The sequence below is a fragment of the Diabrotica undecimpunctata genome, chromosome 5 (genome assembly GCF_040954645.1).
Source record: "Diabrotica undecimpunctata isolate CICGRU chromosome 5, icDiaUnde3, whole genome shotgun sequence".
Taxonomy (NCBI): Eukaryota; Metazoa; Arthropoda; class Insecta; order Coleoptera; family Chrysomelidae; genus Diabrotica; species Diabrotica undecimpunctata.
In genome coordinates, this window is record NC_092807.1 from 119,551,485 (window position 1) to 119,695,663 (window position 144,179).

Consider the following 144,179-nt stretch of genomic DNA (forward strand, 5'->3'; position numbering starts at 1 on the left):
GGATACCCTAACATTTCGAACAAAAGAATCTTTGCCTGGGAGCAACTCTATGACCTTTGTCAGAGGCCAGAGGAGTGGGGAAGTCTCTTTATATTTGATTACTACTACATCAACTATCTTTAAAAGATCAGTAGCGATGTTCCACTTAATCCTACTTTGTCATAGTAGCATATCCGATACAAGCAGTAAAAGCGTCAGGCATCTGGGAAATGGAATTTTATATATTGATTGGAATGTATCCAATAATGATTTCCAATCCGAAATCAATAGGTCATCCAGTATATCACTATCCCAGTCTAAGGACAATGACTGTGTAAAAAGTGTAACAATATATTAATGACATAAAAAAGACAAATCGATGACAGAGCGGTATTGATTGAGTTGGTATAGTTTGATCACATTAACAATATCTTAGAAATTAAGATTTTTGTCAAAAAATCATGTAAGATTCGAACTCACGTGTTAGATCTAACGTATAAGAAAAGTTTTAAGAAAGGCAACGGTAAATCTATAAACTATCATAGCAGAATAAAACTTAACTTAAGTTAAAAAACTTAAACAAAATATAAATTTGTAAAATGATTTTTTGTGAAAATAAATAGATATTCTTCTTTTTTTTTCTGTTTTACTGAAAATATATTCAAATAACCTATATTTTTAGGTATTATATTTGTGTTTCCCTAATCTTTTATTGACCGGATTATATGCTATCATGTTATTGATAGTTTATTTTATTAAGATTATTTTTTCATATTGATTTAATTAGGAAACAGGGTATCGTTTACTCTATTTAGCTCGATTTTCAATTTACTATCATAATACTGCAGTGAATTGCACAGTAAAGTAGCTCTTGCTATAAAGGGATTTTACGATATTTTAATGCACTTATCGAGTATCAACTACAAGAAAATATCATTTCTAAATCAATAAAGGCGTTTTAGGTGAATTGTTTAAAGTCTCACTTTTGTAGTAGTCTTTTCGTTTTATGCGGCATTTCTTTTTAATGCGTTATTGTTTATCAATATTTCTTTAATAAATCCAAATCCAATAATAAATATAAGAAGGTAAGTTTTTAGTAGCTATCATTCAAGTTTAGATGATGTTGGTGTTAAGTAATATCTTTCCTTTTTATTTACAAACGATAGTCACTTTAACCATCTTGGTCATTAGTGACACTAGTTATTCATTAGGTTAGGTAAGATTAGGTTGTTAGGTTATGTTTTTTCTTTTTAAAGTTTTATGAGCATATATTTATACAGTGTGTCAATTTTAAAACTTACAATGCAATGGCCTGTTTCCAAATGTGGCTAATTACAATTTTTCCATTTTTGGGCTAATTACACAGTAAACCGCATGATTATTTTAAGTTTTGTTTCAAATGTGGCAAAATGAATTAATTTAAAAATTGGCGCCAGAATATGTAGAACCATTAGTATCTATGTACATAATGAACGTAGTTTGCAATTCCATATGTAGCTAGTAACACATAGCCACCTTTGAGATGAACATCTTTCGATGTAGGGAAAGTTAGTGCCATTTGTTTTATTATAACATTTGGTTCATTGTATCATGTGGCTGTAGTCTGGCGTAGGAAGTGAAACAAGTATGTGTGTGCGAATGAATGGGATCTCCCTAATTAGGAGCTCTCCGTTGAATGAAGTTACCCCCTATATACAAGCTAGGCCTGGTGAATGCGAACTATAGATGTGAAACTACCACACTAGAACAGTTTCTGTCACCATAACTCTCTAGGGTATCTGGGTATCACTCTCAGGTATTCGAGAGACTAGAAATGGATGAACTGCTTCCTCGACCAAGGAGCAGCCTATTCAAACCCCATTGTATAAAGCCTTTCCCTGGTAATGCGGGGCTCTGCCACGGGCGACCAAGCTTTCCCTAGCTGCTCGTAAGAACAAAATTATTGTACAAAAAACTAAAAACCAAAACAAAATTCTGAGGCTAGACCAAAACGTTCATCTCAGCCTGAAGCAGTCGAAGCTAAGAATAAACAGCAATGTTCACCTTAAATTTTGGCCCAATCAGAGGATGGACAAAAACCACCTTAGAAAAATTGGTCAAAACACGGCAGAATTTGTGGCGAGGAAGATTCATGTTGACGCTATGCTTCGAGAAAAATTCCCCGAAGCATAACGTCAACATGAATTTTCCAAAATAAAATCGAAGCAAAGTATTTAAATAGTTCACGCACGAGTTGGTTATAGGAGATTGAGAAAGAGTTTGATAAAAGCATATTCCCATCCATCACCCAACAGGTCAACGTCAGGAATGTTTCCCTTGCCGTAAGCGAATTATTATTCAGTATGCTCTCTAATAGAGTATAAATAAGCATAAATGTAAAAGACGTTTCTGTTAAGAGGCATGGTTACGACGGGGTGTCCACAGGGAGGGGTGCTATCACCACTCCTCTGGAACATAGTTCTAGATACCCTGGTTGACCAACTCAGCAGCAACGGGTTCTACACAATAGTCTATGCAGACGATATTGCTGTCCTGCAAAGCGGTAAGTTTGAGAACACACTATGTGAGAGACTACAAGTTACTCTCCGACTAATAGAAACATGGTGCAAGAAACATTCACTATATATAAATTCTAAGAAAACAGAGATGGTCTTCTTTACCAGGAAAAGAAAAATCACGGGCTTAGTACCCCCAAGGATTCTAAAATACAGACTTAATTTTTCTGAAGAGGTGAAGTACCTTGGTATTACCCTTTGACAGGAAGTTAACATGAAACTCACACTAAGATGAGAGAGCTAAAAGAGCATATATTGCCTATGCGCAGTGTCGACGAACAGTCGGACGCACTTGGGGCCTTTCGCCAGGGTGATCACCTGTGTCTACACTGCTATCATTAGTGATATCAATTAGCTCGAAAAGTGGCAGGCCTAAGACTCTTAGAACCTGGGGATCTTTTTGGTTGGTCAACTACAACCATCGAGGAAATCGTCAAATGCCACTCGCATACGCAAATCGTAAAAAAATGGGAAGAAGGGCAAGAATGTAGTCTTGCCAGGGTAACACTAAGTAACCTTGAAGAGTCAGCATCAGAGAAGTACTTAGGAATGACCAGAAAAAACCTATGCTTGACAGTTGATTTTTTAACTGGTCATTGTCAACTAAGAAAACACCTCCACACACTGGGGCTAGCAGACACACCTCTATGTAGAAAGTGTCAACGAGAAGACGAAACTGTAGAGCATGTTTAATGTGAATGCCCGTAGTTATCGTTAATACGAGAGTACGCGTTCGGCGAGTCCTGGCCCACACCTGCCTACATAAATGAGATGTCTCCTGGTGACTTGTCCACCGTTATAGAAATGGCAGGATGGACAATGAGCTAAGAGCGACAGCTCTCTGGGAGAATACACAATGCTGAACAAAACCAAAAAGTTTAAATGGCTTTATTGAAATAGTGTTTATGTGGTCACAAAAAGTAAGCTTAAGTAATAAACATAATTCAGTGGCTGATTATTAATAGTATAGCTTGTTCCAATTCTATTAGGTTTACGAGAAAAACTTAAAAAACAACATTTTTTTACATTTAAGTGGAGTTTGTTCTGATTGCACCAATTGCGTAGTCGATCTAAATCATTTTATAGCAAGGCTTGATCTTTTAAGTTATCTATAACTTTCCAAAATGTCAAGTCATCTGCCAACATTAGACATTTGCTATTTATTAAACGAAAAGTAATGTCGTTAACGAAGATTATAAAAAGAAGTGAAGAAGTGTGGCCTCCTTAGCGAACTCTAGATGTTACTGAGTTACTGTCAGATAGATGACAACCTATCTTGACTCTTTGACTTCTCCCAGATGTAGAGTTTTTAATCCATTCAACAAACCTGACATGAAAGCCCACATTAATTAATTTGCCAAAAAGTATTTGTTGATTTGTTGAAAAATCTGTGTATATTGCATCTAAAGTGTGTTTAGCCGTAAATGGTTGATTTCAATTAGTACCGACTATAAACATCCTCGGTTAACTCATAATAGTATAAAAGGCCCGGTTTCAGGTAAAATTTTAATATGTTTCCTGGTAAAATTTGTCACTCTTCATTTCTTAATGTTGATTTAATTGCGTACAATCCAAACTCATTATAATTTTATTAATACAGATAAGGCTTATATTGACGAAACTGTACTGATTAGAGGGTTTTTCAAATTCGATGGTAGTGAGCGACGGGTTAGCTAATCACCATTTAAGTGGTTTTTGAGATATTTGTATAATAAGTTTATGGAACTGAACACCAACAAGTATTAAAATACGAGTTCTTGATAAAATTTGTTTGTCTTTATGTATCACGGGAAGTGTTAAGTAGTATTACTCATTTGATTCATTACGTTTTCTATCATTATGTGGCGTCCATGGGATAATAATAATGGAGCTTCTTCTAGTGTTCTGGTAGAGAAGAAACATTTATCTGTAGATGCAAAGCAAATTGTTAAAACTATATACAGTACCTTACTTAAAAGAGGACTTGACACAACTTCTGCTACTAGTAAAATATGGGATTTGACGGAAATACCTCTGACCACAGTAAAAAGAATTACATCTTATCCCATAGAAACAAGAAAAAAACGTAAAGATTTCACTTCCACCAAATGTATGGATGAAGCCGAGAAAGACTTGATACGTTGAAAAGTCTATACCATGTACGAAGAGCAACGCATACCTACATTAAGAGATCAGAAGCAACGGCTCAATGTTGACGAAACACAAATGGAGCCTCATCAGCTTATGGAAAATTTTGAAAAGTATGAGCTTTCGATATCGTATAATTGACAAAAGGCAAGTAGTTATGGAATCTCATAGATTACAAAAATGGCGCTATGAGTATATAACTTCGATAAGAAAATTCCGTTCTGAAAATCGTCCGATAATTTACCTCGACGAGACAGTGTTTGACACACATTCAACGCAACCTAAAGGATTTGCCGATTCCTCCGGTAAATGTATGACAAAAGTTTCGTCAAGTAAAGGGAAAAGAATAACGATTATTCATGCTGGATCAGAAAATTATTGGGTTCCAAATGCCCTGTGGCTTTCTTCAAAGAATATTAAAGACTCCTGCGTCGACTACCATGAAGATACAACGGCAGAACTTTTTGAAGAAAGGTTCAAAAAATCTTATGCCAAACATTCCTCAGACTAGCGTGATAGTAATGAACATCGCAAGCTATCACAGTTGCCAACTAAGTAAGGCTCCAAACTCGAATAATACTAAATCGGAAATTTTATAAATACTTTTAGAAGATTTAAAGGCATTTTCTATAAAAAAAGTGTCTGTTTGTTATACATTCGTAGAAGAAATGGGACATACAGTGCTGCGGCTTTCAATCTATTATTGTATGTTTAATTTAAGTCTAACGTGACGTCACAAAATATTTCTCCAACGTTAAGTAGTACTGTTGTAGAGTTAATAACAAAATGTGTCAATGATATTCTTACAAGTAGTTGGAGAAATCCAGTCCGACACGTAATAAGTAAAGAAAATTCATATGTTCATGTAGATCATAATATAATTGAACCGATCATAAATAATTTAGATGACGATAGCGATATCAAAACAGAACTATATGTGGAGTTATACTGTCATTAAATCTACAAATGTTACGATTAAAAAAAAACGGTTCTTTTCAAAACCACAAATTATTACAGTAGGAACTTTGAGGAAAACAAGCGAGAGATTCCCCCAGAATTTATACACATTAAGAACAGACAACCACAGTCCTCGGTATTTGGATGTCAGGAACATATAACTATGGTATCGTTTGTACCAAAAAAAGGAAAAACCGTGATTTGATTATCATCACTTCATCACGATGATAAAATAAATAAATCTACCGGCGAGAAACTTTTACCAGAAATAATAAGTTTCTATAACTTTACAAAAGGAGTAGTTGATATGGTGGATGAGTTGACAGGAAGTTACAGTGTAGCTCGTAATTGTAGAGGGTGGCCACTAAGAATATTTTTTTCACTAATGGACACAGCTGGAATCAACAGGCATGTAATTTACAGAACAAATACTAGTGACTATTCAAAGAAACGTCGTATATTCCTGGAAGATCTGGGATGAGCATTAGTTACGCCAATTATGGAAGAACGAAAAAGTAATCCGCGACTTACAAAACATTTACGATCCAAAATAGTTCAAGTTTTGGGAGAAAGTCACCAAGCTCCACCGAAAAAGCAACGTACGGGACGTAGACGGTATTAAAAGTGTTCCAGAAAATCTGACCGGAAAACTAAACAAACGTGCGATCAATGCCAAATTTTTTATTCTTTAGATCACCTTTAGAATGTATCCAGTTCCGGAACTCCTAACTTTTTTCAAGCTTGGATATGCAATGTCCTGCTTTTTATATTTTTATTTGAACCTTTTGAAAAAACTTTTTTGGAAAATCTCTTATTTTGAATCATTATCTTTTGTTTGTGAATTGCTTATACACCTGCGTTTCTTCCTCAGTCTGTCTTCGGTTTTTTCTAACGAGTTCTCAACAAATACAAACCATGTCATGTTTAACTGTTAACGAAGACTTACTTTTAGTGGTCCGATGATTTCCATCTCATCACGGTGTACAATTTAACTGTGATTTTGGCAGTGCATAAAAAGAGGATTTTTAATGTCTCAATTAAAATTTTAATTTTATAAAAAGTGGTAACATATAAATTGGTGAAAACTTTTAAATAACAATAATTATGGAAGCATGCGATGTATCCCCCATATATGTCACTACTTGGTTTTGTAAATATTGTTGTTCTCTCGCTATTAGCTATTAATTTAGTTTTTGTCATAGTTATACTGATTATTCGCTTCTTTCTCACCAATGCTTTAACTTGCATTTAAATTTGATTTATTTATTAAATCCATATTAGTTTGGTAAATACTAATAAATTATTAAGTCCGTAATTCCTCTGCAAAATTGCTGCTCATATCTAATTAAATATTGGCTGGAATGGCTATTAATTTGTTTTACCGAATACGCCAATATCTTGGTTTTAGAAATATCCAGAGCAGTGAGCGATCTAATCTAAATAATTAAATAAATACATTATAATATGCACACTTCGACTATGTTTACATTCCCTGGCATAGTTTGATTAACATATACATGTGCACATTAAACCAAATTACATTATAAATTTCAGGCAAAGGTTGTGGTACTCAGATTAGTCTTAAAATAACAATAGACTATTTACAATGGTATTAGGTTATACAATAAATAATTACGCCTTATATAAATAATTAAATATAAGTTTTTAGTATCATTCTTATTATTTAAGTGTCCTAAGGGTTCTAAAGAATATGAGTTTCATTTGTATATGTATACCAGCAGACCCAGCGAACTTTGTACTGCCTTATTAACATAAAATTAACAGAAAAAACCAAAAAAAAACTCAAACATATAAGTATTATGTATGAAAAAAGCTTAATTAATTTATTGCTTTCTGATAAACTGTTGTTTGATAATCTGTGGTGCCTGGTGGTTGACGGCCTTCTTCATCGACTCTCCGAACAAGGTATATAAATGTGCAAGCCTACGCCGATGAAGTAGTTATATTTCCCGGGAAGGGTGCATGAGGTTACTTATGTGAGCCGCGGGCTCGTTGAGAAATAATTCCGGAAGCAGTGATTCGGGGTTAATCCAGAGAAGACTGCTGTGGTTCCGTTCACTTGGAGAAGGAACATCGGACATACCAGGGAGCTTACTTTCTATGATAAAGCTTTATCGGTTTCCAAGTCAGTGAAGTCCCTATGAGTCATCGTGGAATTTAAACTTTCATGAAAGAAACATCTCGACGTAAAGGTGGAGAGGGCGGCGACGTGCAGAAAAGCTTTCAGAGCCAAATGACCAAATTGCTCCATCTTCAGCTGAAATTGAAAACCAGTCTGACCCCAGGCAAGAGTGGTTTCAGCTAAGGCCTAGTTGACTCACCTCCAGTAAGTGGCATGCGTTAGCAACTCGGAAGCCATGAGTACCACTTTCACAACGGCTCTTGAGGCTCTGCTGAATTTACCTTCCCTACATCTTATTGTAGAGCACGAAGCCCTGATGAAAGCCTATCATCTTAACTGCTCTGGATATAGTTAGGAATGAGTAGGTGGATGGGCATTGTGATATTTGGAGACAGGCCCTCGAATGTTGCCCTGTACTCTTTATGGTATAGGACAGCATGGTATCCCCAATTTTAATTCTTATCCTTTTTCTTGGTATAATGTCCAGACACGGATGAGTGGATGGAACAAAAGCTTGCACATATCCACCAAAGGGTGGTCACCTGGTTCATAGGATGACCAAGCGGGCAAATGCTGCAGTATATGGTAACGGAATCAAATTTCCCATGCATCAGTCTTTTATGCTGAGATATTTGCGCTCCCGTTATAAGCTCAGGAGATAATAGATAGGGCTTGCTTAAGCAGGATCATATCTATCTGCTCTGACAGTCAAGCAGTGCCAAGGGCTTTGGCACTGCTTGACTGTCAGTGCCAAAGTGAAAGTGAAAGTCAGCTCTAAGCTAGTTCTTGAATACAAAAGAGCGCTTTCTGATGTTGGACTGGCCAATAAGGTAAACTTAATATGGGTACCGGGATACATAGGTGTGGAAGGAAACGAAACACACAACATGGCAACACAAGGCTCTTGTACTCTGTCTGTACGACCCGAACCTGTGATTGGAGTGCATTTCAATACTGATCAAGCTAGTCGCAAAAATCTTCTTCTGCGGACTCCTGGGGCAGTTGTGGAGGTATGAGACAGACTAGCCTCTACATAATGGGGTAATCCAAAAGACTTACAGCCACACTTCTCTTTCTAGACTGTAGAAGATGGGTTCTTATGGTCAGTATGCTTACCAGCCACTGTAGACTTAGCCGGCACCTTTATCAGCTTGAATTGGTGGATAGCCCACGGTACCGTCTATGTAGTGAGTAGGAAGAAACCTCCTCACAAACCGTCAACAAACTTCGTAAAAATGTTTTTTACAGCTGCCAGTCGACCTGTTTTATTTCTTTCTCTCTTGTCAAGCAGTCATCAAATGTTAGGCATCGAATTATAAATTTTACCCTTTTATAACTCTAGTTCAAAATTTTCGACACCATCTCCAGTCTGTTGCTTTAAAGACCGCTGCTATAAATAACAGCCCTATAAATACTTTCAATTCAGTCCACTTATTGTGCCGTGCGTTACTGTTTTGTTCAAAATTATCTGCCACGATTCTTATATATTAGTTTGTATATGTTACTATCGTTTCCAATATCTGATTGGTAAAAAACAATGCCAACATTTAAGAGGTGTTGTCACTTGTTTTGCATCCTTTGTAACGCTTGGTTATGATGAGCTCTAGCCCGAATTTCATTTAATTTAGGAATAAAATGCAATTTTGTCATTTTATCCTTAAAATAAAAATTATTAATTACTATTTAAATGGGAATAAGCCACAATTGTGGCTTATTCCCATTTAAATAGTAATTAATTTAAAATGCCACAAGAAAATAGCTTCAGAATATTATAAAAATTATTCTTATTAGTTTCCACTTCCAAAGCATCTGGTCCTCTTGTTTAGTTTCAGAATCTTCTTTTCAGTTTTCTACATAGTCTTTTCCATTACTGTCACTATGCTCGTGGAAATTTTCGTTATCGTCATCATAGTTTAAAGATATGAGTAGCTCATCTACATGTTCTTGATTCTATAAGTTGTAAGTTTTTCTTCTACTTGCCATGGTTCTGCCTAAAAATAAAATTAAACCATTTTGTTACTTATTAGCGCAAATTGTATCCAACAAATATACGGCTTACATATAACCAAATATACATTATTTTTAAATTTATATGTAAACACGCATAATAATATATATTGCAATACTTACAATGTATATAAAACAGAATATTTGCAGTTGCTAGAATATTACGTAATCGGGCGCAGTGTAATTTCAAGATAAAAATGTCTACCGTCTGCTTATCTGTCTATTTGATACAAACTGTCTCGGACGTATCAATAACTAGAATAAAAACCGTAGGCTGTCTAGAGGTAGAATATTGTAATTATATACGGGTGCCGCACACAACACAAAAGAAAGACTGCTGTTTCTACAGCATTTTAACTACACTCTAACTAACTACATTCTAAAATAACTTATTATTAAAAAGGATTTATAATAATAAATATATAATTAACCCTTTAACACTCACTGGTATACCTGTAGTACCAAGCGTTGCAGATGGATCAGTGAACCTAAATGCTGCTGATATTTAAATTAGAATGGGGGTGGTGTTTGTTTTTACCTCAGTGAATTTCGTCAGTTGGCTTAGAAGTTTCATGATTAGCGGTAAAACTTGCCACGTACTTCTGACTGGTATTATTGGTGTACCAGTGAACATTTAGACAACGGTTTTTGGACAGGTTCGTATGTAGATATCAGGATCGAATCGTTTGTAATGCCCCTTTGTAAGCTTTTTCTCGATCAACAAGGGTAAATATAATAAAACGTTGAAGTTGTGGAGTAAAAATTATGGTTTTATTGACAGCTACTAATAATTATTACACTAAAGATGATGATTAGGTAACTTTCTACAATAGACTGCGTTCGAATGAGCTCAAATCTCCAATTAATATTCTCACAAATAATGTATACCTTAGCACAGAGGTTATTGCTTTTATCATACTAACAAACTTTGAACTATGAGCTTACAATACAATTTTATCTAGGCCGTAGTTGTAACACTTAGGAAGTTCAATTGGAAAGTATATTATTCGACAATTTATTACGTTGTAGGTAAATGAACTAATTATTAAAATATTACACGATATGTTTTCACAATGTTTTAGTTATACACGGTGAAACTATAAAATATTAATTAATATAAAATTTAATTAATTAATATAAAAGAAGTTAAGAATAATGTGAGATTACAAATTAAGGGATTAATTTGTGATTGAACATTTTTTGCCCTTTTTTGTGTTTGTTGGTTATTTCTGGCAGTTATTTCTAAATTTAGCTGAAGTGTGTTCAAACTGTTCATTTCTTGAAAGCATATTTCAAAAAATTTTAATATTAAAAACGAGGTATTCAAATAAAATTTTCTTTTGGGAAAAAATTATACAAAATATAATTTTTCTTTTTAAAAAATTTTAAAACAGTTTGCGATTTCCAAGTACACAGTGTTAATCTCTATATTCCTTAGCTTTGTTTTTTGCCTTTGAAATTTAAATTTTTTGTTGCGCCAGGAAAATTTTTGCATTTTTCAAAAACCAGTTGAAATTTTTATGTAAGATTTTAAAGAAATATGTACCTACTTGATCGTTTATTTTGTCAAATTGCTAATTAAATTGAAGTATTTATACTTTATGTTATATTTTTTTTATAAAATGATAAAGCTTTAACAGTAATTAGGTTTCAGTGTCGTCCTAAGGCGGTTAAAAGAGGGTTCACAAAAATAAATATAGGTAAAATAATATAAATAATTTCCTTATATTTGAATTTATTTTCCAGGATTGTTAAAAATTATGGAAGAAAAGCGAAGTTTTTCAACATGGTTTTGGGAAGAGCCTTTAACGCCAGCAGAACTGTTATAAGAATTGAAGAGAATTCCTGATGAGCAAGCCGAGAACTCCGATGTTAATGGAGATTCCGATGCTGATGATGATTTCGACGAAGTATCTGATACAACTAATAATAGATCATCTTTATATACACCTACTCCTCAGGTACTTCTATACCACAGCTACCTTGAAAATGAAAGATTTAACTTGAATTTATTAGAGGATAACATAGAAGGTGACTTGGATTCCGATGATTCTGTGAACGATCATAATTTCATGCCTCCTGCATAGCTTCCACTGGTTTCCCATGAAAGTGAAGAAGAGGATAAAGAGGTAGAAAATACTACTTAACCATTTTCTTTTTGGACCAAGACTGCCGTCTCTCTAAGAGGTTGAAGGAATTAAATTATACTACCGATGTAGAAATACAGATAAAGGTTGATTCCGAGGAGCCAACTACATTTTTTGAAAAACTGTACACTTGAGTTTATAATTTTTTTTAGTTTAACAATCAAATGTATATGCCGAACAAAATGGAAAACAATTAGATTTAACAGCTTAAGGCTTTTATTGGTGTTTTGATTATAATGGGAATTAATATATTACCAATCCTGTGCAAATATTAGTCAGGTAATCCTAATTTTCACAATAACAGAATAGCAGAAATATTCCCGCTTAAAAGATTTTTTTAAATACTCAGGCTTTTGCACCTAAATGACAATCACAACATGCCGCCTCTTAGATCCACAGCTTATGGTAAACTGTACAAAGTGCGTCTACTCATTGAACACTGCTCTAGGACATTTTACCGATCGTTTAAACCAAGCCGAAAAAATGTTGCAATAGACCAAAGCATGGTTGCTTGTAAAGGGCGTACCAGTCTAAAACAATATATGCACATGAAGTCGATAAAGAGTGGAATAAAGATTTGTGCTTTGGCTTATTCAGAAACTGGCTATTTATTTGTATTTATAATATACCAAGGTAAAAAGAAACGACGACAAATGATACTTTAGGAGAACGTGTTGTTTTAAATTTAGTTAAAGATTTCTTTGATCAGGAATATTGTATTTATTTCGACAATTTCTATACCACTATACCCCTTATGGAAAAATTAAAAGAGAGATCTCATTATGGTTGTGGAAGAATCAGACAATCTAGAAAATATGTACCAAAAGAAAAATTGAAAAAAGACAAAAATCTGGCGATGGGGCAAATAGACTTTGCAGTATATGATGAGATATCTATCACTAAATAGAAAAATAGAGGGGTAAAAGCAGTTACTGTGTGTAGTAATATGCAGAATGCTGCTGAAACTGGCCACGTTCTTCGCACGAATAAGAAAGAAGAGACAGAAGTTGTTGAGTGTACATCTTCTATAGTTGATTACAACAAATATATGGGCGCTGTTAACCGCTTTTATCGAAGAATCGCAGTATATTCCATTTGTTGGAAAAGTAGAAGATGGTGGGTGAAGCTTTTATATTACTTTATAGAGAGGATCTAAAACAATCGAATCCACGAAAAAAGGCTTGTAGCCACCTGGACTTTAGGAACAAATTAGCGGATCTGCTCATAGGAAATTATAAGGCCAGAAAACGGCCAGGACCTACAAATATAGAAATGATTTTGGGAACATAACGCACGTTCCAGTTAAAACAACCAAAAGGAGGTGTCAAGAATGTTTCAAATGGGGAATCCAGAAGCCATGTCTGTGATGTAGCTTTATGTGTGGAGTGTTTTGGGCCATACCATAACACTTAAGAAATTTAAAATATATATTGTTTTATTTAGATAATATTTTGATCTGATACTGTTTGTATTTTTAGTGTATTATTATAATAAATACTATTGAATGGTTTCGGTATACCATGTATACCAGAAAACTTTCATGATTTTTTTTCCTTTAATGCTCCCTGGTACAATGGTTTACCACATTTTTACAGAAAAATCAACCATTTAAAAATTCAAAAAAAAATTTTCCTTAGTGTACATATTTTTATGTTTTCAACTCAGTTTATCAAAAAAATAAGTTTGCGCTTTAAAGGGTTAATGCAAACACAAATAATTTATTGTTATTTTATTACTAATTCATCCATTAGTAATTCTATATATCGTTTAAAAATTATATATTTTTTATGATTAAATAGAATGTAACTGTTTATCTTATGCCGGTAACGAGCTGCCGCTGTTTTTTACAAACGTATCTGGGACATTGCGTGGTGAAGTTAGTTGCGAAGAAAAAGATGACAAAAAGACGATTAGAATATAAAGTATATGAAAACAGGTACGTGAGGAAAAGTGCGAAAACCTTGTTTTAAATTGAGGAAAAAAGTAATGAAGCGAATCTGCGACGGTCGTTTCTCGGGGATGAGATCCTAATGGTCTGCCTTAACAGCATATACGTGATATTTCATTTAAAATACTTAAATTTTATAACAATTAGGTTGTTTTTTTTTAGTAATAGAGATAATGCAATTTCTTTGTTTAAGTATAAAACGACATTGAAATTTTTATTTTATTTCAAAAATATTTATTTAAACATAAGTAAATATTAAATAAAAAATACTCATCTTAAGTAATATCCTGAAACAAAGAATAAAATAAGATAATTTATAACTTGAATATAGGTTGACCGGCACGATCATTGTTCAGATTATGTAATAATTTCGCTATTAAAATGTAGCAGCTTAATGCTGCTCTTGGTTACTAAAATGTCAAAAATGTAAAAAAAATCACCTTGACATTTTAATAGAATTTTATTCATATATTTGGTGAGTATTCATTTGACTCTCGACCTGTAAACTGATTAAAAACGGGCTCCGGCCGCGTTTTTATCGTCAATATCGTGTATGAAGTGGATATATTATTTATAAACTATTTAAAAATTAAAATATATCATTTTAACCATTAAAATGAGTGCTTTACCAGATTTATCGGTGAGTGTTTCTTTTTATACTGCTACTGTTAATGGTTAACCTATAAATACTCAATATCAGCAACAGTTTGATATACAAGTACCCTGGGATCTGCCACCGATCATACTCCCCTAATTATTGTCACACTGTCTACGCAGATTATAAAACGTCCGAATATCCCTTAGTTGACACATCAAGGACCAACTAAAATGTATTCGAATCTTACATAAATAAAAATTTAAATTTAAATAAAAGATTAAAGCAACCAGATGATATCTATAATGCTGTGCTTCTTCTCTCCCAAACTATACATGCAGCTGTTAGCAAATAGCTACACTCCCTCAGAATGACAAAGAACCAAGTGGTACCAAAGTATATAAAACGTCTTGTTGCACAAAAAAGAAGAGCCAGGCGCATATGGCAAAGAAGTCGCAATCCCATAGATAAAAACAAATACAATAGGCAACTTAAAACTGCTCTACAAAACGCGAGGAATGATACATTTGAACTATTTATCAATAGCCTGTCAAAAGAATATCACAGCATCTGGAAAGCAACGAAATCATTCAGAGGCCTACACAGCACATACCACCTCTAAGGAAAACAGATGGAAGCTGGGGAAAAACTGAACAAGAAAAGGCATCAATCTTTGCTGCACATCTCTCACACATTTTTGGTGCACCTGAACTTAATAACAATAATAACGAAGATCGAGTTAGAAACTTCTTAGACACTCCATGCCCAATGATGCTACCAATCAAATGCTTTATTCCTAATAATGTAAAAGAACAAATTTCTAGATGCAATAACTACAAAGCACCAGGCTTCGACATGATCACCGGGCTAATATTAAAAAAATTACCGAGAAAAGCAATTACTGTCGTACTAACAATGATATATAATAGTATCATAAGATTAGCCTACTACCCGATTAATTGGAAGTTCGAACAAATAATTATGATTAATAAACCAAATAAACTACCAAATATTACTACTTCATATAGACTAATCAGCTTACTTCCAATAATGTTAAAAATCTTAGAAAGACTTCTGCTCTAAAGAATCTCGGAAGACATCAAAATTAATTCAGTTATCCCAACACACCAGTTTGGTTTCCGCGAAGCCCATTCAACTCTACAACAGTGTCATAGGATTGTTAAAAACATTAATGTATGCAAAAAATTAATTAAAATCCTTTGTAAAAGGTATATATTTAAAAACTCAAACGGGCTGTGTTAGACAAAACGTTTTCGGAATACATCATTCCATCATCGGTGTCCTAGAAAATATGTAACCACTTAATTAAAAAGAACATGAAGTTAAAATTTTGACCAAGGGGAAAGAAAAGTGTGGTTAATACTTACTATTAGTACATGAATGTAGCCACTAAATATATGGGTAAAAACCCGTTAACAAATAATTAGTTACATTTGTTCGACATTATATCTTATAAATACTTATGATGTTAAAGTTACCGTTGGATTAGGTAACATGGCGACATATGACTCCACGTTGAAGTTGCAAGTCCTGAGACGGTGTGTCTACGAGGACTTTATGGAAGCAACTGATAGTTAATTTTCTTTTTAATTTTAGTTCCAAATTATAATCCTACATTTAGTTTTATTTGTTAATTACAAGTTAATTTGTTAGTGTTAGTATTGGGAGTATTATCAGTGGATAATTTCTCCCCTCATATGTATTTGCAATACTCACATTTACTAACAGCTTGTAATAGCAGATTGTAAATTTGCAAATTTAATAAAAAAAAGAAATATATATATTTGGTAGGTTTAAGAATCTGTGGTTACAATATTTTTTTCATATCCCTAAGTGATAAGGGTGATCCACCCATTTTTTTTAATTGTCACGCTTATATAGTTCACCAACTATATGTTTTAATAGCCATATTAGTAATCTAATCATTTTAACCCTGGTCGATACCTGATCAATTATCACTAGATAAAATATCTTCGAAAGACGTCCACCAGTGTGACTTCTTAGCAAATAAACAGCACGGAGTAAGAATAAAAACAAAGCCGGTCACCTATCTATCTCACAGAATAAGCCTTCTTTCCCTCAGAAAACTTTACACAGTTTAGGTTATTTTTATTATTTATACATCAAGCGTAATAATTACGTTTACAATTATTTTATTTTCTCAGTGCAATTCTCAAGTAAAATTATTATTAATTTTACAAGCAGGAAAGTTGTTTTCGTGCAAATCTGTTGACACAGTTTTAAATCCACACCTAACAATTTACAACTAAAAGTAGGATTAGTCATTACACTGCTTAACATAAACGAACGTCGACTATGACATGTAAAGCGACTGACTGTAAAGGTAAGCGTTCACAGGTCCGCATCGTACACATCGTACGCATCGTACGCATTAGATTTTAGTTGGCCTTGTATAAAAACTTATGTAACCGCGTCCACTGATCCGCATGCGATCCGATGATCCGGATCACATCATCGGCAATTCATACGAAATTCTGATCAGTGCCGATCAGTGAACGCACTCGGCGCACTCTGTTCGCAATTTCGCATTTGACGATCGTCTTGTCAACACTTGTTTTTGCATCATGGACGCATTGCAATTAATTACAGTTGTGCAAGAATATGAAGAGCTATATAACTTAGCACACCCTAATCATGCGAATTAACAAAGAAGAAGAATCCATTCTACATTTTATTTCATTATTTATTGGGGTGTTCCGAAAAGACCAACGTTTAAAAATATCGATCTCCTTAACTTTTTATTAAAATATTTGATATTTTTAATGATTGAAAAACAGAATATTAGAGGCCACAATAGGTTGATTATTGGGATTAAAATATCATAAATATTGCTCATTTTCTATCTTTATTGGTCTTTGTTAAGATGTCTTGATTATCTAACTATGAATATTATTCTCTTGGTCTTGCTTATATCCCAAACCAATAGATCTGATCCTACCGCATGAAACTGTCTGGTTTCAGTAGGACGGTGCAATATCTCAATATACGTTAATAGTGAGAAATTGCTTGAATGAAATCTTCTTCAATAAGTGGATTGGACGAAGGGGTACTATTGAGTGGCCAGCTAGGTAGCCAGATCTTACGCCTTTGGATTTTTTTCTGTGGGGTTATCTCAAGAACAAAGTATATGCAACACAACCCGCTAGCATTGAAGATTTTAAAGAAAGAATAACTATAGAAACACAAAATATTTCACCTCAAACTTTAAATAAAGTTCAGGACGAGTTTTATATGAGACTCTGTTATTGCCATCAAGAAGATAAAGAACATTTTAAGCATTTATATTAATGTAATCCAATCAGTTACCTCGGGTATTCTATGAATTAATTGTCTTGAAGAAAATATTACTTAATTTCATAATTTCTCCTTGTATTATTCATAAAAGCAGAGCAGGTGCAGCGTAAATTTTTAAATTTTTTGTCTTTCAAAATTAACGGCATATATCCCAAGAGGGGCATCAGCAATAGTAAGTTGTGTAGCGGTTTGGACGTAGTATCATTAAAATCTAGACGAATTAATGCCTCCCTAATATTCCTGTACAAGCTACTACATAATCTCATTGACTGCCCTGATATTCTTCGACAAATAAATTTTAACATTCCATCTTATCCAGTGAGCAATTCGATTACATTCAGAAATACACAAGCTAGCACTAATCTTGTGTTAAATTCTCCTCTATTTCTCATGTCAACTATTATAATTCCTTAAGTGCTAACTGCGATATATTTCACTGCAGTGTAAAGCAGCTTACTAGGATGGCTGAGATCTACCTAGGTGATTGAGTAGTTTCTTTATGTTAAGGTAAAATACTCGAAAAATATGTTATTTAGTTAGTACTTATGAATTATTAATATTTCATTCAACTTTAGTATTGTATTTTGTCCTACAAATGGATTCTGTTGGACAATAAACGCTATTATTATTATTATCCAGATTTAGCCATATGGCTCACACTCAGGCTAAGGGGAAAATTCACTCATCCCAGATACCTACGGTATCAAAAGGATTGAGCTCTGGTGGGACTCTTTCCATGTTATCGAGTCCTAGGTGACTTGGTATGTCGGTGTATCTCCCAAAAATTTTCGTACGCATCTGGATGTCGAAAGTAACACAGCTTTCTGCATAACCTTATATAGATGTTCATTTAGACCCAGCTTTTTTATGTTTTTTAGAATTCTCTTCCGGATGACTCCAGTGGTAGAAAGAATAATAGGTATCGTCGGGGTACTTTCCATTCTCCATTGTCTCCTGATTTGTATTTCTAGATCTCTGTAGTTGGCGATCTTTTCGTTGTATTTAACACGTAAATTATTGGTGTTGGGTATCGCCACATCAATAAGTGTTGTTTGCCTAGTAATTTTATTAACTAGTATGAGATCGGGTCTACTATGGGCCACTGGTTGGTCTGTAAGCACAGTACGGTCCCAGTATAGCTTGTAGTTGTCATTTTCAAGCATTCTATCAGGGACGTATTGATAATAAGGAAGATGGTCGATTTGGAGAAGTCTCAGTTTGTCAGCTAGTTCTTGGTGGATAATCTTTCCTACTGAGTCATGACGTTCTTTATAATCAGTACCGACAAATGCCTGGCAGCCACCGGTAAGATGTTGGATGGTTTCTCGGGCTTGGCATCCATATCGGCATTTGTCATTTTGGACTTGAGGATCTTTAACAATATATTTCAGGTAATTTTTAGTTGGAATAACCTGATCCTTAATGGCAAGTAGGAAACCCTCAGTCTCGGGAAACATCTTTCCTAATGTCAACCAATAGTTCGACGCTGTATTGTCGACATATTCTTGGCTGATCTCATTAAGATTTCGCCCATGCAGAGGTTTATTCATCCAGGCGCGCATTTTGTCTTGCTTAGTCAGGTGGTTTATGCGCATTTCTTGTTCCCTCAGTTTAAGCGGCGTCGTATCATCTACTGCGCAAATTGCTTGTTGTAAAGTAGATGTCTCAGCCTGTACCTGAAAATAAGTTCTTAAATTAGCAATTTGTTTATCCAATTGCTCACCTATATCCATAAGTCCTCTTCCCCCTTGATACCGCGGTAATGTTGTTCTCTCTACTGCACTACGTGGATGATGTTTTTGCGCCTTTGTGAGAAGTGTTCTTACTTTCCGCTGAAGACCCTCTATATCCGTTTTTGACCACTTTATAATACCAAATGAGTAGCTCAGCGCGGAACAGGCGTACGTATTACATGCCTTAAACAAATTTTTACTATTAAGATATGACCGATTTAGTGGTCTTACTCTTCGTACAAACTCCGAAGTTAGTTCAGTTTTCATTTGTTTATGGTCAATTTTACGCGCTTGTTTTACTCCGAGATATTTGTACATATTATTTTCACCCATTGTCTCGATGTTTTGGCCATCTTGCATATCGAAACCTCCGGCTGAACCTTTCCTTTGACTATATTTAGTATACGGCACTTGTCTAGTCCAAAATATATACTGATACCATTTGAGAAATTTTCTACAGTTTTTAGCATCTCATCGGTGGTTTCGAGTAGAAGCCATTAATTTTAAATCATCCATATACAACAGATGATTAAGCTTCGCTACAACAGTGTTATTATTATTATTATCCAGATTTAGCCATACGTCTCACACTCCCTCTAAGGGGAAAATTCACTCATCCCAGATACCTACGGTATCAAAAGGATTGAGCTCTGGTGGGACTCTTTCCATGTTATCGAGTCCTAGGTGACTTGGTACATCAGTGTATCTCCCAAAAATTTTCGAACGCATCTTGACGTCGAAAGTAGCACAGCTTTCTGCATGATCTTATGTAGATGTTCATTTAGACCCAGCTTTCTTATGTTTTCTAGAAGGTTCTTCGGGATGACTCCAGTGGTAGAAAGAATAATAGGTATCGTCTGGGTACTTTCCATTCTCCATTGTCTCCTTATTTGTATTTCCAGATCTCTGTACTTGGTGATCTTCTCGTGTACTTAACACGCAGATTATTGTTGTTAGGTATCGCCACATCGATTAGTGTTATTATTATTATTATTATTATTATTATAAAAGACCCTACATATTATAGTTCGTTGAGATCAGGTTGTTAAGGAGACGTTAAAAACATAAAAATATACAGGATGTTTCATTTAAAATACAGATTGTGGACTATGCTAGACTTGCGTGGATCACCTTGTACATTCAAATTTATGTTTAAAAAGCGCATATTTAAATTTAAAAGTTAAGGTATCTCAACGTTTTTTATTATTTACTAAAATAAGGACACAAACAATTTTATTCCATAAGTGGTTTCCACGCTGTATAAAATACCTTATTTTAAAACCGCAATATATTACACAAATATTTATAAGTTACATAATGTACACGATTAATTTAAATATCATAATAATAGCATATTATAACAATAACAAATAAATAGTTTAATTGCTTTATTTCACTTTATAATATTAATTTATTCCAAATATAATATAATAATATTCTATATACATCAGCAATTTCAACTTTAAAAAATATAAACAAAATCATTTGTTTGGTCACTTTACCAATAATTTTACATAATGTTATTAATTTAACGCTGAAAATTGTTTTCATTAATATCATGTACCTAAAAATTTATATTAAAATAAATAATTGGTTCTGATGGTATTGTCATGTGCAAATTTTTACATGCAGAGTAACAATAAAAATTTTAATTTAGTTAGTATATCGTTACATTATTTGTTTATGACGTATTAATTATTATACAGAGTCATCTAAAGAAATGTTATATCGGGCAGGCCTTGGAATAAGCCTTTCTCCTTTAAGATAATTAGTGACTCCAACACAAAAAAATTTAAATAAATTACACCTAACTTAACTTGTGTACCTATATAGTTATCTGTTTCTTTAAACAATTTAAAGAGATTAAAGTAATCTAAAACAAGAAAGTTCTTTCGGTTTTTCTGTACCGGTTTTTTACTGTAACGTAAAAAGGGGAATCTATTTTTCACGGATGTAATAAGGGGAAGTATGTCAGAGATAACATACTGGATGAGATGACACAGATTCTCCCTAGATTTTTAATACCTGCGGCATCGCTGTAGGTTACTTGGCGAGGGAAACACGTGATATTTCTTCTGTGAGTGTCATCACCTCGCTGCAGAAACGCATTTATTGCTAATGAATTGCTAATGAATTGCAACACTCGCAGAAATTTCTAGTGGCGTACGTAAAAAAGTATCTAATTTCAAAACTGAATAATGTTGAGGTAAGTGAATATATGGGCGGCGTTTGGTTCACTAAGAGACATCTTTAAGAGCAACATCTCGATAGCTATGAAACGGAAGACATTTGACCAATGTGTTCTTCCTACTATGACATACGAAGCAGAAACTCTCACGCCCACAAAAACAACAGCACTAAAAATGCGAGTGGCACAAAGGCGCATGGAAAGATCAATTCTCGGCGTGACAAAAAAAGACAAAATAAGGAATCAAGACTTAAGGAAAAGAACAGATATCAGTGATGTCGTCGAACGTATAGCCAAGCTGAAATAGAATTGGGCAGGTCACATAGCGAAACACAAAATGGACCAGAAAACTTATTGACTGGCGCCAACGAGAAGACAAACGCAACAGAGGACGACCATCAACACGCTGGATGGACGATATTAGACGAATATCCAAGAAATGGCAACAAGAGGCACAGAACCGTGAAGAGTGGCGAAAAATGGGAAAGACCTATGTCCAGCAGTGGACATAAGAGGATGCATGATAATGATGAAGTAAATACGTTTATGTGGATCGGTATATTTAGTAGCACAATAGTTTTAATATTTGGCTGTTCTTGTTTCTAAAATAGTTTACAAAATTTAAATTAGATTCCACCTAATCACCATTATTAACAACAACTTCTCTTGGAAGCTTTACAACTGCTATTGATTGTGTTAAAAAAATAGGGCTAAAAGGAACTACTACTTTAAAGGAGTTTTATTGTCTCATATGGTCAATGAACCCTCAAATATTAAAAATCGCGAAAGTCCTGAAATTAGTATTTCCACCAACAGAGAAAAAACCTACACCTACAGGCAAAATATCAACAAAAATAGCCAAACACATAAAAAAGAATGGAATAACACCAGCTTTCAGAACAAACAACAACTTAGGTAAATATAATAAAAACAACAAGAGCCAAAATAAAAAGCACTTACAGAGTGGTGTATAGAAACTTAAATGTGGCGACTACCCAAAAACTTACATCGGCCAAACTGGTAGAAATTTTAATAAACAAAGAGCAGAAAATAAAAAGGCTTTCAATAAAAAAAACGGATTATTTGTTAGAATCTATGGAAATTAACAAATTAAAAAACACAGACATAATTCTGATGAATGACCAACTTGAGATAAACAGTTCTCCCCTCCTCAACCTATTTCGTTAAAGACTATAAAGTATAAACGCATACCAAAAATAGATCACTTGAGAAAGGCACTCTGCCGACACAGCTGCAGTGATAAGATTTTATAATAAATTTTGTGGAAGTTCTGAAAACAAAAGTTTTCAGTTTTTTATTGTTACATTGTTATACAACTTTTTTCTACAATATTTTTAAGTGTAATATGCAGTAGTACATGTGATTAAAAGAAACATAATTTATCTTGAAAACGGTTATCTAGAACTAATTTTAAGCAAGACACGGTTGTTCAAAGTTTTTTACTTTCAACAATTTTTGTTAAGTTTTACGGCTATTTTTAAATTTCTCATTACAATTGTTTTTTTTTTAAATTTAAGTATATGCCAAATACCAAATAAAAAAGAAAGCTTATTTTCTCTATTCTAAAAGGGTCTATTGTAAAATATTCTAGAACTAACGATTCTTGCAACGATCTGTATGTACTTAAATGTATAAGGAAACAATACTCCAATCGCAGTCGTCAGACGAAAATGCCACTGAACCTCTTAAAATGACACAAATAACCTAAATTTTGCGGAGAATGTCAATTTTAAGACCCCAAAGAAGATGCAAATAAGTTTTCCAATCCTTCCCCCGGATTTTTCGCTAAACCCACCCCTCATAGAAAGGAAGAGAAATGGAAAAAATTGGTTTACCAAAAATCTGTACGCCATAGAAAAAAATATTTCAAACAAAAAATGTAACCAAGATAATTTTAATTACCTTTTTTTGTGTAAATTAAAACACTTCTCTCATAAATAACGCTTGAAACTACCGGCAATTTTAAATGTGTTGCGAAACGTGGGCGAAATCAATTTTTTAAATAAAATTTGTATAAACTCGACAGTAAAAATTGAATAGCTATTAATCACTGTCCTATCGACGAAAATTAAAATGGCTTTTAAAGATAAAGAGTGCAACTTCCAACTTTGGTGCCAATTCTAATTGAGTGCAATTTTTGCATTTTGCCGTAAATAGCCAAAATCGTAAGTAGAAGGTAAGATACTTGAGCGCACATTAACATTTAAGTTACGCGGCTTGATCCGTACTATCGCCTCTGATGGTGTTTAGGTCGTCTCTGATGTTGTTCATAGCATCTCTGTTTATATCTTCTGAACAAAATCAAAGACGATTAGTACACCATCATAAAATATATGTAAAAAAAAGGGTTACTATACTTTTAACTTCAGTGCTTCAACTACCATTCCAAGGTTAGTAGCTAACGTGGGTACGCATGCACTAATAATGTAAATTAAAGTTCACATTTAGGAGAGGAATGAGAAAACCAAAGTTTCGGATTTAAAAGAATACAATTTTAATATACTCCAGCCGTCATAGACGAGAATGCCACTCAACCTCTAAAAATTATACAAACAAGCTGAATTTTGCAAAGAATATTAATTTTGAGACACCAAAAAGGTTTACCACTTTTACCTCCGGGATTCCCCTAAAACCCCCCTCGTTGGGGAGTAAAAACGCAAAAAATTTGATTTACCAAGAATTTGTACACCGCAGAAAAAAATGTTTTAAATAAAAATTGTAGCTGAGATAATTTTAAACAAAAATGTTTATTAGCACTACTTGTATAGAATGAACCGTTCTCTCAGAAACAACGCTTGATGCGACCGTCGATTTTAAATGTCATTTACGTTCTTCTTCTTCTTCTAATGGCGCTACAACCCTTTGTGAGTCTTGGCCTGCTTAACAATGTTCTTCCATTCTGCCCTGTCGGATACTTTCCTTCGCCACTGCCTGATGTTCATGGTTTTAAGATCCCTCTCTACGTCGTCTATCCATCTTTTACGGGGCCTTCCTCTTGTTCTGTTTCCTTGGGGCTTCCATATCTGGACTTCTTTTACAGCTCGATTATCTGGCATTCTTTCTAGGTGACCAAGCCAGTTTAGTCTTTGTGACTTTACAAATCTGACAATATCTGCGCTCTGCATAAGTTCATCCAGCTCGTGGTTCATTTTAATTCTCCACGAACTATCGTTGCATTGGATTGGTCCAAATATCTTCCTTAGTATTTTGCTGAATGTCATTTACGTGTGCGAAATCAATGTTTAATAAAATTTGTATCAGCTCGACAGTAAAAATTCGATATTTTTTGATTTAAGCATCTTATCGACAAAAGTCAAAATAAGTTTTAAGGGTAAAGAGTTCAGCCTTCGTTTCGTTCAACTTAAATTTTCTAAAGGTGTTAAATAAATGAACGTGGCGCGATTAGTGCAATTTTTTATGATTCTCATGAAATCAAAACAAACTATTACTTTTATTGACTGGCCACTATAAAATTTCGAATACTAGAGCCTAAGTTTCAATATCTATAGCATGAAATTATAGTTTTTAGTTTTGGCAACAAATGTGACGCATTTATATATTTAACAGCTTTACAAAAACTGAGTTTATTCGTGGCAAAATACAAAACCTGCATACAAAAGCTGCATTCTTCACCTTTAAAACGCATTTTAATTTTTGTCGATAGGACAATTGAATCAAAAGATATCGAATTTTTACCGCCGAGCTGATATTGTATTGTTTTTGAGAGAATGATTCATTCTACACAAAAAGTGCTAATAAACATTTTTGTTTACAATTATATCTCAATTATCTCAGCTACAATTTTATTTAAAACATTTTTTCTACGTCATACAGACTCTTAGTAAATCGATTTTTTGCATTTTTACCCCCCAACGAGAGGTTGGGGAAGGCTGGGGGTAAGAGTGGTAAACTTTTTAAATTTTTTTTTGGGTCAAAAAATTAATATTCTCGGCCAAATTTAGCTTGTTCTTATGATTTTTAGTGGTCAGTGATCGCCTATTATACGCGATGTGTGGAATCAAGCCTTATTATAATTCGAAGAGGAATGTGACTTACGATAACTATTTCACTGATCTTGTTCTTGCGCATGAAAAACTGGCAAATTCACTAACTCTTGTGGGCAGAAAAAAAAAATAAAAGTATATAGATTTGTTCCTCGGGAATTTCTACCAAACAAGAACCGTTTAGAGAAATTTTCAATTTTCGGATTCACTCCAAAAGCATCTCTTGTTTCTTACGTTCCGAAAAAACAAAGAAGTGTCCTATTCCTATCTACCACCATGGTACAATGAATACACAAGGTATGATACATAATGTTCCAAAATCGGTTCGCTTTCGCGCATGACGTAGTCAAGAACGCTTATTCCCGCAACATTTGAATGTAGTTGTATAGGAAAGACTTAATTTTAAGTTTTTTTATATAATTTGGCTAATTTAATTATAGTAATTATAGAGATGATAAAATTATGTTATTATAATATTTAATCATAAATAAAATTTTGAAGTTATTGATTTTTGGTACAGTTATTTTGTTAACATAGCATTTTGTTAACATAACATTTATAAAACAAGTTTTAATTACCTTTTATCACACGTAGGTACAGGTTAATTAACTTATAGTCCAGAGTTCGATATTTCAGATGTTCAACACAAAATCAAAATAAATAATGATAAAGTCAACTTTATTTATATCGAATGAGCTAGCTGGCCATCGAATATGAGTGTAGTGAGGTCACACAATATTGCATATTTTAAATAATATATTTTGTAATATTCACACATAAAATTATCTTGGTATTGTTTATAATAATGATAACATTATATATTTTAATAATGATAACATGATTTAACAAAGAAAAATATGTTATTTTGGAAGATGCTAAATTGATTTCCTCCGAAACAGTTCTTATTGCAAATTGCATAGCAGGCTGAGGCTAGTTTCTTACTTAACTAATCAATATGAAAGAACGATTTGAGGTTTCATGACTAATAATTAATAAAAATAAAGATTTAGACTTACGTCGTTGACCTAGAAGTAGTAAGAAGCTGCTCAACATATTTTTTGGATTCTCTGTGTTCGGCTCTTTGTACGCGTTTCTTTTGGTTGGTTAAAAGGGTAGCCGATTTTGATTTAGACAAATAAAGACTAGGTACTGCCTCAGGTTTGAGTTTTAGATTTGTTGTAGATTTCTTTGGTAATCTTCAGTTTTAAAATATTTAGAACAAATTCTTGCAGTATTACGATTAAAATTATCCTATCTACAACAAGATATAATCCATAATCTGGTCACACTATCTTTAGGAAATGTATAAAACCTAAAGATTTTATCTTCATTGTCACTATTGCAACAAGCAATTGCACAGCGCACTTTGAAAAAGGTACAAAACCAGATATACAATGGCAAATAAAAACAATCAGTTTTACAAAAAAATACTATACAGTATAAATTTAATAAACAGTAACTAAACACCACAAGTACACACAAGTCTCAGATACAGGCGCGCCTTACTGGTAATTTTTTACGCGCTCGTCTGGGATACGGCCGCCGGTTAAATTTTACCCATCAAATTTTTTAAGCCCCTGCGAAGTGCATATTTGTATAAAGACACATATGTAAGCATATAATCTAAATTATTTTTCTGTTATAAAATAAATGACTCAGTCAGTATTGAGTTACTTTAAAATATATTTATTATCTCATAACTTGCAATTTGCAATAGTCACCATTGATAACCGATATTATTGTTGAACTTTTGTGTTTATACAAGCCTTCTGTCTTGTGGGTGTAAAGTCGTCTGAAGTCCATATTTATTGTGTTTTGCGTTTGAACTAATTTGTGGTTTATTTTCATATTATTATATTGTTTGATAAGTAAATTTTGCATATAATAATCGGTAGGTTATAGTAATGTGTATATTTTTTATTTTACTAAATTTCATTATAAGTCATCTAAAATACCATATTGAATTGTAAAACAAATTTTTCTTTATTGTAATTTATTTTGTTTGTATTTCAGTAAAACTGCTTGGAAGTGAGTGACAGTGAATCAGAATAAGCAAATCTACTACTATTTACCTATCCACAGTATTTCCTCTGCAGAAAATTTTTAAATTTCAACGGATTTGCATAAAAAAGTGCTTATATTATTAGTATATGTATGAAAACAAAAATAAATATTTCGCCTGAATCACTAGGAAAAGTAAAGGTTTTACGCTACTGAAAATATATTTTTTATTCAATTATACCCAAAACAAAATATTTAAAAAAAAATAGATCATTTTTTGACCATAATTTCAAAATTAATGTGTACGTTAAGCTGTAATAATGGGTTCGAGCGGTCTTGACTACGTCACACTCCTGGGCCAGCTGTCAAATGTCATGCGCAATATCATACCTTGTGTATTCATTATACCATGATCTACCACGCATCACAATTCTTATTGTGTAGATGATGTTGACAAAAAACCAAATATGATGCTCTACTATAATATTACAAAATGTAATGTCAGTACGCTAGACCAAATGGTTTATAAATATATGTGAAAAAGACGAACTACCCGTTTGCCTTTCGCAGTTTTGATGAATATTTTTGAAGTGGCTGAGGTAGCCTCATTTATAACTTGGACAAATTTACATCCAAAATGAAACGAAAATGAAAATGACAAGCAAAGATTGTTTTTTATAACGACAGCAGGGCTAAATTTTTATATTAATCACCTTGATTCGTGGCTTCTAGTATTTCTTAGTTGTTTCCTTATCGGTATAGACACGGGAAATAAAATACACACATAAATTTACTAGAAATAATCAATACCATTTATTTTATCAAAATACATGGTAAATGGTAAATAAATAAATAAATTAAAATATTAAATATTGCAATTTTCTTAATCCTAGTATATTTATATCATACTAAAAACAAGAATAGATAATCTTATTTCTTATTATCTCCTTTGTAACGAAAAACCAACTTTAACAATTTATAACAAACAAATCTGATTGAATTTGGATAATTTTATAATAATGAAATTTTATATGCAATATGGTATTTAATAAGAAAAAACCTCTACATTCATGTCACAAAAGAAAACGACTGACTTTTGCTGATAAATCGACAATGTTTGCACACGTAAAATTTTTTCTTTCTGGAGTGTGTTGTAACCAAAAGAACTCGTCCACGTACCCCAACAAAGTGTTTCTTCTACTCTGCAAATTCTACTCTCCTTCTTGTTCACTGCTTCCCACAGTACTCGTTTCTATCTTCTCCTGATGCAATTCTCCACCTTTGTTTTTAATCACATCTACTTTTTATGACCCAAGGATCTCTTTATCGACTCAGTACCATAAAGTTCAAACAAACTTTTCCTCGTTACTTACACAACTGGACACACTATACTCCAAGGAGTTTTTAAAATCCCCTCTCTACTTAGTCTATCATCTGTTCCACTATTCTGCTAATATCACTTGTAACTTTTAACACAACCTGCGGTACTTTTCCAACACACGGTCTTTAAAACTGGACTTCTCCTTTCGATCGAACAAACACAACTGCCAAAATTTACTCATTCATTCTAAACATCGGCTCGTTCTCCCCTTCCATCATAATTCTTCATCTAATCAAAAAAAACTTTCAACCAAACCATATAATTTAACAAATTCAACCTCTCTCGTAATTGTAAGAAATTCTTAAACTTTCGTATTTGTTTGTTCTTTCTAGGGCTCAAAGAATAAATAAAATTCCTTATACCTTTATAACCACAATTAATTCTACACTTTTCAAAAATTGTGTAATCTATTTTTAAGAAACTAATACAAAAGAATATTTTAAAAGCTGTCTACTTTATAAAATAATTAATATATATATATGGGTTACTGGACTTTCCACCCTATAAATGGCTGTCCGAATAATCTCTTATTGTTGTGACTCCTTACCAAACATTCATATTTCGTCAAAAACACTTACTTAAAAGTAGCTATAATTATTTTTTGTAAAAGAAATAAAGTACTACAACCTTACCCCGGACATAGTGAAGAAATCAAACATCAATACCTTCCTACGAATATTTGATCTTGTGTTTCCTTTTTATATGAATAAGTTTTTTTTCTGCTAAATAAATATCAGTAATGATAACATCTTTACACATATACAAATTGTTTGTACAGGTAAACTTCATCTTATTTGAAATTTTTACTCCGGTAAACTAATTATATTAGTGTTTCTTTTATATTTTATACTTTCATGGAATATAATATACAGTATGTAAAAGCCAAATGGAATAAATTCATTATTTAGGTTACTGTACATATTTATAAAAAATCCCAAAACACGTCAAATTTAAATTATAACTTGACATTCTTTAACGTGAAAATGGAACCCCTACCTTCAACCCCCTTAGAATGACAGGTACATCCCCCAATTTTTAAAATAGGAAGTATAGGCTTGTGATATATCGTTTGAAAGGTATTTTTATTCTCCATTTAAAAATGTTGTCACTTTCAAGTTTATTAAGATTAATTAAAATAAAATAAATTAAAATCATGTGGTTACCGAAATTCGCTACAATACAATCAAAAACTAAAATGTAATTCAAAACGTAATAAAATATAGAACACGAAAAAGAACTATGAATGTTAATGAAGTAGATGTTCAAAATGTTCACCGCGAACGTCTTGGCAATATCCTAATCTCAAATAAAACTGTCTTCTAACATTATTTAACATAACAGGCGTGATCGACCTAATCGCAAGCGTAATTCGTTCTTTTAAGTCATTTAAATCAGAAGGTTTAGTTTTGTACACATGGCTCTTCACATATCCCCATAAAAAGAAATCTAATAATGTAAGATCAGGTGATCGCGCTGGCCATTCAATCGATCCTCGCCTCCCTATCCATCGATTGGAAAATATTGTATAGAGGTACTGCCGGACATTAAGTTGGTAATGTGGTGGTGCTCCATCCTGCTGAAACCATATCGTATTCGCTGGAACTTGCAGGTTTCCTGGATCAGGATATAAATTTGCCAACGTTGGAATGACATCATTTTGAAGTAGTGCCAAATAATTGTTTCCATTCAAGTTGCCCTCAATGAAAAAGGGGCCAATGATATTGTTTCCTACAATCCCTGCCCAAACATTAACCTTTTGAGGATATTGAGTGTGTTCTTCTCTCATCCAGTGAGGATTTTCCGTGGCCCAGTAGCGGCAATTTTGCCGATTAGCATGACCATTAAGTGAAAAAGTACACTCATCAGAAAACATAAGTCTTCTAATTGGATAATATTGTTATCCAACATTTCCATCATTTGCTCATAAAAAAAAGTTCTCCTATCAAAATCGTCTTCCATGAGCTCCGGAGTAGGTATCATCTTATAGGCATGCAATTTATTTTCTTTTAATATGTTTACTATCGATGTGTGGCTAGCATTGAATGTAGTGGATGACTGTCTACTCGATGTATGTTGATTTTTCTGAAACTCAAGCAACACATCTAATTTGAGTTCATCACTCAGCGCATTGGCAGCTGCTTTTTTTATCTGCCTTACATGACAAAACTCGCGAAACTGCTTCTCTATTTTACTTATTGTTCCTTGGGATATAGGCGGTAAATTAGGAAATTTCTCATAAAATAGGCGAGTTACTTCCTGTTGTGTTCGGGTGTTATCTCCGTAACAATTTACTAATGCGTGTTAAAATAACGTTGCCACGGAAATTCTTTAAAGTTTTTTAATGGTTACCATCTAAAAACCACATTGCTATGGTTTTTGTTCACTTTCTCATTATCAAGACCTAAACGGGAAATAAGTTTTGAGTATATTTTAGCGAATTTCGGTAACCACATGATTTTAATTTATTTTATCTTAATTAATCTTAATAAACTTGAAAGCGGCAAAATTTTTGAATGGAGAATGAAAAGAACTTTCAAACGATATATCACAAGCCTATACTTCCTATTTTAAAAATTGGGAGTTGTACCTGTCATTCTAACGGGGTTGAAGGTAGGGGTTGCATTCATTTTCACGTTAAATAATGTCAAGTTATAATTTAAATTTGACGTGTTTCGGGATTTTTTATAAATATGTACAGTAACCTAAATAATGAATTTATTTCATTTGGCTTTTACACACTGCATATTTAAAAGGTTTATTTTAGTTGGTACTGTATATCACTTAGTGTACAAAAATAAACACTTAATCATAAATATTTATAAGATTTATTGTTCAATATGGTGTGCTTAATAACATTTCTTTATCATATAAAAAAATCTTATACTAATTTAATGTAAACGACAAGGCAACAAAACGCCAACCGCGTCTGCTTTATGAAAGCAGAATTGCCAGTTTCATTCATTATAGTCCCGAATGCTATAAAAGCAAAGTTACGCAGCCTACGCAACACATTAAGGAATAATCCTTTTACAGTTATCCTCATTGGTCGAAAAAAAGTGGACCTGTCGTAAAAACACCATAAAAAGTTTTCATATGAATTCCTTCGTCTTCGCCGTCTTAGAATAAGGGTAAGGTCGTTTAAGCTTTATCGAAACGCGGTATACATTAAGACCAATTAGGAAAATACTTTTGTTACTTTCTTTTTTACTGGTGTGCATTAAACAAAAATATGAAAAGAGATAATAGACTTTTATTTAATGGATAATACACAAAAATAGGTATTTAACCAACACGTGTATTAATAAGGGCGATTAACAATTGAGATATTTTACCGCGTGAACAAAGCGAGCGCGTTAATGTTCTAGATTGTTAATCGCCATTTTAATTCACGAGTTCGTTACATTAAAACTTTTCCGTCGACCGTACTTTTCAGAAATGAAGATATCTTAGTTTAAATATTTATTTACTTAACGATAAACAACAATCTTTTCAGCTTACATTGACTTTATTCAAAGTTTCCTTAGTGGTAGTTTTATTATAGTAAACATTAATATTCGAAATGGTGCAATTACTGAAATTAAAGGAAGATATTGATAAATGATTATCTGCTGTATAGCATTGTGAGAAATTTATATTTGTCTTCTTGGACCTTTGTAGATTCTCTGATAGAAGAAGTTAAATTCTGGTGGAGTTAAATTAAACTCTTTGTCAATATCCATCCTTTGATTTTTCAAATACACAGAATTTTAAACAATAAAGTAAATAATGACATACAATGACAGATACTACTACAGTACTAACAGCGGCTACTTCATCTTAAATTAATTTTTTAGTGCGAATATAAATAGGTATATGTTTGGTTGCCTACACCACAGGTCACCGCCAATCACAGAGTGTTTGATTAATTTATGCAAGCAATGTATGTTGTGTTGCCTATAATAAAATCGTTCATTAATAGAAAATCATTCATTAATAGGGGTCATTAATCAATGATCTTGAGGGTGTTAAAATTGATCATCAATGGACGGTCGACGGAAAACAATATTTATTCAAACGTTTAAAGTGACTAAGATAAAATTATATTATTAATTAACTTAATTTAATATAATAGGTGCTATTGAGATCGATAGTATTTCTTAGCTGTACTTTACCTAGAGTCTACTTTTAAAAGCACCAATATTTTGGGTTACTTTTGAAACAATTCTACTATCTATATAAAAAAAAACGTATTTGTTGGTACGCTGAGACATAAACCTACGTACATACTTAGGTTAATCATACTTTCAACCTCCGGGTTTGCTTGACGTTAAGCAAAGTAGCGCAGCGACGCAAACGTATTTTTATTTTTTTACATAGAAATAAACATATTAAGCACATTTTGATTTCTTTGTAAGTTTTTTTCCTTTTAAAAAATTCTAGAAAATGGTTTTTTAAGTACTTTATAGCTTAAAAGCTAACCGAGTTTTGAGTAAAAAACCAATCCCATATTTTAGGAGACAGCAGAACGCGTATACTGGAGCATTGTAAGATACACATAATGTGCTATTAAGGCCTAGATATACTTTTATCCATCCATATAATCTAATAAGAGTTGTTTTTTAAGTTAAAATTAAATAAATTCATAACATTTTCATTAAAAAAAATATTGTATTTATAGTTTTAATGAAAAAATTACTACAACTATTCAAAGTTGCAAGAGGTGGTTTTATAACGCTAGAAATTGTGTGGTTAAAAATTTAAACAGTAAAAAATTCTAAATTTAAATTTAACAAAAAATAGAAAAAAATGTCAACAAGCACCTCATCCCACAACAACGAGGTTTCAGACAAGGCAAATCTTGCACCGGTCAAGTCCTCGCACTAACAGAATACATTGAAGATGGCTTTGAAGAAAAACTTATAACAGGGGCTGCTTTCGTAGATTTAACAGCAGCCTATGACACAGTAAGGCACAAAACATTGCTCCGCAAATTATACGATACTCTCAATGACCACCATCTGGGTAAGGTCGTATATTCCTTACTGCAAAGCAGACGTTTTTTCGTTAAGCTGGAGGGTAAAGTAAGTAGGTGAAGAGTTAAAAAAACGGCCTTCCAGAGGGAAGTGTTTCAACACTAATACTCTTCAATATATACACAAACGACCAACCTGTATAAAGCTTAGCCAATGAACCTTGCTAATATACAATTAGAGTACGAACAGGTATTATGTTCGTAGCTAAACTTATTTTAGACTTTACTGCTTTTCCAGGGCTGGTTCACTAATTATGATAAATAACTACAACGTTGGTATACTACAAAATTCTATTACACACAGTACAGTAGCATTAAACAAAATTCCTTATCTACGGAGGCTGGTAATACAATTTTTAGAGCGTCATTGCGTAAACGAAGATAAAACCCCATACGGTACGCACTCAACCGCTGTTAGTTGGTGACTGACTAAAAATGTGTTCTCCTCGAGGCGTAGCGGGGGAAGTATCTGCGTTTTTAACAGGTCAAAAAGAGATATAGACATAGCAGATAACATACGGGCAGTTGAACAACAATGTACATTTCATTAAAATATTTTTAACTGTTGTAAGTTACAACACAACCTACGCCGACCAAAACCAAGCAATTCCTCTATTCTGATAATATTGCAATATGTGCTCAAGGAAATAGTTTTGAAGGAGTGGAGGAGAAACTTGAAACTGCCTTAAAAACAATGACAGCGTACTACCTGCAGAATTCCCTAAGACCCAATCCCTTTAAAACCCTAGTCTGCGCTTTCCGCCTTTCCGCAAAGGAAGCCAAGTGAAACACAAACCAACCTATATATCTTGGAGTAACTCTCAACCGGTCCCTCACCTATACAGACAACATTGCATAAAATTGAGAGGGAAAGTAACAACTAGGAACAGCATACTTAGGAAGCTAACGGGAAGTAAATGGGGTGTACATCCTGGCGTTTTAAAAACAACGGCACAGGCACTGTGTTTTTTAACTGATGAATATGCGTGCCGGTTTGGGGCAGATCTGCGTACACTAAACAAGTTTATACTGCGCTAAATGAGACCTGAAGGATAGTAACGGGGTGCATGAAACCAACGCCACTCTCAAATCTATATAAAGCAGCGGGTTTTGCAGAACCCTCAACACGCAGAGGTGTTGCAGAGCACATAGAGAAAATTAAACAGATGGCGGACAAGCGGCATGCCCTATACAAAGCTCGAACACCACTAAATGTGGCTAAAATCCAGGGAAAGCCTCCTTAGAACAATGCAGGATGAAGCGCCTGAGTATTTTCCTCTTCCTCAGGTTCAATGGACCGGCCAGTCTCTAGACTTTAAAACGTGGGAAACTATAAATAGGTTAAGAACGGGGGTCACTCCAGTAATATCAAACATGGCAAAATGGGAAAAATAGACCAAGATGATGTGAACTCTGACCTTAGAGAAACACAAAATATGGAACATCTTCTTACGTGCAGAAACTGTCCTCATTAATGCACCCTCGAAGATTTGTGGCTCGTCAACAAAAATGGAACTGACGTAGCCCGAAACTGGGCCGAAATTTTATGAACGACATGTCCAGACACGATAAAGTAAAAGTAAAGTACTTAAAAAATTTGGATCGTTTTGATTGTAACATTTTTCCGTTAATACACTTGCAAATTCTTGCCGTCTATCGAAGTCATCGTCTGACAATTCGTAAACTAATTTTATTTTTTATGGATGGAATATATTTTCACGTAAAATTTTTGTTATAAATGTTTGCGAAATCTTAAGTTCTCTGGATATTTGTGAAGTACTCAAGTGTGCCCAAACATTTAATATTTTTCTGCGTCGTGATTTGGATAAATCTTTAACCGAACCAGTTTTGTTAAAAGTTTTTACTAATTTACTCACAGTAGAGTTTGTTCAGGAATTTCGGTAAGGATATACATTCTTAAAGGTATTAAACTTTCTTGGTGACTTCTATGCATATTACCATAATTCCTATTATCAAGAAAAGTTTTTTTAGTTTTTTTAGATAAACGGTCCATTTTAACAAAAAATAAACACCAACTTTACTAATTTATTCAAACGTTAAAGTTGTTATCGTAACAATCATATATAGCTAAATGTAATATTTTAACTTCTGCGAAGAAAATTTAAATGTCGGCATAACTCCAAAGACTATGGCATCACATAAAAAAATATTAAAGGAGTTTATGAAAAATTAATAAAAGGGAAATACAAAATCAAAATATACATAAATTATTTATCGAAATTTATTTAAATCTTTTACCTACTTGAAATTTATTTGTGGTTAAAGGATGCTTAGAGACCTCGGAGGTAATATGAGATGTCGACTTTTATATTGCAAAAAAACTCTGAGAAATGTTCACCCGTTTTACAACCAAAGGGTTAGGAGTTCTGGAAACAGAGCTCGGCTTTGCCAGTAAATCCTACTTTAATGTCCTCGAAGACATATGTCGCGTAACTACCGGGTACATGACATACAATGGATGTGCATTATATAGCAGCGGAGAGTGGGCGAAAGGCGAGTTTCTGTTGCCTTAAAACTAGAAAATGTCGACTAAGGGAAGAAACCCCAACAGAAAATCCTGGTTCTCCAAGCTTGGGGTGTTGAAGCGATAGGCCAAGTCCCTCATCATCTGAAAAAAACTCTTTTGACTAAAAATTCTAACGTCGAGCCTCAGAAAATGGATGAAAACTTACGACGACACCTGGCAAAGAAAAGGACTTTGAAAACTGGTACTTGGAACACTCAAGGCATGACTCACAAGACAATGGAAATTTTAACTGAAATGACAAAGCAAAAAATGGACATCATGGTGCTTTCTGAAACCAAAAACAAAGGCTAAAGAAATAAACAGATTAAAGACTACATTCATATATGGTCAGGAATAGAGAAACACTACAGACTAAATCAGGGGTCTCAATTCTTATAAAAAAATTGTTTAAAAATATATAAAACACTATGCGTACATCTCTGAAAGAATTCTGACAATAACTATCACATTGTACGGTATCGAAACAATAGTTGTTGGAGTCTGTGCGCCAACAGACGATTCAAATCAACAAGTTAAAGAATCCTTTTATGAAGAGTTATTAAACATTTGTTACAAAATAAATAGTCACCAAGAAATAATACTGATAGGAGTAGATTATCAAATAGAAGATGACGTGGTGGGACGGTACGGAAAATCAGTTAAAAATGGTTCAGTGGACAGCTTAATAATACGGCGATAGAGGTCTCCAAAATGTATTGTATTTACAAGTTGGATACATATAAATGTATATATATAAATATATATATATATATATATATATATATATATATATATATATATATATATATATATATATATATATATATATATATATATATATACGAATATATTTATTTGGTAAAAACGCGGTAACAACTCCACGGTCCCTGTTAGAGACCAATAAAAACTAAACTTTTCGGGTCGACCCTAGCAATAATGTAATAAGTAATAAGTATTGTCGATGAATACGGTAGTTTATGTAAGAGCATAATTATAAAATAATAGTAGCTAAACGAGGTAAAAAAATAGTTTTGATTCAAACATCAAAATTTTAAAACAGTATTTAGAATCACATCATTATTTCAATATTTAGATTTTATTTATTTATTTTTATGGTCACCATTCTTGAAACATTATTAAACTTTTAATATCTATAAAATTTATTTAGAGTCTGGCTATTTTTAAAGTCAGCTAACTGGATATCTGCGGAAAAAACGTTTTTGCGAGTATCCATAAATACAATTATTAAACAACAGTCTCTGCTCTCATTTTGCATCGAAATGAGTTATCCATTTCGATATTGAGAGAAGGCGAATTGCGTCTATTCATCAAAGCGTTTAATCTCTTTCGCGAGACAAGCGAATGCGAAGCGGGCTTTACTAAAATTACCAAAGCCATGTATTTTTTTTTTGAAATCATACAGTCGAAGGTTATTTCTTCTTCTGTCGACCCACACATAATAGAACTACTCTTTTATAATTTAATTCAGGTGAGCAATAGCTTAAAAGGATTTTACAAAACTCGCATCGTTCATGGTCAAAGAAATGCATTATTCTGTTAACCAAATATAAGTTAATTAGAAACACAAAGAAGAATTTTGAAAATTTGGTACAGTAGGCGGTATTGGACTAGCGCAAAATTTCGTAATATGTCTTTTGTATTTTTAAAATGTAAATAATATTTTTTTTTCCATAGCTGATGTTAAAGTGTTGCTATAACAACTGTTTTGAGTAGATAAAGTATCACTTTAACCGCAAGAGCAGATAAAATGACACTTTAACAGCAAAAGTAGATAAAATGTTTTAACTTTTTTTTATTCAATAAAATTTACAAATTCAAACACATTAAGGATTAAAAAGAACTGAAATTTTACAATTAACATTATTAGAAATATCTATTTTTGGAGCATCACAACTTGTACTCGTTTGCTTAAACACTTGATTCGAGGTACTGGATTGATTTTCTGGTCCGCCAAGTATACACTTGGATACAGCAATCTTATTGCTTATTGACTCTTCAATGTAAGATTCTGCAACAGATGACGATTTCCATCCATCTAAACGTTTAACTTTTACTAGATCAGCTCCAGAATTTGCGAACAAAGTAGCTAAAGAATCACGGAAACAATGCCCCGTGTACATTTCTGAATTTGCAAGTTTCAAAAAATCTGCAATCTTCTTGGGGATATTATATATAGTGTTAATCCCCACCGGTTGAGTAGTGCACTTTTGCTGTCGGTAATTTACAAAAAACTTACTGTGAGGTACATTTTTGGGGCGCAAGGCAATATACTTTCTCACAATTTTCAAGAAACTCAATCCACTTTTTTTGTCAGTAATACAAAACGACATTTCCTGCTTGGTTTTAGTATCAGATAATGAAACTATTATCACCGATTTTCTGTCGTCCACGTTAAACACTTCAAACTTGTACAATTCATCGGACCTAGTCGCTCCATGCATACCAAAAATAGCAATAACCTTCATCAACAAATAGACGTCATCAGGAGCTTCTGTCAGAAATTTAATAATGTCATCTGACTCTAGGATTTTGGACTTTTTAGCTTTGTATCCTCCACTCAGGTTTTTTAGTAAAGTGGTTAACTTGCTGAATTTAGAAATGTTACAATTTTCATTCACCAACAACGTACGCTTCAGCATCGGATAATACGACCATAATGACGATTGGATCGCTTTCTTCGACTTTTCAGAAAAATACGCCAGAAGTATTTTTTCACTCACGCCATTGATATTCTTAATGCTTTTCCACTTTTTAAAAGACTGGTATTCTTTTTCATATATCATCCTAGATTTTTGTGGCAAGCATAAACTTTGTGCTTCCAACGCTGCATTTTCTACATCTGATGGCAGGTTTTTCTTTTATTGTGTCAATTCTTTTCCGTCCATTTCGTATTTATTTACTTTGTACACAAAACGCAACAATATTCTCCGCAAAAACCAAAACGTAACATTTGTTTGATATTTGTTGATAGAGTAATTCATATCCCTAGCAACGGAGCAACACAATTGCGATTTTTGTACTAAAAATTAAAATTTTCATTGAAATTCTATTTTTCACCTGAACATGAAGTCTTGCTATAGAAAAAAATGTATTGCACACGACGATAAAATCGCATTATCTTCTCGAACATAATTAGCGTTTCGACTGATGTCTCGACGCTAAAAAACGCTCTCGAAGATAAAGTACAATTTTATCGTCTTTTACAATAAATAATTATAAAACTGAACAAAGTAATTTTATTATTTATTTTTAACTTTTTAAATTTCTTCTGGGGCATTTTCACTAGCTTTGGATCTACCCAAATCCACATTACATAAAATACAGTTCTGGTATTAACTCTTCTTTACAAAATGCATTGATGCATATCGGATACATCTACTCACATTTATTGCACCAAAAGCCATGGTTTAATTTGTACCAAAATTGTAGCGAATTTGTTTGTTTTATATTTTATTGGTTTTTTATAGGCCAGTAAAATAGAACGTTTATCCTTTAGAAAAAAAATATTTTTTTCTAAAAAAAGAAGAAAATTTAATTACTATTTAATAAACAAATTTAAATTTGGTCTGTTTTTAAACTGTTTAAATGTTTTGGCAAAGTTTTGGGTTTAAAATTGTAACGGTATCAGCGTGTATGATTCAACTTGACATTAGTTGCAATGTTGTAGATTATATCTTTCTCTAACGGTAAATAATGTCTAAAAATAACAATTTCGTCCCAGATTAGGGCGATGTAAAAACTGTCCTTTATTAGGCTCATATCAATCGATCAATCGATGTTTTCGAAATTGTAAACACATCGGTATCAAGGGACATAAAAACTTGTATGAAAACATCAATATTAGAAGCGTAGAAAAATAAATATAGTGTATCAAATTCAAATATTAAAACAAGTGAAAGCCCATATAGAGACATAGAATGTGTTATCTACCTGGAGTAGCTAAGAGATAATAATAACGCGTCTCAGACTCGGTCATACTAGGTTAAAACATGATTACTTAATTAAAAAGTGCGAATGGCCGCGGTTTGAAACTTGTAATACCCCACTTATAATAAAACACAAACCAGCAAGATATTAGCAGTACTTCTAGAAGCCTTAAGGTACAGACTGTAATTTTAACATCATAATCATTCTGGCTTTATAACTCTGCGTGGGTCCTATTCTCCTCAAGAATTTCTCTCCAGTCATACCTACTTATCGCCTTTCTGTGCCAAGCATGTATTCCCATATTTCTCATGTCTTTATCCATGTTATCAAGGAACCTTGTTCTGGGTCTTCCTCTTCTTCTTTGACCATTGGGTCTATCAAGGAGCGTTTTTCTAGCTAAGAAATTTTGTTTTATCCGCGTTTCATGCCCTATTCACCTCAGACATCCCCTTTTAATATGTTTTACAATATCAGGTTCCTGCTATATTCTATAAAGTACGAAGTTGTATCGTCTTCTCCACACTGCATTGTCATTCACTGTTCCATATATTCACCTTAGTACGTTTCTTAATATTCTAACATGTTTTCATTAGAGTCATTTTGTTAGAGTCCAGGTCTCTAAACCATGTATTAGGACTGGACGTATTATTGTTTTGTAGAGTTTTATTTTTGTATTTCTCAATAAAATTGTGGAATTAAGGAGGAAATTAAACCCATGTAGGCCGTGCAAATTCTGCGGTTTATCTTTAGATGTTTATTATTTTTAGTGCTAAGGAGCGCTTCCAGGTATACACATTTGTTCACTGCTTCGATGACGTCATTTTCTATAACAAGTGGTCGTAGGGTTTGTGGTTGCGTGCTTATTTTTATATACTTCGTTTTGTTTCTGTTTCTTATTAAACCCATTTTGTAGCTTATTCTTTTAATGCTACATACGCCTTTCACACAGCGTTTTCCGTTCTCCCAACAATATTGATATCATCAGCATAGGCCAGAATTGGCACTGATTTCTTATATATAGAACCAGTGGTTGTGATTGATTTTTGACATCCGTATTACTTTTTTCAGAGCCAGGTTAAATAGTATACAGGAGAGAGGGTCTCCCTGGTACAGCCCGTTATTTGTTATAAAAGGTTCAGACAGTTCCCTCCGAAACTTACATTCAACATTCTACATTCAACTATTTTAAGCTATAGTTTTGTTAGTTTTTCCAACTTTTATTGGTATTTCTAGCTTTTTCATTGCTTTGAACATTTCTCTTCTATTCACAGAGTCCTAGGCTGCTTTGTGGTCTATAAATATGTGATAAGTGATAACTATCAATGCTAAATTTCAATGTTTTTTCCAAAATTTCTTTCATGGTTACAATCTGATGAATTGTCGATTTACCACCTCTGGAAACAGCCTGTTATTTTTCTACTATCCGTTCTGCATATAGTGCCATATTGTGATATAGTACTGTGGAAAATATTTTATATGCTGCATTTAGAAGCGTAATTTTTCTGTGATTAGAGCATTCAAAGCTATCTATTTTTATGTGTGTGGTGCAAAGTATTCCAATATTTCTGCGTCCATATTTTTTTCTAAGCTGCTGTAATGTCATTATACTATCATGACCACTTTCTTTATATAGTTTAGCTGGGAGATTATCTGTTTCGGGTGATTTGTTTCTGGATAGCTTTTTAACTGAACCTTTAAGTGCAAGATTCGTTGGTAGTTCCTTTTTCTTCTCGTCTGTTTCCCCTACCTCATCAATTTCGTCTTCCATGTTAATTTTATTTTTCCTATAAGAAAATATCTCTTTTTCCATATTAAGTGCCTGGTTAAAGTATTCCAACCATCCATTTAATACATCTTTCCTTGATGTTAATACGTCACCATTCTGACTTCTGCATTGTCTTGTGGTTGTTTTAAATTCTTTTCTGTTGATGTTAACTTTCTTATAGAATGCTCTAAATTCTTTCTCTCTGTTGAGGTTTTTTATAAATTTAAGTTTCTTTTTTTTCTTTTGTGTATATTCTTTTCTTTTCTTCTCTTTGTCTGGTAATTCTCTACAGTTGTTCTAGTTCGTCGGGTAAGCAATTTTTTGTCTTCATTTTTTTCTTCTGTAGCATTCTTGCATTCATCGTCAAACCGATGATTTTTACTGGCGGAAATTGCTGTTCTTATTTCATCTTCTGCTGCTGCTTCAATTTCTTTCTTTATTTTGGTCCAGCAGAAGTATATATCTGTCTGGCCTTCTTCATGTACATTTTGATTCCTTAGCCTGTTGGTGATGTTTTCCGAGTACCGTTGTGCAACTGTCGCATCTCACAGCTTTTTTGCACATTCCATTTTTTTTTCTATACATTTTATTTTTTTTACTGGTGTTTGAAATGTTAGCTCTTAATGTTAAGATTACTAGGCAATGATCTGAGTCCATGTTTGCGCCTCTATAACTTCTGCAGTTTATTACGTCTGTTCCATCCCTTAAATCGATTAGGACGTGATCAATCTGACTCGCTGGTTTTCCATCAGGAGACGTCCAGGTTACCTTGTGTACTTTCTTGTTTTCAAAATAGGTGCTAACGACTGTCATATTTAGTGCTGCTGCTAAGTTTAGCAGTCATAATCCTTTACTGCTACTGATGTGTACGCTACTATTTCCTACCGTGGGCATAAAAACTCTGTAGTAAAGATGTCAGTGCTTGAGTTCGGTACAGGGTTCGGGTATTCGATGTTCTTAATCTCAATTCCAGATGTCAGTTTCTGATATTGTCAGTCCAGATAATAGTTCCTGAGGTTCCGTAACATATGTTTTTTTTACAGGTTGAGGTTGTCAGCCTTTAGCCCGACCCTCAACCTGGAGGGACAGGAACTCTTCTGTTAGTGTTGCCATATCTTAGTCTGTTTTGGTTCGGGGTTGTTATTTTCGGTAATTGGTCAATAATTTGAACAATATTCCTCCTTCAAAGTTTCTGAAAATAAATTAATAAGTACCACAAAATTTAATAAACTCATTTAATCTATTAATTTGTCTCCAAGGGCAGATTTAAACGATACAATTGTCTAAATAAAAAAAAATCAACAAAACAAATTAAGACAACAATTAGAATTTAGAAAAATAGAAATAAAATTGGATTGTGCATACCGTAAGGACATATTAACATAAAGTAGCCAGTCAGGCACTAGAGTAACAATTTGACGAAAAAAGAAGAAAAAGACAACCTAGTAATAGCTAGAGAAGAACCGTAACAAGAGAACATAAAAAAATAAGATTAAGGTGAAAAGAAGTACAGCGAAGATTAAGAAATAAAGAGAACTTAAGAGAGCTTTCATAGGGGAAATTTAAACGGAACGATACAAAAAGGATACGCAAATCTAGCCAATCTAACCACATTTCCAATTTTACTTAATCAAAAACCTAATTTAAACAAAAATAGTAGAAAATATTTGGAGCAAATTAAAATGAAAATACCGAATGCCTAAAAACTTCATTACTATTTTGCGCATAAAATAAAAAATACCTCTCTGTTTTGTCAACCCCATACAGGGCGTAACAACCCTTTTACGGTTTATTTCCGCTGGCTAAAAACTGGACATGTCGTAAAAACTTTACGCATATAAAATCTTGACCCCTGAAATGGGGTAGTTAATATTAAAATATACCGTCAAGTTAATGGAATATAGCAATTTTAGATAAAATAATTTTTCACTCCATTGTACCAAATATAAAATGTTAATTGGAAGTTTTTTTTTTATCGAACACAAATTTATAGTTATTTATTGTACAAGACGATAAAATTGTACTTTATCTTCGAGAGCGTTTTTTAGCGTCGAGACGTCAGTCCAGACGCTAATTATGCCCGAGAAAATAATGCGATTTTATCGTCGTGTGCAATACAACATTTTTTTATATAGCAAGACCTCAAGTTCAGGTAAAAAATTACCTGAACAATTAAACAAAAGTTTTTTGTAAATTACCGACAGCAAAAGTGCACTACTCAATCGGTGGGGATTAACACTATATATAATATCCCCAAGAAAATTGCAGATTTTTTAAAACTTTCAAATTCAGAAATGTACACGGGGCACTGCTTCCATCGTTCTTTAGCTACTATGTTCGCTAATTCTGGAGCTGATCTAGTAAAAGTTAAACGTTTAGGTGGATCGAAATCGTTATCTTCTGCAGAATCTTACATTGAAAAGTCAATAAGCAATAAGATTGCTGTATCCAAGTGTATACTTGACGGACCAGAAAATCAATCCAGTACCTCGAATCAAGTGTTTAAGCAAACGAGTACAACTTGTGATGCTCCAAAAATAGATATTTCTTATAATGTTAATTGTAAAATTTCAGTTCTTTTCAATCCTTAATGTGTTTGAATTTGTAAATTTTATTGAATAAAAAAAAGTTAAAACATTTTATCTACTCTTGCTGTTAAAGTGTCACTTTATCTACCCTTGTGGTTAAAGTGATACTGAAAATAGTTGTTATAGCAACACTTTAACATTAGCTATGGAAAAAAGAATATATTACAATTATAAAATAAATCTTTGTTTTAGATATTTTCTTTAAGATCTTTTTATTTATTTATACCATATTAATTTATAAAAATTATATTGTTAGATTAGTTATCAAAATTGCTTTAGCTCTTTTTGGGATTTTTAATTTTTAATGTTACGTAAACAACAAAATTTAAATTAGAAATCAATATTTAGTTTATACACTGCTCGGCACAAAATTCCGCCACCAACAATTTTTTATTTAGTTTGATAATTTATAATTTTTTTATTTTTATTTTGATTTTTAAGATTCATACATTAGTTTGTAGGTACATATACTGACATTTTTTGTTATTATTCTGGTAATAAATAATTTTTGCTTGGATGCTATTATACCGGGGTGAATAGAAGCATTGTATTTTCTCCTTAAAAATTTTGTAAAAAAATCGAAGACCTGATTTTGTTTTATAGTCCTTTTGCATTATCTCACAGGCATCCTTAAGATTTTGTTTTTTTAATTATCCAAATATCTCTTTTCTTGTAAGAGTTGCACAAATATATGTAAATAAAAACACTTGTTGACTTTTAAATATGCATACCTTGCCTGGCACGTCGATAAAAATTAAATGGCAGTAACAGCAACTTACATTTTTCATTTCTTAAAATGATAGTGCTATGAAAATGACATTGAAATGACAGTGCTATGAAAATGACATTGACAGCAAATAAAAAAAAATTATTTATCATCATGGTAGCAAACATGGCTTAAATTGATGCTTTAATAAAAAATGATGGTTGCACCAAAATTTACGTACAAACTTTGGGATTTCCGCATTCTAAAATTCAAATTGCTTAATATAGGTATCTGAAGACTGCGAATTTCGTTCCGCAAGACACCAAGGTTCTACCAGAAGAAGATTAACTATTGCAGCTGATGATCGCTTTGTCATTGTTACATCCTTAAGAGATCTAACGAAATACTACTGTGTCTCTAAGAAATCAATTGCAAATTGTACGTCATGTAAATGTAAGTGGAAAGACGATACGAAGTAGATTGGCAGAAATTGTGCTTCTCGCACAATCGCTTTGGGCACCTCACGTTGCCCATATTATAAATAAATGTCTCTTTAAGGTAAGATTGATAAGATTCGAATGGCCCGCATGTAGCCCAGATCTAAATCTAATCGACCATTAGGTGATAAATTGTAAAGAGCTTTCACCGCCGTCCCAGGCCTCCAGAAAATTTGGTACAGTTAAGGTTGCAGCTGCTAGACAAATATCAGGCTATTTCCCAGGAAAGGATAACACAACTTCTTTATTCAACGTTAAACAGATAGCGAACAGTCATTGCTGCAAGAGGTGGACATACCCGCTTTTAAATTGTGTTTTTTATTTGTTAATTTTAATTGTATTGTTAATTTTAGTGCGTTTAATATTTTTAATTAAATAAAACTTTAAAGCAGTATTTTTATATACAGTTCTCACAAGAAACGAAATATTCGAATAATTCAAAAAACAAAATCTTGATGCCTTCGATGCCTGTCGAATGCCTTCGACATAATACAAAATGACTATGAAACAAAAGCAACCCGTTAATTTTTCCACAGAACTTTTTAAAGTTTTGAGAAAATACAACGCTTCCATTCACCCCTTTATAATGCAATCTAAGCAAAAATTGTTTATTACCAGAATAATACCTAGAAAGAATGCCAGATAATCGAGCTGTAAAAGTAGTCCAGAGATGGAAGCCCCAAGGAAACAGAACAAGAGGAAGGCCCCGTAAAATAGCCCCGTGGATAGACGACGTAGAGAGGGATCTTAAAACCATGAACATCAGGCAGTAGAGAAGGAAAGTATCCGACAGGGCAGAATGGAAGAACATTGTTAAGCAGGCCAATACTCACAAAGGGTTGTAGCGCCATTAGAAGAAGAAGAAGAAGAAGACCAGAATAATACCAGACGATGTCAATATATGTATCTGCAAAATAATATAAGAATCGTGAAAATAAGAATACAAATAAAACAGTTATAAATTGTCAAAGTTACATAATCTAAAATTTTTAGTGACCAAATTTTGTTCCGGGTGTCACAATCATAATCATTTATTATTTTTCTCTACGATGATATCCACTTATATATTTTCACAACAATCTCATCTGCTATTGTTAGTTTTCACAGAATTCTAAATAACTTTGATCAATTTACTTTCTTACGTGTTGTTTTACAAGAGTAGTTTTATTACGTAAAATAAGAACGAAGACGCTGTTGTTGCAAAACTAAAAAATACTATCATTCTTCACTGAATTATAGTAAAAAGTACTTCTGCATTTAAAAATTTATTCTTTAACTTTCCGTAATATACTTTCTTTATTGTTTTAAAGAGTCACTGGTCCGGCTTTTTAGAATATTCCGTAAATATAACAAAAAGAACGTATCTTTAAATATGTAGTAGGTTTTTGGAGCACTTTTAGTTATTTGTTCCGTATTATAGCGATTGGTGTTGTATGACTCAGAAACTTTAAAACTTATGGAAAACGTTTTTATATGAAACTGAATTGAGACTAAGGATCTGAATATTAAACTAGAAATCAGAGCTTAATTTGAAATGCCCGCAAATATATTAACATTGGCTACTGCGTGTACCCTTTCTTGTACACAGTAAGATTGATGTTTACCAGAAACTGAATGTACCGTATTTGGTCACATATACTGGTAATGTTTTAAGTTCTGTGTACATTTGGTAAACGCAGTTATTATCCTTTTAAATACGCATCTAGTTCCCTACAGTTTAATGCTAAATTCTGGCGAAGCAAGTTTAACTTTATTCTGATGGCGATACGATAACAATTTTTTTTAATTCTGGCGAAGGGGCCAGAAATTCCTTCACCAAATAACATATTACGACCATTACCTGACTTACAGGTATTGTTCACTGCATACGTTAGTTTGTAAAACATTACATTTTTATGTTTACATTTTTAAAATTAGTCAAATGTCAAATAAAAAATGAAGTGATTCTGAACTATTTAAAATAACGGAGAATTTGAGTGTATTGGATGATGACTTTATTAGTGAAAATGATGAGTTTGTAGATATGTAGATGATCAACATTTTCAAGATCCGTGTTTTTATACCAATAAAGCAGAAATTAAGGGTTGATGACCAAGAGTTAGAATTCAAATTTTATCTAGAATCTCTCAACAACGATTTTGAAGCTGATCATTTTTCAAATAATCCTAATGAAATAATTTTGCACTTAATATATAAATTAGTATTTACTTGTATAGTTTTGAATTTTGTTTACAATTTTGTAGGTAATTTAAGAAAATTACCTTTACGAAAAATTCAGGATTCTCCCAAAGTTTCTTCGTACAGAAAGAAGGATATCAACCAATTTATTTTATTAAAAAAATTATTTATTGAAAACGAAGTATTATCACTTATTGCCAAGGAAACCAATTATATGCTAAACAAAAAATAATATTAGAAATAACAAATAATCCATCAACAAAAACAATATCATTGAAACAATGGAAAAACATATAAATCCGAAATTTTTGTTTTCTTGGGTCTTCTAATTTGGATGGGTTTGAATCATAAACCCACTGTAAAAGATTATTTTAGCAGCAATATGCTGCACAAAAGTAAAATTTGAATATTTGTTAACATATTCTTGACAAGGATTAAGCTTTTTTGTTTAATTTACACTTTTAAAACAACAAAATTGCCTCAGATAATAGCCTTAACAAATTCATTCTTTTATAAAATATGTTAATCAAGAAGTTCCAATCAGCCTTTGTTTCCGACAATATTGTGTGTATAAATAAAACTATGTTACCTTCTCGAGGACGACAAAGCTTTTGTCAATATAGTCCGAATAAGCGTTACAAATATGATGTAAAATTATTTAATCTGTGTGCCGGGAAAGGTTAAACATACAATTTAAAAAGTTGTACAGGAAAAGAGCAAACACCTATTTAAATTCAGTTGGTTTAAAATTGTACTACAGCTTATGGAACCACTTTTAAATTTATTTTGCGTTCTGTGCACAAATACTAATTATTATTTCACTAGCGTGAATTTAGCACACGAACTTACACTTTTATATATATACCCGGTATTTAGGCGGCACACGCCCTTCCGGTAGAGATCTATGGAGGAGCATCACCAAGCCGCAAGCCCTTATCTCTTGCCGTACTGCTCCACCATAGGCCGATCAGATACCAGCATATTCTAGACTAAGCCGCAGATTCATTTAGAATTTTAAACTGCTGCGTTAGCCTTTTTGTTTTCTGTACACCGAGCTGGGGATTGAACTGACATCTCTCGCAGTGAAGCGAAGGAGAAGCCAGCCGTCCAGCCCGCTTGGCTATCCGATCGACTTACACTTTTAATGGACATAATGAGAAATAACAGGAAGCATAATCTAAAAGTAGTAAGTGAGGCTAAATTAAAAAAGGATGAATTTGTCATGAGATAGATCAATAGCATAATCATAATTGGAAAATGGAAAGACAAAAGAGATGTCAGCTTTCTCACTATGGAGTCTATGCCTGAAATAGTAAAAATGTGCCAACAAAAGGGAATGTGGTGAAAAAGCCTACCACAGTCGTGCAGTAAATTAGTTTTCGACTTCTCGAATTACCAAGCATCATATTTATCAGCAGTTTGCAGCGGTATTAAATGTTATGGTAAAGTTTTAATATAACTATGCTTAACATGCTGCCAAATTAAAATGGAGCTTCGCAGGACACAATGCCCGACTGAAGGATAAAAGATGGAACCACGAAATACAACAGTGGAGGCCATAGTTAAGAAAGAGAAGCAGAGTAAGACCACAAATGAGATGGGCTGATGACATTAAGAAGATCGGAGGACACAACTGGAAGCAAGTGGCGCAAAATAGAAGACACCGGATTGATTTGGGGGAGGCCTATGTCCAAAGTTGGATAACTTAAGGCTGAAGAAGAAGAAGAAGATGCTTAACACATTTATTATAAATGCACATACGAAATACAAGGCTATAACAAACACAAAATAATAAAGAATTTAGAGAGGGGGATTTCTTTCGTAAAGAAAGAAATTACAAAATTTTTAAAGTGGAACAGAGTGGTAGTTGTACAGTTGTACAAGTTGTAATAAAATTAGATGTAATAAAAATGGGCTTAATTTTACTATAAAAGAAACAAAACGTGTTAAAACTTTTGTAACTTTGAGTATAAAATTCTGGTGTAGCAAAAGACTTATTAAATTATATAGAAAATGGAGAACTAATGATAAATTTCTGCACAAAGAACGAACTTAGAATTAACAACACATTTTTATGACGATGACCAACACAAGTATACATTTAATAACACCCGTGGACTATGACCTATAATAGACTATGTGCTAACTAACAGAGATATACATCAATTGAAAATATCCAACGCAAAACGCTTCAACTCGGTAGATGTAGAAAGCGACTACAGTCTAGTCTGATGTAAAATAATAATTATCATGAAATACTTTACGCCCGAGAGAGCGGCGCCAATACAAACAAAAATCAGAATCGAAGAACTAAATACAAAATTCAGAAAATACTTATTCAAAAAAATATATAAGAGAGGATTGTTGGAGTAATATACTAAAAAACGATATCATCGAGGAAATCTGGAAAAAGGTAAAAAATAACATACTGAAAATATTGAACACTAACATACCAAAAAACTTCTTAGTTAGGAAAGGACAAGAAGACCAAATATGAACAAAAAATAACGGGTGTGGCAGTCCAGTGGGGCTGCCGGTAGAAGTTATACTTCTATACACGCGTTCGCCGTTAAAAATTTATATAGGAGTCAATCTGCACAATCATTACATATGTAATGCTATAGGTAAGAGAGAGCAGAAAGAGAAAAAGAATTAGTTATATAGGTATACGGTGCATCGATTGCTAAATATAAACATTTGACCTGTAATAGGAGTATAGTAAATGAAGGATTGTATCAATATTTTAATGAAAATATATATTTTTATTTTTATTTATTTATAAAAGGAGTTGAATGCAAAAAAAATTACACATACTCTGCAGTAAAATTCATTGTTTATTTTGTTAATAATATAAAAATTACAATACAATAAAAATACTGCAAGATAATTCAATATAATAATACAATATAAATTAAAATGTAATATTCATAAGTATTTAAAACTGCCAATATACATAACTTACTTTACGAAGATAAAAATAAAAAACCAACAACTCGGATTATGTTGTAAATTTTCATTTTATTTTAAAATTTATGTTTTTTGCGTATATTACATATATTTAATAATATTAACGTGAGGTTTTTAAATATTTCAAAAATAAAAAAGGAAATTCATAATTGAGATTCGAACTCACAACCAGCAGCGTATGAACCAAACACGTAAAGGATTTGCCAATTAGACATGACACTAACGGATTTCCAAATTGACAGTTCTGGGTAAAACAGTGATTATTTTGAAACACTTGTGTGTTTCAAAATGCTTAATAATTATAGTTGACTAAAATAATTATAAACGTTTAATTTTAAATAATACAAAACATATCACATAAATAATATTGTTAATACATATTATATTATTTATAATATTATATATATTATATATAATATTAAATATATATACAAAAGGAACATTTTTATTCTCGAGAGAAGAAGAGAGAGAAAATATATCTTCTGTCTCTCTCTTACTCATTATCTTACATAGGTAATGGTTTCACAGATTCACTCTCATGCAAATTTCGCCGACCGTGCGTATAGAAGTATAACTTCAAAAACAAAAATCTTTTGCGTCATATCCATAGGTGAAAAGTCAATGTAATATCTGGCATACTTTTTGAGATATTCAATGTTTTAGAATAATCTACCTAATTTTTTGGTTATGTGAAACACATAACCAAAACACATAACCACACTTCAAAAGAAATCCTTTTCACAATACAGAACCCAACAAAGACAACAGGTATACAATTACTATATTTGAATTAGAAAATAAAAACAGCTTCTCAAAATTATGAAACACAACTTCGACAGAACACACAAAGTACAAAAATAAATATAAAGAATGATCAGATGATAAACAAAGAGACGTACGAACTAATAAAAATAAAACACGTATAAAAGGCAACATGGGTGGACTACTTTCAATCCCACTTTGCTATATGTGACAATATTGGACCACCAATAACAGAAGTGACGCGAATCGAAGACATAAATATTTAGGAGAAAGAGGTAAATGAAGCACTAAGGAAATTAAAAAATAAAAAAATCATCAGAACAGGACAGAATATTGAATAAACTCCTAAAATACGTGTGATATAACTTATAATTGGATAATGACAATGTCTAAAAAAATATCACAGAGTAAAGTTAGTAGAATTGGTAAAGGTATGCACGAAAAACATACTACTAGGCTACAACAAGTAGCAGTTGAAATAAAATACTCTTTTATTTGTCTTGAAAACACCTTATTTTCCATTCCACCAAGAGAGTCTCATTAAGTTAGAATAATACAACATAGATAGAAAAATACAACAAAATTATATTTTGAAGAAAATATTTTCAAACTTGTCACATTCAATGATCTATGTTTTACTGTTAAGTGTTATTAGAGTGCACGCATAACGGTCGGTTCTTCTTCTTCACATGACATATCAGAGTAAACCGACCTTGGCAATTACCATTGAAAAGGCTTCTTGATCTTCTGGCACGTGGAACAATTGTCCTGCATTTGATATTTAGGTCCGTTCACAAATCAAATGCTTTTTACCAAGTAACATATTTTATTCCTACACCTCTAAGGCCTTCTATTTTGCATTTAAGGATAAGTTATTATATCCTATATCGATATCATCTCACTATATTATGTCTCAGATAAAACATAATACGGTGGTTGACAGTCTTTAGCAATTCTCTATCTTTGTTGACGCTCCCTAGTACTTCCTCATTAGTTTTTCTTAATTTTTATGGTATTTTTAGCATCCGTCTTTAAATACATATTTCCAATTTTTTTAAATTTAATTCCATATATTATAACTTTAATTCCTTCAGCCGGAAGATTTTTAATCCCTTTTCTCAATCTATTGGACTCACTTATATTAAACTTTTTACGATACGAGCAGTATTAAACAATTTCATTTAAATACGAAGTCTTACATTAGCTACAAATATATACAATTCATTTTTCCTTGTCCTAGATGTAAGCAACATAAAAGGACAATTCCATATATTTAAGCTAATTCATCACAAACTACACTTTTTAGACCACACTCCATACGATAAAGAGTAACATAAGCTATCTAATGCATACGTCATTCTCTTAAACATGACCTTTAACAACACCAGTAATTTACATCTTTTATATCCAATATTAAATAATTATAGAAAAAATTTTTAAATCCCAACACCTGGATTGCTGTTATCATTTTAACATCATCAAAGTTTTTTTTTTTTTTTTTTTTAATATTTTGGCTGTAGTAATACTATGTTTAAATAATATTGTTTCATGGTACATTGACATTTTGTTTTTGACACCGTTCATGGGTATCTTATCAATCAGTTACCAGCTGAAGTCCGTTTGAAGAGGTTTACTCTCCGGACACTGGAACTCACTTAAGCATGGGTGTATGTTACCTGAAGTAAAATTTAATTAAAATATTAAAAATCATATAATATTATCAACATCATGTACAATCTTTGGTAACACAATACATTTTAAAGGGTTTTTACCCAAATATTTTGGTGGCTCAGGTATGGTAACCTGTAAGTATAACCATTTTGCTTTTTTAACCTTAGTCAAAATTTTAAACCACGTTTGCTTTAATTAAATGGTTTATACTTATTTTAGGTATTTTAACCTGATGATGGAACAGTTGTTCCGAAAACGTTCGTGTTTTTAATGTTGCCCTTTTAAGGGTTTTTATAAAATATACCCACATACAAAGATTAACCTCGTTTTTTATATATCCAATGCTTTAATTATGTTTGTATTTGATACCTTTAGTGTCCACACTTCTGCTCCATATAAAAGTACAGATCAAATATAGCACTTAACAATTTTTTGTCTTAGTTCGAAACTAATTATTACTATTTCTAACTAGTTATTGATCCATATTCCATTGATCCATGATCCATCCATTGAACCATATGAATTTTCAATCTTTTCAGCGGAATCAATAGCTTAACTTGAAGCTCTAAAATATGTTAAAAACACCTGTAATAGACATATCTTAATTCTGTCAGATTGCCTTTCAGTTTTGCAGAGCATAAAAAACATTGAATTACCCTCAACATTTAGCAACCCCTACATATTTGAAATAAAAGACCGATTGTATCATTTATCATCGACTGGAGTCAACATAAAATTTATTTGGGTCAAAGCACATATTGGTCTCAAACACAATGAATATGTAGATCACTTGGCTAAAATGAGTGTAACAACTGGCTCTACGTTGAAATATATGCTTAACACATCAGATGTTACTACGATTTTCAAAAAAAATCAGCAACTTAGATGGAAAGAGCAATGGAAACATTACTGTTCTACAAACTCTAAAAGGTATACCTCTTTACAACCAACTCTACCTCAAACAACCTGGTTTCAGAATTTCAAAGCTCCTCGTAAATATATTACTACTATAAATCGAATACGCTTTGGACATGCATGCTACCCATGCCATTTATTTAAAATTAAAGTCATCGATGATGATAGTTGCAAACATTGCGGCAAGCTAGGTGACCTCGATCACATCTTCTTTGAATGTCCTAAATTTATTCAGCATTCAAACTCCCTGTATACAAAATTAACTAAATGCAATACATACGCTCCATATAATATACAGTCTTTGTTAGCCATAGGTTCTGTAACAATATATAATTTAATTATAGAATTTTTGTCAGACACATGCATAGCTTTATAAATCTGGTACTCGTTCATGAAAATTTTCATGAGCGTGTATAGGATTAGACTTGTACCCTTTGTTTATCCTATATGTAACAATACCTTATCCGTGGTCCAGTATTGTTTGTCTGTTAAAATAAATGTCTTGACGGACCCCTAGACGAGAAGCGAGTGTCCTTGTATTTTCCTTCGATGTGTTCTTCTATTAATTATTCGTCTATTTCGTTTTAGGGATATCGCTGTGCATTTGTCTGAGAGAAATAATCTGTACTTATCTGTGTATACTTTTTTAAGGAATATATTATAACCTTTCGAGACTGGCTGAATGACGAAAGTCAATGCCACAAAAAAAAAAAAAAAAAAAAAAAAACTAGTTATTGCTACTCTTTGTTGTATTTCTATGTCCGGAACTAATTGGTCAAAGCATAAATTTTACATACTGTACTTTACAGAATATCTTTTCGAAGCAAATGAAGCGATCATATTCGCTTACATCTTTTCTTTAATTACGGCATTTATGTAATAGAATATTTAGCGCAAAACGTGCCTTCCTAGTTCCCACAGCATTTCTAAAACCAAATTAGGTATCTTCAAGGTTTTTTTCGCATTTAATCCGGGATCGGTCCCGTGATGAGAAAAAATCTCACTTTTTACTATTTCTTGCTATAATTTTGATAACAATATTTTTAACGTCTTGCCTTCAGCAATGCCTCAGGTACGTCTCTGGGATTAGGCTTGTAACATTTTAAGTGGTGTAAAGACGACCGTTATTGTTTAGTTCCTATAGATATCTTGTGGGTGACAGACGGTGAAAAAAATCTCTACACGGGACTCTTTGGGTACGTAAATTTGTTTGTAAAGTAAACGATTTTTCACAAAAAGCTGATTGAAGAGAAGAATAGGAAGAGAGGATTTGAAGTAACATTTCTAAGATTACCTAATACTAACAATTATTATTATATTTAACATACTTTTTATTTACTTATTTATTATTTTATGGATATGTTATTTGTTTTTAATATAGTCTATGCTTATAGTTTAAATAAATTAATTTTTTTTTCAGAATTGATTAGTTCGACATTAAAATCAGGAAGCAACTTTTAAAGTGGTACGAAGAAGTAGAAGCACAATACCAGAATATTTTTACTTGTAAAATGACGCTTCTTTTGCACATAGCATGCATGAGACGAACACGGAGCAGTCAGAAAACGATGAGAATTGTGAATTATGTGACGCAATTGACGATCTATAGCAATAACTACAGTTCCCTCAAAATTTCCTTAATTTATTGGCAAAGATGGAACAGTTTTATTAAAACAAAAAATGACAAGACCAGTATCAAAAACAAAAAGACAAAATATTGTTATTCAACTTCCAGGTATAATAGCAGTACCATTAAAGTGTTGTACTGCTCTGGACTATTGGAAACTTTTTTTCCTGATAGTACTTTAGAAAATATCGTAGAACATACAAATAAACAACTTGCGGTTATGCGGAAATCATATAAACTGGAAAAGATTGTCCGTTTACAGATTTTCATGAAATGTATGCGTTTATTGGGCTTCTATATTTGGCAGGAATAAAAAAGGGGCAGCATTTAAGCACTCATAAATTGTGGGCGAACGATAGAACATCGCTTGCATATTTTGCTGTCACTATGACACAGAAGCGCTTTCGTATCCTTGTGCGATTTATTCGTTTTAATGATCGTTAAACCAGACCAGAAAGGATAGATGTTGATAATTTAGCTCCTATGAGAGAGCTATTTGAAAACTTTGAAAATAAATGTTCTCAATAATAAACTCCAGGGTCATACGTTACAATCGATGAGACGTTGAAAGGTTTTTATGGTAAGTGCCGTTTTCGTCTATATATAGCAAATAAACCTCAGAAGTGTGGTATTAAAATCTACGCGCTGGTTGATGCACGAACATTTTATGGCCACAGTATGGAGATCTACCCTGGAAGTTAATCAAAAGGCCCCTACGTACTGCAAAATGATGCATTGAGCGTTGTAAGAAGATTAATAAAACCCATTGATAATACTGGTCAAAATATTGCAATGGACAATTATTTTACATCTATTCCTTTGGGTAATGATCTGTTTGTGAACCACATACTTACTGTTGTAGGCACAATAAGAAAAAATAAAAGGGGTTTACCTTTAGACTTTTCCACTGTAAAAGTTTGACCAGTTCATAGCAGCATGTTTGCATATGGCCAGAATGAAAATCACTGCCTTATAGTCTCGAACATCCCATAAAAACAAAGACGTTCTAATGTTATCAACGATGCACGATGACGATTCAATTAATATAAACTATAGTGAAAATAAACCAGAGATGATAATATTTAATAATTTAACTAAAGTAGGCGTGGATGTAGATAGGATGAAGTCAGAATAAAATGTAACCAGAATTAATAACAGATGGTCATTTATTTTATTTTGTTCTCTTCTCATAATAGCTACTGTAAATGGCCAAATCATTTATAGGAGTAATGCTAATATCTTATTAGAAAAAAGAACTTTTATTTTAAACTTAGCAAAACAGTGGATCAAACCACATTTAGAAAAACATTTTTCAATTTTAACTTTGTCCATTAACCTAAAGCAAAAAATTCGGGATATTCTACAGATCCAGTTTCACAACTGACAACTTCAAGGAACAAAATAAAGTGCTCGTATTGTCCTGCCAAGAAAAATAGATACACATAACACTCTTGTAGTTCTTGCACAAAAGCAATGTACAAAGAACATACTGGAAAAACAAAATTAGTGTGTAGTGATTGCATTCTGATTCCTAAGAGTGATCTCTGAGTGATCCTGAGTGGCATCTCAATAAATAATAAATTTGTAAAATCTAAATTACTGCAAACAACATATGTTACTTATGTTACAAATCTAATATATTATGCTTAATATAATATTATTTACGTTTAACTTAGCGTTTGAAAACTAGCAATAACCCCCCAATTTTAGAAGGCCTTTATTATTTTTATCTTTATTTTATTTTATACTTAAACTTATTTATCTGCTAAACATGGTTCGAATTAGCTGTATGGTTTACATTTTGTAATCAGGCAATTTGTAATATAAAGAAAAAGAATATATTTAATCAGAACTGAAAATAGCATTTTTATGCTGACTGTAATTTTTTGTACAAAGTAAGAAAAAATCTTTACACGGTACCTAGCGCAACGTAACTTAACGGGACCTATCCCGAGTTAAGTCTAAGTCTGTGAAGTTTTGTGCTTGGCATGGTGCTTTTTAGGTATTGTAACAAAGATGGACTTAAGCCAGTCTGCGAGAATCAGTGCAGTGTTATATATTGCATTAAAAAGTTTTACTGGTATTTTTATGTTATCTTTATCTATGAGCTTTAGCAACTCAGTTGGAGTATAATATGGACCTCAATCTTTCCTAATTATAGCATTTTTAAAGCGTATTCTACCTTTAGTATTTCTGGAACGTCAGTAAAATAACTTTATTAGGATTTAATAATATTATTTCTGTTATCTTCAAACAACTCCGATATATAAAGTTGTCATTCTCTTCTTATTTCGTTCTCTTTTACAATAATTTTATTGTTACTGTCAACTAGTACAAAGGAAACTCGTTTTTAAAATATGTTGCTTATTTCTTTAATTTGTTTGTGCACATTGAAAAAGTCGTGCCTAGATATCAGTCAATCGCCTCGATTTCCTCGAATCATTCTATATGAGTATGTGAGTCTAGTATGGTCTATTTGTAATTGGTTTATAGATTAGGCTTTCAAGATTTTTTTGTCGGAGAAAAATATATTATAAGACTAATATAATATCAGAATTAAATAAAACATAGCTAAACTTTATTTAAAAAATAAAAACCGTTTATTGGGACGAATTATGTACAATAATTGTAAAATCATTTTTCCTATGAACAAATTGTTAAGCTACTTGAAACAATACTCCCTTTGCTTATAAGAATTTTAGTCAAAAACTTAATTAATTATGTGAAGTTCCAATATACATATAAGCCAAATCATACAAATTAATATTTAAAAGATTTAAGCAAAACATAACACATTGTAACAATATTCTATATACTGACCACATTAAAAAACTATGGATAGAGGACCCTTAAGTTAGCGGGGACAAATGAGCGGAATCCAATTTAACCTACGTAATAATTTTTCACCCATTTTTTACTAATTGATTACTACTCTAATAATTTTTCACCACCAAACCACCCTTAATGGGAGCGATTCTGTTGGCTTGAAGTTCAAGCTAGCAGAATTCAGAAAAAAAACTTTTTGCCGATGGCATATTTTTTTACCCATTTTTGACTAATTTATTACCACCCTAATAATTTTTCACCGCCAAACCACCCTAAGGGGGGGCAATTTTGCTGGCCCACGGTTAAAACTAGTAGAATTTCAAAAATTATATACATGACATACCACCGTGCTCTGCTAGGTTACCACACTAGTAATCCCTCATAATTTTTGATCCCCCAAGCCACAGTTAATGGGAAAGATTTAACAAGCTATTCATTCACGCTAGCTAAATGCAAAATATTTTTGGAAATACAAAAGTGCTCTCTTAGATTTTGACTATATTTTTACCAGCCTAGTCATTGTTTTCTTAACTACCCTCATTAAAAGTAATCTGAAATGTTACTCTGTGCGAATAAACTAATATTTATTTTTTAAATGTTTAAGTATTGAAAATATACGAGTAAAAATACTTTATTAAAAAAGTTATAAATTTTAACTGTTTTAAAAAGTTTACTCTGATTATAGTAGTGAGTACATGGATAAGAGAAATCAAATCGTGAGTCCCTTTTATCAATATAAAATAACTGAAATCAAGTTGAGTTTTAGTCAATAACATGGAATTGTTATATTTCACAGAATAATTACCAGGTAAGCAATATTCAAATTGAAATAATTTTATTATGTCTATTACATTAATTACCTAATTGTAAAGGAGGGTCGGGACACTTTGCGCACCTATTGTTAAAAGATTAGAAGATTTGTATTTATTGAGTACATCCATAGACCTGAGCGAAGTGTACCGCCAATCAAGGAGTAGGGGCTGCAGTCTTAATCGGATTTTAGATTGATACCTCTTTACTATTATTTAACTTTGGCAATAAATTGCAAACATAGCGCCTTTGTGCTATCACTGAGTGTGTTTTTATACTGAGTACAATAGTTTTTAAGTAATTTTTAATAATAAACACCAGTGCACATTCATCTACGTACGATCAAGGCTATAGTTGATTTTTAACTCTTGAAATGTGAAAACGTGCATTTTTTTTTTACCAGAAGAAAAAGTACAACTTAACGCCCTCAAAATTAGAACGTAAAGTGCATAGTTTAGGCACAATACAAAAAAAATATTCCTTTGCGCAAACATAGCGCCTTTGTGCTATCACTGAGTGTGTTTTTATACTGAGTACAATAGTTTTTAAGTAATTTTTAATAATAAACACCAGTGCACATTCATCTACGTACGATCAAGGCTATAGTTGATTTTTAACTCTTGAAATGTGAAAACGTGCATTTTTTTTTACCAGAAGAAAAAGTACAACTTAACGCCCTCAAAATTAGAACGTAAAGTGCATAGTTTAGGCACAATACAAAAAAAATATTAAAAATACTTTTTATAATTTTGTTTTGTCAATTTAAAATTCAACCTAACAGAATTATTGGCTCCTTATAGAGAGATAAACAATTGTAAAGGTGGTAAATGAATTGGAAAAGCTTTGTAGCACACAGTGACATTTAACAATTACTTTTTTAATTTTAACCTAAGCTACCACGGGTTAGTTGAGAAAGGAAAAATTAATAAAAATCGAACAGAATCATGTGATATTTCAAAATTTTTATTTGAATTAGCTAGTTTAAAATTTGAGCTTACGCTTAGTGGCTTAATATAGATTTCCCACAAGGAGTAGTTAAGAAGTGAAAAATTAATATAGTGGTAATAAATTTGTAAAAACCTATCAAAACTCTGTGGTACTTAAAAAATATATTATTTGTTTTAATTCTGCTGCCTCGAATATTTAGATAGCGGGAACGTTTCCAAATAAAATTGCTTTAGTGGTGAAAAATTATCAGGGTGATGAAAATGTACCAAAAACTTACTATAGTTCGTTCCAAACCCTTCTTTCACTGCGTCATAGTTGATCTAATTATCTCTAACACATTAAGCTAGAAGTGACAGAAAAAACGTGAGTCCGTGATTATTATACATAAAACTTATTTATCGTAAGCTAATTTTACTTACGGATGTATAATTGGTTGGAGTTTAGAATACGCTAAATAGATATCCAATCAATAATGTGCATAAATATAATTTGATGCAGATTGTCTCGATCGTGACAGTACTTTCATAATGTCATCTGATAAAATGATAATTGTCATTCCAGGTTAGTATTTTCAGACATTTTACAGTGAAAATATAATTTTGTATTTATTTATTGTATAATAAAAATATTTTAAATATGCCGAGATATATTGAGAAAGAACAAAGACTAATATTAAAATTATTAAATTATTTTCAATTTGAAAAAGACAGATTACGATCCTGCAACTGTCAAATTTAACTAAATTGTCATGCAATAATTTTCGACATTCTTAAAATCCTATATGACGTCAAAATTAGTGACGCACTGAAAGAAGGGTTTGGGACAGACTCTATTCATCACCTTAGATAGATTTTTCATCACCTTAAATTTTAACCTAAGAATTGTTGACTTTCCACAAGGGTTAGTTAAGGGTGAAAAATTACTAGGGTGGTAGTAAATTCGTAAAAACCTAGCAGAACACTGCGGTATTTCATAAATATTTGTATTAACTCCGCTGAATCGAATATTAAACTAACAGGAACGTTTTTATGATAGTTGCAGGATTTATGCAGGAAATTTTAGTCTAAACCTAACACAACACTTTTTTATTTTAGTTATATGTAAGTAGAGGAGAGTGAAATTGTAAAAGAATATTTATTCACATTAAATTTTAACCTAACAGAATTATTGGCTTTCCATAGGAGGCAGTTGAGGGGTGAATAATTACTAGAGTGGTAATAAAATTTGTTAAAACCTAGCAGAATATTGTGGTATTTTAAAAATATATTTTTCTCTAATTTCGCTGGCTCAAATATTAAGCTAGCAGGAACGTTTCCAAATAAGATTGGTTTAGGGGTGCAAGATTATCAGGGTGGTTAAAGTTTAGTAAACATTTAAAAAACAGTTTTCTATTTCAGTTATAAGTAGAGAAGAGTGAATTTAAAAAAAAAATAATTTTCTCCCTTAAATTTTAACAGTAATATTGACTTTCCATAAAAGGTAGTTAACGGGTGAAAAAAAAATGAGGGTGGTAATAAATTAGTGAAAAATGGGTAAAACAACATCGGCAAAAAGTTTTTTTTTCTAAATTCTGCTAGCTTAAACCTTAAGCCAAAAGAATCGTTCCCATTAAGGGTGGTTTGGTGGTAAAAAACTATTAGGATGGTAATAAATTAGTGAAAAATGGGTGAAAAAATATTACGTAGCTTAAATTGGATTCCGCTTGTTTGTCCCCGCTAGCTTAAGGGTCGTTATGGATAGATCCAAAAACCAGTAAACAATTTGTTTATTGACCTTAATTTAAATTTGCTAGCTTTTATTCGCAACAAGAATTTTTGCCATTAGAGAAGTATATTAAATATGATTATAATTTTTTATAATTAAATAAGGCATTATGTTCAAAACCGTATTAAAATAATATTTTAATTACAAAGATTATATATTTTCTTTAAAAAAACGTTTATGTATTTTTTATTTTATTTGTAGAAATTAACTGCAACCTACTTCTATTATTTTCTAGAAATACACATTCGAAACTACCCTTTGCCAGGATTCTCCTTGAAATAAAGAGTCTGCACTTACCGTCTTTCCCGGCTCTAACGTAATCCATTAAGAAAACAAAGGAGGAAAGCACCATCCATGAGATTAACGTTTGAGAAAATACCCTGACCATTGTAGATATATGTGGAAATTTTCCACAAAAAACCAATTCACTTCACTAAAACATCTGCAACATTAGCACAAGTTACGCACATTCACAATCTACAAGTTATTTTTTTTTATCACTAGGTCACTAAAATTAAAAAAAAATTCAGTATCTAAATTCCATATTTTTTTAATATAACCGGTGCCGAGAAAATAATTTTTGGGGTTAGAAGTGTGTAAAAGAAAGTTCCGCAGCTTTAGTTACCGACTTTTCCGAGCGACGTGAGTAAAAATCGATCAAATTTGGAAACTTTGATGAAACCGTGGTCACAGCACCCTACATACTGACTGGGAATTTTCACCCCTCTAGTTTGAGGATGCTCGGCGCATGCTCAGCTAGTCCATACACATACCTGTTTGGCGAAACACAAATTATTTCACTGGCTTTTGTTTCTTCGGTGTTCCGCGATTTTGATAGGCAATAATGGAATTGAAAAATTCAGTAATGGACCTTAGGAATGTCTTGCAAAAATATTTTAGGAACAAAGCGGAAACCTGGTAGTAGTCATTTATTGTTGGCTAGTAATTTCGGGCTGAGTTACTGAATGGAATTGGAAAAAGTTTTATTCAGTAACCGGGAAATAATTTAGTTTTCAGCAATATTACAACAGATCTAGATTCCTTTTAGTAGTTTGACACTTTGTAAAATAAAACAATTAATACAAAAACAATTAAAATTATTACAAATTTAAAAAAAAAATTAACAATTTATGTTAGAATTAAAAATAAAATATTAACGATTTGATCAACACGTGTTGATGTTCATCTAGTACTGGTCATTAAATTAACACTAATTTAATACGAGCTTTTAATATCTTTAAAAATATAATAATAAAAAGTACGATAAATTGGCTAATAAGTACAAAGTAGGTGAATATTATTTAGATTTACTCATTTGGTTTAAAATTTAATAGGCCTGTCACTGAGTCGCAGACTGTGATTTGAGCTGATATTTATTTTTATTTATATTTTCCTTAAGTCCAAAGCGATACATTGATATCGGATAGAAGTGTTTATCGATAAAGTCATTAAGCTCCCAGTTTTTGTGACAATTAGAATATGTTAATTTCGTCGTGTTTAAAAATATTTACATATTGTAGTAAAATAGTGATAAAAAAGTAAAAATATTCTCCTGTGATGGGGGAGAATACCAATAAGACGCCAATGCGCAAACTAAATACTTCTGAAGTTGTTAGTGTTGGTGAACAAGATATGAATACAGGAATTAATACCACCGTTTCTCCTGCTATAAGGGAAGTAAAACTTTTTAATATTAATTCTGGTAATTACGACTTTCAAAATTGTTGTGTATATGTTGAAAAGACCAATGATCATTTGATTGCATCCGATGGTTGTGGGTGATATTTTACATCAAAAATTAAAGATCAACAATATTAAGGAAATTAAAAGTATAGGAAGAAACCGTATTAAAGTAATCCTCAAATCTATTTTGGATGCAAACAAAATAGTTAGTAATAGTCATTTAAAAGACGATAATTTAAAGGCGTACATTCCCAATCACCTCTTAGAAATCAAAGGGCTGATACGTGATGTCGATACCAAATATAACATTGAATATTTGAAGAAATTGAAAAAATATATGACCTCTAGTTCACAAATTATTAATATTAAAAGAATGCACAGGAAAATAGAAAAGGATGGAAATACAGAATATGTACCTAGACGTAATGTTATAATTACATTTGAAGGCAATTGTTTGCCAAATTATGTTGTAGTTAATTATATATATTTTCAAGTTAAAAAATTGTTAGGTAAAGTTACACAATGTTATAAATTCCTCAAGTTTGGACACATTTCTAGACAATGTAAAGGTACACAGGAATACTGCATACGATGTGGAGAAATTAAAACTGATACACATACATGCGATGAAAAAAAAATGTATTGCATACACTGTAAAAGTGTGTAAAAAACATCAAATAAAATAAAAAACTATGACTGAACATAAAATTTCATATTTGGAGGCCAAAAATTTGAACGATTCTTTTTTTTTCTGGTCTTACTTGTTATAACAGATTTAAAATATTGTCAAATTCAGATAAAGAATTTCCAAAATTAAATAACATATCTGAAGTTAATATACCTGCTTATTCCAACCTATTGAGGCCTCGTTTACAGAAAACCAAAAATATTAGTCAACCAAGTTGTAGTTAATCAAGCACTGATTATATGGAAAATAAAAAAGAAAAGTATAATCTCCAACCTCCGAATATTCTAAATCTCCTTACATCCCCTTCAGATTTGGACCATCTCAACCTTTACCACCCTTAAACAATGAAAGTTTTTCAAATGTAGACAATGATAAAAATAAATTAGTAGATTCTTTAGTAATTCATTTCCCAGATTTTATTTAAAATATTAATTTTTTAGAAGAGGCAAAATTACTTAATATCTATATGTTAGCCAAAGGTATTAATAATGTTTTAGAAAATATTTTAAAAAAATAACTAGTCTAATTACTTTCTAAGCTAAACTTAAAATAATACAATGGAATGCTTGATCAGCCGTTGCTAACAAAAACAGCCTTCTTAACTTTTTAATAACCGAAGATATTGATATAGCTTAAATAAGTGAAACCTGGTTTAAACGGGATGTTGTTTATAGTTATTAAAGAGGTTATAATGTAATACGCGAAGATCAGAATGAGGGCTATTCCGGAGTTGGTATTTTAATTAAATCTGGTATTCCCTTTAAAAACATAAAAATTATAATAAAGATTTGCTTGCTTGTGGTATAAAAATCAACTATAACAAAAGTCATTTCACTTTGCTCTTTGTATATAGGAGTCCGAAAGCTAAAACTAACACCGAAGATTGGGATAAGTTATTTTCTCAATTAAAACACCCTTTTATCATTGGAGGATATATGAACGCACATAATTATCTGTGGGGCTCATCTAAAAATGATAAAACATGCCCTCAAATTGTGGAGACAATTCAGAATCTAGATTGTGTGGTAATGAATAATGGACAACTAACTTGTCAAACGAGACCAGGAAACACGGATACCATGATTGATGTCACATTTTGCTCACCTTCTCTCTTTGATAAAATTTCGCGGTCTGTAGATACTGATACTTTAAGATCAAATCACTTCGTTATATACGCCTACTCAGACACGCAAGAAAAATATAATTTTCTTATTGACTTTATTAATGGTTTTATTAAAGAAAATGGTTTCGAATTATCCCGCAGTAAATCACAAGTTTGTTTATTTACCAGACATACCTTTCCTAATGTCAGTACAATCAATTTAGGTGGTCACCAATTTTCCCTCAAACACACAATTAAATATCTGGGAATGATACTCTACCAGAAATTGACCTGTAAGGTACATATTGACGACATGTTAAACAGATGCAATAAGGGATTAAACTTTCTTTAATCAATTAATAAAACCTGGTGGGGATCGGATGTGGAAGTAAGTTTATTATTTTACAAAGCTTACATACGATCTATTATGGATTACGGAAGTGTTTTGTATGGATCAGCAAGTAATGTACTACTAAACAAAATCAACGTTTTGCAGCTTTACGAATATGTTTATGAGCCATGAGATCCACTCCAGTACAAGCTTTATATTTGGAAGCCTTGGAACCTCCTTTAAAAATATAAGACGAAGGTTTTTGTCCAAAAAATATTTAATGAAAGTATACTTACTGAATACATCTCTATTCGAAAAGATAGTCACTTTAAATTACCAGGACATGACAAATAAATATTGGCAAAAAAAAATCTCCCTTACTTTGCGAAGTGTATAATCAAAATATGGCACTTTTAAAAAATATAGATAGAAGGATCTACATATTCAAAAACTACTCTTCTTTCTTTTTTTGTACAGATATTATTGTACCAAATTATAGTAAAAATATATATTTAAATAAAATATTGTTCTATCTATAACAAGCAAATACAAAGAGGCAATAGCTCTATATACAGATGCGTCTAAATCTCCAGATGGAACCGAATGCAATTTTTTATACCATTGGGACATATAGAAAATAAATTCAAACTGAACCCGGAAATTTCGATTTATACAGCAGAGGCTATTGCAATATATGAAGCTTTATTAATGTAGCTGAAGTTGATTTTGCCCATATTATAAATTTGTTGGACTCCTCAGCAATGTTAAAATCCATTGGTAAATATGGACCACCAAACTTACAAGACTGCCCATACATTTATAGAAATAAACATATTATTCAAACTCTTTTAACCAAAGGAATCAATGTACATTTTCTCTGGATTAAAGTACATGCAGGATTTGAACATAATGAATATGTCAACTTAGCCAAAGAAAGCATTTCAACCTATACTGGTATTCTACATAAAGTAACGCTTTCTGATAGTATTGTTTCTTGCAAGTCAACATTGCTTCGAGAGTGCAACTACCAGTGGAAGGAATACTCTTTTGTGAACCAAAATAGATACTCGATAATTAAGTCAGATATTCCCAAATTTTCTTGGTACAAGTCTTTTAGAGCTTCCAGGAGGCACATAACTTCTATTATTAGAATACGATTCGGGAACGCCAGGTTTTAGATAATGATAAATGTGTGCATTGTGGAGAGGAAGGTGATTTAGATCATATATTTTTTGGTTGTTCTAAAAACACAGTCTACTCATCCAAACTTATAAATGATTTATTAAATATAAAATAGCAGCTCCTTGGAACATACTATATTTATTATCACTTGGCTCTGTAGATATTTACAACTCTTTAATTAAATTTTTAAAAGACAGCAGATTATCATTATAATTCTCTAAAAATTATTTAGTTAATCTTGTTACCTTTGTTTTAAACCATTTGTATATCTTCCTCCTTTCCGTGACCTAGTGTTGTTATGTCTTATATAAATCAATGCCTTGATAGGTCCCTAGGCGAGACGAGTGTATCTTTGTTCTCCTAATGTCGATATAATCTTTTATTTTGATAGGTCATTTAGGTAAATTATAATGATGAAGATACTGTCTTATTTCTTTTGTTTTTGGCTGCATGACGATAAGTCTAAGTCAAAAAAAAATCTTTTCCTTAATTTAACTAGTTGCTTGTGGTCTTGGCAGCAAGAATCACAACAAAATGTTAAATCCAATTTCACATGCCAATAAGACTTATGCATCCAGATCTTATGCAGCTACTACCTCTGCAAAATTACCTCTCCTTCCTGTTTGTTCTCAAGATTAAGCAATAATCATATAAAAAATCTCCTATGTGCGTATCTGTAATTACTTTTCTTTTTTAACGCAAGTTGATAATCTTCTAAGCACCCAACAAAATATTACTATTAATTCAAATGTTGTTCCAATACGCAGACTTATTCCACCTACGAAAAAAATATTAACCCTAAAGGAAGCCCATCCAATTCTTACCCCATAATTGAAAAAGCCGTCCAGAATCTAGGGTTAAAACTTACCCCTTATATTTCTTACGTTAGATGTGGATAACCTAATAATGAATACACTCATGTTTTGAGTTTTTATACGCGTAAATTATAGTTTACCCAGCAGTGATAATTTTCCTTTGCAAACAACGACTACTGTTACGTAAAAAAACTTAATTTACAGAATATTAGATTCAACTTATAAACTAAATTGCTTTCTATGTAGGAAGGTGCTGCAGAGTCATTTCCCAATATCCAAAATGTCTTTCTCTACGACCTTCCTCTCATTTTAATTAACTCGTCAAATATGGAACAATCATCTAGTACCATTTTTTAGCAATAGAAACACCATTCTAAATAGTTCTTACTACTCCTTCCTAGAAATATCTACAACTTTCTTTTATCCTGAGCCAACTACTAAAAAAAATTGTAAAAAATGGCATAAAAAAGTTATACTGACAGTACCCTCGACTTAACTAAGCTCCTATCACCCACTACTAGTCCTCTTTGAATTCCTAATCCAATGAATCCGCCTGAGTTCTTTCCAACTAGCACACAAAAACTTGCCAAAAGAAATAGAGAAAAATCAAATCAACTGATTCTGACTGTCTTACTATTAATTAGGAATCTATCCATTAATAATAAACTTAACGAAGATATCCCAAAATCGCTTCCACGTAATGTAACTCAACTTATTCTTCTTCTTCAAGTGCCATCTTCGTTCCGAAGGTTGGCGATCATCAGGGCTATACGTATTTTCGAAACTGCTGACCGAAACAATTCGTTGCTGCTACAGCTATACCATTCCCGTAGATTCTTTAGCCAGGAGTTTCGTCTTCTTCCTATGGACCTTTTTCCTTCTATTTACCCTTGCATAATTATTCGAAGCAGTTCATACCTTTCGCCTCTTGTAATGTGTCCCAAGTATTGCAGTTTTCGCAGAAAGTACGTAACATCTCATCAGGCGAAGTTTCATTTCAAGGCTCAAATCTCTTCCGCAGAACACTCTCTTCATTTTAGTGAATATGGATCTGGCTTTTTCTATTCTTATTTTGATTTCTGCTGAGCTATCGTTGTCTTCATTTATAAAAGTGCCTAAATATTTGTATTTGCTAACTCGATCGATAATTTCATTGTGTAAATATAAATTTTGGACATTTTGTGTTGATTTCGATATTACCATAAATTTAGTTTTCTTTATGTTCAAAGATAGTCCATATTCTTTGCTGCAGTCTGCTATCTTATTCACCAATGTCTGTAGCTCTTCAAGTGTTTCTGCGATCAGAACGGTGTCGTCGGTAAATCTCAGATTGTTTAATCTAACACCATTTATTTTAATACCTACGGATTGCTCAGAGAGTGTTCTATTCATTACGTCTTCGGAATAGAGATTAAACAGGGTTGGTGACAGTATATAATACACCCTTGTCTCACACCTCGCTTTATTTCAATTTCTTCAGTGGTATTATTCTCTACTCTCACTACTGCTTTCTGATTGTAGTACATATTTGCTATTAGCAACTCAACTTATTGCATTCCTCGAAAACTCCTTTGGCATCAATTACCCTCTAACTGAAGCCAGTAAATCTATGACTGACGTACCCTGATTAATAAAATATGTTGCCCTAATGTATACTGAGATAAAAGACAGATCTTTAAAAAATTGTATTACAGGTCTGATAAAATTAAGCTAAAGCTTCATCCCGAATAAAAAGATTTTACTAAACTGCTCACTGACAATGGTAACACAAGTGATACCTTCGTTCTTTGTTAATAGTTCTATTTTTTTTTATCATATATTTTTTTTAATTAATAACATTCAGTCCGATACAAGTGATTTGCGATGTAATTTATCCTCACCTAGAAAAAATTTAAAAGATTATTTCCTCTCACAATCCCGATATCCTTTGTCTGCAGAGAAGCAGTAGCGGTTACTGCTAGGTGTGCAAACAAACTTATCATTTGCAGCATATACATCCCTCCTGACCATATCCCCAATGAACAAGAGTTAGACAGTTTACTAATTTAACTTCCCCTCCCGTACAAAAACAAAATTTGGAGCTTATTCCGTACTTTTGGTAAGAATAAAGTTATTTAAAACGTCTTAAATTGTTCAGACACTTTTCTGTTAAATATTGGACCTAATGCTCATTTTAACATTTCTTTGGGATCATTTTCATCCATCGATCTTAGCTTTTGGTACCCCCAAACTGCACTCTTTCTCTTTTCAGGAGTTTTTATTGACCTATCTGATGGCCACCTCTTTCATATTATCATAACTATCTTCTTTAATAAGCAAACCACTAGTAGAAGTTTTGGGAACTTTAAAAACGCTGATTGGGCAAAATTTAATTCTAAAACCCATGTTTCTTAGCTATTACAAAAGATATTATTATTACTTTAAATTTGTTTAACTTATGCTTACTTATAGCTGCCGAATCTCATATCGTTAAAACCTATGTCTTCTAATCTGGGGAGTCACCACAATTCAACTAGCCAACAACCTCAAACTCATTTTTAAAACTCAATAGACAATACTTGGCAAAATTAATGGCAAGGAGCAAAACAACTTTTCATGAACCTTAACCGTTTATTGGTCGTTTCTCCCTGGACTTCCTAACTAGAAGAGAAGCATCAATTATTAAAAGACTTCGAATTAACCACACCAAACTTACCCATGATTTCTTGATATCACTAGAAACTTATCCAAATTACCACCATTGCCATGTTTACCTGACTGAAACACATCCTCATGAACTGCAAACAATTGACAAACCTGTAAAAAGCAGTGGACTTGAAACCTACTCTCAAAGAAATGCTCAACAACCCTACAGAGATCATAAAAACAGTTTCCAAAAGCAGCTTAACTTTACCACGAGATCTAATTATATGTTTTATTATATGTTTTTTGAAAACTATACATTTTTTAAAAAAACTGCTCAGTTCTACCAAAAACTTTAACCCAATAGACATTAGTTAAAGTAATAAAATTATTATTTATTTCCAGAAAATTATAAAGTTTCTAAAAATCGTTTAACTCTACCAAACGAGAAACCTAATAGATAAGTTAAAGTGATATAATTATTATTTGTTTTCATTATTTATTATTATCAGATTTAGCCATGCGGTTTACAGTCCCTCTAAGGGGAAAATTCCCTTATCCCAGATACCTACGGTATTAAAAGGATTTAGCTCTGGTTGGACTCTTTTCGTGAAATCAAGCCCTAGGTGGCTTGGTATGTTGGAGTATCTGCCAAGAATTTTCGTACACATCTGGATGTCGCGAGGAGAACAGCTTTCTGCATGCCCTTGTAGAGATGTTTATTTAGACCCAGCTGTTTTATGTTCGCTACTAGGTTTTTGTGCGGTTCCAGTATAGCTTCCAGTTGTCATTTTCAAGCATTATTTAAGGAAAGTATTAATAATAAGGAAGATGTTCTTCTCGGTTTGGAGAAGTCTTAGTAGTTCAGCTAGTTCTTGGTAGATAATCTTTCCTGCTGGGTCATGGCGTTCTTTATAATCAATATCGATAAACGCCTGGCAGCTCCCGGTATGATATTGGATGGTTTCTTGGGCTTGACCTTCTTATCGGCATTTATCATTTCGACTTAAGGATTTTTAAAATATGTTTCAGGTAATTTTTAGTTGGTATAACCTAATTCCGAATGGCAAGTAGGAAACCCCCAGTCTAAGAAAATGTCGTTCTTGATGTCAACCAATAGTTCGACACTATGCTGTCTACATATTCTTGTCTGATCTAGTTCAGATGTTGCCCATGCAGAGGTTTACTCATCCAGGTGCTCATTTTTTCTTGCTTAGTTGAGTAGTTTATGCGCATTTCTTGTTCCCTCAACTTAAGCGGTGTTGTATCACATACTGCACAAATTGCTCAATGTAAAGTAAATGTCTCAGCCTGCACCTGAAAATAAGTTCTTAAATTAGCAATCTGTTTATCCAGTTGCTCACCTATTTCCATAAATCCTCTTTAAACTTGATATCACGGTAATGTTGTTATCTCTACTGCACTGCGCGAATGATGTTTTTGCGCCTTTGTGAGAAGAGTTCTTACTTTCCGATGGAGACTTTTTATATCCGGTTTTGACCACTTTATATTACCAAACAAGTAGCGCGGAATAAGCGCGGAATAAGCGCGGAACATTCGTACGTATTTAATGCCTTAAGTAAATGTTTGCTATTAAGATATGACCGATTTAGCTGTCTTACTCTTCGCACAAACTCAAAAGTTAGTTCGGTTTTTATTAGTTTATGGTCAACTTTTTGCGCTGGTTGTACTTCGACAAATTTGTACATATTATTTTCACTATTGCCTCAATGTTTTGCCATCTTGTATATCGAAACCTCTGGGCTGAAACTTTCCTCTGACTTTATTAAGTATACAACACTTAATATAGTCTAGTCGAAAGTGCATACAAATATCATTTGAGAAAGTTTCTACAGTGTTTAGGATCTGATTTGGGTGGTTTCAAGTGGAAGTTATTAATTTCAAATTATCCATATACAACAGATGATTAAGTTTCGCCACAACAGTATTGATATTTTTGATGCTAAGACATGAGTCAGTTGAGTTCATTAGCTGGAATAGCGGGTTTATCGCTAGACAGAACCAAAGTTAATTCATTGAGTCCCCCTAGAGAAGGTCCCGGTTAATTGGGATATCTTTAGTTTCTATATTATTTTCATCAAGTATTTGAAGGTGAATTTTAGTATTTTACTTCGTTATTGTATGTTGCAGAAAGTTTTTTTTTTAATATATCCATAAGCCATTCATGCGGCATTGAATCAAAGGCCTTCTAATGGTCAATGAAGGCAGAAAAAAAGTTCTTTTTTGGTGTATGCCTAGTTAGAAATGACAAGGTTCACAATAAGTTATTCTTTGCAACCCATAAAACATTTAGCGCACCTTTTCTGTCAAGGATCTATGATATTGTTCAAAGCACAATGTTGGTAGATACGCAGGGGTTACATAGGAATAGTACCAGTTTATACAAAGTTGAAAAACAAGTAATTAGCAGTACTTAACTGGATCTTGGGTGTTATTTTTGTTTCCATTGGTATTGGGTAAGTGGTTTCCTGTATAAGAAATAATGTTATTTCCCGCGTATTAGAGATAATATGATTAATCAAACGCTCATGAACACTTAAAAAAATTTTTAGCCAGAAGTTTTGAACTCGTCTGGTCCAGGAGATTTCCAACTATGAAGCTCTTTAATAGTATTTAAGACTTCTTTATTGGTAAAGGTTTCATAGGAAATAATATCGTAATGCTGACAGTTGTCTGTTGTGTCTTCGACCCATTTTGCATTTGTGTTATGACTAGATGGCATTAAAAGTTAATTTTTCCAAAACTCCTGAGATTCTTCTTGGCTTGGGTATGATTTATTTTTATTTTCCAGAGTAACATTAAATTTTCTATAAAACGCCTTCCCTACGTGCTCAAAAAGTATATTTTCGCATTTCCGATTGTTGCTAACATTGCATCTTATTAGGCGGTCTAAATAAATAAATACTTTTAGTTTTAATATGTGCAGGCATTGTTGTGGTGTGTTGTTTTCTGGATCATGTCGTGAGTGTCTTAGAGTGTTAAACAATATTTCTTTAGCTCTCTTGATGACTTTTTTACTTCTTACTCCTCATATGTATTACGTCATTTGTCTAATGTTCCTATGTAGAAATTAAATCTTTCTTAGCAGTCGTTTTTCCCAGACTGCTATTCTGTTACCAATCCTTTCGAGGTTGGTACCCCGTCGTGTTCTGATCCTACTGCCAATTAGATTAGAAATTGCTGTTGCTGTACAGTAAATCAGCATATACAAATATTCCAATGTGTGAGGTTATGTGATATAATTTTGTAGGACTTTAGTATTCACAATTTGTAACTGCGCTCCTAGTTACTTAGAAGAATTTATTTCTGGTAAAGGTGGTGTGCTTAGTGGGTTTGTTTCACTAAACTCTTGTACGACACGCGCCATCTCGTTATCAGACTATCGTGCAACTCGTTATTGTCCAGCTGTGTATTATCAGGTATAGTTTCTTTCTTTTCTTTTCTTTCTTTTCTATGAAAAGCTTAGGAATCTGCTCATTAGAGATTTCATTAGGGAGTTGGTCTACAACTTGCTTTTGTTTATTATATATTTAATATTATTGTTTTTGTACCAATTCGTGTACCTATTTAACCTTGCCATACCAAAAAAATCGTTCTGAAAAATTTTAATATTTATTTGCCCAACATAATATACAAATAGCATATAAAAGATATAACCTTACTAATAAACTCTTTAGCAAACTTAAAAGTAATTTTTTTTTGTAAAAAAACACACATTATATGAAACTCCATAAAAAGATTGTCAGAGAGTTTATATAGGTCAAACAAGTCAACACCTACATTCTAGATTAAACTCACATTAATATGATAAAATAAATACGATAGTCCTTACCAAATATGACAAACAAGATCACACTTTTAACTTTTCCTCTTCTTCATGTGCCTTGTCCGTTCCGAACGTTGGCAATCAACATGGCTACTCTGACTTTGTTTACGGCAGATCTGAATAGTTCAGCAGATGACAATCCGAACCATTGCCGCAAGTTTTGGAGCCACGAGTGTTTTCTCCTCCCTGGACCCCTTCTGCTGTCTATTTTCCCTTGAACGATCAGTTGTAGTACTCTATATTTATTACGTCTCATAACATGACCCAAGTATTGCAACTTTCTTTTCTTTATACTTATTCTTACCTCTCTCTCTTTACCTATCCGGCGTAGTACCTCTTCGTTGGTCACGTGCTCAGTCCAGGATATACGTAATATACGTCGGTAAGCCCACATTTCGAAGGCCTCTACTTTTTTCATCAATGTTGCGGTCATTGTCCACGCCTCCATTCCATATAACAAAACCGGGAATACATAACATTTCAGAAGTTGAATTTTAAGAGGTAGGGTGAGGCTTTTAGAGGTAAAAATTTGCTTCATGCTAGTGAACGATGCTCTTGCCTTTTCTACTCTTATACGTATTTCCTTCGCTTGATTCCAATTTGAGTTAACTGTTGTTCCCAAGTAGATGTACGAATCCACGTGTTCAATTCTTTCATTGTCTAATATCAATTGCTGTGGTGGCTGTTGAGTTTTGCTTACTAACATCCATTTGGTTTTTGTGATATTTAGTCTGAGTCCGTATTGTGCACGTGTTTTTTGTATCTTACTCATTAGTAGACTTCGGCAAATATGCATGTTGCATATTTTGCATATTGTGCATATTTTATGCAAATATTTCATATTTTGGCATATTTGTATAAAAGTTTGCATAAAGTGCATAAAAGTTCAGATTTTTATACTGTATTTGAAAATTTTTAAACATACCAATTTATTTCAATTCGTGTATAAAATTTTGTAGTCATTTTAATCAAGAAATGATGATGATTTAATCAAAGAAGATCAATTTAAGTAGCCCTCAACATTCTTAGAAAGTCTCGGTCACTGAGGCATTCAGTTATTGGATAATCGCTAAGGGTTCGCTCATTTGCATTTTATGATCTAATCCCCAAATCTATCTACAATTTATTGTATCTTAACAGCAGGTAAACGGCTAATAGTTTTGTTCCTAATTTAGGGATTTTCCAAAATCTCCCAGTTTATTGAATTAGGTACCTAAACATTTCTAATTTGATGCTCAGATTTGTAAATCATTTTTGTTTTGATATTCAAAGCGTAAACACTCGTTGTGCGTAACAAAAAGGAAGATTGTGATTTTATAATGCCTAAAACAACCAGTGCTTCAACTTGGATTAAACCTTATAAAGAGCTGTCTATGGATATGGGAAAAATCTACTGTTCAGTCTGTGGCAAAATTGTAAGTATCTAATATTTTCTATTAAATATCTAATATTTCATACATACAGGGTGTTTCCAAATGACACTTACAACGTTTGACTGTAGATACTTCTCGAAAAATTGAACAAAACGATATAGTTAATGAGGGGTCAAACTTATTTACTTTTCGAGATACAGGGTGTTAAAATTAAAAAAAATTAAATTCTTTTAGTTAATAACAACAATAACTTTAAAACCAATAAACGTATTTACTTGAAATTTAGTACTCGTAGGTTGTTTTTAAATGAAAAATAGCTTCCTTTAGTGAGAAAAAATTGTCCATGGTACAATACAATGGTGTGTATTTAGAAAAATTTTTCACCTTTACTTTTTTTATGAAGTCAGCTATTCTAAAACACAGTTATTTTTATTGTAATTGAATTAACAAAAAAAAAACTTTTGTTGAATTTTAAAATAAGTTATATGATGTACTAATGGTTAGTAACAAAAACTAATTTGTGGATTAATACTGCATTTAAAACACTTAGCAAGTGTTGTTTTTTTCCAAACCAGTTATTTGATTAACCAAAAACACCTTGTATATTTTTATATTTTAAAGGTTGGGTTAAAATAAAGGTTTTTATTTTTATTTATAGATAGCATGTGAGAAGAAATTTCAGATAGACCAACATGTGAGAACTGCTTCACACATTGCAAAAAAAGGAAAAATAGGAGGAAAACATCAAACTTCAATGGCTAAATGTTTCCAATCTACTTCAAAAAAATTAGATGAGCAAGAAACTTTTAATGAAGACTTGCGTCGCGCATTAGTGTCTGCAAACATACCGCTTTCAAAATTAGCAAATGTAAATTTTAGTTCGTTTCTAAAAAAATATTGCAAACTTAATGTTCCAAGTGATCGGTCTCTAAGAAGAAATAATGTGAACGGGCTATACTCGTCGGTGTTAATTAATATTAAGGAAGAAATTGCAGATAATTATTTTTACATATCTGTAGACGAAACCACTGATTCCTCAGGAAAGTATATTGCTCATTTATTGATTGGTGTTCTTAAAGAAGATACCTTACCAAAATCTCATCTTATTTCATGCCAGCAACTTGAGAAAACAAATGCTTTAACAATTTCGCGTTTTATACAAGAAACATTAGCAACTTTTTTTCTTCCGACAACTATTCCTTCTAATAAATTACTGCTTATTTTATCGGATGCTGCTCCTTATATGGTGAAAGCAGGACAAAATTTAAAAATATTTTTCCCAGATTTAATACATGTTACTTGTGTAGCGCATGGATTAAACAGAGTTGCAGAGGAAATACGAAAAAAGTTTCCTCTTGTAAATACCATGATATCCAGTGTCAAAAAAGTATTTCTTAAATCTCCTATAAGAATTCAACTTTATAAAGAAATGCTACCTAACATTCCTCTTCCACCACAACCTATTTTAACGCGATGGGGAACATGGTTAGAAGCAGCTAATTTTTATGCAGATCATTTTGTTAAAATAAAGAATATAATTGATACGTTAACAGATGAAAGTTCCCAATCTCTTTTGGATTCTAAACAAACTTTTCAGAGTAACTTGCTTCAACAAGAACTTTCATTTATAAAATCAAATTTTAGTTTTGTTCAAAAAACAATTACTCAGTTAGAATCACCAAAACTGCCATTGTTCGAAAGTACAGCATTAATAAAAGAATTTGCGTCATGTTGTCGGAACGTTAGAGGTAATATTGGAAAAGATATTTTAAAAAAATTTGAAGCTACTATGGAAAAAAATAAAGGTTACCATATTCTTTCTGAAGTAGTCAGTGTTCTAGCTGGAAATATTTCGGAAACAATTAATTTAGAACCAAATGTTTTGGTTATTTTGAAAAATGCTCCCGTTACATCAGTTGATGTTGAACGAAGTTTTTCCATATATAAATATATGTACTCAGACAGAAGCCACAAGTTTTTGTTAGAAAATTTTGAACACCACTTGGTCATTTATTGTTACCATAATTCTAAATAAGTTTATTCATACTTAGAAATGCTGTAGTTACTTAAAATAAATGTAAATCTTAATGAATGGTAGTAAATATTTAGTTATGTACACTTTTTTTTAAATAAAATTGTTACTATTTTACGATTTTTTTATTTATTTGTATGCATATTTTGTAAAATATTTGCATATTTTCGGGTAAACACGTGTATATTTATGCGCATATTTTCTACATTTTTATTTGCATATTTGCCGAAGTCTACTCATTAGGCAACTCAGTTCCTCCATGCTACTTGCTAGAATCACAGTGTCATCAGCATACCTTATGTTATTAATTATTTCTCCATTTATCTTTATGCCTTCTGTGCTTTCCTCCAGCGCTGTCTTAAATACTTCTTCTGAGTATATAATAAAGACAATATGAGACAAGATACAGCCCTGTCGTACCCCTTTCTTGATCTCAATTTTAGTGGTCGATGTTGATCCTACTTCCACTTTAGATGTTTGGTCCCAATAGAGACTCGCTATTGTTCAAATGACTCTGTAGTCGACTCCGATCTTATGGAGTTTTAACTTTTAGCAAACAAAAATTCTAAAAATAGAACAAACACTCACAAAAAAATAAAATATACAAAGTAATACACATAAAACAGTGTCCAAATGCTATAAATGACAAAAAAGACATTTATTTATTAAAATAAATATATATTACAAATATTATTACACTACTTAATGGAAAGCTTTGGGTCACTATTAACCCCATTGGTATTACGTGTCACAAAAGATCTGGTATTATAAGAGTTAAGATAAAATTTGTGGATATATCATTTAAAAATAAACAGTAACTTAATTTGTTAACATAAATCCTAATTTTATGGAACTCTTTTTGTAGCTTTTTTACATTTTATCGAGTTGTTTCAACGTGACCCCAGAGATTTTACTTCCAAAATTTTTTTTATGTTTACTTCTTTGTAATTCGGATCTCTTCTTATCCGTCGCAAAAACACTTTCCTTGTAACGAATTACTTTTAATCTTTCGAAGGAAAAAAATTAGGCCTTTCCCAAGAAACGAAAACGGCTGCATAAATGTTTTTAAATCAGTTTTCTAAACCGCCGAAACATATTCTAAGCTATCGGCGCAAACAATATAGGTCAAATGTCTTACATATCTTGAAGTAGTCTCACATATTTCTTGTAGAGTTCACACTTCAGCAGAGAAAAAGTAGTGCTTCAGATCTTGTTGATTATAGATTCTTTTATCCTTTATTTTTAACATGATACTTGGCTGATATTTCTCGTAGTTTTCTCGTTTTTTAAAATTTATAAAAACTTAGTTCAAAATTGAGTTTAATGTAGTTAAAACGTCTTTGATGATGATGAAAAACACTTACGGAATTAGACAATAGTAAATTTGTTAATTAGAACTACTTATTTATAAATAATTTTTATTTGTTTTTAATATATAGGTCTTTCTTGTTTTTATTTTTAATATTTTAAAATACAGGGTGTAACAAAAAGGTAAGTCATGAATTATATATTGTAATTTGGGACCAAAACTAGTTCGATTGAACCTAACTTACCTTAATAATACAAATGTCTTCTTCTTCTTTGTGTGCCGTGCTTGTATTCAAGCGTTGGCTATCGTCATATTGACAAGCTGATGAAATGATTCTCGGTCGGCAGCTAGATAAAACAGTTCCTCGACCGTTCGACCTGTCCATTGTCTAATGTTACGCAGCCACGACAGTTGTTTTCTTCCGACCCAACGTTTTTCTTCGATTTTGCCCTGAATGATTAACCGGAGTAAGCGATATTTAGGTCCTCTCATTATATGACCGAAGTACTGGACCTTTCTCATTTTGATGATGTTGATCAATTCTCGCTCTTTGTGCACGGTCTCTAGCACGCGCTCGTTAGATATGTGTGCTGTCCACGGGATTCTGAGCATGCGATGGTAACACCATAACTCAAACGCTTCTAGTTTGTTAAGATTTTTTATTTTTGTTGTCCAGGTTTCACATCCATAGAATAAAGTGGACCAGATGTAGCACTTCAATACTCTTAGACGTGTGGTCAACGTCAGACTTCTACTGCATAATACAGAACGCCAGTTAATAAAGTTTTTCCGTGCGAGTTCAATTCTGATCGACATTTCCTCGTCACTTTCAACCCTGCGATCAATCCAGCTACCCAGATATCTAAAGTGTTCCACCTTTTCCAGGATTTTGTTATCTAATCTTAGTAGAGTCTTCGATATTAAGTTTTCCAACCACCAACCATTTTTTTTTTGAGTTGATTGTTAAGCCCTTTTTAGTACATTCTTTGTTTACAGCATTCAACAGGGTTTGAAGATCTTCTAGACCCTCTGTCATTATTGCGATGTCATCAGCGTATCTGATGTTGTTAATAATTTCACCACCGATCTTAACACCTTCGCGGCTATTATTTAACGCTATTTCAAAAACTGGTTCAGTGTAGACACTAAACAACATCGGTGACATAACACATCCCTGTCTGACACCACGCTAATACAAATGTGCACATAAAAAAAGTTACAAAATAAAAATAGATTTATTTCCATATATCGAAATCTACTAAAGATTTTATATCAAAACTGGGCATGTGGCTTTCTTTTGGCAGGAATATAAAAAAAATAAGAATGAAATTTGTACACCTTTTAAAAATTTTATGGAGCATTTGTTCCCTTGAGCCCCCCAAATGTTTGCATACGTGTCAATTAAGTAATTATTGTCGTGCCATTAGTTGAACACATTGTTTTTTAAAACTTTTTTTCCTCCCAGTACTTTTTCGATAAGCTAGTTTTTATCGAGATTCGGATTTTTTTTAATATTTTTTAAAATTTCTGAGTACATAACAAAATATAAAATATAAATAAATTTTTATATTATTACATTTGACCCTGTTTTAAAAAGGAAAATATAATATTTTGGAAAATCATGGACTTGTAACGAAATCGATTTGCAGCTTCCATAATTCTATTTCTTAGTTGTTGTTCGTTTATAATTATTGCGGAATATACGTACCTGTTCATAGCACCCCAGAAGCAAAAGACAATTGGATTAAGATCTGCATTTCTGGATGGTCAAGAAATGGGCGCCTTCCAATCCAACGTCCAAAATACTGATCGAAAAGTTATTTTCTTATTTTGTTATGGTAATGCGCTGGATTATGATGGCAATAACCCATTAGATGATGACAATAACCCTGACTCCTCAAGAAATCAAATAGACTATATACTTATAAATGAGCGTTTTCGAAATGCTGTTAAAAAATTCACTACATTTCCTGGGGCAGATATTGGATCTGATCATCAACCACTTTGGCGATATAAACATAAAACATAACATTAAATTTAATTAGATTTTTAAAGCAGCAGCTACACGCTAAAATATTACAAATTTTTGTAAAATAAAGTAATGATATTTTATTCGCGTATTACCTTTCTTCTATAAAATAGTTAACTAATGAAGCTACAAGTTCTTTGCATTGACTATTCAGCTGATTGGGCATTTTGACAAATAAATAAATGTTTTTCATAAGATAAACTCAAAAATCGATAATACCACGAGTATAAAAGTCACAGAATACTAATTGAAAACTCAACAAACGACGCGACAGCATGACAATATTTCTGGTAGTGAATAATACTCCGTCATTAATTGGCGGCTCCTTCATGAACATTTCAACACAAAATTTTACAATGAGGGACGTCTAAATCCAAAAAAGCTATATTGTATATATATATATATATATATATATATATATATATATATATATATATATATATATATATATATATATATATATATATATTATTTTGTTAAAGTTTTTTTGTTGATCGAGTTATTATAGAAGTGATTGTTTAGCAAACTAAAGTAACATACACTTTTCTATAGAAATGTAGCCACACATAAAATAGAATTACGACCTAAGTGACCTGCACGCAGCTTTATTTGGCTTTTACTGTAATTAATAAATGTATGAAATGTTACAGGCAAGAAAACAGGCCAGAAAATCTTTCGAAAAAATAAAAAAACTGCTTTGTGATTCTCGAATAAAACTCGAAATTCGACTACGTTTATCAAAGTGCTACGTCTGGTCGACTCTTCTATATGCAGTTGAAACGTGGACCCTAAAAACATCAACCGTAAATAAATTGGATGCCTTTGAAATGTGGATCTACCGGAGAATGCTCAAAATTTCATGGACATCGCATACCTCAAACGAAGAAGTGCTGCATAGAGTAGGCAAGGAAAGAGAACTTTTTAACACAGTAAAAGTTAGAAAAACATCATACCTAGGCCACATACTGAGAAATAATAAGTACCAATATGCCCAACTTATAGTGAAAGGAAAAATCGAGGGAAAGAGAGGCCTAGGAAGGAAAAGACTATCGTGGCTCAGAAACATCTGACAATGGACAGGGCTAAATTTTGAACAGCTAATAAAAACAGCTGAAGATAGAGAAGATTTTAAAATTGTAGTAGCCAACCTCCATTGAGGAGAGGGCACTTTAAGAAGGAGATAAAATGTTAGAGTTACTGCTAAAACCATTGTTATTTAATACCTAGACTGAACGCCGCTATGATATAGACCCGCTGCTCCAGTAAGCAGTAAGCTCTTCCGGGAAGAAGACGCATTTCCTGGCTTCAAAATTTGCGAAAGTGGTATAACACGACTACCACTGAACTGTTCCGCGCTGCAATAAGCAAAGTGAAGATAGTCGTGATGATCGCCAACGTCCGGAACGGATAGGCACTTTAAGAAGAAGAAGCTCCAGTAAGACAGAGAAAAATGATGCAAACAATTCCCTGCATTTCTTTCTAATGGGCGGGGTTTATTGACCATGTGACCTTCCCAATACAAAATACAATTGAGACAGCAAGTTAAATATAACTTACATGTTAAAGTTTGTAGCAACAAATGTAACTTCAATCAGCGTGGTGACCAGTGGCGGATCCAAGGGGGGGGTCACGGGGGTCATGACCACCCCCAAAACAAAATTAAATATCTATCAAATAATCCTCAAAAAAAAATAATTTAAAACCCGTCAACCCTATAAGCAAGAAGTCAAGAGTTAAAATTATTCAGACTCATTTATTCTATAATTTATTTATTTTATTCTACCGCCCACACATTATTGCTCATTCAATGTACATGACATGACTTTTCGCACGAAATCAGCACCTTTTTATTTTGTATTAGGTATTTCTTATCTTCAGTTTCGTCTACGAATTGGTTGTTTGTAATTTGAATATGTATTTTAATTGTTGAGACTGTTTGCTACATTTTATAATTTATCTATAATAAATATCAAAGTGAATATTGTTGTTGCATTAGCTCTGTCTGGTACTTTATGTAATCTGTGCCTTCTAAAGCAGAAATCTGAATTGGGTTTCGAAAATTAGTTTACGGATTTATTTATCAGATGTCGCTATTGCGTCGAGATCAAAGCCATTTTAGTGTTGCTTCTACTATAACAGGAAATATTGTTTTCACGTTCAGAGCGTTTGTGAATAGCCGCTCCGAAGATGTTTTTTAGGGTGAAATACGTATAGCGGATACACAGACGCAATATACGTAAAATCAAATCTTAACTGTCTTTCCTTTCATAAAATTATATAATATTTACTTATCTTATGCTTATAGTATTTTTAATCACTGAACTTTTATTAACCACTCGTTGCCGGCTGTTGCTGACAATTCGTGAGAAAAATTTCAATACCGAGTAAAAAAATATTTCACTCACTTATAGCCTAATATGCCTAATTATAGAAATAACTATTCCTTAAATAAATTATGTTTTTTGTTGAATAAATTAATTTAAATAAAATGCTGTTTACACTTATTCTTAAGGTTTATTCTTCATTACAGAGGGGTGGCTATAACTACAGCAAATTGATCTCTATCTTGGACTGTTCTTAATATCGAATGTGTGTCCATGCCTGTCCAGTCTTTTACATTCTTCAACCAGGGGTATGTTTTTTCTTTCTGGACGTTTTTTTTCTTTTTCTTTCTCTTCCAGTATGAGTCGTAGAAAGTTATATTTTTCTTCTCTGTAAATATGTCCTAGATAACTTGTTTTTCTGTTGTTTACAATATTTAGGAGTTCTCTCTCAGTCCTCATTCTTCTCAGCACCTCGTTATTGGTCACATGCTCTGTCCACGAAATCTTCAGCATTCTTCGAAAAACACATTTCAAAGGCTTCTATACGTTTCATAGTTGTAATTCCGAGAGTCCATGTTTCCACTCCGTATAGCAATAAGGAATAAATGATTGTTTTTACAAATTGCTATCGGATAAAACGATAAGATAGAGTTTATTAGGAATGTTAAATACATTCATTAATGTTTACACTTACATTGAGCTATTGCATTTAAATTACTTAACTTTGGTTTGTACTTATTTATCCTTTGTTTTTTCTTGATTTTGTAGCTGTAGCATAGGTGGGTTTAAATTTATATTTTATTTATTAGTATTTATATTTTAATAACTTTCCTTTGGTTTAATAGTCTTGTACACTTGATTTTACTGAGAGTAGGTGGGTTTAAATTATTTTTTTTTTGTTCAAGTTTCAGACCCCTTAATGTTGTATCCTTCTTTGCACCCGTAGGGTATTTGGGTTTTAATAACTTCTCATTAGATTAGTATATCGCTTAAAATAATTATTGAGAAAATGGTTCCCTTACATGAGGCACAAATCATATCAATCGTAAAGGTGCCAAAATCTAAATCCTATATCAAAATCTAAATCCTGTATCAAAATCACCCTCAAGACCCATGACCCCCCCTAATAAAAATTTCTGGATCCGCCACTGGTGGTGACTGCGTTACGAACCAGACGTGCTAAAAAGAGAATTCATACTCTAACCAACCTATTAGAATCTTTTCCATTGCTAATTTTTTTGTATGCTAATGTCGAAATATTTTTAGGTCCAATTGGCAGTGGAAAGTTAAACAGAATTATGTTATTTTATTTATTTTTACAGACCAAAAATCCCTGCTCTTTCATATCTAAAATTTAAGTTAAATGTAATCCCAATAGTCAATTTTTATGTCAAATCTCTGTCAAATTTGCAAATAAAAAAGGCACGTTATCAATTCACAACGAATACAAAATACATTATATGGTGTAAATTCTTGTATTGTTCGCATTTTCCATTTCCCCGTGGAAATTAAAAGTAACACGGCATGACACGTCACTCATACCAACATAAAACGACTCGATGTTATTCAAAGTCCTGTCTAACGGGACTCTCTGTCGCTCCGTTTCTCTTTCCTTCTCTAGTCGTGCTCGTACAATTTGATGAGGCTGCCAACGATCTATTGTTGAACCCCGATTGTTAGCAATACCGTAGGTCGACCGCAGATTTGGGTTACATTATGGTAATATAAATGTCATGTACTAAAATATTTTTCAATGGACAACAAACATAATGGCCTTATCGATAACAGTGGTTTGGCGTTTTGTCTTATGTGCACACCTACAAACAAAGCCTCTATTATCATAAAAAAAATGTATTTTGATTTTGTTTTAATTTAGTGATATTATTTTTAGTAATATATATATATATATATATATATATATATATATATATATATATATATATATATATATGTATATATATATTTTTGGTTTTTTGAAAAACCATTGTTTTGGCGACGTTTCGGCAAGGTCACACTTGCCATTGTCAAGTCAGATTAGTTCTGCTTTATGCAGATTAGAACCAGTTCGCCTGGAACATCAAAAAGAAGCAGAACTAATCTGACTTGACAATGGCAAGTGTGACCTTGCCAAAACGGCGCCAAAACAATAGTTTTTTTAAAAACCAAAACTATTTAACGCGGAGTCATACCCGGAAAACAACTGAAACCACATATAGCTCCCGCGGAAATTTCAAATCCAATATATATATATATATATATATATATATATATATATATATATATATATATATATACATATACACGAAGGGCCCCTAAGGCCTGTAGTGCTATTTCTACAGGCTCACCACATTTCTCAGTTGTGTCAACGTCTTCCTTCACCATATGGAAATAGGTCGATAGCTCAAATATCCCTTATATTTTATGTCATACATCATTATGCCAAATATTAGATTATGGATGTACTATTTATGCCTGAACTAGCAAATTAAACTTATTAATCTTAGACAGAATTCAATATAAGGTAATTAAAATAATTCCAGGAACTATGATGTCGTTATCTAATAATGCAGTTCTCGCTGAACCACAAGAATCGCCTTTGTGCCTTCGACGAGAGTATTTAGCCAATAAACAGCTAATAAAGTACAGGACGTTCAGTACATTCATGGCCAAAAGATGTCAAATATAGCGGTCCAGAAACTTACAAACAAATATTGGAGAATTAAGACGTCTCTCCCGCTTGCTGATGCTACTATTGAGACTGAGAGACATAAAGAACTAATACATAGTGAAAAAAATATTCTGTTTACGAAATTATTTTTGAAGCATTAATATTTAAATCAACCATTGTATTTCCAAAATATCCAGATAATATATTTCTATCAAAATTAATTTTCAAATCTATACTCTGTAATTTGGGAGAGAATAAAATCATCAACTATACGGATGGATCAAAAAAGAGAGTTTAAACAGGCTGTGCTTTTTTTCTAATATTAACCATGTTGAGCAATATCAAGACCCACATTATTTATCGATTTTTAGTGCAGAAGCTATAGCCATTAGGACAGCTGTAGATTGGTCCGAGATGAATTTACTTTTATCTGTGGTAATTGTAACAGAGTCTCTCTTTGGCTCTCTTCAAACCTCTTCTTAAAACTTCTTCAGTAAAAAGTAAACTTCTTCAAACGGACATCAGCTGGTAACGAGTTACCAACTGATGTCCGTTTGAAGAAGTTTACTCTCCGGACGCTGGTCCTCACGTGAGGCATGGTTATGTGTTGCCTGAAGTTAAATCTAATAAAGTATTAAACATCACTTACTTTTAAACAACAACATGTACATTTTTGGTAACTTAAATTTTTTGTAAGGGGTTGTACCCTAATATTTTGGTGGCTCAGGCATGTTAACCTGCTTTTTAACCTAATGATGGAATTATTATTCCGAAAACGTTTGTGTTTTTTGATGTAGCCCTTTTAAGGGTTCTTAAATATACCTACATACAAAGATTTAAACCTCTTTTTGTGATACATGGTATACAGCCAGCTGCAGGAATTTATTTTCCTTGTGGATTTTGTAAAAATTAAGTACCTACATGAAGGGTCTATGTGACATTTTTTCAAAATATGTTTTTATGTTAAAAGTATGTCGTTCAAACCTAGAAATCTTTCAAACAAGTCAAATACACTTTCAAATTTAATATTTGCTAGGTTAGTTACTAGGGTGTAAAGGATCTATGTACACAATAAATTTTAAAATGTAAGTGCATAAAGGATCTATGTACACTATATATTACTTATATCCCTTATCCACTTAGATTGTTATCGATTTATTGTACATAAGTCCTTTATGCCTGAACATACTGATTTTCTTCTTCTATCATAATATCACTTAGATCCTAAAAGTAAGGTTATGTAGTTATTATTTACATCTAGACGGTGTGCAATGATCTGCTTTAATCTTATGGAAAAAATGTCGTTAAGAAGTAAATACATTGTTAATTTAGCTCAAAACGATATAAAGGTAAGCAAAATTAAAAGTCTTCTTCTTCTTTGGCCTTCATTTATCCATTGTTCGACATAGGCCTCTTCCAGTTGCTTCCACGCTTTTCTATCTTTTGCAATTCTCATCCACTGCTTTCCAGCTACAGCTGTTATATCGTCTATCCATCTCTTTTTGGGTCTTCCCACGCTTCTTTTTGTTTTTCGAGGTTTCCAGAATGTCACTTTATGAGACCATATGTTGATGTCTTGTCTTGCTACATGTGCTACCTATTGCCATCTCAATGTTGCTATTTTTTTCATGATGTTGGTTACTCTAGTTATTCGACGTATTTCGGTGTTAGGAATTTTGTCTCTGAGGCTTATATTTAACATGGCTCTTAAATTAAAAGTAAATATAGTTTATTATGTTACAAAAGCCATTTTAAAAGGGATTGAAATATTTTCCGGAAGTAGGACATTCCTTCCTAGATTCTGATAGAGATTTTGGAGTAATCGAGAAAAAGCTAAAAAAATTGAGAATTTTTTCAGTCCAGATCAGTATAAAGACGTTATTCGGGAATCGAGTAAGAAAGGATCGATTGTTATCAACATGGAAAACCACTTCAAAATTATTAAAGAATTTGCAAACAATTTACATTTATTTAACAGTAAAAAGGATTCTAATAAAGAAAAAATAAATATGAGGAAATAGCTAAAATGGATTCGTGTTAAAAAATATGGTGAATATATGTACAAAAAAAAACACTGCATTCATTTACACCTTTCCCAAATGTAGATATCCAAAAAAATAGTAAGTAGTTACAGAATTATAATTTAACTTACCAGTAATGGCTAACAAAACAAACACTTTGACCGAAGAAAATATTAACAATTTAAAACAACAGTTAATTTTTGCTACTGAGGCTTATAGACATTTTTACACCCATATTATTTGTGAAAAGCAACAAGATGCAGATCTAGGCAGAAAATCAAGTCTTTTTTTAAATTTGATTTACTACCTTTATAAAAATTGTACCAAGAAAGAATTATTATATATTTTATTAATAAACAAGAACAATATATTGTGTTATTTTTGTTATTGGTAACATATATCCTTTATGCATTTAAACAATTGTGTACTTCTGCTATTTACTCAGTGGATCAAGGATCGAAGTAAGTTTAAGTTCTAAAAATTTTTCTAATAATAAATATTTGTTTTTTAATATTAATAAATATATTAGTTTTAGGACTACCTATCCTATCAATTTAGTCTATTTACATCTTATAGTATAAAAACTTTAACTTAATTTTTCTCAATAACTTGCACTTGTGTCTTCATTTATTCGACACTCCCATCGAACAAGGTTGTAACTCAAGTTAGATCTATTTTCACATTCAACACAGGCGAATTCAGTGAAAAATTGCGCACACGTCAATATAAACCACACACAGCTTAATTCTCAATAGTTTCGCTAATCTTCCGTTGAAAAAAGTTGTACTTTAAGTTACGTGTGTCATTTTAGCGTAAAAAAGGCAGTAACACTGTTACTCCCTATGTCAAATTTTTAGTTTCTATATATTTGACGATTAATAAGGTTGCTAAAGAAGTTACAGCTGTGTTGCATGTATGTTTAATTTATAAAGTAATCAAACATACGGTATATCCCCTAAGTCAATCTTGTTGTATGAATAGTTTACCGGGGAATCCCATTGGCTATATGAGTTGCTGCTTTGTTTGTGTTCTACTAGTTACAGTATATCCCATTTACGTGAATGTAACTTGTACATTATTTAATTTAGTTGATATATTTGACTATACAAGTGTTTTAATATCGAGATATATTTTCAAAATGAGTCGTAATAGGCGTATATTAGAATTAGCTTTGAAAAATAATAAAATAGAAGCTGAACCTGGTAAGTAAATATCATAACCATAATTTTGTAAGTAACAATAAGTAGTTTATATTTTATTATAGATATGGAACAAAATTTATTTTCTGGCGAGATGGAAAACTTTGACATTGTTGAAAAAGATTTTGATGTCACAGAAAACCCTTTATGTGCAAATATATCATATGTATCATCCGATGAAATACTTATTCAACATGGCAATGATTTATTCGAATTTAAAAGGAAGTTACGACCTGATTGTAGCAAATTTCTAGACCCGAATGGTAGTGATGTAGAGTCTAGTGGTCATAGAGAGCCTTTCTCTGCCGATGTGTCCGAATATGTAACTTTCAGTTCTAAAGCTAAGATGTCAGTTTTTAGAATATCCATTGCTATTTACTTTTTTCTTGTTAATAGACGACCACAATTTCCTTTTGTTACAAATTGTTTATTTCTGTATCTATTGTTATTCTGTGGTCTTCAGGTAGATATACAAAAAATAATTTTATTGTAGGTAGTAGCTATTCGGATGGACCAAAAGAAAAGAATCTACAAGAAATAAATGAGGTTAAACCAAAAACAAACCTAAATATACTAACCCAATATAGTACTACTGATAGAACATAATTCGCATAAGAAAAAGAAACGAGATATGCCGGGAAAATGTACTTCTGGTCGTAAGAGGACACGCAATACCAACAATGGGAAATGCAACTTGAATAAAAGGAAAAAAAATTAAGATTGGCATTCACGAATCAACGAGGTCAACAAATCCGACAAAGGCAAATGAAACAAGGGTGTACACAGAACTGTTCCAAAAAATGTATTCAAAAGTTTATCTTTAGAAATGAGAAACCAGATTTTTTTATAATTTTGGGCTCTTGGGAATCATAATCATCAAGTACACTTTATAAATAACTGTGTTGAAAGAATACCTAAAAAACAAGCAGTACTTACAACACTTGCGACTTCAAGGCACCGCTGGTCATATAAATATTTATTTCTGGTATACGGTGATAAAATTCAGGTATGTAAGAAAATGTTTTTCGATACTCTAGATATTACAGATACGTGGGTTAACACTATTTATAAAAAGATTGATATGGAAGTAAATGATTGTGTTTCACTGGCCGATCAACGAGACCGTCACGAAAACGGCCAAACAAAGTACCTGAGGTTATTAAACAAAGTGTGAGGACACATATTGCTCAGATACCAGTTGTAAAGTCACATTACGTGAGGACTCATAGCCGTAAACAATATTTTGACAAATCTTTATCGTTTCCCAAATTATATCAAATTTATAAAGAGTGGTTACATGATAATGAATATGCACCAGAGATACAAGCCACCAAGAGACAATATCGAGAAGTATTCTACAATGAATTTAACATAGATTTCTTGAAACCAAAGATAAATCTATGCGCAACATGTGATATTTATAAAAGAGCTTCGATTGAACAAAGGGAAAGTTTACAGCTTAATTATACTCATCATATCGCTTCTAAAACTGTGGTGCGCGAATTCAAAATGCAAATTAAGTCGCTTGCTCAATGTAGTAACTCAGTAGTTGCGGCATGTTTTGATCTCCAGAAGATCTTATCCACTCCAATGTCAGAAGTTTCTGCATCATACTATAAGCGAAAACTCGCCGTCTACAATTTTACAGTCTTTGATTTAAAAGACAATGAAGGACACTGCTATGTCTGGGATGAGGCTGTTGGTTGGAAAGGTGCTAACGAAATTAGTAGTGCTGTATATTTATTTATTGAAATGAAAGTCAAAAAGGGATTTACAGACTTTTTCTTCTTTACGGATAGTTGCGGAGGACAAAGCAAAAATAGAATAGTTTTTGCTATGTACTCCTTTGCAGTGAAAAAGTTTAACATTAATATTACACACGTGTTTTTTGAAGTAGGGCATTGACAAAACGAGGGCGATTCAATGCATGCCCTGATAGAAAAACGTAAAAAACATCAAATCGTATATGTTCCAGAACAATGGATAACCATAATACGATGTGTCAAAACATCAGGCAAGCCGTATTCAGTAATGGAAATAAATCAAAAACAAATTTAAAATTTTAAACTATTTCAGATAGATTTCTAGATTTCTAGGTATTAAAAACAATAAAAGTAAAATGGTCTGAAACTAAATATTTACAGATCCGCAATGAAAATGCGAAAATAATTCACGGTAATTATGACGTTCTTTCCAAAAATAATTACTGCGTTAATTTAGAATAAATGCCTGTAACTCAACGTTCTTCAGCTAGGAAGTCAACAAAAGATAAGAATGAGCGTATCACCCTGACAGATATACCTCCCGTTTATTCTAATTCTCTCGCCATATCGAAAGACAAATATAAAGATTTAAACAGCTTTTGTAAGTCAAATGTCATACCCGAAATATATCACCGTTACTATAAACAATTAAAATTTTGTGACAGTAAAAATATTCAACCATCAGACTCCGAATAAAAATTTGGGATAATTATTTTACTTTGTTCATAGTGATTATTTTGTTCGTAGTGGTAGAATATTAATGTTTTTGTAAAATTTATAATTTCCAATTAAAATTGTGAAAACTACGAGTTAATATTTCATTTAAATATACCATATAAACTAATTTTCTCTTATTTACATTGCCAATAACTTCAAACATACAACCTTTTAATGGTAAAACGGAAAAAATAATTAACACGGAGATTGTAAAATGGTTGTTAAGCGTTGTTTTTTCTACGAAGAGTTATGTTTAATCTCAACGTTGTATCTCAACCAAACTCAAGATTTTCAATAGTTAATTAAATTACAAAACATACATCTTAAAGTAATCCCTCATTATGTTATAAATATCGTCTCGGATTTTTGTAAAAGACTCATTTCGCTACAATTGTTTAAAAATACAACTTTTCGTTTTTTGCCTCTCCTGTAAAATCGCTAAAACTGAGTTACAACCTTGCTCGATGGGGGTGTCGTATTGTTTAAAAAAATTTAATTTTTGACAAATATTTGTCAATAGTCTATAGTACACTTTGACAAATATTCAGTTGATAGTTAATTTGATTTTTTTATTAAAAAACTAAGTAATCGTATAAAAAAATAATTACGTCATTGTACTTTGCTGTGAGTCTTATTTGTAAAATTGTTATTAGAGTTTAAAAAACCCTATGGAAGGTGAAATTTTTTTATTAACAAAATAAACTAATTTTTTAAAACCGGACCTGATTTCTTTTAGATTGAGGAATCAGTTGATTAAGTGGTAGTAGTGTAACGTGGAACCATAATATGAGACACATCGAATTTACAGTCGAAAAGTTTTTAATGAATCAATATTTGGATGGTTTGTTTAGAACTTCTAGAACAATGAATATAAACCAAATCATATTTCCAGCGACACAATATTATACTTTCAATTAGGGCAAAACTTTCCATTAAGTTTTGGCTTAATAACAAGCCAGCGGTTTCGAGCGTACTGGAAACTATTGTAATTAAAACGAAAACAATTAAAATTTCCAATAATGGTCCTCGAAAAATACTTGACACAATGATTGCACAGCAATGGAGCAGTCCTGAAAATCAACCGGAAACTCTCCGGTAGAAACTCTCTGTGAATATATTAAAGAAGTTCATGCCAACTTTTTAATTCGGCGAGCTCGGATTAAGATTAAGTATACATCTATTTTGCTTTTCAATTGGAGATGAAGTGTTACAAAATTAAATTTTCCATTTTGGAAAAGAAATTTAAATTTCTTTATGTATTAAAACTAAAATAAACTTTACTTTACTTGGTATATTTTTATGTCGAGTCAAATTGAAAAAAAAAGTGAAAAAAAATAAAGTTATTCTTTTAAATATTTTCGATTTCTTATTGTTTGGGAAAGTACCTATGTACTACTTCTTTTTATATTTTAACATGTAATATTTTTCTTTTAGTGTACTATAATGTCATCTAATTCAATGCTGTATTCTAACGACTTTGTTAAAATATATTCTCTCTCTTGTCGTTTCCTCATTGCTGAGGATCGTGATTTCCTACAATCGTCAATTCTCTCCATCTCTTGCGATTTTGGGCTGCTCTCATGGACTCGGAAAACGTCTCTCCAGTGGCTTTCTGTACTTGATCTGACCATCGGATAGGTGAGCGTCCTCTGCCCCTACGTCCTTCTACGTTTCCGCATACAATTAGTCTTTCTAAGTTGTCATTGTCTCTTCTCGCAATGTGGCCAAAAAACTTTAAAACATTTGCAAGACACTAAGAGGAGAGTCTGGTCTGAATGTTTAGCTCTTCGAGAATCGACTGATTGGATCTGTGCTCCGTCCACGAGACGCGTAGCATTCGTCTCCAGCACCACATTTCGAATGCGTCAATCTTTTTCCTATCCTCTGATTTTATTGTCCATGTTTCGGCACCGTAACTGAAGATTGAAAAAATGAGTGTCCGTACCAGTCTCATTTTGAGTTTTTTGGATAAAGAGCGGTCCTTCCATATTTTTGACAGTCGACTCATCGCGTTCTTGGCCATCCTGGTCAATATATTGCTTCCTGTTATTTCGTAAAATTGTTAAACTGGCTATCTCATTTATTGTGTTTTAAGTGCGGAGAATTTGGCTTCTCTTTTGTATTTTGGGTCACAAAAATAGAAACAAGTGTACGGTTTCGTATTACCGTGACAATTAACTTAAATTATCGCCACTCAAAATAGCAATACAATAGAGTGATTTATTGGTGTACCCTCTTGGTATACAGACCACACGTAACGGTTAGAGGGTTCTTTTCTGACCGTCTTAAGTCTCAAATCACTTCATCCCAAGACAGCGAACCAAACGAACCTAGTGTGATCGGTTCTCGTCCTATCGAGCCTCGGCGGAGGGCGTCCCGACGTGGTATACCAACGAGATTCCACTGGCTAAGAATACGACTTCAATATTTCAAAGGGTAAGTCTATGTTCTTCGTACAGACAACAATAATGAGTATGGCTAGTTAATTTCGTAATTTATTAACAGTTGTATTTGCTATTTTTCGCTAATTTATTTACAAACAAAGTATTGCATTTTTTCTTTATTATTATTTATCTAATATCATTTAACCAGCGACCTCTTAAGTTTTATAATAAACACTTACATATGCCATTTAGGAAAAATTTATAACAGCTAGAATGTGTACTAAATTTAGTAAAAACCAGTTTAATAGTTTTTGTATAATAATAATAATAATTTGGTAATCCAGGGTATGCGAAAAATTACAAATTTTTAAAATTAGACTGTGCCAAATAGTCGAATTTTTTTTAACATACAGTGTGGAAACAACTTATGGAATAAAATTTTTTGTGTCCTTATTTTAGAATAAAATAAAAAATGTTGAGGTACCTTAACTTTTAAATTTAAATATGCGCTTTTTAAACATAAATTTAAATGTGGTGATCCACGCAAGTCTGGTATAGTCCATAATCTGTATTTTAAATGAAACACCCTGTATATTTTTATGTTTTTAAAAGCTCCCTAACAACCTGATCTCAACGAACTATATCATGTAGGGTCTATTATGAATAATACAAGGTGAAATTTTGAAATAAAGTATAATTTTCTTCAAGACAATTAATTCATAGAATACCCGAGGTAATTAATTAGATTACATTAAAATAAATGCTCAAAATGTTCTCCACCTTGTTGTTGTCAATAACACAGTCTCCTATAAAACTCGTCCCGAACTTTGTTTAAAGATTGAGGTGAAATATTTCGTATTTCTATAGTTATCCTTTCTTTGAGGTCTTCAATGCTAGTTGGTTGTGTCGCATATATACTTTGTTCTTGAGATAAGCCCACAGAAAAAAATTCAAAGGCGTAAGATCTAGCGACCTAGCTGGCCACTCAGTAATTTTATTCCATAAGTTGTTTCCACACTATATGTTAAAAAATATTTTAATTTTTTGCAGACTCTGGATTACAAAATTATTATTATTATACAAAAACTATTAAACTGATTCTTACTGAATTTAGTACACATTTTAGCTGTGTGGTTTCCACACTGTATAAAAAACGCACAATCTTTCAAACGCACTTCGAAAAATTGAAATCGGTCAACTAGTTGAACCTAGGAAATATTTTAAAAGTATAACCAATTTTTTCAAATTATACAACAGGTAACACTTGCATCTTTAAGATTGTTACTGGTTAGTAGGGATGGCGGTTTTTGACAAAACACCGGTTTTCGGTTATACCGGTTTTTTTTTTTGCTTACGGTTTAACCTGGCGGTTATAACCGGCTAAAAAAAAACGGTTTTTGCAAAAACCGGTTTTCGGTTTTTTTAATCCAATAGGTTACAAAGTTACATTAACAATGCACAATATGATCAAAATTAGAAGGTACTATCGAAAGAACATCAATATCAATATAAATAAAACACAATTTATAATAAAAACATTTTATTCTATTAATTATTATATTTATTTATTATTTTATTATTATTAAATATATAGCGTAAGATTAATTATACATATTACAATAATATACAATAAAAGTATAATATAAGTAGAATTAAGTAATATTTTAAGTAAAAAATATTGGTTAGAAGGTTACGAATAGGTTATATTATATGAAATATATTTAGCATTGTGTTGGCCAGTATTTTTCATGAAGCCTATTGAGAAAAACTTGTTCATATATATGTTGTTCGGTTAAGCGGCTTCTCTCATCTGACACAATATCATTCAATGATGACACCAGTCTCTCCGATGCCACCGAACTTCCGACCAACGACATGTATTTATTAGCTATAATTTTAATTAGCTATAAGCCTGGCATACAGGTTCTGTTCTGCTCCCAGAATGAAAACGGATCACTTAATCTCGGCAGCAAAGGCTACTGCAGATAAAGAGTCAGTTCATTTGGAAAAGAACTTTGAATCCGTGTGTCCTGAGAACTTGAACTGGAATCACTGTTCACCAACTCCAGATCGTGTGAAGACCAAAGAGGGTTTGATTTTAAACTCACTTTGGCTTCTTCATTCTGGAAGGAGCAGGAAGGAAAAAGTTTTCTGATTTCGGTAACGTACGTCCTAACCTCCGAGCCTAAATTGGATGTAAATTATTATAAGGTTAAATGCTCAAAGAAATGAACTTTGATGAAATGAAAGGCAGATATCGAACACAGTTTTATTAATTAAATCTTGCCCAAGTACTTTCGCCTCCTAGAGCATATTTAGGGGCATAACATAAAATTGTACATAACACTACACTAAACAAGGACAAATAGTTTAAAATTATTTAAAAAATAGTCGAAGCTACATTCTAGTCGGCAACAAGAGGTAGATTCTCTCCTGTTTCTCTGTGTCCTCTTACCCCAACAATATCAACATAAATATTTTACTTAAAAATAAATTGGATAATGCAATTCATCTTTTATTTTTCCTACCATCAAAAAAAATTTATTATCTATTACTTTTAACACGTTTGTATATTTGTATAATAGGTACATTTTAACTCATTTAATACTTCCTGTATGGGTGTATCGTTTTGAAAACGTAATGAAATCCTTTAAGATTCGTATTCGTAATCGGTACCTAATTCGATATTCATAGTTAGAACATTACTTTTGGTAATCAGAAAAAGCCATTCACCCACTTTAAATGTCAAGAGTCAAGTGTGAAAAATAGATGATGTACCAGATCACTTCTTATGTAAATATTATGATTAGAAATACCTTTTCAACGAAATATTATAAAAAAATTGTTTCTGGCTGATGTGAGTTTGCACTTTCAGTTTGCTTCTGTATTTGAGAATAATAATTATGATTGGGATCCAAAATAATACCTAACGCAATTCTGATCACCGTAAAAACCTAATAACGAGTTTTTACTTTAAATATAAAAAACCAGTTATAACCGGGACAAAAAAACAACCAATAAAACCGGTTATTGCGATGTAAAAAAAACGATTTTCGGTTAAAACCGGTAGGTTTTTCCTACCCTACTGGTTAGGTTGTATACAGCCAACTTTCTGACGTAGAAGATTGGTCCACTAGTTCCTTTTGATGTGTTCAGAATGGCTTGAAAGTCTGATTTTATTGCCAAAACACTTTCTTGGTCCTTTATACCCTCTTTGTCTTGATCTCTAATTTTTCGTTCTACTTCCTTGCATTAAATATGCTCAGTGTAAAGAGTATCATCATAGCTTGTACCTTCTTTTTGCTCCTCACGAGCAATACATTTCTTACAACTATCTTTAGCAGGTTTGTGAAATTTTAGTTTGTACTAACGAAAAATTTGTATATTTTTATATATTTAAATATAAAAATATAAATATATTTTACATTTTTTTTTGAAATTTAATCGGGATTGTGAACAGAAATTAAATATTTATAAATTATATTTTGGATTCTACGATTTGTTTGGTCTATATAATCGGGGGCAGTCTGCACCAGAAATTTTATTTTTTTTCAACAAACTCCGTGTTGTTTATTTGGAATGTTGTCTTGGATTGATCGAACACGAGATGAAAGTTTTAATTGGAAGGTAAATATTGTCTTTTTTTCTCTTGATTCAAGAAATTTATCGATTTTGTCAGTGACACCTTTGACGTAAGGAAGAAAAGCTTTCGTGTGATGAGGATCTGAGTCTTTGGTATGAGATTGAGTGTAAGATTAATGTCTGTGTATACTCCTGTTGATGGAGTTTTTGCGATAACCGTTTTGAATAAGGTCCTGAATTAAACTAGACAGCCCAGTCGGTATATTTGCATCATAGCAAAGGCGTATTAATCTGGAGACAAAGGTAATAATAAGGAAATTAATTTGTGAAGGTGGATAATGAGAGTTGGCATGCTAGTAACGATTGGTATGGTGATATAATCCTTAGAATTGGCATTTTCTTTATGATACAGTCGAGAAACTGTAGCAACGAATCAGTTTCTACCTTCATCGTGAACTGGATACTAAGTTATGTACCATTCAGATGGGTTTAAAAAGACACAAAAACTGGGGCCAAATTATCCCTGCCATGGGGCCAAATAACAAATGTATCGTCAACATATTGTAACCAACAAAGTAAATTTGAGCATTGATGTGGATATTGCTCGGGTCTCATCATCCAGCCTCAAGAGTCCACTGCTGAACATAGGCCTCTTTCCCATATTTCCAACCCCGTCTATCTTGCGCCGCTCTCGTCCACTTTTTATTGAGTCTTCTTAAATCGCCAGTCCATCTTGTAGGTGGTCGACCGACGCTTCTCTTGTCTTCCCTTGGCCTCCATTCCAATAATCTCTTTGTCTATCGCCCATCTATCATTCTGGCTATATGTCCTGCTTATCTCCATTTTAGTCTGGCTATCTTTTCGATGATGTCAGTCACTCCGGTTCTTCTCCTGATGTCTTCGTTGGTTATTCTGTCTCGCAGAGTTATTCCTAACATGGACCGCTCCATTCTTCTCTGCGTGACTCTCAGTTTGGTAGCTGCTGATTTTGTTAAGGTAAGTGTTTCTGCTCCGTACGTCAAGACTGGGAGGACGCACTGATCAAATACCTTTCTCTTTAGGCATGTGGGCAGCTCACTTTTAAAAGTTTCTCTCAGTTTTCCAAATGCTGCCCACCCAAGGCCGATTCTTCTCTTCAGTTCATGAGTCTGGTTATCCCTGCCAATCATAATTTCATGTCCCAGGTATTTATATCTATCTACGAGTTCTATTTCTTTCCCATCAATACTGATGTTCTGGTTGGGTACCAAATTGGTCATGATTTGTTTTTGAGATATTAATATTTAAACCTACACTTTCTGTAGCCACAACGAGTTCCTGTACCATCTCTCTTGCCATACCTAGATCTTCAGCTATTATAAGTATATCATCGGCGAAACGTAAGTTGTTTAGATATTCTCCATCTATTTTTATTCCCTTTGTCATCCAATCCAAATTCTTAAAAGCATGTTCTAGCACCGTATTAAAAAGTTTAGGTGACATTGGGTCTCCTTGTCTAACCCCCCGTTCTATTTTTATGCGATTACTGTTAGTATGTAATCTGACAGTGGTTGTTGCCTGCAGGTATATTTTGTATAATAATTTGGTATATCTATAATCTAGCCTGCATTCTTTAAGCGCCTGTAATATTTTGCTTAGCTCAACTGTGTCAAAGGCTTTGTGAAAATCGATAAATATTAGAACTAGAGGTTTATTGTATTCCACTGCTTTCTCTATTAGGGTTTTTATACTTTGTAAATGGTCATTTGTTCCGTAACTTTTTCGGAATCCTGCCTGTTCCCTTGGTTGATAAGTCTCTAATTTTCTTTCCATTCTCTTAACTAGTATTCGCGTAAACAACTTATATATATGGCTGAGGAGGCTAATCGGTCTGTTATTTCTTTAAATTTGCTTTGTCTCCTGCTTTGTGTAATAGAATCATAGTAGCGTTGTTCCAGTCTGTTGGAATATTGGCGCTGTGAAGGCAGATATTGAAAAGTTGTTTAATTTTTTCAAGTAATATATCCCCTCCAATTTTTAGTGCTTCTGATACTATTCCGTCTTCACCCGGGGTTCGATTATTTTTCATTTTCTTCAGGGCTTCTTTGATTTCTGACTTTGTTATATCGGGCATTAAATCTGATCCTTGGTTTAATACCCCAGTTTTTAGTGTAATTGGAGGGTCCGTATTGTTATCTTTTTTTCTTGATCTATATAACTCTGTGTAGAACTCTTCGACTATTCTTATTATTTCATCTCTCTTCGTTGTTTCTTCTCCAGTTCTGTTTCTTAGTTTGTTAATTTCTATTTTCCCCTTTTGTACGCTCCTCTGCAAAACTTTCATGTTCTTATTTTGATCTATTGCCTGTTTTGTTTTTTTTGCATTGTAGTTTCTTATGTCTTTTCTTATTGCCTTTGTGATCGTCTTATTTATTTGATTTATCGCTTCTTTGCTTGTAGTGTTATCTCCTTTCATTTGTTGCCTTAGTTCTATAAGGGTTTTCGTGGGTTGACTCAGTTTTTCATCTTTTTTGCTTGTCGGACAATATTTAGTTTGAGCCTGTTGCATTGTGTTGACTATTTGTTTGTTTAATATATTGATGTCTGCTGTTGTTGTATCTTTCAATGAATTACCAATATATTTTTCGAACTCCTGAATGTTAGTTGGTTTTGTCCATTTATTTGGTTGTTTCTTATTTATCATTTTGAGTCTTTCTTTTTCGGTTGATATCGTTATTTTTGCTCTCACTAACCTATGATCACTGCTTGTACTGAACTGGTTTAGCACATTTACGTCTTTAAATAATTCTTTTTTGTTTGTTAAGAAATAGTCGATTTCGTTCCTTGTTTTTCCATCAGGACTTTCCCATGTCCATCTTCTGTGTTTTTTCCTTTTAAAGAAGCTGTTCATTTGATAGAGATTATTTTCCAAAAGGAAAGTCAGTAGTTGTTTGCCTCTATCATTTCTGCCTTCGCTTTCAAAATTTCCCAATATTATTTCAGAGGGGTCTTCCTTAGTGCCTATTTTGGCGTTGAAATCACCACCTATTATTAAGAAGTGGCCAGGATTTTCCTTGATTGCACAGGATATTTGATCGTAGAATATTTGGACTTCTTCGTCTGGATGTCCTGTAGTAGGGGCGTACACTTGAATGAACTTTAGGATATATCTGGCGTTTATTTTGATGTTTAAGTAGACCACTCTTGTTGAGATTTGGTTTATTGATACAATTCTGTTAGCAATTCTTTTGTAAATAAAGAAGCCGGCGCCTCCGACTGTCGATTCCTCTTCTCCTTTGTAATAAAATAAATGACCTGATGGGAGTGAGGTAAAACTCTCTCCCTTTTTTCTAACTTCGCTGATACCTATAATATCCCAGTTTACTTTTGAAAGTTCTTCCTCCATTTCTTCGAATCTTTCTTCGGTAGAGAGTGACCGAGCATTATATGTGGCGATGTTGAGGTTTATCTTTTTGACGCACATTGAATAGGGTTGGTTTACAGTGGTCGGGTTTTTGGCATTTAAACACCGTGCTTGCCTAGCATGTTGGTGAGTATTCATATTTATTCCCACGAGTAGCTGGGGAACGTTGGTCGATTCCTGTAGAGCCCCGCGTACAGGAACAAGGCTAATATTCAATGGGATTTCGCCCGGTGTCCCAAAAGCATCGTTAGCGGCCGCGTGACGTGCAACCATTCAGTTTTTAGCACGATAGCTTCCACCTTAACTTTTTTGCTCGGGTCTCAAGTCTTCCATAAAGATATTGGTAATTACTGGAGATAGTGGGGAGCCCATTAGGGCACCAATAATTTGTCTGTAGAATTGATTTTGGAAGATAAAATAAGTGTTGGACATACAACATTTAATAAGAGATGAGTGGTCCTGCTGGACACTGTATTTAGTTTTCAGAATGTTTAGTGTTTCGTCTACAGGAATGTTTGTGAATAGTGAAACGATATCGAAACTTAGTAGAATGTCTAACGGTGCGATAGGGTACTGTTTAAGAAGTTTGATAATGTGATAAGAATTTTTGACGAAGAATTTTTTATTCTTTATATTGCAGGGGAAGACTTTAATTTAAATTACAAGGATTTAAAATGAAAAATTTTTCATCATACTTATATTTCATAAATGTATTAAATAAATTGTAAAACTTTAAATTGTACTACGCCAATGACTCTTTGAGGATGAGGCATAAATAATTAAAAAAAAATATAATCTTTAGGTTTTGTAAGTAATATGAACAATAATAAAATAATATCTATTCTTTGTTCACAAATTGTTGAGAGCACGAAATATGCCTCAAACTCATAAAACGGTCGTAAACCATAAGCGTTCCTAAGGTGTTTATTCATTAAATAATAATATAATGTTTTAATACTGTTATAATATAATATTGATAATATTTTAATACTAATATATTCAGCAAAAAACAATTAAAACTTTCACGACTAATGTTGGTTATTATATTATATTAATAAAAATAAGAATTTAACCATTAACAATTTTGTAAATAAGAATACCTTATCTCTTTCGATATTTCAATACTAATCTTCGCGTTTAATCACTTTACTAGAAAACCTGGAATTCATATCCGAAGGAACTATTCGTTGCAAGATAATTAAGATGGAATTCCCCAGATTTTTAATAATATAATTATATTCGAAACTTAACTTGAAAGGGTGAAGTTATTACGAACGAAAACAATTTTTTTGTTTAGTACGTTTTTGATCGCATGTAATTTACGGCTCGTCGGTGTTTCCGCCTCTACGGCAGTAATTAGCGTCTCGAATATTTCTTTTGCGAATTATATGCAGTGCGTGAGTGATTTTTTATTCCATATACCTACGAACATATACGTACCTTTCGCTCGTGCTCGTTTTGTAGGATTGTTTGTGATGGCTTCATCATCAAGTTTTACACCGGTACATATTGCGTACAGTCAGTAAGTCTGTCTATTCACCAAGAGAGAAGACTATTGTCCTGAATGTTCACGATGCTCTGGTTTCTCAGAATCCCACAAACACTGTTCGCAACATAGTCGAAAGTTGTGCCAACATGACTAGCGTAGGAGAGTCAACTTTATATAGGTTCCTATCACAAAGAAAAAACACGGTATAGCTAACCCAAACACAAACAAACACTTAAAAAGAGGGAAAAAGCCTATTGAAATTGATGAATTTGCCAAAAATGGTATTCGAAGGAAAATTCATGGATTTTTTTTCAAAAAAGAAATACCAAACCTAAACAAAACTTAACAAGAAGTTAGAGACGACCCGGATTTGCCTCATATCGGACGAACTAAATTGTGGCAAGTTTTAAAAGAATTAAATTTCCGGTGGGAGAAATCAGACCGAAAATCACTTTTGATTGACCGGGAGGAGAAGATGATGTTGGAGAAGAAATTATCTAAGATTCATACGAAAATTTCGTGCTGAAGAAAGGCCCATCTTCTACCAGGATGAAACGTGGGTAAACTCAGGCCATACTTAAAAAAAAATTTGGCCAGATAAAAATATATTAAGCTCCAGGCAAGCCTTTATGGAAGGTTGGTCTACTGGTATCTCCCCACCTTCAGGTAAAGGCAGTAGATTAATAATTTCTCACATTGGCAGTGAAAAAGGATTTGTTAAGCATGGTTTGTTGGAATTTCATTCCAAAAGCACAAAAGACTATCACGAGGAGATGGAAGCTGATGTTTTCGAAGAGTATTTTGAGCAAATGATTGAACACATACCACCAAATTCAATTATAGTATTAGATAATGCACCTTATCATTCACGACTAGTAGAAAGACTTCTAACGAATGCGTGAAAGAAACAGGATATTCTTGACTGGCTGCGGAATTAGTATCTGCCTTACGAAGATGGAATGGTAAAAGCAGAACTTTTAAAAATTGCCCGGCAACACAAATCTAAGTTCAAGAAATACGTAGTTGACAAAATGGCGGAAAGGCGAAACACAGTCTTTAGACTTCCACTCTACCACTGCGAAATAAATCCAATTGAACTCATTTGGGCACAAATGAAAAGTTATGTGGCTAGAAAAAATACGTCATATAAAATACAAGTTGTAAGTGAATTGTTATACGAGTCTTTATAACATATTACAAAACAAAACTGGAAAGATGCAGTAAGACATGTAATAGAAGAAGAATAAAAAATGTGGGATCTCGATAACATAATTGATGTGACCGTAGAGATTATTAACCTAATTATTAACCCTTAAGACGACTCGAATTCCAAAGTTGATCCTATTTATCTTGGATTTGAATAGTTTTCTAATCGTAATTATATAAGGTAAGTAATAGTAGTTGTAATCGTAAGGTATTAAAGGGGAAAGGCGCAAAATGTCGCCTGTCAAAATGTTGAATGTGTTTTAAATGTATCCATTTTTTTTTTCAAATCCTGAGAAAACTAAAAAGCATTTTTGAAAAATTTAAAAGCAGAATGAAATATTTTTTAGAATAAATAAAAAGTTTCTTTTGCATGCAATATTTTCAATTAAAAATTATACTATATTTTCTCTTTCATTTTCACCCCTGTTACGTAACATATTAAAATAAACACTGTAGAAGTTTTCAGGGACTTTCTGCCCTGAGTAATAATGTAATCTTTCATTCAGCGTTTAAATTTTTCAAAAATATTTATTAGTTTTCTCCGGATTCGTAAATAATGGACACATTTAAAACACATTGGAAATTTTGCCAGGCGACATTTGGCTCCTTTTTCCTTAATTAAATAAATGTATCTTTTACAAATGGCAAGAAACTTTTTATTTTTGAATATATAAAGTTTTATTAAAAAATACAATTAACATATAAGTAAAATTTAAAAAATATATTTATTTAGTTTAAATAAATGTTTCAATCATATACTCTACGACACTGGTCGTTCATCTCTAACCATTCAAAATACCTCCGTAATAGGATTATAAGGTATTGTATTCCTTCAGATATAAGGTGGGTTAGTCGAAAACGTCTTAAACCGTCAGTTTTAGGTTGGTTTTTACTATTATATCGTATTTCCTATCCTCTCTGTATTTCAGTTTTCTAATTAGGGTTAAACTTGTAGTGAGCTATCAACAAATTGTGAACCGGGTATAATGTACAATACTGCGTTAATCTTTCTTAAAAATACAATTTATATCGCTGTTCTTGTAGTGACGACTATCAAAAACATGTCACTGCGTTTCCAACGTTTCAAATAAATTTATGTTGGAAACTTTTCATGTAACTCACAATTTACTTTTAATTACAAACAAAAAGCAGAAAAACAAATACACACATGGATAAAGTTTAATTTATTTTCAAAACTTTAATTAACAATAAAATTTAATAAGGTACATAAAATCCGCTTGTGTCATAAAATTAAAAGTTTTAGTTGTTAATTTCTGTTTTTTAGATGTAACAAGTTAGCTTAAAAATAGTTTTAACCACTTCGCAATACAATAATGGTAGTAACTAAATAACACTATTTTTGATAATAGTTAAAAGTTTTGTCATGTCATGGTGATAGTTATGTATTTACCACAATAAAAAATAGTTAAAATATAGATATCTCAATCATAATATCGCTTCCCCGGAAGAACAACGACTTAGCAACAAAGGCTATAGCGGGATAAGATGGTCAAAATTGCACCATGCTCGATTCAGTTTTGGCTCTGGCCATTCGAAAGGACACAATTAAAAACTCATTCAGTTAAATTTTCAAGTTCCTAAGTGCCTCCGGGGGTTCGCTATGGGAAAAACGTATTTAAAAAATAATAATTTTTTTTAGATGCTCTATTGCTGCAAAAAATCTGAAAAAATTCATGAAACCGTATTTTAATAATACTAAACTGCCTGATTTTTTTCAGATTTTTAGCTTGAAAATTGAGCCCAGGAAAAATATTTGAAATTTTCAGTAATATTTTAGGTTATGTCGGAAATTTTTGGCCAACTTTAAAACAATGTTTTTTTATTGGTTTTTTCCCGTTCTTTCGAATGGCATAGGTATTATTATCATTTTCCACGTGGAAAATGCCTAAAAATTAAAAAAACTGTCTTTTTTGGCATTTTTCTGAAGTTTTTGACTCATAACCTCAACAACATACACTTAAATTAATGATAATTCATATTTTTATATGTATTTTTATATATCTTTACAATCGAAATAAGCTATTAAAACTATTATTTTTTCCTACAGTATGCTCCAAAAACCGAAAAACCCCGTTTTCTCCATGTTTTTACTACCTAACCTCAAAAGATTTCGAAAAATGAATCGTGAATTAGAACGCACTTGTACACTCAAAAGTTGTGGAATTTTAAGCTAGCCAATATATCTATATACGTGATATTATATCACAATGTACATACATTTATACACAGACGCATATCTATATATTTCCATGACTTTTGAGATCCTTGTTATATACATTCATAAGCTCCTACCACGCTCGTCCATGCCTTACTCTTCCGCGTTAAGAGCGTTATACCCATGCTTATAACATTGTTCTTTTATTTTATATTTTATATTTACTTAACTGTTTTGGCGTTCATGTCTTAGCCTTACATCCCGTATATCCAGGGAGCCTGATTGTAACAGAAAACATGGCGTTGGTAGTTGCGCCGCACGGTAGTTGACATTACGCGGCACAACTACCAATGCCATGTATATCTGTTATAATCGGGCTCTCATTCTATATCGCTCTTAGTGCGTTTGCGTGTGTAGGGCCATATCCTCTTTATCGCTCTTAGTCAGTTTGCGTGTTAGGGCCTTTATCTTTTCGGCGGGACTTTTCCTCAAATGTTCAATGGCTCTTTGTTTTTGTGTTTATTTTGAATTGATTTTGAATTTGACAGCAGAATTGTGTCGTGTCTAAAATAACAGGCAACAATAACCAGTATTATTGTTAAATTAAGAACTTGATCATCAAATAATTTTATTTCATCAGTTTTCGGGATAGATAATGAGATCAAAATATCTGATTTTTGCGAGTCTGTAATCAATTCATTCGAGAGAGATGTATTGCCACAATATTTTGGAGTAAAAAGTCTCGTGAGAGACGACTTAATCCGTAACCATACTTCTGTTTATGCCATAACGTTATTTAATTTGACGGATGATCAGCTCACATTAATTTTCGATGGAGCTTATTTAGCTCACCAAAAAAGCAAAAATAATTGGTATCAAAGAAAATCATATTCGGGACAAAAGATAAAACCGTTGTGCAAGCCGTTTACCGTCTGCAAAACAGACGGGTTTGTTGTATATCTACCCGGTCCATTCTTAGCTACAGAAAATGATGCAAGCATCATAAAGAAGGTTCTGGAAGATCCAAATGAAATAAGGTCACTTATGAAAAAAGGTGATGTTTATATTGTATATAGGGGCTTTAAAAACGTCGTATCCTGTTTAGAAGATCTTGGCTTCAAGGTTCTGATGCCTGCATTAAAAGGAAAAAGACCAAGTTTATCCACAGCTGAAGTTAATGAATCTCGTTATGTTACGAAACTAAGATGGGTAGTAGAAGCTGCCCACGGCATTCTTGGAAAAAAATATAAGCTGCTCCATCAACAATTAAATAATAAATTGTTACCAAAGCTGGAGCATATTGCAGAATTGTATGTTTTCTTAATAACCGTTATGAAAAAAGATTATATAGCGATGAAGAAGGAGACCTTACGAAAGTAAACGACCAAGAGGAAGACCACAGATGAAATGGGTTGATGACATTAAAGGAATAGCCGGAACAAATTGGAAATATGTTGCTCAGGATAGAGACCGATGAAAGGAGTTGGGAGAGGCCTATATCCAAACATGGACGACAGAAGACTAAGAAGAAGAAGAAGAAAAAGAGCGATGAAGAAGAAGATGAAGAAATAAAAAAATTAATAATACAGAGAATGTTGAATTAGAGTGAAGTGGCACATTGGCTAAAGAAGCTGAAAAGGTGGTCTAGACGAAGTACGACGACAACCAAGATAACATCGCGAGAAATTCTTGATTTTCCAAAGACGACCGAGAGAGATCTCAAAATATTCTTTTCGGGTACGTACCAGTTAGGTCAAGCTGTATGTTACCTAGATACGTTATTGTTATTGTTGAGTTATTGAACGATAGAAACGAAATTAATTAGGAATGCATCCGAATGAAACCGAATATTATCAAGGTTTTGATACAATCTAGACATATCAAAAAAAAATTTATAAATGTTACAATAAGTATAAGCCAGAATTTATTGGCTACAATGCAATTTTACTCGTGCGATTGTGCTAATGGATTAAGAACTGTTGGATCCTGCTCACATGTTGCTGCTATTATATATTATTTAAGCAATGCTAGGTACAATGATGTATGACTATCTTATCCCGCTATAGCCTTTTTAATATTTTAAATTAAATACCTCACAAACTCTAAAATTTCACTATCTTTGCAGTGGAACATCGACAGAAATCTGATCAAGGAAATTGCCGCTAGAGGGTAGATACATCGTAGTTTATTTTCTGCTTTTGTGATGTTAACATCCCGTAGGACAACGACGTATCTGTCAGGGCCATTTCATTCACCGTGAGAACTACAGCTTATTCATTTAAACAACGCCGTAACTATTATTCGTGGTGCATGCTGTTGCATTTTGTGCCTTCTTTTAGTACAACAACTACACAAAGAACAATTGTGCCATTATTGCTGGAAAACTTATTATAAGATTTTTTGGTTAATTAGTGAACAAACGTCTTAAGTACATTTTATATCATCGTTGCATTGAAATTATCAATTATTATAGAAGCATAACTGTTTTTTTACATTGTTTCTTTAAATACTTCTTATTTTTTTAAAGTTATGACAAAATGTAAAGTCTTTATACAAAACAGTAAAGTTGTAATATAAAGCACTAAATCTTTTTAGGGTCTTTTTAAATAAAAAACAATGAGCCAAGATAAATTGATGGTGGAGCGGCCCACAAAAACTTCTATGGATATGGACAATAACTCGAAAGGTACGGAGCACCTATGGACAAATATTCAGTGTTCTAAATGATAATGATCAAATTTCCAGCACATGTTCATTTTAGACAAAAGGACACCACATTGTTCAGGATTTTTCACCAACGAAAATAAAACGTCAAAAAACAAAAAAATAAAAATTCGGAGAATAAAGAAAATTTTGGGATAAGACAGTGATGAGTACACACCGTCAGACACTAAAGAATGTTCAGAATATCATAAAGGAGCACAGAAGACTTTCGAGAAAATGAAAGATATGATTCTGATGCCATTAGCAAATCCCTCAAAAAGAAAAAAATGTATGCGGAACAAAACAGAGTGAAAAAATAAATTAAAGATATTAAAAAATGTTGGAAAATCGTATATCTCTAGAACAGGAAAGTTCTTGAAGAACAAGGCTATAAAACCGCCTTGTTCTTCAAAATGTATCCCCAAATGTGCCACAAAAATTCCCGATGAAGTAAAGATTGAATAATTTAATAATTCTGGAATCTCGGTACATTACAACGGCAATGTGTCATTTTGCAGTTAATATAACGTCGAGTATATACTTTGTGAAAACCAAAGAGACAAGATTGCGCTGTTAACCTAGTCAATAATGGAAAAAAAGATTAGTGTGCACAAAACTAACTATAAATACGTTTAAATTAACAGAAAGGACTGTTCGCGCTTTTATTTAACCCGGCAACTGTGTTGTGGGGTGAAAATCACTCACGTCGTTCATTAGAGCTTGTTAAAATAGTGGCAACATCACCAGATTCATCTGGCGCCACAAGTACCTTCCCATAATATAAAAGACCTTGTATTGCATCATAAATTTCAGTAAATAAATACGATTTGAATGAGTGGTGTCGCGTTCTTTGGACTTCTGGGTGATTTTAACCACCATACAGTTGAAGTAGTATTATTTAGTTTTTGTGTAATTTTAACCCCACAACAACGGTTAATTATTAACAGGTAAGTTCTTACATTAGCACAATTTATCTTGATTTTTTTAACAGAAACATAATTTAATTGGTAAGAATAAACAAGAAGCTCTTTTGAAGCTTTGGCAGGATGAATTTATTGAATCAGAGTTAGGATCAGAAAGCAAATCTGAAAATAAATGTCAGCAAGTTAGCCTTCGTCTCATTGAGGATGTTTTAGAAAATTAACTTCAATTAGTAGAAAATTGTTATCTTGAAACTTATAATCGGGAAAGTCAATCATTGTCGGAAGAATCTTCTCAAGACAACAATAAATTTAAAGGTAATAAAGTAAGACAATCTAAGTTACTTAAGAAAACAAAATGTGCAAAGAACTGTTCTAATAAATCGGTTAAAACACGACAAGAAAATTTAATTACTTTACTTTATGGTGTTCGAAATAATGCAAAACATTGCAAGTCGCACATTTCTTGCTGGGAATTACTCAATGGATAACATTATTGTAGAAGATATTGTCCAATCCACTAATAAAAAAATCAGTTTAGTCGCTTAGAATTATAATGACCAACATAAGTATATCACCAAGCCTACGCATGCGGAAGAAATTCGTACAGTTTTCGGATTATTATATCTATCAGTCGTTTATAAAGCCAATAGATTAAATCTGGAGGATCTTTGGGATAAAGATGGAGCATGAATTGACATTTTTAGTCCAAACAATGTCCCTGCAAAGGTTTCTTCTTCTTTATGTACCGTCTTTTACCGAAGGTTTGCGACCATCAAACGATAGGTTTCTCTGTTTTGTGCCGTATGTATTTAAAACCATTCTCTCAAGTTGCAAAGGTTTATATTACTTTTTAAAGTGCCTACTATTTGATAATATCGATAATAGAGAAGAACGAAAAGAGTAGATAAACTGACAGCTATACAAGCTGTTTTTTATCGATTTTTATCCAATTGTATCCAATACCTCCTTGATTTAATAAATTCCAAGTGAGTAAGTCACAAGAACTATAACTATTAAAAATATTTGCGACACCAAGTAAAAAAAAATACTTGGATCTCAGGAGATTGTTAGTGTATAAAAGAGATGAGAGAATTTTGGAGTTTTTTGAGCGAGTACTGGTAAAAGAGGCCTGCTCGTGTTTTGGAGAAAGAGTTGCTGGTATGCTGAGAGTTTGATACTTAGAACGGAGAAGGCTTTGATTGATAGCCTAACATAATCAACAAGAGGGAGCTCTTTTGGTCGAAAGAAGACATCATCGTGTGTGAGTTAAAAGGTCAGTCAATTATTTTTTGTGACAGAATTTTTGTATGTTTTAAATAAAAGACTCATCAGAAGATAAAAAAAATTTTTTTTCGTTAAAGGATATTTATTAATATTGCTTAATTAATTTAAAAAGTTTCTTTTTATAATATTCAGAATTTTATATTTTTTGCGTACAAAAACTTGATGATTAAATATTTCAATTTGCATTACCAAATTGTCAAAAACTGACGGAAATATGATGAGTCTTCATTCAAAACTTTCAAACAAAAAATTTCAATTTTTCAAAATTTTAATAGGAAATGTAATTATTTTACGAATATCCAAATTTCTTGATTATATTGTTTTATTAATGTTATAAAAAACAAACCGATAAATATTTGATAAATTAAAATTATTTTATGTGGTACAATTTTCATTCGGACAGTTAGGCCCATGGAATTTTTGATAAATCTTAATATTATTTCTTTTGATAATAAAAGATATTTGTATTTGTTTATTTATTTTATTTCTATTTATTTCCTTTTCCTATTTTATCCAGATATAGAACAACTAAGAGATACTGGCAGAGGAGGCAGTAAGAGCAGCCAAAATTATGGGAACGATTATCGAATCTTCAGCCCAACTGATTGCGTATGCAGACCATATTGCACTGGTTACTAGAGATTTAAAAACCATGCAGAACATAATAAAAATACTAGATAAAGAAGCAAAGAAGAGAGGGCTAGTAATAAACCAAAGCAAAACGAAATACCTCAAATGTTCAAGAGAGAATACGAACATAGAGAAAGAAATTAAGCTTGGTGCATATACATTTGAAAGAGACACCGTTTCAAATTCCTGGGAGTCATAATGAATGACAGAAGTGATAGAACGGATGAAATAACGGCTCAGAACGGTTCAGAACGGCTTTCACAGTCGTTAACTGTCTTTTTCTTTTTATTCCGATATACTCTGTACGAGTACTAGAAACCAATTCGCTAAGAATTTTGCTTAGTTGAGGAGATATGTTGTGGAATGCAATTTTTAGATTCTCCATGTCTCTAATAACATCTTTATGAACGTCTGTTTTGCCTTGCAATTCTTAGAAGGCACATATTAAAGCAAAGTTCTGAATTTGGTTTCGAAAATTAGTTTACGGATTTTAATATCAGATGTAGGTAGCTATTTGCGTCTATGTAGGTAGCTATTAGCCATGTTAAAGTTGCTTCCTAAGACAGAAAATATTTATTTTCACGTTCAGAGCGACTGTGAAAGCCGTTCTGAAGAAGCCTACTAGTCCGAAATACGTATAATCGGATGCACAGGCGCCCTGTACGTGAAATCAAATCTTAACTGTCTTTTCCTTTTGAATTTTACTACCTAATTTACCTCCTCTTTGATGTAACAAGTTATTGATGTTAAACTTTTCATTGTCTATGTGTACAGGAAAACAAACATTAAATTAAAAACCAAAAAATAAATGTATTTACGATGACAAAACATGCATTAACGTTAAAACATGAATTAAATTTCAAGGATTCCTGTATTTTGGCAAAGGATAAAAACCATCCAAAACGTGTTTTCTTGGAAATGTGTTTCATAAAATCCAATACGTCTTGTATAAATAAAAAGTCTGATATATATAAACTGAGTAACATTTATTGTTATTTACTGATAAAACATCAAAAATAAAATAAAGATTTACTTTTACATATACAAACCATAATACACCTGCATGCAAAACATGTTGCATACCATCAAGACAGGTTTAATATACTACTTCCATTTATAAAACATGAAGAACACTTAATTACATTTTAATCATATTATTTCTGTTTGTTCTCTATGGACCAGTTAAAACATGCCATTAAAAGATATCACAAACGAAATTTTTACTATCAATAACTAAATTTTAAAATGTATTTTGTTCATTATTTTATATGTTATATTTTATATGTGTTATTAATGTTGAGTGTCATAGCTTTATATAAATAATCTCGACGACTAGTAAGTTGCACTGACAATTTGTGATATATATATATATATATATATATATATATATATATATATATATATATATATATATATATATATATATATATATATATATATATATATATTAGTTTTGAGTTTCTTGAACCGTACTATATTTAATATAAATTTTGTATTTCTTGCCTTTGTCTTTGTCAAGATTCTAAATTGTACATGTATAAGGGCCGTTTTCACCAACAACAAATAAATCACTGAATAGTTAATCGTCGAATAAAATTATTAGTAGAATAAATTTTATTCCGTTTCAATAACTATTTTTAATCCACAGTTAGTTATTCGTCGAATAAGTTCAAAGTGTAATAATTTTCCACAGGCTGTACTCGTTGACACCTCTCTTGGCCTCCACCTCTTAGGTGCTTGGCCAAGCGCATCGCACTATTTTTCACTGTAATCATATACATAACCTATATTATTTGATATTGGTTGATAAATTTGTCAAAATAATAATAATTGTCAATGTCAATACATAATTTATATAAAAAAAATATGTTTTATTGTGGTTGTAAATTATTGTGAATCTGAAACTTGTGAAAATGGACAAAAAACGCGAAAGGAGCAAAAATTATTTAGAGAATTCGCTGCTCATTTCCGTCATCAGAGGATGATGATGATGATGAAGATAATAATCTAGAATCAATTTATATGTATACAAAATTCAAATTGTGTGATATAATTACGTTTATCTGCAATACATTGTTGATAATTTCAAGTTAAACTAATGAATTTTCTTTATTATTGATATTTAAAGTGAGGTTAGCTGTCAACTTATTCGAAGAATAAATATTTATTTGGCCGATATTGGACTAATAATTTATTTGGAGTTTATTCATAGAATAAGTCTTATTTGACGTTGGTGAAACGCAGATATGTCAGTTTTATTGGTCAAATAACTTTATTCATTGAATAGACTGCTATTTGTCGTTGGTGCAACCGGCCCTAAGACAAACAGTTATTGTAAAATATGTACATATATGACTTACCAAAACGTAAAACGCGACTTACCAAAACGTTTTACGTTTTGGTAAGTCATATATATACATTTTTTTCAATAATTGTTTGTCTTATACATGTACATTTTAGAATCTTGATAAACGCAAGGGTTTCCTGCCAAAACGTTGATTGCAATGGAAATTAAAATCTAGTTCCACATGTAATATATATTTTATTGAACCTAAACCCAAGAAATACTAAATTTATATTATATGTATATATATATATATATATATATATATATATATATATATACATAATATATAAATATATTACACTTAAAATTTCCGCGGGACCTATATGTGCTTTTTGTAGTTTTCCGGGTTTGACTCCGCGTTGAATAATTGTGGTTTTTATAAAAACCATTTTTTTGACGACGCTTTGGCCAGTGCGACCTTGTGTATTTATGTGTTTAAGTGTGTGACCAAGTTTATTTAGTCTTAGGTAAAAAAATTTTTCTAATAACTTCATTTTATCTGACTCATTCTTATTGACAGTTCAGACGTAGATAATTTATTTTATTGTAGATTACTTTAAAATGATATTGCCAATACTTTTAAGTTACTGGGACAAATATATTGAAAGCTAGTTTTTTTCCATTATATGAAATCAATAAGTTAAGAATACCCGTTAGTATCGAAGGTTTTATATGAAAAGAACGACTAAATGTTTTTTATTTTAAATTTTTGTGCTTAAATTGTGGAAATTGTTTAATTGTGCCACCTCGCGTTTACTACATACAATGCTGCATTCCAACGAAAATAATTTATAGCCACTTTTACGTAGTGAGATTAAAGCAAATCACTATAATCGAACAAGTATTTGTATTATTTCTAGTGTACTTTGGTGACAAACAAGAACGTTTTGGCTAACAAATAAATTCCTGAAACTTCACCGAGTGACAAACCATATCCATTAGTATCAGATATTTACAACTTTCCACGTTTCCATTACGGAAAACTATTCGATATATCGGTGCCTAAATAACTCGGACGCAGAAACTACGAGTCTAAACGTAAATGTTGTTTTAGCCGGTATACTATGTCAATACGATTATAAGAAAATAATAGAAAAATCAAATTAGAGTGTGTTTCACTGTTTCGATAAACTTTATACTGCGAACTTTCTACGACATAACAAAAAGGGTTATTTTAATTGTTGGATATAAAAACCCAAAACGTCACCCCAATAAAATTTATTCTAAAATCTAAAATTCAAAAATAAGATAATGAAATACTTCTATTGGTAAAGTATTAACAGGGTAAAGGTAATAGTTAATAAACTTACCAGGCAAACAACACTTATTGATGTGGCGATACCTAACAGCAATAATTTGCTTGTTAAATACAATGAAAAGATCTAGAAATATAAATCAGGAGATAATGGAGAATGGAAAGTACCCAGACAGTACCTATTATTCTGTTAACTACTGACGGTATTCCCAAAAACCTCCTAGCAAATATAAAACAGCTGGGTCTAAATGAACGTCTTTATAAGGCCATGCAGAAAGCTGTACTCCTCGCGAGGTTCAGATTTGTATGAAAATTTTTGGGAGATACTTCTGCATTCCACGTCACCTAATGCTCGATAACACGGAAAGAGTCCCACCAGAAGTGGGAATCCTTTTGATACCGTAGGTATCTGTAGTGTGTGCAGTAAGGCTAAATCTGGAGGTAAAGGTAATTATTGTTAACATCCTGATTATTTACTTGGTAAAATAAAAATTGTTTAGTCTTTAGGTTTATATGGAGGCATGGAGAATAATGGCATCATTAATAAAGATAATAATAATCGCTTCTTCGTGTTATGACTAATATATATCTTAGTAATTTTTTATGTATTTGTTCACTGCAAACCCAGGGGTATAAGCGGCAAAGATATAAGGTATACTAGGGTAAATGGAACCCCTAAAATCGAAAGTTCGAACACGCATGGAAAATTAAGTATATTGTTTAAATTTATATAGGTACAAAGCTGTTTGTCTTAAAAGAAAAAAAAATAAAGTATGGCTTGAGTGGGCTTAAACTGTATTCTGTTCATTTAATTATTTTAGGTCAGATAAAACAACAACTGTGGTAACAATAAATGTACGCGGTATAGAGATAATAACCACTGAGATCGGAAAATGCACAATAACCTCGGTATACAAGCCCCCAAACCAGCCTTTTATATTTTCACCCCCAACTAACTTCCAATCACAACCCAATCAGCTAATACGGCCTCACGTTAATCCATGATCCTAAACTTCCACCATCTTTTCAGAATGAAGTTTGGAAAAGAGGATATAACCCGGATATCTGTTTTTTAAGTAACAATCTCGAAGATTAATGTACCAAAGTAGTATATGGCCCCATACCAAAAACGCAGCATAGACCAATCAGTATAAATATCTTTAAATTTGCCAGACCACAAACTAGAAGTTTGTGATCTGACAAAGTTTAAATCTCCTCCATTCAGAAGGAGATTTAACTTCAAAAAAGCAAACCGGCAAGAGTATGCAGACATGCTAGATTCTGAGCTGCTACGTCTTGAACCAAAAGTAAAGAATTATGAAAAAATTGTAGAGGTACTCAAAAATGTGTCTAGAAAAGCTATCCCCAGAGGATATAGACAACAATATGTTCTCGGGATGTCCAGCTAATCCAAAGAACTAATGAGAACATACAAAACCCTCTATTCCACAGACTACTTCAACAGCTAAGTCAAGCCAAACAGGAAAAGTGGATTAAGACCCTGGAAAAACTGGACATGATACATAGTAGCAAAATAGCATGGAACCTTGTAAAAAACTTATAACAGGGGCTGCTTTCAGCCTATGACACAGTAAGGCACAAAACATTGCTCCGAAAATTATACGGCACTCTCAATGACCACCATCTGGGTAAATTTGTTTAAAAAACCCTACAAAATGGTATTGTTAATCTACTTTTACCTTAATATAAGTAAAAAGTTGAGTTTTTGAAATTTTTGCAATTATTATTCATTTTCCTTTGATGGTATATAACATGTGCACATAATGGCATACTATGCCATCATTGGAACACATCTGCTATGCCATTATAGGCAGGTACGCCTCAGATTTAAAGAAGAGCGCTATCTTCTAGCACCACAATGGCATAAGTTAAAATGCATTGCCTACTGAAGCTTAATACTAATCAAAGTTGCATGCTTACTTTGGATATTTTAACTTCAGACGAGAAGCGGCAAAAAACTGTTTGTGTTAACGTGCGTTATAATAGTTCACTCGACAAATCACACTTTCCGTTACAGACTTATCTGTGGAACTAACAAGTGTTTGTAACTTTACCGTTGCAAATAAACAATGTCCATACGCATGTCTATGCAGCCGATATCGTTCGACAGGAAACGATTTACAAATTACACGTGATATGCCATCAAAGGCAGCATGCCATCATAGGCATATTTCCCCTATTTGTTTAGGTGTAAATAAATTGCTATTAGCTGTAGGCCCACATTTTTGTCGTAGGATATTATAAGATATTGTTTGAGCACTATACTGTGGATCACTGCTCCATTCAGTTCAATCCTTGGATATCAAAATGTTACCTCAAAATTGGGGTTCATTCTCTATATGCTCTTCTGAGTAGTACTCGTTTGCCTGTTCTATAATAAATTCTTCTTCCATGTCGGACTTCTAAGCATCTCTTTGTGGGACATAGCTATAGTAAAAAAACGTAAAATTATATTAATAACCTTTTTAATATTTACTGTCAATTTTTTTACAATAATATCATCAAGAAAGACTATAAATCTACTACTAACCTATTTTTTCGACATTTTGGTAAACTAAATGTAGAATCAGTCTTACTTATGATCATTTTTGGGTAGTTATACACTATACACGTATTGACAAACATCAAACAACTTAAAGTGGATGAAATATGTGTTTCAAACTGTTACAATGCTACTTTTCTATAATTTGCTTACGACCACTATTTCCAAGTTTTTTGTTGCAGTAATTCAATAATTTTTTTATTCTTTTTATTAATTAATAATTCTTTTATTATTTTTTTTTTGAAATTCGTACAAGATCAAATTACCGAATATTACCGTGTATTTATTGCAATTTGCCATATTGCATTATTGCGCAGTGTAGTTAAAATGTCCCCTTCTCCACTGCGAAAGGAAACTGTTCCACTTAGAAACAATGGGTCCAATACTAAAACCTACTTTACTTTAAACATAAACACCTAAAATAATTTGTTAATTAATATTTATTATCACTAAGATTGTAGCGTTTTAAATTTGGTGGAATATTTTCGTTTTTCTGTTTGCAAATGAATTTTAAAACGATCAATATATTATGGCATTTTAAGTTGAGATTCTAAATATCAAGTTTTGGTATTCAGTTGTTTTTGTCATATTGTTTACATTCGAGTCCTCTAATATAATATTTCAAGTAAGGTATACGGTTTTTCTAAGACGTATTAACTGAGAATATTTTTTTTGTCTTTGTTTACATTAATATTCCCCTATTCTCTGTATGTATTGTGAGGTAAAAAATTTCCAGTTAACCAATTTTAAAGTAAATAATCAAGAAGTTTTTTTGTCGGTTCGTTGCTAAGAACGAGGTCAAAAAAGGGTAGATTGTTTGTTTTAAGTTTGTAGGCAAAAACTAGCTTTGAGGCGCGAGGGGAATTTATTTTGCGTTGAAATTTTGTAAAATGTAAGGCATCGAGGAGTGAAGCGATAGATCTGAGACAGGAAAGATGTTTGAGTAATTAAGAATCGCGAGTCGATTCAATTTTTTTGTGTTATGTTTTAAGACCGGTTAAGGTAATAATACTCGTTGCAATAGGGCAGTTTAGAAAAGAGTAATCACCATAAGATTTGTGAACCGGCCCTAAAGAAATTTTGTAAAATGTTTATATAGGATGTCCCCGTCGTCAGTTTGCTTCCTCCACAGAACCTAATTTTACATCTATTTATTGTTTGTCCCTGGTTTGCTTTGTCCCTGTTGGAGAATATGTCCAGATAAAGTCCCATAGATGTTAACAAGTTTTTTTGAAAGTTAAGTGCTAAACAGTGAAATCAAGGTAGCATTTAACATATTAATTTTAAAGTAAAGACAGACATTATTTTTGATAATTATTAATAATTGCTTTCGTTAAAATTTAAAAAGATTTTGTAATAAATAATAAATTGTAAATTTTATGGTTTAACTTAGCTGTCATTTTAATTGTTTTTTTTTTATTTAATGCTAACATATGACAGCAAATTAGTTTCAGACAGCTAGACAGCTAGCATATGTTTCGATATTTATTTGTTTTGTTTGTTTAAAAAAAAGGTTAATCTCTGTGCGGTAACATTTGTAAGTTTTTGTAGTATCTCCAACCCATGGAGTTTGTAAACGTACACATGTAATTTTTTTTATTCTGTGTTTGGCAACTATTTATATAGTATATTTTTTGTGTCATTTATATGTTTGATAACTGTTAATTTGAGACAAAAATAAACGTTTTGATTTGTTTCTCTGATTCATTTTTGTTTTTATTTTAGAAAATCTCCTAACCTTTTTGTATGTTTATTTTTTAGGGAGGAAGAAACTTTCTTTCCTCCAGCAGGAAGTTTTCTCGAAGCGGCGTCCCTTTTAAATAGCTAGAGGTATTTCTTCTTGTCTTTTTTTGCCCATTTGTCCAGGAGATTTACGTAAGTAACCCCTTTGTTTCATATTTTGGAAGCTACTCCAATCTCAACCCCTTGTCGTTCACTTATCCACGACCCCAGCTCTCCAACAACCCCCTGAGTGCCGTTTGCATCAGTAACGATTGTTTTGCTTGCCCTATCTTCGCCCCCCATAGTTTCTGTCCCCTATTTCTACCCTATATTCTTACCCTGAGGTAGGCAAAATATTTTATCGTTACAAGATATGGATTTGGCCAGACTGATAAAATTGTAGTTAACGATAAATTCACAAAAGAAGTGATAGGCCGGTCCAGTAAACATAATATACGTATGTATGACAAATTTGTTGTTGCACAAAATATAAACGTAACAAATGAACCAAAATATCATACTATTATGCAGGTATCGTAGGTCATCCTCCAAAAATTTATTCCTTTATGTTATATGAGTCAGGAAATAGAAAGTTGAGCTGTAGACGCAGCGTACATTTTCCCGAAAATATTACCTACTTTGAATTAAATTATATGGCATTATTTACATTTCAATTTTACTTACAATTTAAAACACATCTATTTTAAAAATATTTTATAAAGCAAATATAGATTTTTTCACCCATAAAATATTATAAATTTAAAACCCTATTTGAAATAAAATAAATAATTTCAAAATAAATTTAGCATGCAGCATCCGTACATATTCCTGTCTATCTAACAAGTCGTAAAGAAATACAACTGCGATATAAATGTCAATGTAACTTACATGGAACCTGAAAAGTCATTTCAAGTAAAGTGAGAAGTAGGGTGAGATATCTTGGCATTTATGTGTTGTTAGTACCTATATATTTCTTTTAGATAAACATTGAGAAATAAAAATCGTCAAAGTTATGAATCACATGTATGTATTATATTTATAACTCTAATAAAAAATTCTGCGATTTACAGATAGCATATTTTAAATTGTAGTACTAAACTTTTAATACAGGGTGGAACAGCCAAACGTAATAAATTAATAAATGGGGACGTTTTCAAAAATACTCTCGGACACGCCACACCCTGTCTATTATTTAATTTTTGGATTTCCAAAATATTCTAGATATATGTCATGTACAGTGTCCTATACCTGTCTTTAACTGTTTTGGAAATATCAAGTGTTTTTAGATGTATGCTATTTTGCTACAACACACTAAAAAACTAATTGGTGATACTGTTTATTTCTTGATAACGTCAAAAAAAAACAAAAAGAAATACATTAATCTGAATGTAGATTATGTTCACAATGCTCGCCGCGAATGTGTTCTAATCCTAACATCCTAATTTTACTTAAGCCTTTTTTTGGAACGTTGCTTAATATCTCAGGCATGACCGATCTAATCGCGTTCTTTTAGGATAGCTAAGTCAAGGGCTTTAGCTTTATACATATCCCCATAAGAAGTCTAATGGATCCTCGCCTCCCTCTCCACCAATTTGCAAATATTCGGTTGAGGTACTGCCGAATATTGATTTAATAACAGGGTGATCCTCCATTTGATGAAAAAATATTATATTCGCTTGGAACTTGTGGGCTTGCTGGATCAGGATACAAGTTTTTTAAAGTATATAAGTATATAAGTTTTTCATATTTTGGTATGCTCTTATTTTCAAGAATTGCTAAATAATCATCGTCAATTAAGTTGCCATCGATAAAAAAGGGATATGATATGGGACAAATTCCTGTCCAAACATTAAACTTTTTAGAGTATTGTGTATGTTTTTCTCTTATCTAGTGAGAATGTTCCCTAGACCACGAGCAGCAATTCTGGCGATTAGCATGTCCATGAACTATTAAGGTACACTCATCAGAAAACAAAACATATTCTAATAGCAATGGAAGTCGTCTTTCATGAGTTCATGAGTTGGTATTATTTTATAAGAATGCATTTTATTTTGTTTTAGTGAAAGAATGTGGATTTTTTACACACTCAAGCACAATATACAATTTGGCTTTATCACCTATTGCATTGACAGCTGCTTTTTTATCTGCCTTACATGTCCAAGCTCGCAAAGTGATATTTTACCAAAAAAAAAGACAGTTAAGATTTGATTTCACGTACAGGGCGCTTGCGCATCCGCTTATACGTATTTCAGTCCAATAGGCCTCATCAGAACGGCTTTCGCAATCGCTCTGAACGTGAAATAAATCTTTTTTGTCTTAGGAAGCAACTCTAACATGGCTTCGTATACACACAATGTAGCGACATCTGATAATAAAATCGTAGACTAATTTTCGAAACCAAATTCAAGAATTCCGCTTTAATCTGTACCTTCCAAGAATTGCAAGTCAAAACAGACGTTGATAAAGATGTTAAAAGAGACATGGGGAATCTAAAAATTTCATTCCACAACATCTCCTCAACTAAGCAAAATTCTTAGCGAATTGGTTTCTAGTACTCGTACAGAGTATATTGAAATAAAAAGGAAAAGACAGTTAAGATTTGATTTTACGTACAGGGCGCTTGCGCAGTCGCTTATAGGTATTTCGGCCCAATAGACCTCATCAGAACGGCTTTCGCAATCGCTCTGAACGTAAAATAAATCTTTTTTGTCTTAGGAAGCAACTCTAACATGGCTTCGTATAGACGCAATGTAGTGACATCTGATAATAAAATTGTAGACTAATTTTCGAAATCAAATTTAAGAATTCTGCTTTAATCTGTGCCTTCTAAGAATTGCAAGGCTAAACAGACGTTGATAAAGATGTTAAGAGAGACATGGGGAATCTAAATATTGCCCTCCACAACATATCTCCTCAACTAAGCAAAATTCTTAGCGAATTGGTTTCTAGTACTCGTACAGAGTATATTGAAATAAAAAGGAAGAGACAGTTAAGATTTGATTTCACGTACAGGGCGCTTGCGCATCCGATTATACGTATTTCGGCCCAATAGGCCTCATCAGAACGGCTTTTGCAGTTCAGAGCGATTGAGAAAGAATTTTGCTTAGTTGAGGAGATATTTTGTGGAATGCAATTTTTAGATTCCCCATGTCTCTCTTAACATCTTTATCAACGTCTGTTTTGCCTTGCAATTCTTAGAAGGCACAGAATAAAGCGGAATTCTTCAATTTGGTTTCGAAAATTAGTCTACGATTTTGATATTTTACCGCTTATTAAATCTAGCTAAAATTTACTCCATGTATATTTATTTTGGAAATGGAACCAAGAATATTACGAGACGGATCTTCTTAAAAAAATTGGCAAAAAGTTTAGTAAATCCACATTTACAGAGAAAATCCACAATAAAAAGTGCCGACTAAACTACAAACTCTATAGGAACTTTATAAACCTAAACCAGAAGAGACACATGAAAGGGGTCGAGCAGTAAATAACGCTTGTCCCTAAAGTTTTCGGAAAAAATAAATATGTATTTTCTAATTGTAAATTAAGTTTATTTTATTGATAAAATACAAAAAATTAAGTCTACATATTTAAGGTTTATAATGTATTTTTATAGAACAGAAAGAGGTCTGTGATCTTCGATGGCACGTAAATTTGGGCTTGAATGTGCAATAAGCCTTTGGACTGTTTTTTAGTCGACCTCACGCAAATTTTGCAAAATTCTTCGCCCTAGCTGATCTTAATTTTGGGTTTCCCAGCAATTCTTATACACCATTGGTCTCAATACAGTCCAAAACTCTTCTATAGGCCTTGCCTGGGGCACATTCGGAGGGCCTAGATATTTTTTTCTAATACACAGTAAGCAATGCTGTGCGTATGCGTACTTGTACCAATGTGACTAAGCTTCAATAGCTACTTTTTCTTTTTCGTCTTTCTTCTTGTATGTAGCCTTTAAAGCCTGTTTCTTCCCCAATATTAGCCACCTAAATTGTTTAAATTATCGCACCATCTATTTCTTGGTCTGCCAATACTTCTTCGTCCATTTAGTGACTTATCTCGTACTATTCGTACTCTCCTATCATCTGCCATTCTACTAATGTGTTCGTTCCACTCCTGTTTTCGTTTTGTCACCCATCCAATTATGTCTTCTCTGTCGCATGCTTTTCTTATGTTTTCGCTTCTCTCCCTATCCGACAGACTTTTCCCTGATATTCGTCGAAGTATTTTCGTTTCTATTGTTTGTAGTGGTTGTGTCGTTTTAGATGTGTCAGGCCTTATCTCCGCCGTATATCTTAATATAGGTCTAATTGCTGCTTTATAGATTCTTGTTTTTGTATCTTGTCTTAGGTGTTTGTTCTTCCAGATTGTGTCATTAAGTTATCCCGCCGCTTTATTTGCTTTTAAGTTTTGTTGTCTTACTTCTTCTTTAATATCTTCATAACTAGTTATATCTGTTCCCATGTATCTAAAGTTTGCTTCCTGCTCTATTATTTTCCCATCAACTTTGATTTTACATCGTAGTAGGTATTTGGATGTTGTCATACATTTGGGTTTTTTCTGCTGATATTATCATATTGTATTTTTGGTTGTTGTATTGAAGATGTGTGTTAATCTTTGTAGCTCGTCTTCTGTCTCGACGATTAATGCGGCCTCGTCTGCAGAACATAATATTTGGATTTCTTTTTTCGCTATTCTGTATCAGAGATTAGCCATAAGCACTCCATTTACGTTGACATGGTTATCATTAAATCTTTATTTTACTCCTGCAATTATTTAATTTCCGATTCGTGCATTAAAGTCACCGATAAAAACTAAGGGTTTTCCATAAGGTATTTTATTCAGCATAGCTTGCAATTGTTCGTAGAATGCCTCTCGTTCCTCCTTAGTTTTGCAGTCCTCGGGGCTATAGATAGATATGACATTAAATTTTTGGTAGTCCATTGTGATTTTCATATGTATTATTCTTTTCTAGTTATATCAGTTATTTATGTTGTCTTTAAATTTTTTTGGACAAGTATATCTACGTCTGCTCGTGCTCGTTCTTCTTTCTTTATTCCACTGTATGCTAGAAAATATTGGTTATATTTTCTTTGGCCTTTTCCTTTCTTCTTGATTTCTTGGATTTCAGAAATGTCTATGTTTTTATTTATCAGTTCTTCTATTATCTTTTAGTCTTTCTTGTTAAAGAAGTAATGTTTCATGTTGATAATCTGATTGTATGCTTATTTTTCCTTCTCGTTTTCCTTTTCTTTGCGTGGTTCGTCATCTTAGGTTTCGTCTGGTTCTAAATATTCATATCGGTTCTTTGAGCATTGTTTTCTTTTACAATGGGTAGAATGTCAACCTGAGCCATCAATACTCCTCTTTTATCTGGGCTTGAAACCGGCTGTGGGCATGAACGCAGCTTCTGAGCTACTTAATCCACCCAGTCCTCGCGCTCATAACCCCCAGGCATAGTAAGCTTCAAAAGCAAAATGCAAAATATAAATTTATTGTATTTATTTGGAGGACCAGGATAACGTACCACATAATTTGTAGGAAGATGTGGGTGTCAAATTATATTAATATTACCTAACCAACAGAAAAAATATCCGGTAGTTAGAAATTATTATTATTTTGCATAAGTTAATAATACATGCTGTAAAGAGACGACTCTGTGATAAAACCTTGCATTTTGTAGACAAATATTTTTTTGGTTAATTGAATAATCCAATCGACATATTATATCCCTGTTACCCCTGTTAGTTGCCACAATCGAGAATTTTTGTACAGGAAATTTTTGGGCGTGTCATTGAAACGAAACTATTTACGAAAGTTCAGCTTTGTAGTAATTATTTTTACATTAGGTATTTTTTCTACAACTTTTGAACTTAGGACCAGGATAACTTACCACGCAACTTTTAGAAAAATTTGGGTGTTAAAATATATAAACATTAACTAATCAACAAAAAAAAATCTGGTGGAGTAATTATTTTTTATTACCCCGTTAATGAGACATATTGGAAAGGGGGGACTCAATAATAAAAGCTTAAATTTTGTGGGACAAATATTTTTTCGGCTAATTTGGATAATTATCTTGAGAATTAACAAAAAACCTGTTAGTAATAAAATAAATTTTGGAGAGTCGTCAAATCAACATATTTTATTCCTGTTACCCCTTTTAGCTAAAACAAACGCAAATTGTTGTAAGAGTTAAATTTGGGCGTCTTGTCACAATGAAACTACCCAATAAAAATTAAAATTAGCTTGTTAAGTAGTAATAAAGTGTGAAAATCGGCCTATGATCCCGGACTATTAAAGCCGAATAGAGTTAAAAAATAATTTAATTTTATTTTAAATTTCGTACATTTTTTTACATGTGCTTTAAAATAAAGTGTTACAGTCAAAAAGATTTCATATGATCTTTTTACATACTTATAAAAGCTCCAAACGCAACTTTAGTTATGTTTAAAACTAAAGCTTGTAACATTACTTTTTAAAGTACTGCTTTGTTTAGCTAATAGTGTATCTTAAAAGTTAAATTGAAAATCCAACGAAAACCTTAACTCAAAGAGTAAAGATACAGTGTCTGAAAAATATGCTCAGTTCGGAACATACATGCAAAGCACAAAAGAGAGTTGAGGATATGATTTCAGTTGTCAGAAACTCAAAAGAAAGTTTCTCTTTCCTTCATTTTCCGACACTAAGATGATTAAGTATATTTTTCCTCGTCTCAGACGACTTCCTACGGTTGCTTCTCAAACAGAAATCGTTATGCTGAAAATTTTACCGTAGGCTGGCGTTTTTTCCTATGCGAAATATGGAATTGTCTCACAGTAAAATATATACCTACCGCAAACATAATATATGTGCACAATCCCTTTTATATTCGTTTAACTTTTTAAACTTAGCCCAGTTTCTCACGTGGTTTAAATAAGTTAAACTTATTTATTGTACGGAATGATTTATACATGTAGGTATGTATTGTTTAAAATATGTGTGCATATACTGCAAGGAGTTTACCAATGGTAAGTGAGAATTGTATACATGAGTACATAGCATATGAGTTATACCTTTATATGGAGCAATGAGCTCTTTTACAAAGACGTTTGTTAATTGACCTTTCTATTTCGATATAACATTTGAATCGTCTAGAATTAAAACCGGCAATCTTCATTTTTGGTAAAAATGAGTTCTATACACCGTTTTATAGCTTAAAATACGCTGCATCGACTAACACTAAAAGTCGGAATCAAATCCGGCAATATCTCATTGAAATTTAATCCTAAAAATTAGGATTATTTTCAAAGTGGACAATATCCACATGTTAGTTGGTATCAAAGTCGGCAAAATCCAACAACGCCAATCAAGATACAGATAAAGTCACGTCTTTTATGGTGGTATTTTATTCTCCTGGTCGGTCGTTTGTGGTAGTTAGTTCGTGTTTATATTTGATTGGAAACGGATATCTTTTAAGTAATAAAAAATTGTTTATTATTGAGTATTTTAAGTAAGTTAGTGGTAAAGTATATAATTATTTAGTTTTTTACTACGGATAATATGGATATAACAGTAACACCGATGAGCGAAAATAAAAAATGTTATTACAGAAAGCGAAGCCGTGATCCATGGTACAATGAATACACAAGGTATGATACATAATGTTCCAAAATCGGTTCGCTTTCGCGCATGACGTAGTCAAGATCGCTTATTCCCGCAACATTTGAATGTAGTTGTATAGGAAAGACTTTAATTTTAAGTTTTTTTATATAATTTGGCTAAGTTAATTATAGTAATTATAAAGAGATGATAAAATTATGTTATTATAATATTTATCCTTTATAAGACAAGTTTTAATTATCTTTTATTACACGTAGGTACAGGTTAATTAACTTATACTCCAGAGTTCGATATTTCAGATGTTTAAAAAGATACAGAAAAGTGGTAATGGAGGTACACAAAATTTGTACGTATATATACCTACTGAACTAAACACAAAATCAAAATAAATAATGACAAAGTCAACTTTATTTATATCGAATGAGCTAGCTGGCCATCGAATATGAGTGTAGTGAGGGCACACAATATTGCACAACATTTAAAATGACATTTTTGTAATATTCACACATAAAGTTATCTTGGTATTGTTTATAATAATGATAACATTGTATATTTTAATAATGATAACATGATTTAACAAAGAAAAATATGTTATTTTGGAAGATGCTAAATTGATTTCCTCCGAAACAGTTCTTATTGCAAATTGCATAGCAGGCTGAGGCTAATTTCTTACTTAACAAATCGATATGAAAAAACCATTTAAGGTTTCATGACTAATAATTAATAAAAATAAAGATTTAGACTTATGTCCTTGACCTAGAAGTAGTAAGAAGCTGCTCAACATACTTTTTGGACTCTCTGTGTTCGCCTCCTTGTACGCGTTTCTTTTGGTTGGTTAAAAGGGTAGCCGATGTTGATTTAGGCAAATGAAGACTAGGTACTGCCTCAGGTTTGAGTTTTAGACCCTTTTTAGAAACGTAATTTAAAAGTTCTTGTTGTAGATTTCTTTGGTAATATTCAGTTTTAAAATATGTATAACAAATTATTGCAGTATTACAATTAAAATTATCCTATCTACAACAAGATATAATCCACAGTTTTCTGGTCACGCTATCTTTAGGAAATGTATGAAACCTAAAGATTTTATCTTCATTGTCACTATTGCAACAAGCAATTGCACAGCGTACTTTGAAAAAGGTACAAAACCAGATATACAATGGCAAATAAAAACTTTCAGTTTTACAAAAAAATACTATACAGTATAAATAAATAGTAACTAAACACCATTTGTATAAAGACACATATATAAGCATATATCTAAATTATATCTCTATTATAAAATAGATGACTCAGTCAGTATTGAGATACTTTAAAATATATTTATTATCTCATAACTTGCAATTTGCAATAGTCACCATTGATAACCGATATTATTGTTGAACTTTTGTTTTTATACAAGCTTTCTGTCTTGCCGGTGTAAAGTCGTCTGAGTCGATATTTATTGTGTTTTGCGTTTGAATTAATTCGTGTCTTATTTTCATATTATTATATTGTTTGATAAGTAAATTTTACATATAATAATCGGTAGGTTATAGTAATGTGTATATTTTTTATTTTACTAAATTTCATATTATAACTCATCTAAAATACCATATTGAATTGTAAAACAGATTTTTCTCTATTGTACTCTATTTTGTTTTTATTTCAGTAAAACTGCTTGGAAGTGAGTGACAGTGAATCAGAATAAGCAAATCTACTACTATTTACCTATTCACAGTATTTCCTCTGCAGAAAATTTTTAAATTTCAAGGGATTTGCATACAAAAAGAGTACTTATATTATTAGTATATGTATGAAAACAAAAATAAATATTTTGCCTGAATCTCTAGGAGAAGTAAAGGTTTTACGCTACTGAAAATATATTTTTTATTCAATTATAACCAAAACAAAACATTTAAAAAAAATTAGATCACTTTTTAACCATAATTTCAAAATTAATGTGTACGTTAAGCTGTAATAATGGGTTCGAGGTGGTTCAGGCGATCTTAACTACGTCACACTCCTGGGCCAGCTGTCAAATGTCATGCGCAATATCATACCTTGTGTATTCATTGTACCATGGCCGTGATCCTAGTAACCGGAAAAAGAACGTTTTAAAAGAAAAAAGGTAATAAAAATATTTTGTTTATATTACGAGTATTTAATTACATATGTTTATTTGTAGATACTTGGCAAAAAGTCTGCAGGAGTTTCCAGTGTGTGTTCATGCAAGTAAGTCCTTTAGATGTTCAACGTTAAAAATGAAAGTCATTAAGGATTTTCACACTTCCTTTTATTCAGCTAAATCTAAGTGTAGTGTAAACTAAAACTAGATGTATTTCTTTTAAAACACTGTACTGTACAAACATGCAAACGTCGTCGTCCGAAAAACCATTCCCATGAACCAAAAACTACCATTGTAAGTGTTACGTAAAATTTTACGTGAAAACACCAACTGAGCAAATTACCCGTATGCCAAGAAGCTTTTCGCAAAATATTAGGCATTACAAAACATAGAATAGCGTTTATAATGAAAAACTATCTAAAATCTGGTACGTTAACTGTGGAGAAACGTGGTGGTGAGATAAAAAGTCATCAAGTTTTTGGAAAAAAATCAATCAGTTTAAAAGTTCATCGACCAGTTTAAATGCGTTGAAGCACACTGTTGTCGATTAATTACAACTCGTCGGTATTTACCATCTGACTTAAACATAAAGAAAATGTTTAGGTTATAAGATCACTCAGTTCCTCCAGAACTTAAAATTAAAGAATCATATTTTCGTTCTATTTTCAACACTAAATACAATTTAAGTTTAGGCACTCCACGAACCGATGTTTGCTCCACTTCTTTGCAGTTTTCTTAACAAATTAAACGCACTACAAATATAGAAGAAAAAACAAAATTGATTACCGATGAAAAAGTACGCAAATGTCGAGCAAAAGCATTCTTTTAGCTATTACAGGAAAAGCAAGATGACTTATTAACACTTTCTTTTGACTGCCAGAAGAATTTGGTTTTGCAGAAAATACCTGATCAATCTGTATATTATTCTGGACATTTGTACTTTTACAATTTTACCATAGTTCAGGGATGTTCAAAATCTAAACTTAATAAAAATAGTGTATTTTCGTACTACTGAACAGAAAACGAATACGAGAAATGAAATATGCTCTGCAGTCTACGATCGTTTAAAAAAACTAAGTTTGAAGATGGAATAGGGGCTTTAAGATTAGTAACCGATGGCTGCAGTGGCCAAAATAAAAACTCAGTTATGCTAGGGATGTGCTCTAAGTGGCTTTTTGAAGATGTACCAAGAAATTTGAAGAGCATCGAACTGGTTTTTCCTGTTACCGGTCATTCCTTATTAGAATATTCCTCCTCCGTTCAGTGCAGCAACAAATTAACAATACAACTAACGTTAACCAACAATTAAAGTACATAAATACAGTTATACAAACAGCAGGAAAGAAACATCTTACAAAAACAACAACAAAGAATAAGGGGTGGATGACACAAGATATACTAGACTTGATGGAACAAAGAAAAAAGATGAAGAATTACCTAGACAAATACAAAGAAATAAACAAACCCATAAAAAAGAGAATAAAGAAGCCAAAGAGGCGTGGATTAAAGAACAGTGTGAAGAAATGGAAACCTATGAGAAAAAGTACGATGTGTTCAAGATGCACAAAAAAGTGAAAGAGATAACAGGAAGCATAAAGAAATGCCAAATAGGTAAACTTAAAGACAAAGATGGAAATCTTATTCTAGATCTAGAGAATAAAATAAAAATATGGACAGAATACCTGAATGAATTATTTGAAGACGACAGAAACAACTTAACTCAGATAATCAATGCAACTGGGCCAGACATATTGAAAGAAGAAGTAGAATACGCAATAAGAAACGCTAAAAATAGAAAAGCAAATGGACCTGATGAAATTCCTACAGAACTGTTAAAGCTTTTGAATGATAAATCCGTAACCATAATATTACATACAATATACAGTACTGGTATAATACCTCAAGAATGGTTGCTGTCTACGTTTGTCACCATACCAAAGAAAACTAAAGCAACACAATGTTCTGATCACCGAACAATCTCCTTAATGAGAATCTGCTTCAAATATTTCTTAGAGTCATCCACAACCGAATATATCAAAAGTTAGATATCGATATTAACGATACACAGATGGGATTCAGAAAAGGATTAGGTACAAGAGAAGCTCTCTTTGGCTTAGGTCGTCCTAACACAGAGATGTCTAGATGTTAACCAAGAGGTACATGCCTGCTTTATAGACTTTGAAAAGGCCTTTGTCAAAGTACACCACAATATACTTAAAGAAATCCTGGAGGGTAAGAACATCTACACCACAGACATACAAATAATATTAAATCTGTATGTCAGCGAGCTAATATAAAAATAAAAGACTAAACATCGGACGAAATAGAAATACGTAGAGGAGTACGACAGGGTTGTATATTGTCACCGCTCTTGTTTAATATCTACAGCAAACAAATATGCCAAGAAGCTCTTTAATATGCAAACGAAGGGATAATAGTCAATGGAGAAGTTATCAATAACATTCGATATGCTGACGATACTGTGATAATGGCAAGAACAGCGAAAGATCTACAACATCTCGTTGAAAGTATGAATGAGATATGTAATAACTACGGCATAAGGATGAACGTCAAAAAAACCAAATATATGACCTTCAGTAAGAATCCAATACATGATACTAGTATCGCAATAAACGGTACCCAACTCGAAAAAGTAAAAAAATACAAATACTTGGGAACACTCGTCAATGAAACAGGTGACCAAAATCACGAGATAAAAAGACGTATTGAAATTGCCAGGTCTACCTTTATAAAAATGAAAAAAATTATTTTGTAATCGTGATATTAGTATTCAGCTACGAACTAGAATGTTAAAATGCTATGTATTCAGTACTTTGCTGTACAGTGTTGAGGGATGGACTCTTAAACAGAAAAATGTTAAAAATCTTGAAAGCTTTGAGATGTGGTGCTACCGCTGTATACTAAAAATAAGTTGGGTGGATAAAATTACAAATGAAAAGGTAATACGCAGAATAAATAACGATCCAGAAGTTATACTGAATATAAAAAAGAGAAAACTTAAATACTTTGGCCACCTGATGAGAGGACAAAAGTACACATTGCTACAAAATATGATCTGAATTGCTGCAAGGAAAAATCCAAGGACGCAGAAATCCAGGCCGTAGAAGAATATCCTGGATGAGAAATTTAAGAGATTGGTTTGGCTGCACCACTAACGAATTATTCAAAACAGCATGAAATAAAATTAGAATCGCCCTAATGATATCCAATCTCCGATAGGAGAGGCATTTAAAGAAGAAGAAGAACAAAGAAAAATAAGCGAAGATGCAAGGCTAAAATATAACAATACTATTACAATATATCCCAAGAAATTGGAAGTCATGATCAAAACAATCAGCTAATAGATCTATTTAAAAAAATACACTACATAATAACTAACTTTAAAGCCAGAACTTGGGTCATTAAAGAACACACAAGAACCCTAAGAACCAACAGAGATTGCAGATATGTAGAGATTTTAATACCGCGATTTATATATAGATGATCAATGCCGGGAACTTGTTCACCAAACCCCTGAAGAAATCAAAGAAGAACCTAATATACTAGAAAATAAAATAAGAGTGGCGATAAGCAAACTAAAGTATAACAAAACACCAGGACCAGATATGATAACAGCAGAAATTCTCAAAACTACAAAAGAAACTGGAATATAATTGCTTTACTTATTCTGTAAAAAAATATCGCTATGCAATGGCCTTACAACTGGACAAAATCTACAATAACTACAATACATAAAAAAAGGCAGCTTCAATAAATGTGACAACTATGTAATCATCTCCCTTACCTCACATGCCAGCAAAATAAGGCTACTCATAATCAATGAGAGTCTAAAAATTTTTCTACAAACAGATATAGACAAAAAATATCCTAAGAGCAAACTTGATTTACCAAGTTAGAGGTGCTTGAGAACACCTTTTGAACATTAGACACATAATAAAAAAATATAGGAAATTTAATATACCACTATTATATTTGTTTTGTGGATTATCATCAAGCGTTGGGCAGGGTCGAATGGCAACACTCATGACAGATACTAAAAGAAGTAGGCGTACTACAATACTAAATTTTACTTATAATTGATTTAAATGAACAACTGCTGGAACAGCTAGAGTGCTTGACACACTCTGAAATGAACTCGATCCAGAACAAGATCTCAGACAAGGATTAATACTGTCTTTATAAATATTAAATTTTAATATATGGGGAGCATATTACGAAAGAGCACTTGGGGGATGGGAAAAAGGCATCTCAATAAATTGTCCAATAAACAACCTACGTTCTGCAGACGAGACAGCCCTTCTTGAAAATAGTCAAGAAGAGTTAATTGATCTCATCTGACTGGTTAAAATCGAAAGTCAACTATTTGGTCTTCAGCTAAACACATCAAAGACAAAGATCATAATAGCAGAGATACTATATAGCAGTCATCTACATATAACCAATATTGACCGGTTTGAGGTTGTGAGCTTATACTTATATCTGGAATCATTGATCGCACAACACAAGGTCACTTCTTCTTCAGCTTCGCGGAGGTCATCCCGAACCAATGTCGGAGGTTTTTCACCAACGAGAAACGACGGCGTCCAATTCGTTCTCTGCCAAATACTTTACCCTGCATAACGAATTGAAAAATTCAATATTTTTCTTTGTTTTGCATCACATGGCTGAGGTAATGAAGCTTACGTTGTTTCACTAAATTAAGCACTTCTTTTTCTTTTATCATGCGCTGTAGGACCATTGGGGACATGGTCCACATACGATATTTTTAGTATCCTCCTGTAGATCCACATCTCGAAGGCTTCAATCCGCTTTTATGTGGCCTGCGTCAGTGTTCAGGCTTCAACTCCATATAGTAACACTGGAAGATTGTAACACCTCACTATCCGTATTTTGATTTCCAAACTGAGATCGCTGGAGCACAGCAAGGATTTTCACTTGATAAATATAGAAGGAAGAAGAACTGTAGTACAAGGTCACTACAGAAAGAAATAAAACGCAGATGTGATCAAGCAAAAGTAACTGAAGGAAAGATGGCTAAAATATGAAACCAACCTCAAATTTTGCGAACTCTAAAATTGAGGTTGATGACATGCTTAATATTTCCAATACTGACATACAGATGTGACTCTCGGATCTTACGAAAAGCGGAAAGAAAAAAGATAGACGCCACTTAAATATTCTCTCAAAGAACAATATTTCGAATTTCGTGAAGTCACTTTAGGAGCAATAATTTAATTTTAAATGAGCTAAAGGTCAGCAAATTGCTTTCTAGCAAAGTTCATCTCCAACAAATAAAATACTTTGGATATGTTATGAGAGCAGACACAAAAAACATGGAAAAACTTATTATCCAAGAAAAGACAGAAGGTCGAAGATCACGATAAAGATCACCAACAAGAGTTTAAAGAACTGACCAGATCTTTGAAAACGAATAGAGAGATACTATGTTATAATAGTAATAATAGTTAAAATTTTTTTTTTTAATGTACTTTATTGAATATTTTTTACCCATTTGTTTTAAATGAATATTCACAATGTATTGGCCTTAGTTGTTTCAACGTAAGTAAAAGTTAAAGATATTTTATTTTTATTTTAAAAAGAACATCGTAAACAGATTTACATTATTCTATAATATAGAACATATAAAACCCTAATTTCTAACATTAAACACGTTCGAGATCACGTTAAAGTTGCTTAACAGTTTCTTCTCCTTTTCTCGGAAATTCCTCTTCACAAGTAAAGGCCATTTCGTGTTAGTAAACTCTCCGAATTCTAAGTAATGACTGTTCGACGAAAAATCAGAAGTGTTTTATCAAGATTTCCATTAGGAAGATGAGAAGGGACGATCGAAGTCCTTAGGGCAACTAAAAACCCGACATCCTACGCCATTTGATCTCCAATTAGTCCCCTAGGAGGTTTTATCATAATTCTTAACTCGTGATCGAGAAAGCCAAAGGCTTATTTGTAGTATTGTGTTTAGAAATATCAGATATCATTTAACAGGATTTTTCCAATAGGGTGGTTTTCTTTTCATGAGAAAATATTCTCTCTAGAAGATGATTATAAAAAATAACGTATAATAATATACCTACCGAATTTAAATGCATAAAAATTATAATTCCTATATAATTATGTATGTATGTAGTGCATATGTATATATATATATATATATATATATATATATATATATATATATATATATATATATATATATATAGTGTGTATAGGTAAAAGTTTATGGTCAGTATGAACTTTACGTGAGATGGAGTAAGAAACACCTGTTTGTTTAAAAAGAGAGAGGTATATTAGGTTTGCCCTTTATGTCGTCGAAAATGCATTAGTGGAAACTAATAAAAGAAGAGAAGTTCAACGTTGCCACACTTATTAGTTTTATTTGACCTGTTCTCTTTTTAGCATTTGAACAATGTTCTAATGCTGTTCTAGCTAGTAAAAAAGAACACCCTACTTATACCAATACGTTCACAGATCGATTTTTAGACACTTTCTCTACAACAAGACTAGATCCACCATTTTACGAAAGAGTTAGAAGAAACCTTCATGACCTACATCTTGAATGTCCTGAAGTTCTTCCAACAAATTTCCTAACTCGTACACCTTGGGTAATACCAATTCTCAAGATTAATACTAACCTTAGTATATATAAAAAAGTGAGACTATAACAGACTTGATCAAACAATTATTTTTAATAAAAAATGGAAACTTATAAAAATCACTATACGACATACACTGACGCATCCAAATCTTCAGTCGGTGTTGATGCAGCCATCCTCACACCCAATACATCCTTAAAATTTAAATTAAATCCCATTACTTTGTCATGCTCTGCAGAGTTGTTTGCAATATTACAAGCACTTATCCACATAAAATAGTCGAAACAGTCCCCATCTCTCATAATAACCAATTTACTAAGCTCACTTCACACTATCAAACGTTTAAATACCAATAACCCAATTGCCTCACATATCCAATCAGAAATAGATATTCAGGTACACATTTATCATATTCAGGTACACAAGGAAATGAAGAAGCAGATGAACTAGCCTGCTTAGCATCCTTCAGCTAGGACTCCATTCTTATTAATGAGGTTTCTTCAAATAACTTCGCCAGAAATAAAATATAAAGTGATAAGTGCGTGGCAAACTAAGTGGAATGCATCACAAAATAAACTCACTGAAATCAAACAATTAGGGAAACCGTGGCTCCAATCCACAGCGAATAGACACGACCAAGTGAGAATAGCACGTTTGCGACTAGGACCCAATAACTTTACACATAAGCACCCCCTTACGCGAACTGAGCCGCCAATGTGTGAAAATTGTTAAGTAACATTCTCCGTGAAGCATATACTAACTCAGTGCAAAACATATGAAGCAGCGAGAAAGAAGCACACTATCCCAAATAATATAAAGGAAGCCTTAGGAAAAAAAATGCACATTAAAAACACAATAAGTTATCTTAAAGACTCAGGACTGTATCAATTATTGTATTTTTTCTAACTTTACCTAAAAAACTTCTCTCGATATGAACTACCTTGGGTTTACCTTTAGCTGAAAACTAGATGCAGTAGATTAGATCGTTTATTTTCTGCAAGACGGTGTACGGGCCTTTAAAATTTTGATGTTTCGAACAAAGTCCTTTCTTACGTGTGGGATTGTATTAACCATACTGGCTCATCTCTTTTTAAAGTTGTAGCAGTAGCATGTATGTCGAGCTTTGCCTTGGCGTTATCACTTTAAAGTTTCAAACTTTAAAGAGCAAATTCGTAGACTTTCTCTAACTTATTTTTTAAATTTTGGATGTAAATCAGAGATGAAAGTTTTCCTTCAAAGGGAGGCAATTTTCCGAAAATAATTTCTGGAGCAAGCTTCATTTCTCTTTCAGTGATCATCATTATGGAGAATAACCAGTTGGTTCATGTTCTGAACTTCTATAGGGTAACAGAAATAGAAGAAATATATTATCAGTGACAAACATTTCATGGTATTAAGAAACAGTTCTGTTATGTTTATTGATAATTATTATGTCTATTGATTGTCATCTACAGTAGATGAAGACGCTTAGTGAGAGTTTTCTTAATACCCAATATTTTCAATAATTCTTCTCATAATTCTGATTCACAATTTTGTCCTTGATCAGAATTCTATGGGAACCCCCCTGTCTTGATATGATGTGTGTTATAAAGGGGTACAATTTTAGGCCATTTTGAAAAATAATCAATTGCGACCATTAAGTACTTATTTCCCCTCTCTTTCATCAAAAGAGTTCCCTGTGAAAGATATTGGGCCATATTACCACAGCTTCTTGTCTTAGGGCTTTTTTACCGTTACATAATCACATTCCTTCACCAATCTTGTACATAACGGCAACAATTTATTCAGTAAAATCTGTCTCGAACTCTAGTCAGTATTCTTTTGACACCAAAGTGTCCTTTAGAAAGGTTGTTTTGGTCACTTCCAATATAATAGGTCATTGGAAAGATACAGAGATTATTATATATAAATTATTTTTTAGCCATTCTCGTATCATTTTAATTGAATCATTATCTTTCTGTTGAGGTTTTTTTAAGTTTTCTAAGAAAGTCTGATCGTTATCTTATTCCTGCTTACTTGTAGTCCTCCGGAGACTTACCTCTTTGATTACATTCTCTCTTTCTGTAAGCTGACACTAACTTTGAACCTGTAATTTGTTCAAATCATCTTGGAATTCTTGTAATGGTTTATTCTGTAAAACTGACACCTGTTTCTTAAGATTTCTATTTCATTTTTAATAATCGCTAGTTTTTTTTGACCACAGAATTTTGCTTCTGTGGTCACTTGTGGGAAATTGATTTCATAGAGACCTATATTTACTAGTATTTCTAGTAGGACCATGTGACGATATTCTAAACGTCAATCTGGCCACCTTCGAATCTCATTACTTGGTTCAGATTTTGCAATATGATTAACTTCTTTTTAGAGTGCCATATCCCTACGGAACGTCGGCGACTACCATGCTTATAATATTTTATACTGATCTCGGTCTTGCGCTACGTGTAGCAATTGGTCCGCTGTCAAACCTGTCCACTGCCGCAAATTCCTCAACCAAGAGAGTTTCTTCCGTCCTATCCATTTCTTTCCTTCGATTTTACCGTTGAGAATCAGCCGAAGGAACTCATATCTTGGTCCTCTGATTATATGTCCAAGATATTCTAGTTAACGCCTCTTAATAATATTTAATAGAGTTCGTTGATGTCCCATTCTTCAAAGAACTTTTTCGTTTCTAGTTCTGCTAGTCCATGGAATTTTTAGTATCCTTCGATACAATCACATCTCAAAAGCCTCGATTTTATTCATGATATCGGCGTTTAAAGTCCAAGTTTCACATCCATACAAAAGTACAGACCACACGTAACATCTTGTAAACTTTTCACGGATTTCCAAATTTAATGAGTTATTGGATAATAGAGGCTTAAATCTTTTTAAATGAGTTTCTTGCCTGTTCAATTCTACATCGAATTTCGAAGGATGGATCTAGATTTTGGGTAATCCAACATCCAAGGTATTTGAATCTCTGAACTCTCTGCAGCGGTTGTTGGTTTAATATCAGTTGGGTTGCGCCGATATCCACTTTACTGGTCACCATGTATTTAGTTTTATCGATATTTATCGACAGTCCCCAATTTGTGCACTCCATGTCAACTCTATTGATTAGCTCCTACAGATCGTCGATGTTTTCAGCTAGAATCACAGTATCGTCGGCGTACCGTATATTGTTAATTATTTCTCCTCCTATGATAATTCCTTTTTGATCTTTTAAAGCTTCCCTAAATAGATTCTCAGAATACACGTTAAAGAGGGTGAGAGATAGTATACAGCCTTGTCTTACGCCTCGTTCAATACTGATTGGCTTTGATTCTCTGTTGTTGGTATTAATAATGGCTGTTTGGTTCCAGTAAAGTTTGGCAATAAGTTTGATGTCTTTTTCATCTAGTTGGATGCTCTGCAAGGCGGTAATTAGTCTGGTATGCTGAACGCGATCAAATGCCTTTTCAAAATCAATGAAGCACATATATACGGGTTTTCTTACCTCCCAACATCGTTGAAGGAGTGTTTGCATAGAAAATAGTGCTTCTCTAGTTCCAAGGCATCTCCGGAACCCGAACTGCTCTTGACTAATTATTTCTTCGCACTTGTTGTTAATTCGGTTTAGAAGAATATGCAACAGTATTTTAACGGCATGGCTCATTAAACTAATGAGTCTACAATCGCTACATTTCTTAACTTTTGGTTTCTTAGGTAGAGGAATAAAGATCGATTTTAGCTAGTCCGATGGAATTTCACTGGTATTATATATTTGATTGAAAAGTACAGTGAGTTCTTTTATATTGTCATTTGAGAGTAATTTTAGCCATTCGCTGTATATTTGATCTGGTCCACTGGCTTTGTTGTTTTTGGCTTGGTGTATGGCTTTTTCCACTTCAGCGTTTAAGATTGATGGTCCTGTATTTGCACTTAAGTTAGGTAGTGATCCTCGATCATCCTTAAATAATGCTTTAATGTAGTTTTCCCATTCCTCCATTACTTCGTCTTCTAGGGATAGTGCATGACCTTCATTATTCGTTAATGTTATGGGTGTATTTCTTTTGTGTACTGTAACTCCTTTTATTTTCTTATGTGTGTTAAATTCGTCATGTTTTCGTTGCAATTCTTCTAATTCCTCACATTTTGCTCGCATCCATAACTCTTTGGCTTCCCTGATTTTTCTTCGAATCAGATTATGCTTTCATTTATACTCTGAGTTATTTCTATTTTTAAGCTGTCTTCTTTCGTCCATCATATCGATTATTTCATCTTTCATCCACGCTTGCTTTTTATAATGGGTGACAGTTTCACTTTGCGTTGCTGTATCGATGATACCATTATTTATGTTATCCCATCTTTCTTCGACTGTTGGTACATTGTATACTTGTGTGATGTTGTCTTGAATTTTTTTATTCATTGTCTGTTCAAAGTGATGTTTAAATTCTTCTTCTTCTAGTTTTTGTCTATCGTATTTCTTTGTAATGGAAGGCTTTTTGATTGTCTTTAATTTTAGGTTGATTCTAGATGCCAGTAAATTGTGATCGGTGGCTGCGTCGGCACTTGGATATGTCTTAGTACATTTACATGAGTTTCGAAATCTATTGTTAATCATGATATAATCTATTTGGTTACGCATTACACTACCATGGCCATCTCTCGGTGATATCCATGTATAGAGACGTCTTTTTGGTTGTTTAAAACATGTGTTGGTGATAACAAAGTTTTCCTCTTGGCAGAACTTTACCAATCTATCACCTCTTTCGTTTCTTTCCCCAAGACCGAATCCTCCAGTAACTCCTGGAGTTATGTCTTCTCCTACTTTAGCGTTGAAGTCTCCCATTATTACACAAATTTCGTGTTTTTTTGTGTTATTTAGTGCTTGCTTTAATACATGGTAAAATTCGTTAATTTCGTTGTCTGTACTGTTGTAATAATATAATTAATATGATTAACATTTGGGGTAAAATAAGTGCTGTGGTAGCGAGTTTCTTATTTTTTCGAAATCTTCTTTCTTTAAATTTTAGGCGAGATCTGGTAATATTTTTCGCTGCTTACGACTCCTGGGCTAAGATTAGTGCTCCAATTAGAGTTTAGTGATGCTGTTATCGAAGAGCTTCTGGCATTTTAACATCCTGTAGTGCATCTTTGAATGTTTGTATAACAATTTGTTAAAGAAAATCTTTAGGTGCCTAAGGGTACGCCAAATGCAATCTTTTGATATTGCCTTTATATTCTTGCAGACCTTCTTTATGCTTTTATTATCGAACTTTCAGGTAACTTTGAAAATCCTGCAAGGTTTTAAAAAAAAATTGCAAGATGGTTGTTGCCTGTCCTCGAAGTGACACTACCAAGAAAGCTGCCATTTCTTTTTCAGTCTAGCCATTCCCTACCTGCAGTTTCGAAGTAAAAACGATAAGTTTCTCATGCTGTTTGACTATCGAATGTGGGTGGTTTTAAAATTTTGTTAGTTCTAATTGTGCCTGGTTCAACCATGGAAGATAATAAATCTGGTTTGTTCCGGTTTGACATTAGTTACTAAAACAATATTAGATAAAGAAACTGGAGTATTAATTGTTCTCTCTAACTCAACTATTTGTCTTTCTAAATTAGATAATAAATCATTTTGTTATTGCTTTAAATCGTTTTTTATCACTTTGTTGTTCTACTGTTTTATTTTCTAGATCATATTGTTGTTATTCTAATTAATCTAAATTTCGAAAGAAGGAACACAAGATCAAGTTCGGCACAATCTGATATATCTCCATACGAAATAAATCAATTTTTTACTACAATTGCAGAGAATATAATTACTTCTCTTTTCACTATTAATGTCGATGTCCTCTTCAATTATAGAAATTATCCTTCTCCAAACAAGTCCTCTTTTTTTCGTCCCATTGTGGAAGAAGAGGCCTCTAAAATAATAAAATTTCTTGGTAATTCTAATTGTAGAGGCGTTCACGAAATTAATAGCATAATTAAAAAAAAAACTTACCAAATAGTTTTAACACCTTTCACTTATCTAATTAATTTAATTTTATCTACTGGAGTATTTCCAAAAGTAATAAAATACTCAAAAGTACTACCAATCTACAAAAAAGGTGATTTCTCAAAAACTGACAATTACAGACCCATAAGCATTATTTCTACTTTTTAGAAGGTAATTGAAAACGTTATCAAACAATATTTTTTATTCCTATTTTGAGTTAAATAATTACTTTAGCAACTCACAATATGGATTTAGAAGTACTCGTTCTACTACGAAAGCGGTATTTAATGTTGTGAGCGAGGTGATTGCAGGACTTGTCCGCGGCAATCGCATAGCAATTTCTCTTTGCGACTTGTCAAAGGCTTTTTATTGCATTTCACATGACATTTTACTCGACATATTAAATCACTATGAAATCAGAGGTATCCCTCTTAAGCTTATAACTTTTTATTTATGTGGCAGACACCAGGCGGTAGGGTCTAAAGGTCATCTATCCGATTTTCTATCCGTAAAGCATGGAGTCCCACAAGGTTCGGTCTTAGGACCTCTTTTGTTTATTATTTATATCAACGATTTGCCGAAATTCATATCTTCGTACAAAACCACACAATTCGCAGATGGTATATGACATACACTATATCAGGAAAAAATAATGATGATTTAAAAATGCCTCATGAGGAAGTTTCTACTAAATCTAGCTCACAGTTTGCTGCAAACTAAAACTTAACTGTGATAAAACGCAAAATTTGGTTATATTTCAAGTAATTTATGCAATGATCCAGATAACAAAGTTATTGTTAAACTATTAGGAATAACCATAGATAATCGACTCAACTGCTCAGTTCATATCTCACAACTTAAGAAAAAGCTATCAAGTTCATCATTCGTTATTCGCCAACTAGCAATGGTTGTCAACTTTGAAATATTAAAAATGACTTACTTTTCTTTATTCCACTCTCACCTAAAGTATGGTGTCATCATATGGGGCAATTCAACAAATACACATTTACGCACTTTTACGCAAATCGCACAAATTTTTAGAATGCAAAGAAAGCTGTCAGGATTTTAGCAGGGGTTAGTTATCTAGAACACTGCCGACCTTTCTTTATCCAAATCAAAATTATTCCGCTACCTACTCTGTTGATATTTCAAGTACTAACTGAAATTCACAAAAAACGTGCCCATTTAATAAAGCAGTCTGATGTCCATGTTCACAATAAGCGAAACTATCATTACCTACGAACAAATCGCTGTAGATTATTTCAGAATAAAATTGTCTTAATTATAACTGTTTATATAATTTACAATATTTTACCTAAAAGTATTAAACAACTGTATTAGTTTCAAATGGTTTCGATAAAGCTATAAAAAATATCTTCTGAAACTTGTTTTTACTGCTCAGAAAAATATATGACTCTTTACAGAACATCCACTGAACGGCTTACCGTAACTTTGCCATAAATGGTTTTTTGTTTAATATGTGTTCTTGTTTGTATATATATTTATAATATATTAAGTTACGATTTATATCCTTTTTTAACACTATGTAATTTTTTTGACTTGCTACAAACAATATTTGTACTCCACTCTACTCTTCCTCTTTATATTCTGGACTACGCTTCACATTCAGTTTTCTTCTTGCCTACATTTCTCTTCATCTTTCATTTTTAAAAACCATACAGGGGGTCTGGACGTATCCATTTCTTTACTAAATTCGGTAAATCTTGTATTAACCATTCAGAATTGTTTGGTATTTCTTCACTCACATAACTGACACCTATATTACACTTCTTAAAAATTAACTTTATTTGAACACTAACTATATTACAAAATTATTTACAATGACTCAATGATAACTACACACATCATGGACTCAAATATTAC